The following is a 144179-nucleotide window of genomic DNA, read 5'->3' on the forward strand; positions in this document are numbered from 1 at the left end:
AAATTGAAGGCTTAGTTTGCATCAGTTTTGCTGATGCTTATGTTTCCAAACATTTGAAAATGAGATTTCAACAATGAAGTAGACCTGAAAACCTCTTGATGTTTTCTTGGAAAATAATTGTGCGTTTCTCCTTTTAAATTAGAGTTCAAAATCATACGCAGTATAGTGTGTCCAGAATAATACTCCCTTCTTTCTAAATTAAGTACCTCACTACTTCACTAGCTAGCTAGCATCTGTTTTTATTTACCTTCATTTCAATTAATTCTAAAAATATAAGTTCACATTACACAAATAATCAAATTCAAATACAGGTTAATAAGTTATTTAAACTCAATTGAACTTATTATTCAGTAGTATATCGAAATAAAAATTGTGTATTTCTTATATGTTTAAACCACTTGTGACATTATAAAAAGAAAATATTATTCACCAGCCTTATTGTTTGGTATAATGATTTAATCTTAGATGGTCATTGGTCTAGGCTAGTGCATATATATGGTGAACAAATGACCAACAAACTAATCATACCTATTTCTTAATAAATTTTTAAAATAATTCCATCTAAAAGAAGTATACAAATATTTATTTGTTTAGGCACATCCGCACATAAAAAAATATCATACAATAAAGTAATTACTTAACTAATAATAGAAAAGCTCTGCCTCTAACCTGGCTATAAGAACCAACAAAAATTAAATACACATCAAAATCACAAAAACAGAACAAAATTAACTAAAACAACCACAAACAAAACAAGTCCACCTTGAATAGAGCTAGTAACACTCCTCAAAGACGAGGCCGAATCCGGGATCATATACGGCGTGGTACCGGAGGCGGTGGTGGGATACACACCGTTGGTGGTGGTAGGTGTAGTAGTAGTGGAAGGAGCAGCAGTAGTAGAAGTAGTAGGAGAAGTAGAAGGAGCAGCAGAAGGTAAAACATTAACAGAAAGTTTCATACCACTACCACAATGACCTAAAATAGCACAAATAAAAAAATGTGTCCCAGGAGTTTGGAGTAGAATTGAAGTAGTGCCTTTGTTGTCAGTGCTTATTGAATTCCCAATTGTGCATGTTTTGTAGTCACTTTGCTTCACTTCATCCACTGTGTGTCCACTTCCATAATTGAACACTGTCATGCATCCAATTTGTCCCCAACTTTTATTTATACATCAAATTTATTTATAATAAATAATAAACAAATAGATTCCTATGTGACAAATAAAAAAATTCCTGACAATAGTTGTAAAAATTAATCATATATCTATTTAATTTATAGCTCCATCATTTTGGAGATTCTTGGAAATTGATAATTATATAATGTAGTCATTTTGTTTAAAAATATATATAGGAATCATGAGTATGGGACAATTTTACAGAATAACTCTTGATAATAGTAATAGTTAGACAGTATTTTAGTTCAACACATACATTCCATGTTAACAAACTAGTCACTACGTACAATCGTTGTATAATTTGTAAAAATAAACTTTATAATTTGGCACCTCTTATGTGATTTAAGATGATATACATACGAGTTTATAATTTTGATCATGCTAACTAAAAACGTTTGATTTAGAGCTAATGTAAGGAGAGAATGAAGAGAAACTCACCTAGGCTATCACCAACGACGAATGTCTTAGAAGCAGCCCAAGTGCCATAATCAACCCCAATTGTCCATCCACTCGAGTCACCCACTGTGTACACGGTTGCTAAGCTTCGCACTGCCAAGCATAGCACCACTAACACAATCCAAGCCAAATTTCTGCCCATCATTATGGTGTTCATAGAATTAATATAGAGTGAAAGATTATAGAGATTATGGTAGACAAGCTAAAACATTTTTTGTACAATGGAAATATGGTTTATGGTGGTTTATATAGTAGTGGAAAACTATTAATATGATTATTAGGTAAGTGTTTTGGTTTACTTAAGATGTACTCCTCTCTTTATACACTTAAAGGTACTCAATCATTACCATAAAAGTAAATTACATTCTACTTGTATCTATCAATTAAGACCAATAATACCAAAAAAATACTAGGATCAAGAAAGTTGTACTCTTAGGTTACGTTTAGAATCACATACTTATTAATAGTGCTACTAATCATATTGTATGATTTGCTAGACATTTGTTACAAACAGTTAATAGAAAAATAAATAGTTAAGGGACCAAGGGGGCAAATTTTGCATATATAATGGCCTACTTTTCTGAACCAAAGGATATTAAGGGCATGTTCACTTCATCTTAATTTCAATTGAATTCAATTCAGTCAAGCTCCAATCAGTTCAGTTCAATTTCTAATTTCCTTCTCTCATAAAATATTCATTTCACTTCAGTTCAATTCAGTTCCAATCAGTTCAGTTCAGCTCAGCTCTGTAAATGTGAACATGGCCTGAATTATTAAGTAAATCCAACTTATAATTTTGTTTTGTTCGTCATGCAAAATTTTGATAAAAGACAGCCCTTACAATAATTCGTTATGAGTGTGACTTTCTACGAAACTACGAAATATATTACGTTAGTGTGAAATCGTTTGATCCAAATTGAGATGTTTGAATTTTATATTTTTGGATCGAAGTGAATATCAATCGAAGAATATTATTGTTGAATTGTCAGGCCATGATAAGGAAATAGAAAGTTTGGTGAAGATATGACTTGATAGTTGATATAGCTATAGATACTAATTAATTAAGATCGACAAAGTAATTACATGGTGAAGTAGGTCTTGATTTTGATTACTAAAGCAGCTAATCACCTCATTTTTACTGTTAGAGAAGTTATTAAATCACTAATAGACTTTTACATGCATAGATAATTTAACGATTTATGGAAATGATTTCAAATAGCAAAAGAAAAAAGAAATTTCAATTCAAAAGGGAAAAGACTGTTTGCTTCAAAAGGCAGCATCTATCACCCTTTATATTTTCCAAGGATAGTATATATGGAAAATCTGTTGGGGGATGGACTTCAATTATCACGCTCATTTCGATAAATCAGTCCAATTCAGTTGTTGCTTAAATATGCGTTAATAATATTTTTGTAATTTTGTTTTCTTCCACAGATACAAAAAATCATGTCGAGTCACCTCTAAATCACCTTACGTGTTATTTTAGGGGTAATTTTGTTAAATTTGATGTTATGGCCTCTCTATTGTGTACAGAAGAGAAAGATATTGATATAAACGAGATTCTATTCCATCAAGTTGGGAATTCATCTTTCAGATCAAATATTAAGAAAGTGAAGTAGCTAACATCTGGATAAGCACATACATGTAATATATACTTCCTGGCAAGGAATAAATGATAGGGCTTAATGTTTAACATAATACACCTTCCATTTATTAGGAGGGGATGAATTGACATTGTATGTACTTACGATTGCTGTATGTAACCCTAGTTGGCTTGGAAGAGATACTATGCCCTTGGGAAGCTGATGCTGATGCCTAAGCCAAGTCCGTCCAAGGCATGGGAATGGCGTTGCTGCCCAAGTCAAGGCACGCTATGACCTAGGTAAGGAGTGAGGCATGTGCACAACACAAGGCATAAAAATATCTCATCCCCAGTACACCTATTTTTGACAATCGAGGGTGGTGTCTTGCCGTCTTAGCCAAGCCAAGGCAAGACCAACTCAAGGCAATAAGGCAGGCAAGGCAAGGCATCTTAACACATGCTAAAAATGGGTGGGTCAAGACATGGATGAGATGGTTCCGGGCACCAAGAAGGCTTCCTAGTGTCCTTTTGGAACCCTGGAAAGCCCCTGATGCATATCCTTGCCAAGTCTAAAACTGTTTCCATCTGTCAAATGTAAAAGCAATAATACAAGAAATCGGATATTTTCAAGATATTGAGACTTGGTATCGAAAACTCAAGTGATGATAGGGGGGCATCGTAAATCACAGTATATGTTTACAGAAAAGTGTATGAATAATGCTAAAGTATTCATTGTGTATACATTGTGCAACAATAGAGGAACGAAGGACATATTTTGTATTTTGTAACACCACAATAACTCAATAAGTGCTAGTCTACATGCTTCAATTAAAAGCAATACACAAGCTCACATCATCACATGGGTTTGGGACGTCGAAATTTGACAACCCCAGCCCACTTTACCAAACTGTTTATACATATTCTTCGTGGGTATAATGTATCCCAATTTAAGCCCAATGGGACCTACTACATGAGTCTTAGCTCCATGATTTAATCATAGTTGCGTTTACTAATGTTCAATAACGAGTAGTGGGTTGCTTCAATTGCTTGCCTTTGATTTCCTACTCATGCTTTGATTTTTCATCACCAACCTAACACTAATCTTGTTTTTATCCAACTTAATCACCAAGCAACATACAAAGCATTTATCGTTTTAGACTAGGTTATCAGGCTTACAGACTTTCAAAATCTCGGACAAGTAGCCTAGTATCACTTTGTATTAATTGTTTGCTTCATTCTAAGCTCAATATCTTCCACCGTTATTCACATTGATGTCATTTTTCCAACTTTTAACCGCAACCTTTCAAGATCCAACATTAAACAAACCCTTCAAAGTATAACAATGAAGATATATCAGTGAATCTACTGAGCAGAATTTATTCAAAAAGCATCTATTGTAACGAGGGCAAAAGATACAGTGCTACAAAGCCTACAATTACTGTCAAAGTACCCCCCCAATTTATCTGGGTCGATAACACTCTAATCCTAACTCAAGCAGTGCCATATGTTAGAGCAGTTAGACCAATTTACAAAATACAGGGCTTTACAGGGATGATTTTGGTACTTAACTGCAAACATGCAGTATGCTATTTATGGCTGTAATGCATCCACATAATGTTATGTTTAACTGTAGTTATAAGCATTTGATCGTGTACTCAGCACATTTCAGTGCACATAGTCAGGGGAAGCAGAGCGACCATTGAGCACAATGTATGAGGAACTTCCAAGCTCTGTATGTAAGCGCCATAATGCTAAAATCCAATATACTGCTTAAACTTGTCCTCTTAGTAATCCATTCAGTCAGACACTATAAGCTTTACATCATCAAATGACAACCTGCATCAAAGGTTTTAGTGTTTAGTTTTTTGATGAAGCATCAACAGATGCAACACACTAGACCTCCAAGTACTTCACAACAAGAGATGCAACAGGGTACCATACTTGGCCTCAAAGGTAACATACTTTGCAACAGGAGACGCAACATACAATATCTCTGACTCTAGAAGTCTAGGATAAGGAGCTTGTTCCTTCCCATTAACCTTTTGTCCCATCAACAAACAAGCAGTTGTTCTTCATGTTTTCTCCTAAAGATTGGGGCGTTCCGACTTTATACTGGCCATTAGCATCACCCTGAGGTGTACAAGAAAGATCACACTATGGAACTAAAACCTAGGTACGAAAAGAAAAAGCAACGGGCTCAAAACTAGAATATGTGAATTTTAAAATCTAGAATGCTTATGACCAAAAGGCTTGCAACATAATATACAAAACAAGTCAGATTTGTATGTAGCTTGCAATCACAAATTGATGTGCAACAAAGTTAAACTTCTATGATCTTTGTGATACAAGAAAAATGCAGAAGTCATCATGATACATGAATAATTTCATGTCAAAACCAGATGAGAATTCCCTTCGGTCACTAACTCACTACTCTAAAAATAAGCACAAAATAAAGACATCCCTAGAGGGCTCGAGGATCAAGTCCAAAAGCAAGGAGAATCTTTATGGATGGAAACATGTTATGTGTCTGATTTTGGTAGTTTGATTGGTTTAGGAAACGACTAGTTATTTGTTTCCTTATAGTGTTTACTTACTGTATTCTAGAGTATATAAGTTTCCTAATAGTATTTAGTCGTCTGCTCAATCTCCAAGTTTACAAGCTAGTATATATTGTAAGACATTTCCACTAAATAATCCAAGTCAATTGAAATATTTTCCCAAAATTTTTACAGTGTGATATCCAAGATAAGCATTGCAGAAAACGTAAGAAGCTGCTTTGGCTGCCAGTCTATTGAGCTTGGCCCAGGGTTTGTCACTTTCTTAATCATTAAAAATACAGGACACCAAAAGGTATTGACAGACTCTTCCAAAGTTCATAACTCATGACTGTAAGACTACTATCTGGAAAACTTGCAGTCACTATATTGCTTCAGCATTACAGGTCTCCATAACCAAACCCCAGCAAAGGCCATGACTGACGAATCAGATACCTTTCTGGATGAAAGTTTTTCAAAAAACTAGCAATTAAAATCACATGACATGCAATGCAAACAGGAATATGCCCCAAGCCTTGCCACCTTCTCAATGGGAAAAGGCCAACCAATATAACTGACATTCTTTTCAGGGTTACTCAATGGCCATAGGAGTCTTTAGTAACACCAAACCAGGATTGATTGCTCAGAGGCCTTAAGTTATACCTGTTTGACTCATACTAGACAAGAATCCCAAGATAGAAGACCTCAACAAAGAGAAGCATGCACAACCACAAATATAAGTTATATAATGTGAATCATACAAGACAAGATGCAGGATCTCAACAAAAAGAAGCATACACAACTACAAATACCATCAAGGGTTATGGAACCTTAAACACGAATTGGCGTTGACATATGCCATCTTCAAAAAAAATCAAAAGCCACATGTGACATCCATGAGAGCCTGAGTGGTCTGTCTGGTAGAAGCCAGTAGGTACTTATTAGCAGTACTAGTAATCTATATAACTTTGTTTCATATTAGATGACACATTACACTTAGGCACATTTGCCAATGCATACTTTCTAATGCAAATATCTTTGATTACATATTAGCAAAAACTTAAAAAATTTGATATTTAAAAAATAGATGTTGAGATGAATCTAACAAGAGTACAAGACCCAACATGACTACATTTTTTATCAAAATGAAATTACAAAATAAAGTCAAAGTAAGTTATGTGAATAGTGTACAAAGTCAAAGTGTATCATCTAATTTGGAACGGAAGAAGTATGTAATTTTTTTAAAGAAGTCCCATAACACCCCTGATGATAAATATGTTTAATGAAAAAAGTCATTCGGCAGTAGACAATTAAATTTCCATTACTACCTCTAATAATGCATTTGTTTCCATAAGTAGCAACGTAATGACAGAAAATTAGACGGACGGTTGATTCGATTAAGAAAGCTCAAAGCTTGCGTACAAAACAATGGCTTTAGGCCATCACTCTTCAAAAGAAAAATCAATAAAAATATCTGGATAATCTCTCTCTAACTTAGGCTCCTGTATTTATACTACTTGATTACTACCCCCAATGGCCTATTGCCTTGATTGCTACTTTTACTACAATTTGTCCCTTAGAAAGTTGCTGTCAGCAATTGAAGGTCGTTGTTGCTGCTCATGGTAGTGGGTGTGTGTTGCCTTGTGGTGTCTGCGGTTTCTGTCTTTTCCTCCTGCTCTATGTGATATGTCTATTTTATATAGTGTTTTACCCCCTTCCCTTGGTCATAATTGGTAGTGTTTTTTTAACTCTTCAGAGCCACTTTAATTACTAATTGGTGTTTTCTAGTGTTTTCATAGTTTTGGTTGAGTTTTGTAGGGAAATGCACATTTAGAGCATTTTCCCGGGATTTTATGAAGCAACTACGAACATTGGAGGAGCACGACCACTTTTTATAGCCCAAGGCCGGTTAGAGTCATTTAAGGGCTCAACATATGAGGTACCGAGGCATTGGACAACAAGTATTAAAGCCCCAAAGAAGAAATCCGGATTGGGCTGAAGAATTGGAGCCCAATCGAAGTCCAATCCCATGCCCATGAGCCTCGCCCGATCAGGCCGCCCTCGCCATGAGGCGCGCCCGACCGGGCGAGGCGGAAGAAGAAGAATAGCAAGCTTCGCCCAGTCTCGCGCCCGACCGGGTGGTGCCTCGCCCCTGAGCATGGGCAACTAAAGCAGCATATGTATAAAACTCTTCCCAGGGGAAAGACGGTCAATTCGGGGTTAGGGAGGGGAAAAATAGGCAATGGTTGCTCCGTTCCTACCCTAACACACCAATAGGGGGTTTGGCCATCCATCCGTACCCAACCTAATTCCACTGGATGCCTAGTGGTCATGTAGGTATCCCCCCCCCCACATGTAGTGAGATTGTGGGGCCTAATCACACTAAAACCGATCTTCTTAACTGCTATCCTAGTAATTAGGCCTCATAAGCGGATAGGGGTACTAGCTGTGGCATGCCTACTCAAATGGTGGATGATGTACCTACCCATGTTCAATTTACCATAACCAAACACATAATGTCCAATAACAGCTAGCTCGTTAGTTTGTACATTGTGTGGCTCATTCCTACCTAGAAAACAAACACCCGAAAATCTTTGGAAAATTTTAGGAACGAGGTGATGAATAGGTCGGGCACTAGCATGTTGAGAGTTCAGGGTGGATAAACCGGCTAAAACATAATAAATATCCTCCATTTTACAGTGTTCATGCCAATGATGGGGGAGTTCGGATTCCAAATCAAGCAATTTACAAAATTCAACTTAAGTTGAACTAATATTCCTATTGTTCAACCTAAAATGCAAATTTGGCCCATTTTTGCTATTTACAACATTCAAAGAGGAAAAAAATTCACAAGTCAATTCACGATACGTAAGATAATGCATGTCAACAAATTTTTTCATTCCTATATCCTTCATGAGTCTCCTAATATAATCAAACAAGCCTAAAGACTAAAGAGTAGGGTTGTGTAACCACCAAGAAGGGATCACCTCACGCTCATAGAGCTTTTCGAGCCGTTCCCGTTGTGTTGGGGTTGTGATCCAGATGAGAATAGCGGAGTTCAAAAGCTTGTTATCAACAATTTCCAATATGGGAATCCTAGAGGTTTTGCTAACAAGGGAAAACATAGTGTTGACTCCGTATCCTTTTTGCAAGCTCAATTAACCTCTATTTGTCAGAAATTAGATAATCTTAGCACTACAAATATAGCTAATGTTTTTGCAATTAATAATAAATCTAATGATGCTTTTTTTGAAAATTGTGGGATTGTAGGTCATTGAGAACAAGATTGCACGAGTTACGTGGAGCAAGTTAATGTCTTTCAAGCCTATAGGGAGAATGACCCATACTACCAATACCTACAATCCTGGCTCCGGAACCATCCATATCTTTCTTACCGGAGCACCAATGTTCAAAACCCGCTACCCCCACAACAATCACAAGCACCACAACAACCACAGCAGAAATATTACCATCCCAACTCTCGCAGAAAACCCAACCACAACAACTCTCCTCATCTTCTGACCCTGCTTTGTCAGAAATTAGAGCGATGCTAGCTAGTAGAGATGCTCAAATTGATTCGATCATAGCCCATAATAAAATTGTAAATAATCAAATTGCGCAGATTTCCTGTACTCTTTACTCTACAAGCCACTCAACCGGGAGCCCTACCATCGCAGCGAACCAAACCTACATATCAAGCTCACACTATGATGGGCCCTTTATGCCTAAAGATGATGAACTGTTTTAATGAAAAATGTTAATCTTGATTATTTAACCAAACAATGTTGCTAATAGCCCTATAGGGCTCAAGGGTAGCACTATCCCTTGTCATATTGGCAATCTGATGATTGATAATGCATTGTGTGATTTGGGTGCTAGCGTTAGTGTTATGCCATTGTCAGTTTGTTTTAAGCTAAATATGTGATTTTCACAGAAAGCATCATTAGAATTATTATTAATAACAGAAACATTAACTATATTTGCAGTTCTAAGATTATCTAATTTTTGACAAATAAAGGTTAATTGAGCTTGCAAAAAGGATATGGAGTCAACACTATGTTTCTCATTGTTAGCAAAACCTCTAGGATTCCCATATTAGGAATTTTTGATAACTGGCTTTTGAACTCCACTATTCTCATCCGAATCGCAACCCCAACACACCGAGAGCGGCTCGAAAAGCTCTATGACCGTGAGGTAATCCCTTCTCGGTGGTTATAGAGCCCTACTCTTGAGTCTTTAGGCCTGTTTGATTATGTTAGGAGATTCATGAACGATATAGGAATTAAAAAATTTGTTGACATGCATTATCCTACGTATCGTGAATTGACTTGTGAATTTCCTTCCTCTTTGAATGTTGTGAATAGGGGTGTACAAAAATTGGCCCGGACCTGAAACCGGACCTGAACCGACCTGAACCGGACCGGACCTGACCCGGACCTGTTGATTCAGGTCCGGTCCCGGTTCTTAAAAATCCAGGTTCCCGGTCCCGGTCCGGACCCGGTCCAAACCCGGGGTTTTCAGGTCCGGACCTGAAACCCGGGAAATCGTAATTTAAAAAAAAAAAAAAAAAAAAAAAAAAAAAACAAGAAAATATCTGATTCTCTCAGCCTCCCTCAATCTCTTTCATATTTTTAAGTTCTAACCCTAACTCCCTAAGCCCAAACTCTCAGCCTCCCTCAATCTCAACTTCTCAACGCGGCTGTCCGGCTGTCCCAACTCGCTCCGGCCTGCCGACACCTCCCTCATTCTCTCAGGCGATGCACACCGATAATATCTGGTAAGTATTTGCTTATAATTTTGGTATTTTTAATTCGAAATAATAAATTAAGTGTGAGAATTTATATGTTTATTCTTGTTTCAAATTTTCAATTGCTTTTAATGATTGTTTGATGTTTGCATGTTGAATTTCTTATTTTTAGTTCATCTCTTTCGAATTTCTGTTTTTTTTTTTTTTGGTTTTTTTGAGTTTAGGGTTCATAAGAATTAAGAAGTTTAGGGTTTAGGGTTCAAGTGCGAAATTTAGTTCGAAATTTTGTGTTTATTATGATTATTAAGATTAATTTAGTGCGAAAATTTGTGTGGTAGGGTGGGTTGGGGTGGGGTTATGGTGGGGTTACGGTGGTACGGTTCTGGTGTGTGGGGGTTAAGGGTTAAGGGGTGGCAGTGGGGTGGGGTGGGTTGGGGTGGTGAGCTGGGGTTTTTGGGATGGCTGGATGGAAAATTGTGAATGTTGATGGGGTTGTCGGGAGTGGAGATGGGGTTTTCGTGGTGGCTGGTAGGGTCACCGAGAGTGGAGATGGGTTTTCGGGGTGGCTGGGTGGTGTTATGCTAAGGAATTTTTCAATTCACTCACCATTTTCTCTCTTTCAATAATTGTTAATTTCATATATTTGCATACATACATGTATAGTGTATCTTAATGAAGGTGTATGATTCAATCACTTTCGGTTGAATCATGCTTGCCTTTTTCTAATTGCATAACCAGTTGACTCTTCTTTCAAGAATGTTTTGTGAGTAATTCTCTGGATATTGGCTACTTATACCTCCTTTTAGCTGAATATCATGTACAACTACACTAGAACTGCATTATGAAGTATGTATTCTCAGTTGTAGTTGTACTTTTACTGATGATATGGTCATACAGTTCCCAGGAACTTCAGGTTGCTAGAAGAACTTGAACGTGGTGAAAAAGGGATTGGAGATGGGAGCGTCAGCTATGGAATGGATGAAGGTGATGATATCTACATGCGTTCTTGGACGGGTACTATAATTGGTCCTCACAATGTAAGTTGTGATTTGGTTATCAATGTAACTACTTGATTTTTCTGTATACTAGTGAAAGCAAATGTTCTATAGGTAGTTTTGTGTGTATAATAATTTCCCTTTAGCTCAAGTATTAGGGAGAAAAAATTAGCCTGTTTAATTAATTTCTTGATATAATGTTGTGCCCATGTCCTCTGCAATTGTTCCACTTACCGAGAAATCAATCCTGAATGTTTCATGTCCAAGGACCTTCAAACTTCTTTCACTGTTACTTTATACTCTCTCCAACCTCCTTGTCTGCACATTTCTACTTGTTTCTACTGCCTGCCCTTGTTCCTGATTCTTCTTTTCATAAATGCCTGGGTAATGGGAGTATATTACTGTTTTGTAAATTATTAGTACGGGAGGTCGTACTCTAGATCCATTTCGGAGTTCTTTAACTCCTAAGGTAATGCATCGTTATCATTTTATTTTATAAAATCAAGTTTGTTTATATCTTAATATGACTTTGTTTATACATATTTGTGTAATATTTTTGTATTGAAGATGGTTCAAGCGTTACTTTGCACACAAGATTGGCTTAGAGCTAAGGAAGTGCCAATTGTTGATGTGGAAGAAAATTTGAAAGAGTTAGAGGAAATAGAGAAAGGTAGTAATAATTTTATGTATTTGAAATTTTGTTACACCAAATTTATTATTTGATTGTTATCAATCATTAATATATTCTATATTGTATTTTATTTAGAGGTGCAACGTGGTGAATCTATCGATGTAGACGATGAAGTTGTTTTCGTGGACTCATTAGTGTGAATCACGCGATCAAAGGGAAAACAACTCGTTGGAGAATTTATGTATTCCTAGTACTTGAGAGTTGAGACTTAAGAGAATTTATGTAATTTTATGAGTTTTCGTGGACTTATTTGTATTTTCGGTGGACTCATTTGTATTTTTGGTGTTTGAGAATCGGGACTTTATAGACTTTATGTAGTTTTGTAATTGATAATTTTGGTTTGTATGTAATTATTAAATTATGCAACAGGTCTAAAAATCACAAAACAGGTCCATATGCAGGTCCAACAGGTTTTGTATTAAAAAAAAAAAAAACGAAAAAGACACAAAACAGGTCCATTCAGGTCCAAACCCGGACCGGACCTGGTTTTTCAGGTCTGGCCCGGAACCGGACCTGTTAATTCAGGTCCGGTCCCCGGTCCTCATAATTACCCAATTCAGGTCCCCGGTCCAAACAGGTCCGGTCCAGGTCCGGTCCGGTTTTGGACCGGTGTACACCCCTAGTTGTGAATAGCAAAAATGGGCCAAATTTGCATTTTAGGTTGAACAATAGAAATATTAATTTAACTTATGTCAAACTTTGTAAATTATTTGACTTGGAATCCGAACTCCCTCACCATTGGCATGAACACTATAAAATGGAGGAAATTAATCATGTTTTAACCGGTTTACCCGCCCGAACTCTCCACCTGCTAGTGCCCGACCTATTCATCACCCCATTCCTAAAATTTTCCAAAGATCTTCGGGTGTTTGTTTTCCAGGTAGGATTAAGCCACATAATGCACAAACTAACGAGCTAGCTGTTATTGGACATTATGTGTTTGGTTTTGGTAAATTGAACATGGGTAGGTACATCATCCACCATTTGAGTAGGCATGTCACGGCTAGTACCACATCTAGTACCCCTATCCGATTAGGAGGCCTAATTACTAAGATAGCGGTTAAGAAGGCCGGTTTTAGTGAGACTATGGCCCACGGTCTCACTAATTGTAGGGGGGGGATACCTACACGACCACTAGGTATCTAGAGGACTTAGGTTGGGTACAGATGGATACCCAAACTCACTATTGGTGTGTTAGGGTAGAAACGGAGCAACCATTACCTATTTTTCCCATCCCTAACCCCGATTTGACCGCCTTTACCCCTGACAAGAGTCTTATACATATGCTGCTTTAGTTGCCCATGCCAGGGGCGAGCACCTTCACCACCTCCACACCAGCCGAGCCTATGGTAGCACCTTTCCCACCTCATATGCCTCCACCTCCCCCTAGGCAGGACATAGAGACCGTATGGGACTCCAAAGCATTGGGCAGGCCTTAGGCCGTATTGAGGAGAACTATGGGGGCTTAGGCAGATGATTGGTTCTATAGACCAACGTCTGGGTTACATTCAGCGGAACCAGGGTAGGGCTTTATACCCTATGTTTGATGATTATGCTCGTTGGGGTGCTATTCCCGACGATGCTCTAATTACAGGCACCACCCCAAGGATACGTTGATCCCACCTCCATGGTATTTTCACCGACTACTCGGCCTTTCATGGATATGGCCAGGACCTTTGTTACATGGACTCGGCTACGTGTGTCGGTAGTGTCTGATTCACCAATTTCCAAAATTTTGGACACGGGGACTCTGTCCAATATTTTGACACGGGTGTGGGGACACGGCATTTTCATTTTTTGCAAAAAAATTATACATTACAAAATATTTAAATATTTCATTAATATTCAAAAAATTTGTACCATATAATGCTAAAACTATGACAATAAGTCAATAACACTTATTATTTGGGTTTTTATATATAAAATAAAATAAAATAAAAGATAAAGATGATGTACTTAAGTAACTCAGTAACCCAACACAAGAGAAATAAATAAAGGGGTAAAAAAGTGATGGACATAACTGTCAAAACAGTATATAAGTCAATAACACTCAACATAAGAGAAATAAGTAAAGGGATAAAAAAGTGATGGACATAACGGTCACAACAGTAAAAAGGGATTTTAAAAATAAATAAAAAAACCAATAGACGGGGGGAATACAATTGTAGAGCACCGACACTTTGACTTTCTGTTTTTTTTTTTGTACTGTCTTTCTTCTTCAACCTCCTGCTCCCTCGAATTTCTTACTTATCCATAGCTATATTTCTCCTTTACTTGAGAAATTAGGCATTTTTTAAAAAAATTCAGCTCTATTTCTCCCCTTCCCTTCCCTGTGAAGTGTTCGAGTGCACACTGCGGAATCTAACACAAATTTTGTGTCCGAATCCGCGTCGTGTCATGTTGACACGGACACTCCGGGATTTCACCAGAGTCCGATGAACATAGGCCAGGACATTCCTTTTTAGGGGCCTCCGAAGGGAACTTATAACCCCAGGTGGTAGCGGTGGCGGATTTGGCTTCATGGATGATGAGACGGATGATTAGCCATGTCGGGCTAGTTCCCGAGCCAATAAGAACATTGTCTGACATACAAAAATACGTTTTAATGAATTGTAAATCATGCTTCCCTGTGCCCCATACTTAAAAATTGTTTTGAATCCTGGTATATGATCATGAACATTGTGGATAGGTTTGCCATGATTTGATATTTGATTGCTTGGATGCCTTAACATTAGGGGTGTTCAAATCCGGGTACCAGGGTTTTCGGGTACCCGAATTATCGGGTAGTTGAACAGTCGGCCTATAACCCGACCCGAGAAACTCGGGTACTCGAATTTCTCAGGTCGGGTCATAAGGTACCCGATTTTTTAATTTCTTTTTTAAGCTAAATTGGGAACAAAATTACTCTATCTTTGAGGATTAAGATCGTAGTCATTAAAGGCTGTAAAAGAAATTGTAAAAAAAAAAAAAAAAATTACTTGAATTATTACTAGTAGATCTATTACTCATTCCAACCCAAATTGAATTTGACTACTACTCATTCTACTCGTAAAGAAAATTCATAACAAGCCAAATCAAGTAATTGACAAGAAGATTCCAAAAAAAAAATCAAATAAATTCGTTAATTTAGGACCCAAAAATCCCAAATTTGTTTTACACATTAATATTTAACAAACCCACAATTATAATTATTTATATAAACAAACAAACAAACAAAAAAAAAACCCTGATAAAACCAAAGGAGATCTGAAAACACCGCTGCACTCAGAAGCACCACCACCGCAGTCAACACACGGAATTACAGCACTTGTGGCGCGGCTGTGTGTGTCGTGTACTTTGATAGTCGTTGCTTATGTCTAAATCTATAGATAATTGAGATAGTTTAGGACTTTTTCGTATGACATCTTGGTTGCAATCGATTGTAATTGATTTGTGAGATGTAAGAAGGATTGAAGAGTTTTGAGATAATAACTCTACAATCTAGGAATAAGATGGAGGAGAGAATGTAGAGTGGAGAGAAATTGAAAATTGAAGAACTGGGAGGAAATGAGAAGATACGGTTGTCCCAAGTATGTAGAAGGAGGAGAGAGAACAACAATGAAAATAAGACAAACCCTAAAAGTAGATAAAAGCTGCTGAAAAAAAAATAACAAATCGGGTCAGCTGGTACCCGCGTCTCTCACAACACGACCCATGCCCCGACCCGAAAATCTCCCAAAATCCCGGGTCGGGTACCCAACCCGCTAATTCTTAAAAAAAAATACCCGACTAAATCAAGTCGGGTCATCGGAAAAGCGGGTCGGGTCGGGTAATTTAAAACACCACTACTTAACATGCGTCAATATTGCCCAACTACTTGTGAATATAGTGCTTGACTAGTTAATTTGGTAAGGAAAATGTGTTAGTCCCTGGTATGTCAATGAATTTGAGTATTGGTTTGCAACTTTGAGTAATGTTTGTATGACTCAATATTATGCACATTGAGGAGGACGAAGGCGTTTGTTCTTTTAGGTGACCTACAGACGATTTTAGATACATTTGTTCCCTTCTTGATACCCATGTTGTTGCCTTGACTTTTTGTTGTTTGTTAGCCACATTACAAGTCGATTTGTCCCATTGGTTACTAGTCTCATACTTGGCTTGGGGAAGCTATTAGTGAGTGAGGTGAGGGAGTTTGTAGTGTGCTTATTGTTTACACATTTGGATGGTGTTGAGAAGTTGTAATTGTTCATCTTTGTGGTTTATTTTTGATGATTTTGAGAGTTGAATTTCTTGTGAAAAAAAAATAAAGCATGATAGTGAAAAAGAAGTTCTCAAGGAAAAAGAAGAAAAAATAAATGAAGGGAAAAAAAAAAAACAAAAGAAAAAAATTGTTGGATGTTCAAATGTTCTAAATGAAGGTTGATCAAAAGAGAGAGAGAGAGAGGAAAAAAAAAAAAAGTTCAGTTTCAATGAAAAAAAATCAAGTTTGAAGGTTAAAGTTTGTTATTCACTCAAGTGTAACATTGTTATATTTTTATAAGTGAAATTGTAAGTGTTGGGATAGAAAGCGATCGAGTACATCTTTTACTCGCCACATAAATGAGAGTTGAGTGTGTGAGCACTAGTATTGAATTCTATATGCTCTTGTGGTTTGCTCTATTTGACAATTGTTAGGGAGGATGAGTGATTGGATGGTGGATGAGATTGGTTGATGTTGATGCATGCTTGTTAGATTTGCCTTTGAATTGGTTGCTCTTGATTTTGATTATTTGGGGTGAGACATGTTTTATGTATTCATTGATGATCTCTTTGCATAGGGACAAGCAAATGTTTGGCTTGGGGGAGTTCGATATGTCTATTTAATATAGTATTTTACCCCGTCCCTTGGTCATAATTGGTAGTGTTTTTTGGCTCTTTAGAGCCTTTTTTATTACTAGTTGGTGTTTTTTAGTGTTTTCGTAGTTTTAGTTGAGTTTTGAAGGGAATTGCACATTTAGAGCATTTTCCCCCATCTGATTTTTATGAAGCAATTACAGGAGCACGACCACTTTTCATAGCCCAAGATCGGTTAGAGTCATCGAACCGGTGATTAAGGGCTCGACATATGAGATACGAGGCATTAGACACCAAGTATTAAAGCTCCAAAGAGGAAATCTGGATTGGGCCGAAAAATCGAAGCTCAATCGAAGTCCAATCCCACGCCCATGAGCCTTGCCCGATCAGGCCGCCCTCGCCTTAGAGGTGCGCCCGACCGGGCGGGGTGGAAGAAGAAGAATAACAAGCTTTGCCTTGTCAAGCATAGAGATTAAAAAAGGCGCGCCCGACCGGGCAGGCGAGGCGAGGCGAGGCGCGTGTTTCTGGAAGAAGATTAGGCGTCGATTTAGTTCGTTTAAGCTTAGGATTTTCTAATTTTAATATAAATACGTTTTTGTTAAGCAAGTTTAGTACATTTTATCTTAGGTTTTTTCTCTCTACTTAGTTTTCAAATTAGAATTCTCTCATTGTTTTTCTCTCTCTACAACTCTACAACTTTGTTCTTAATTCAATCCATTATTTCCGTTAACTTTGGTAATGATTTCTTCTCTTATTTTCAGTAATTTGATTTCTTTACTTCATCATGTCTTGTTTAACTGCTTTGATTAGTTTAGATTTAATTATGCGTGAGTAGTTTTCTTTCTATGATTTGTAGGGATCCATTAATAATATGAAGGGGTAATTTATTGTTGCTGATTGTTAATGCTTGATTAATTTCCTATTGATTGATTTAATGCTATGCAATTAGACTTGCGCAGGTCTATTATGTATGAGTTTAACAATATTGATTCGAGATCCGAGAGATAAGAATTGATGTTTAGGCTTAGTTTCAATAGGCTTAAGTTAAGTCAAGATTCGAGAGATTCGATTTAATATCGGTAAATTAATTCTGTGATTGTAATACGTAGCGAAAGCCCTTTATGATCTGATGAATTAATGCATTGATGATTGATTATTGTATTTTACCTTGGAGTATTATTTATTGGTGAACCTATGCTCTAGGTATTTTATTCATTGATTTCTCTCTACCATTAATCTCAATAGTTTAGTTCTCATTCGATATTAATAATTGGTTACTTAGTAATTTAGATTGCTATAATTAATTAGAAATAGAAAGACTTGTTTCCCCGAGGATTCGACCCTACTTCCCTATTTACTTTACTTAGAGGATTTAGGTAATACTTTTGATTAGGTGATACGACATTAGCCCATCAGTATGTCAGTATGTGCTAAGGTGGCAGTGGGTGTGTTGCATAAGTTTCCATTACTACCTTAATAATGGATGGTAATAAAATTGAAGAAATGTAATCATTCAAGAGTAGACAATCATTACGATGGACATAAACATAGAACTTTCTCTATAAATTTGCATATATTTACTATCGTTAACTCAACTAATAACTGACACCAAATGAACCATAGCACTTGATCATGAATAAGTTGCCACTGGTAAAGGCCATAAATCATTGTTGGAAGGCCCTTTTCAAACAACTTCAGAAAGTCTAACATAAAAACAGAAAAGCTTCTCTGGCTCTAAAGCTAAAGCAATTTCTCCACATCGCCTGAATGCATATAGGTTATAGATAATAGTATAGAACAGAAGGTACTATACCAAACTTCAGCTATGCAACACCTATCTTTAATGCACTCAAGCTGTGAAATACTTTCTAGATCCAATAAAGTATCTGCGGGAAAAACAGGGAGAAAACATTTTGCTTGAAAAATCAAGACAATAAATGACACAAGCCACAGGTATAGAGCACAATTTTCTTGATCCCCTCTATATAATTGGAACAATTTCTTGACAAAATTCTCCTAAACAGTCTCCAATGATACCCTGCTTGGTTCCATTAAAGTTGCTGGTTCGATTGCTAAAACTCCCACTCTCATCTAATGGGACACTAATGAAGTAACAGGGCAGGCAAACAATCTCGACATTTACTAAGACATCCTAAACCTTGAACACTTGACCACCAGGAACTTATGACTAAATGACACAAGACCATTTTATAGCCCCAACCGCAACAGGTATTAGCATACCATAATTCAGTTCAATACCTCATTCAGGACTTGCCAATATATCAAATCACAAACTATCTACACTTCCCAACAAAACCCATTTTTTTTATTTACCTACCATCATTGGGCAGGTTACCCACACGCCAATGATGATATCTCCCCTAACAAACCATTTTCTCTGTTTATTTTTCTCCCTCTTGACCTTATGACCCTATCCCATCTCTGTTAGAAATTCTGTTTCTTCGACCATTACCCCTGCCTCTCTCTCCAGCTTCATTCATCCCCACAATTTTTGGAAAGATATTCTTTAAGCTCACAATTATTGGCAAAAATAGATTAATGTACAAAAAAGCTCAAGGCGCACTAATAATTGGCATAATAGCTAAGAATGGTGTACCCTTGGCAAGACTGAATTTGTGGATAAGAGGTTCTAATTTTACATCAGCAGGACTGAATTTGTGGATAAGAGGTTCTAATTTTGGATAAGAGTTTCTAACTTTGACAGTGTTTCTGAACCCAATCAGAACAAAGGGGGAGGAGGGGGGTAAGAATTGGTAAAGTAGCAAGTAACCAATCAAACCCATGGTAGGAAGGGAGATGTCTAGTTAAAAGAAACTAGGAAATATTCTAAAATAACATAAATAAAACAGGGATCATGAAAGCGAAAGGCAATAGAATATCAATCAAGTTATCGAGGAAAAGATTTGCACTTGAATGACATCTATATATTATTTTTGAAGCATTCAGTTACGAGCTTACCTTCTCAACAAGAGAATTGACGCAAACACAAAATTGATAGTGCCTCCAATTCTTCACTATTACAAGCTATCAACTGCCTCTGTTTGCTCTGAATCATGACTAGAATCATCTTCACCATCCTCTGGGACGGAATTCAATTCTGATTCAAGTTTTACAAATCTATTGCTACGTGCTAGTCTGATTGGTCTCTCCATCAGCTCCTGCAAACAGAAACCAACATTCAGAAGTAAAAAGAATTCAATACGAAGGAAAATTCAAGAAAGAAAGAAAGGGAGGAAACATGAGTGAAACTAATAGATGTAGCTAAGAGATACAATAGCAATACTGAGTTATACCTTTCCGTCAAAAGCAATGAGCGCATCATCGGCTTCTTTCTTAGTCTTAAAAGAAACAAATCCATATCCAGATGATTTTCTAGGGTTTTCATTAAATACGACCTCAGCTTTAACAACTTCACTACCACCAGATTGAAAAAATTCCTTAAGGTCTCTAGACCTTGTAAGATAAGATAAATTTGCCACAAACAGATTGTACACAACAGGTGGCTTAGGTTGCGCAAGAGGAGATGCTTTCGTCTTCTTTGGCGTAGCATAAGCTAGCCTTAGAGTTCGACCTTCATACTCCTGCAAAACAGCATGCATGAAGATGTATCATAATATCACAAGCTGAAGTTAGGAACTTTGAAAAGAATTATAGGTATAACCATATAGGCCAGGATAAGAAAGCTGAAAGGACTTAACAACAAAGAAGAAAGCCCTGAACAGAAATTGGAATAGGACAGCATGTTTAATCTGTGGTGTTCTATAGTTTCATCACAAATACAAACACATTAATGGGAACATCATAAATCGAGTTATCTCATTTACTCACAATGAATGTATCCTAATGCTATAACATACTCGTATTAACATTACAAGCTCATTATAATAGGACATCCATGTTTGCCAATATACCATATGAAAGAAACCAAAACCAAAATAAACAATCTCCAATAACAATGACTCCTCTTTACTATCAAGACAGCAACTATAACTTCCTTGGCAGATCGAAATAATAATCCTCTACCATCAAAAGTTGTACCTTCAGTTTATTTGAAACTTATAAGAATTCAAAATTAATGAAAATTTCTTTTCCCTTCTCATATTACTTGAAGTTAGCTTTGAAATAACAGGGACACAGTTGACTACTCAATACTCACCATGAAGGCCTTGTAGGTCCGCCCAGGCGCCCATAGTTATGAAAGACGACAATCACTCTAAACAAAATAATCCATGACCTTTTTGCTATTTTCACAATACGGAGTATCATATAAGATTATATCCTAATTCTATAACATACTCATAATAACATTACAAGTTCAATATTAAGGACTGATTGCAATTGATCATCCCTTACTTGAAAAAAAAAATGTGGATAAAATCAACCAGTTTTGTCAAGACAACTCCCAAAATTGCATTGGATTACTTCATCAAGACAAATTACAATAATGCTAAGAAAAGTCAGACCCTAACATAACCCAAAACTGTAAGTTCTTCACAATTTTGTCTTTCACAGTTTCACTTTCACCTCAACACTTAATCCACAATTTAAACTTTATTCACAATTAAGCGAAAAAAAATAAAAAAAAATTAGGTCACAATAACAGTGTTTCTTACAAAAGCTTCGAGCTTAGCAAGAGCTTGAGCAGCTTCTTCCTCAGAACCCATTTCAACAAAAGCCAATCCCCTGTTCCTCGCTTTATTATGCATCGGCAACTTCAATCCAAACCCACAAAATATTCCTCAATTAATCCCAAAATTAAAACCCAGAAAATAAAAAATGAAGAACAATACAATAAAAACTAAAGGGTATAACAAAAATAACCTCAACATCGACAACAGTGCCATAGTTCTGAAACAAAGCACGAATTTCATCAGCAGTTGTTGTCCAAGGGACATTTGAAGCCAGCAATCTGGTGGGACATATCTCTTTTTCTGGGGATTCTGAAGATGGGTTTTCAATGGCGAGAATTGCAGAAGAAGAAGAAGAAGAAGAAGAAGGGGAAATGTGTGTGAAGCGGGAATTGCGGCGGAGAGAGAGGAAAGAGGGTTTAATTGAGGAGAGAGAAAGAGAAGGAAAAGGGGAGAAAGAATGGGATTCGAGGAGAGAGAAAGAGGTTATTGGTGAAGCGAAGCACAGAGAATTGAGTTGCGCCATTTTTTTGTTAGTGACTGAGTTTTCTGGGTAAAGAGGAAGAAGGATAGTGGATAAGGAAGTTAAAGATTTCTTTTTTATGCTAAAACTCTATAAATGCTCATTCTTCCCAAATTAATCATCTCATTTTCTGTTTTCTTAAAAAAAAAAAAAAAAAAAGGCATCTCATTTGACTTACAAAGCTCCAAAAATAAATAAAGAAATCAATTGGGTCAAATCTTACTTATATTACAATTTAATAATCTGTTTAGAGCTGGCAAAAGCTGACACGATATGACTAAACGATGAATCAACCATGAAAAAAAGTATCGAATTAGTATCAAGGGTTTATGACTTATTTTAGATTAAATTATTAACATGACAGTATGACACTACATGTTTAATTATATATAGGCTGAGTAGGTATTGAGATTTTTAACTTGAAACTAACATGAGTTACAGGTAATCCTGGGCACCGTGCCGTGCCGGGCCGCCGCGGGCCGTGCCTGGCGGGCCGCGGGCTGGTTCGTGCCGTGCCGGTCGTGCCGGCGGGCCCAGGATTTCGTGCCGTGCCGTGCCGGCCATTTTCACAGGCCAACCCACGGCACGGCACGGCCCTCGTGCCTGGCGAGCTCGTGCCGTGCCGGCCACGTGCCGGGCTGCGGGCTGGCCCGCGCGGGCTGGTGCAGTTTTCAATTTTTTTTTTTTTTTTTTTTTTTTTAATGACAACATTATTAATTAATAAGTTTATAATGTATATAAGTTATAAAATTATAATTATAAGTTTTATAAGGTAACTTATAAGTTTATAACTTATAAGTTATAAGTTATTAAGTTATGAATTTATAATTATAAGTTGAATATTTATGTTTTATAATTTGTATATTCAATATTTATATTTATATATTTACTTTATACTATTACTTTAAAATTTAATGTTTATGATTTATTAGTAATTAGTATAATTTTATTTTTTTTTAATATGAATTTACAAATTGTAACAAAACGGGGAAAAAAGGCAAATTGGACTTTGGATGTGAATAATGCGTACTTTATATTATTATTACTTGAGTTGAGAAAATTGTACAATGATAACAATGATAAAAATCATACAATGATGGTATTAAACAAAAATTGGAAAATGATAAAATTGATATTTTTAAAATCGTACAATATACAATAATTGTCTATTCTTCTTCTCCTTCTTCTTGCTCGTCTTCGTCTTCGTCTTCGTCTTCGTCTTCGTCTTCGCCTTCGCCTTCAAGGTCATCGGCTAGTTGCATAGATTGGGAACTAGCCGAACCCGAACCGGAAGCGGAGGTTCCTTCTTCGTTGTCGTTGTGGTCGTAAGAACGGTCTTGTGAGCGATTTTCCGCATCCAACCAATCTTTGAAACACACGCACATTTCTAGTGTTTCGGGTTTTAGACTTGTTCTTCTATCGTCTAAAACCCTTCCGGATGCGCTGAAAGCTCGTTCGGAGGCGACGGAGGAAACTTGGATAGCAAGAATGTCTCGTGCCATTGCCGCCAAAGTTGGATGCTTCGAGCTTTGTTGTTTCCACCATGCAAGGAGGTCGAGGCTGTTTATCTCATCGTCGTCCATGCCTTTGGTGAAGTCGTAACTCAGGTACATCTGCAACTCCGAGACGTCGCTTTGCGTTCTCCTGATTGATGAATCACCTGAAAACCTTGAAATCAAGTTAGTAGCTTGTGAAAATAAATGTTTGGCCTTCTTACTTACGTTTTTAGATGGTTGGGAAGGCCCTGAGCGAGGAACGGTGCCATATTTGGCTTCATAGACTCTATATAAAGCAAAAAACTGATCCTTCACATTAGTCTTATAGTTTTCTACATCATCGTCAAGAAACATGCATTGAAAGTAAATGTCAACTAACATAAATGTGTTTTCATACTTTTGCCTAGGATCTAATATGGAAGCAAAAATATAAATCAAAGGAATCTGACTATAATATTTACGCCACTTTTTTTCCATTGCTGGAAGATACTGATCATAATCACTTTGATCGCGATGATCAGCGAAAAGTTGGGCGAGTAAGCATGCATTAGAAAGAAAGTTTTGAGCACAAGGATTGTAAACAGTAGAAAAACAATACGTCATGTTATATAATAACTGTAAAAATTGCATATATCTTTCACAGTTATTCCAATCATCATCATACAAAGCATTTTGTGGAAATTTTTGGTTGTAAAATAATGTTAACGGGCCCTTGTACTCAATTGCCTTTGTTAACATGTCATAGGTGGAATTCCACCTAGTTGGGCAATCGGTTCTAATTTTTATTACCCTTATCTTTTGTTGTTTTAGAAAACTCTTCCATTCTTGGTATCTCATGTTAGAGCTATTAATAGACATAATAGCATCTCTGATTTTGCTGTAGTATGGGCCAATTGCCCGAACTCCATCCTGTACACATAAGTTAAGTACATGGCAAACACATCTAGTATGAAGAGCTTCACCGTCTAATAGTACATCGGTTAAGTTTTGTTTGATAAGATTAGCTGTGTATGTCATAGAGGTTGCATTATCAAAAGTCATAGACATCATTTTATCTCGAAGGTTGTATTCGTCTATTGCTTGCATTAAATGGTGAGCAATGTTAATGTCGGTGTGTGGGTATTCCAGCATTTTGAAATGTATTATTCTTTTTTGTAACATCCATTGATCATCTACCCAATGGCAAGTCACACATAAATAGTGATATTTATAACCACTATCCCAAGAATCGGCTGTTAAAGATACTCTACAGTTAAGGTTACTCAATTCGGCTTGTAACCGGACTTTGTACTCTAGGAAATTTTTCATTGCTGCGGAACGAACGGTTTTCCTAGAGATTCTTTTATGTTGGGGTTGTAGTGCTTTGTTAATGTAGGTGTTGAATGCGTCACTTTCCGAGAAAAGAAAAGGTTGTTCAGCGTGTACTATCATTTTTCCTAGTTCATCCCTATCCCTCTCATAGTTGTATGTAAAGCCGTATGGATGGAATTGGGAAATTTTGGGCTGGGTTGGATCACTAGCTGGTTTTGCACAAGCTTTCATGTGTCTAGATAAGTGTCCCGTCCCGTTTTTGGTAACTGCCGTGAATACACTATTACATGTTTTACATTTTGCCCATTGTTCACCATCTTTACTTAGGACAAAATAACGCCATACCTCACTCCTTCGGTTTTTCAAAAGTAGCATCTCAGTTTCGGTTAACCATTCATGATGTGTGTATTGGTTAGTAGGGGGACTAGTGGGAGTGGCAGTAGAAGGGGTAGTAGAACCGGAGGGAATTCGGGTACTTTCTTGGCTACCTTGGCTAGAACAATAGTTTTGTTGATTACCGATATAATTAGGTGGAAATTGGTATGGTGGTTGTGGAAATTGGTTTAGTGGTGGTGCTGGAAATCCCGACGTATTATATGGCTCATAGCCCGGGGGGAAGTAAATGGGGTCATTGGTTTGACTCGTAATTTGGGGGCTCGTTGTATTTGGTGGTTCCCTAGAACTACTACTACGGATAAGTCGGTCTTTCCCCCTAGACCTAGATGATGGGTTGTTCGATGCCATAATTAACAATTAATTTTTTAATAAAAAGTGGTTAACTATAATAATAATAATTAATAACAACAATTTTAACAATAAAAATATCAATAATAATAATTAATAACAACAACTATAACAATAACAATAACAACAAAAATAAATAATAACAACAATTGTAACAATAATAATAATTAATAACAACAATTATAACAACAACAATAACAAATTAACAATTAACAACAATAATAATTAAACAAGATTATTCTAATAATAACAATAAAACAATAATAAATTTAAGATTAGTTTAGATCTTACAACCGTGCTTCAACGCTCCACTAATTACGATTACGAACTTTTTAATTTTTTCCGATATTAGGAAAATAATTAGAGAATTTAAGAGAATAATTAGAGAATTTAAGAAAATAAGGATTATTAGAGATTTAGAGAATATAAGAGATAAGAAGAAGAGATTGTGATTTTGTGATTTGGGAATGAAATGGAGGTGAGTATTTATAGAATTTTTGGCAAAAAACTAGCCGTTTATAGCCGTTTAACTAGCCGTTGGCCCGCGGGCCGTGCTTGCGGGCCGTGCCTGCGGGCCAGCACGGCGGGCCAGCACGGCGGGCCTTGCTCGTGCTCGTGCCGGGCCGTGCCTGGGAATTCTCCACCGTGTCCGTGGCACGGCCCGTGGCACGGAATTCGAACTTCGTGTCGTGCCGTGCTTGACTTCGGGCCGTGCCGGGCTGCTCCGAACGGCGGGCCGTGCCGGGCGGCACGCGGGCCAACCCGGCCCGTGCCCAGGTTTAGTTACAGGTACAAATAAAATGATTAGTGCCAAGAGTTTCTAATAGGTATGATCATATGAATTAACACATTTAAATAAATATGTTGGATTTATAAGTAATTTATTTAGTACTCTGTGCTAGTATAAGAAAAGGCATTACCAAATAATATTTCAAATTCATTTAAGGCATGTTCTCTTTATATTATTTTCGGTTCGGTTCGGTTCAGTTTTAATTTCCTTCTCTCATAAAATATTCAGTTCATTCAATCAGAACAAGCCCTTTGTATTACTTGTGTTATTGTTGGAGCTTAAATATCTTCTAATGCTCTTCTAATAATCTTTTTTTTTTCATACCCCTTAGCGGCTCCCTCTTTCAGGTAAATAGATAGGTGAGGATTTGTAATTTAGTGGCACATGAGGACAATATGGAATGTTGGCTATCAAGGGGCACCTTACCCTGAAGATTTGCTGCTTCAAATGGAAAAAAATAAATAACAGCGTTTTGACAATCTGCTGTTATATGATAGAACGAATCATACATCAGAAAATCGATGAAAGAGAAAGCAGCTTTCTCTAATTAGTAATCAGTTTTTACAAACATGTTTATAAGCTAAGATCAAGAATTCAATTCGAATTGTGGTGTTAGAAGCGCTATGAATTACAGCATTGGTGATAGGTTACATGTTCAGATTTCTATGTGCTACTCAACAATCTACAATTGTTGTTTTTGTTGCTGTTGTTGGTGCTGCTACTGCAATCACATCTTATGGGATTTGGAGCCCGGTGAGTTTTCTTTAAGCGGTGAAAGAGGACAGCGAAGGTTATCAATATCATTAAAATCAATCTTCCGGTCAACTGGACTACTCATCACAGGGCTGGTTTTTCTTTTATTGTTCTGCAAAATAATCAAATACAGCTGCATGAGATCTTCGGATCAAATTTCTTACTTTGATTGTTGAGTAACGGCATAAGAGTACAGCTTATCTCTTACCTTAGTTTTAGCACTGCTATCATGTTTCCCTCCTGAATTAGCATGTTTCTTCTCAGATTTATACAACTTCAGCAGCCTTTTGTTTTCATCATCCAAGACATGATTTTCCTCAAATAGCACCCTCACCTACACAGGGAGCAATACAGTAAACATCCATAAAAAAAACCCTCGGATCTCATGCAGACCAGTTAAGAATTCCAAAAAAAATATACAAATACTTCATATTATTATGACGTCCTTAGTTCCTTACCTCTTCTTCAGCTCTGTGTAGATTGATTGTTAAATGTTCCTTGTCCTTCTGCAGAGTCCGTACATGAGCAGCCAATGAGAGTATATTTAGGGTTTCTGGTCTCAAACTGTCAAATAGAGTTATAGAGAGATTCACCAAAGAGAGTAAGTCAGGAGAGTGCAAACTAGATTAAGTGCAGCCACAGAACATATACAATTGTAACCAATGTCGTGAGCCAAAACTGTGAAGGCTCACCTATTCCACATGTTGAGCAATGCATGACATGTTTCAACCCCAGTATTAGCCTCCAGAAATGCTGATGCTGTCTTCGCCACTTCATTTTTGTTTACTAAACTAGCAACCAGTGTGTTAAGTAATTTTTGCTCAGTCAATGAGCCATCATCCTTGGATGAATCAACCTTCAGAAAAATAAATGTTCTGATGAAGTTAGTACTTGCCAACAATTAACTCATGAATTCATGATTATTCTGCTACGGATCAGTTTAGCAAATTACCATCAAACTAAACATGGGTTCCACAAAGTGTGGGAATTTCCCATTTACTACCTAAAGCATCTTGCGATCAGTATAAATCTAATTAAATTCTCACATTACAGATATCATGTAGCCAACACACATCCTTATTCATCACATTCTAACTTCAATAAGACAAAATTCAGTGTCAAAGAATGTCATTTAACAAAACATTCAAAAATGCATCTTTATTGACATCAGGTATACTGCAGCAGTGCAGCTACACTAAAACATTCTAGTAGCTGTATATCCAATTATGTATCTAGCATCAGTGTAGTTATGTGCCACTTATTAGAGAAGCAGCAAAAGAAGAACGAAGGATCTCGTTTCTTTGAGTATTTTGAGTACCAGTATTCCGCAAAAAGGAGTGATCTTCCATATAATCAGAATGTATACTATGATTCACAGAAAATGTAAAATCTATGTTGAATTTTACCAAATTGACTTGATCATCTCTATGTCAAGATATTTCTTGATAACACTTACAAGAATGATAATTTCTAAAGTCTACTCAGTGACTAAAAATACCTATTTTAAAAAAAACACAAGAAGCTAATGGACACATAGAGAAGGGTGTGATCCGCAGAAGTATACAACAAAGCAGACCATCCAACACAAATATCAACAAGGTCAAAAACAGTCCCTTCCACTCAAATGAAAAAAATGAAGGTGGCATTATTACCACACATTGAATGACATCCACTTAAGTCCAATTGATCAATGTATAATAGCAACTACAAAATGTACGCGAACATAACAACTAAAAAAATTGTATAAAACCCGAAACAACTAAGCAAATGAACCAAGGGCACATCACTGAGTGGCACTGAACACATCAAGACATCCCTTTGAAGATTTACTCCAAACTAACGACATCATTCTTGCACTATATTAATAAATTACACAATGTAAGAATTATTACCACAAATTGATTGACCTCCACTGAAGTCCAATTGACCAATGTATATCAGCAACTATGAAATGTACGAGAACGTAAGAACTAAAAAAGCCGTATAAAACCCGAAACAACTAAGCATATTGGACCAAGGGCACACCACTAATTGGCACTGACCACACATAAGAACATCACTTTGAAGGTTTACTCCAAACTGACGACATCATTCTTGCACTACATTAATAAATTGCACAATGTAAGAATCACAAAAATGACATCCAGCAAGATTTACACCAAAATCCAACCAAGGTTTCTTCTTTACTCAAATTATAAAATCTACAGTCCGATTAATAATAACACTATCAGAAACATTACAGATTAAAAACAATCAAACCCTACAACCAAACTTAGCAATTAAATTATACACACAAAATCAAATAAAATAAGCGCAAAAAAAAACTTAAATACTCACCGAAAGCATCTCACATTGATGCTTGTAGTAGTTAACTTCTTCAGTAATCTGCTTCAATTCTTCATCCAATTCACTAACCCTAACTTCAGCCTCTTTCGCTCTCTCATCCGCCTCATTGCCGAACTCCATTAATGCCTCACGATCGTGATCGTAAAGCGAACATTCTCTCTCCAATTTCGAACACTGATTCCCTAAATTTGCACATTCAGCCGCCAATTTCTGATTCTCCTCCACAAATTTCTTGATTGCTTGGGCATTCATACACGCTTCACCCTACAAAAACCCAGAATTCCAAATCAAAACCCAGAATTTCAAATCAAAACCCAGAATTTCAAATCAAAACCCAGAAACAAAAACCCTAAACCACAAAAAAAAAAAAAAAAAAAAAAAGGAAAAAATTGTAAAACAAACCTTAGCAAGTTCAAGGGCTTGTTCTTTCTGCTTCAATTTCGAGAGTAGACTTAAATACTGATTCCGAAGAAGATGATTTGATGTTTCAAGCGATTGAACCTTCAATTTGAGGCATTCATTGGGTAAAGAAAGTCCCATTGTATGGTCGATTGAATTTTTGATGAAATCATCGAGTTCTTGAGGAAGTTCCATTCTTGATCTTGCAAAACCCTAATCAAATTGGGGGTAAATTCTTGGGCTTTGAAGATCGAAGATTTCCTGCAAATGGAGGGAAATTGAAACAAAGAGAGAAGAGAGAGAAAGTGGGAAGAATCCAAAAAGAAGAAGAGGGATTTGAGAGAGAATTTGAAAAAAAAAAAAGGAGAAATGTAGCCGTTAGTCGGTTTTTAAAAAGGGGCAGATTCAGTGTAACGTATACGGAGGAAGAGTATTACGTGGCATAATGAGGGAGAGATTGAATTGAGTAAATGATGAGTAATGAGGAGTGAGTCGGCTACTAAAACAATAATGGTGTAACTCTAACGATAGATCATGTGGGTGGATGAATCCATGGATATATTGTGTGAGATTGATAGTTCAAATCATCTAATGATGGTAATGTTAGGAAAATATTTGGAATTCGGAAATTTGTTTTTTAAACATTGTACTGTGTAAAATGTCAGTTTTTAGAGAATTTAGAAAAGGGATATAAGTGTGTAATACAAACTCGATTCTTATTGAGAGTGGTTGGCTTTGGCAGAATCTTAGTCATATATAATTGAGGTCTAAGAATATGTTTTATACTCTATCATGCCCCCTCACACGAGAGTCCGTTGGACTTGAAATGTGGATGTTGTAAGGGCTTACCTCATACTCAGCCGCCCGCACTTAATATTATTCCATTTGAAAATAAGGGTGGATGAGATTCGAATTTGTAACATTTGTGTCACGCTGGTTCTGATACCATGCTAGTAAACTATCTCAATAAAAAACTTAAGCTGATAATTGAAGTTTAGGGAAATATGTTTTATACTCTATCACATATTTAGAAAAATGTTGCCACGGTTCTGAGTGTTTTGATACTGGGTTCGTTACTCGTATAGAAGCAACGAAGGTGCAAGCCAGGTATTTGAGTGGCTCGCAACAAGGAGCAACACAAGTATGGAAGCTTCTTGAGAACACTCATGTCTATAGGCAACAAGAGAAAGTGTCAGGTTTAGTCAAGGCTTGTAAAGGCCGATCAAGTCAAAGTGTTCATAAGCAGATCCTATTACAAGAAGTGAATTTGTGTGGAAGGTTTTTTGGTTTGGTTGGAAAGCTTTACAAAAAGAAAGACGACACAATATCCAAAAAGGTCTAAAACAACACACAAGTTTCAAATCAATATACAAATATAATGGGATATAGAGCGTAGGTTTAGAGTACCATGGGTAAAAGGTTGATTTTTTTAGGTTTTTTGATGTTTTATCAAACAATTTGAATTGATAAATTAATATTGGGATGTTGAAATAACTTCCAGATTATGAATGGATATGATGACTTGATGAGTGGGGTAGCAAAAGGTAAAAGACTTGTAAGTTGGATATGGTGTCTACCTAAAAGTCTATAACCTATTATTGGCTTATTGCACATAGGTTATAGCCTTATAGGTAGACACCCAACAAGAGTGCAATAAGCTTAACAAGAGGGTAATTAAGTAAATAGATTTCCTTTCACAAGTATAAAATAAAATAAACGTGGTAGATTTTTTAAAACAAAAAGGTTTTAAAAGGTTTTTTTTATCACAAAATAGTGATTTTAAAAGGTTTTTTCTAACAATTAAAAAAAAAAAAAACACACACACACAAAGTAGCATTTTTGCAAGTTTCTATCTATTGTATTAGTATATTTTCTTCTTCTTCTTCTTTTTTTTTTTTTAAATGCACCTAAGAACAAATTTGTGACAATGTCAAATAAGCACCAAAGTTAGTCTAAATGTATACATTCTTTACTTCAAAACATATATTACACAATTTTACTTTTTACACTATTTAATTAATTATTTATTAACTTTAATTGTATATGTATACAAATATTTGATAGAATTCAAATGTTATATGTAAAGTGTTGTTAAATTACTATTGATTTATATTTTAATAACATAAATTTTATTATAGAAATAACGTATGTATGAATATTAATGGTAAAATTCATACGTTAGCATGCTTACTTAGTTAAACTATGCCTTTATTCAGTAAATGCGGGAGTATTTTCATAATACAAACATTTATTTGTATAATTTACCAGTGTATGCGTATTATTTAAAAATTGATGTTAATGATTAAATTGTGCGTTGGCCTTTTTTTTTTTCCTAAAGGAAGTGCAACATAATTAACAAACCTGAAAATTTTATTATAATTTAACGATTTCCAAGTATTATACAAATTAAACTAATTATATCTAAATAGTTTAATATGGACAAACTTTTGATTTAGACTTTTGACTAATTCTTTCTCCGAACATTTTTGGTTTCCTAATAGAAAGAGATTGTATGGTTCTACCCCTAATGTTTTGGTGTGTAATTTGTTTTATGATTAATATAATGCTTTTTTGGTGTAAAAAATAAAAAATAAAAAATAAAAATAAAAATGATCTCCTCCCCCTTTTTACCTCTCATCCAACCAGCACTCTTCCTCTTCCAGCCTCTTCTCCTAATTCCATTGCCATAGTTGCCTCCTTGGCACCCCCATTGCTCCTTCTACTCAATGTTCTCAATTGACTCCCAATTATGCTCATCTTTAAGTCGTACCTGGTACAATAAATCTCTAATTTTATACCTTCATATATTTTTCCACTTTTCCAGTGACTTATACATTATTAAAATTTAATGGTGTCGAGCTAATCAAAAGTGATAGAGAATATCCATAGAATATTCTCATCCTAGGTTTAGGATATATTTTGTATAAGATTATTTTTGATATCTATACATATCTTGTGTTATCTAATATGATTAGGTTTCTCATAACCCTATAAATATTGATCAATGGAAAACTCCTCGATCAGAGTGATTTCCATTGATCAATATTTATAGGGTTACAATGAGAAACCTAATTATATTAGATAACACAAGATATGTATAGATATCAAAGATAATCTTATACAAAATATATCTTAAACCTAGGATGAGAATATTCAATGGATATTCTCTATCAAAAAGGATTCCTTCGTGTTTATTGATGATAGAGTACATATTTAAATGAGTTAAAGATTCATGTAAATTTGGCTTAGCCATTTGTGTTGTTTTATTGTTCTTCAATGCACAATATGCACGTTTAAGATAAAAAATTGTGGAAAAAAGGAAATTATAAATCACAATTCACAGGCCATAAACAGTCTTACACTGTTACGTATATGTTAGAGCCGTTCCAAAAAAAAAAAAAAAAAAAAAGTTAAGTGAAGTACTACGAACTACATACTGAAGTATGTCAATGATTTTTCTTAAGAAAATGTTACATACACTTGAGACTTGAGTATCACACAACCAATAGTAGTACTTATATAACCAGTAGGAAGTACAAAACATCAAATAACATTAAATCGAATAATTAACAATAACAATATAGATTTTATGATGCTGGTTTGCTATTATTACTTGTATTATTTTCTTCAATTGACTGACTTGCTTTTGTTTTTTCTGACTTTGCATACGAATCCACTTGGTCTTCTAATTCTTGAATCTGCATGAGTAAATAATCGATAATTAAATACGTATACATAATATGAACACGCAATAATTAAAAAATATATAGAAAAACTTTAAAATGTTAGTAAAAAAAATAAAAATTAAAGCTTTGAAAGTTATACATACTAAAAATTCTATAGTAGTCATCCTTAAAATGACTATCATTATACTATTTTATTGGTTGATTTTCATATCAAAATTAAATATAAATTATTTTTTTTGTTTTTATTTATTTATATTTGTTATTCTTTATCTTTTAATAACTAATTTACGAATTATTTTTTAATTTCAGTAATAATAAAACTAAATTTCATAAATTAATTGTGAAAATTATAAAAAAAATTATAAATTAATAAATTAATATTAAAAATTAGATAAATGATTTATAATTAATTTTGATGTTAAAAAAAAAAACAAAACAATGACTACCATAGAAATACAAAGCTTTTAAAAATGTTGATAAGCTCTAATAATTAGTACTCCATGAAGTATAAAGTCTCATGAGAGTGAGGGATAGCTCAAGTGGTTAGAGCTTCCCTCCCGATTTCAGGAGATCCTGAGATCGATTCTCACCCCCGCCCTTGTGGCTCTCTAAACACCAAAAAAAAAAAAAGTATAAAGTCTCATTCAGTTCACTTAGCTTTTAAATTAGGAAGATAAGTTCAAATTAGAGTTAAAAATAAGTAAATTTAAGTTCAATTTACAATTGAAAGGTGTTCAAATAACTCTAGTTAAGTCAAGAATCATAAATTGATCGAGATATAAGCAAGTTGATAAGTTAACCTCTAGTGTGATAGAATTAAGGGTCTGTTTATTACAACTTAATTTCAGTTTAGTTCCGCTCCAATTAGTTTAGTTCAGTAAATGTAAAACAGGCTATCCTAAATGTACACTTAATTTAAGAGTAGTGGTTGATATCAGCATTTTTGAAGTGGTTAGTCTACTACCACAATCAATTACTTGTATATCATTGACTACTAGGGGTGGGACTTTTCAAACCGAACCGTAAAACCGTCCGTTACCGAACCGAACCATCACGGACCGAACCGTTTATAACCCGCTAATTTTAAACCGAAAACCGAACTGAACCGTATAATGTCAAACCGAAACCGAACCGAACCAATTAATGTTAACCCGTTACGAACCGTAAACCAATAACAAACCAAACCGTTTATAAACCGAAACCGTTTGAACCGATTAATGTTAACCCGCTAACTAATTAAACCGAACCGTTTATAAACCGAAACTGTTTAAACCGTAGGAAAAAACCGTTTAAATCGAATCATTTACAACCCGCTAACCGTTTAAACCGAACTGTTATAACCCATTAAACCGTTTAAACCGAACTATTTTCAAACCGCAACCCGTTTAAACCGATCCGATTACAAACTATTTAAACCGAACCGTTTACAACCCGTTCCATTCAAATTGAACTATTTACAGCCTTTAACAATTTGTTAGAATTCCACGAAATATATTTGATGTTTAATGTAATTTAACAGTACAATTTTTTTTACATATAATTATTGATTTAAATTTGTAAATTTTTTTGCTATTATAAAATTAAAATTATATTCTTGTATAACTAAATTAGGAGTTATAAATTAAATAAAAAAATGAAAAAATTTGGCCACCCACCCAATCCAACCACCCTCCACCCACCCACCACCGTAACCCACCCTAACACCACCCCCGCCGTCACCCCAGACCCACCCTAACACTACCCCCACCCACCACCGTTACCGTAACCCACCCCCACCCCACCACCGTTACCGTAACCCACCCCCACCCCACCAACGTCAACCCAGACCCACCCTAACACCACCCCCGCACCCACCATAATTACCGTAACCCACCCCACCCCACCCCACCACCCACCGTAAATAAAAAAACCCAGACCCAAACCTTACCCAACCCCATCCACCACCGTCACCGTAAATAATAAAAACCCAGACCCATACCCCACCCCACCTACCACCATCACCAAAACGTACTCCACCCCACCCCCTTAACAAACCCCACCCCACCCCACCCACCACCGTCACTGTAAAAAAAAAAAAAAAAAAAAAAAAGACCCAACCCCAACCACACCTACCACCGTCACCGTAACACACCCCACCCCACCCCATACAAAAAAATCGAAAAAAAAACCCAAACCCACCATAACCCCACCCCACCCACCCCCACGAAACCCAACATCCTCGAAACCCCCCAACTCACTCTAATTGCTCACCCACCATAAAACTCCCTCCCTCGAAAAATCCTCCCTCCCCACCCACCCGAACCCAGTCTAACCGCCGCCGCACCCACCCTAACTCGGCCCCCTCCGTTGCCCACAACTTGAAAAAAAATTAAAAAGAAAAACAGAAAATAAAAAAAGGAAGAACGAAAACACCTTATATATTAATCCTGAATTTGGCCTCGAATTTGGTTTGAAAAGGCCAAATTCGATCATGAAACAACTAGATCTAGAGTTTCGTGGTCGAATTTGACCATAAAAACCGTCGTGCGTGGTGCCGGTGGACGGAGACAGAGAAACGAGATGGAAGAAAGGAGAACATAGACGGAAGAAGGGAGAAGAAGGAAGAATAAGAAAGGAAGAAGGAAGAGGAGATGAGAGAGAAAACGAGAGAGCAGTGAGCATATTATCAGCCATGGCTTCAAAAAATTGATAATATTACAGAAGAGGATTAAGAAAACGAGAGAGAAATCAAAAAGAGTACTAAAGAGACGATTGTAAGAGTGATCTGATTGGTGAAAAAGAAAACACACGGATCGTGAATTGGAATGTGTGCGATGATAGGTCGTTAGATGACATGCAAATCAATGGCTGATATTTAATATAAGACGGTGACACGGATCATGGGATAATGGATTTGGATAATATGTTTTTTTTTATTCATAGCTACGTACTAATAAAAACACTACTGTACTCTTAACTTTATGTAACTTATAAATTGTAAGAAACACAAATGTTTGGAAATTGGAATTGATTCAATATGACATATTTAATGTATATTAGTTATATGTATATCAGTATATGTAATAAATAATAATGTATGGTACGATTGGTATCATACTATCATTGGTATGTATAGATAATCGATAAATGTATCTGATTATTAAAACTTAAAACAGTTGATGATCGATCTAATTGAATACTTCTACTTCCCCACCCGTTTTCTTTAACTTGCAAGTTGCAACATATATATGTTGCAGCCTTGTAGGCACGTAATCTTAAAAGGTGATTAGAGAGGGTAAGACAACAAAGTAATTCAACAATATAACTTTAACACCAAAATTATGGAATAGTTACAAACAATTGTCAATTATTACTTTATTAGACTAATGGGAAATTGAATAATCGTGATTTTAATTAAACATCCAAATATAGTTCCGTAACATTAAATTATTAGTTTATTACAATATCAATTATCGATTTATCGTATTCAAAGTACCAATTCATCAAATCATGGTTATGACGCGATCTTTAAAACAAGAAGCTGATAGCCTGATAATATTTGATAATGAAACAATAATACATTAATACCTTATAAATTTGTAATAGACTAATATTTAATAAACAACAACAAGACTATAACCAAATTTGAAACATAACACATTAACATGATATAGAATGAATGAGAATTTCTGTAATTCTATATAATCTGATATCTGAATCGATTTATCGTATTCAAAGTAGCAACTCATCAAAACATGGTCATGACACGATATCTAAAACAATCCAACAAGAAGCTGATAACCTAAAAATATATATTTAATAATGAAACAATAATACATTATAAATTTGTAATAGACTAATATGATAATATCGAATAAACAACAACAAGAGTATAACCAAACTTGAAACATAACATATTAACATGATATAGAATAATTGAATAAATGAAGATTTGTGTAATTGTATATAATCCGATGTCTGAAAATAAAGTGACGAAGTCCCAACTTTATATAAAACGAAAATAGCTAACCGGTCAAAAATCTCTTAAAACCCAATTTCTACTCGATCCATTATTTTTTTCACCAACCTATGCCGACCCGCTAATGAAATGGAAATACTAGTCCCAACTTGATATAAAACAAAACGCGCTAACCGGTCAAAACCACTTTTTAGAACTCGATTTCAATCCGATCCAATTTAACCGATTACCAAACTAACCCGAACGATTTTAGCACCAAACCGAGTATAAACCGAACCGATATGAATCGAACTAGCATTAAACCGGGTAAACCCGCCCCTGAACCGACCCATTTTAAAATAATCCGTTCATGACCCGAACCGATATGAACCCGGACCGACGTTGACCCGGTAAAACCGCCCCTGAACCGATCCGTTTCAAACCGGTCAGATCATGACCCGATCCGTTTCAAACCGGTCAGATCATGACCCGAACCGTTTATAAACCGAACGGGCATTGACCCGGGTAAACCCGCCCCTGAACCGACTTGTTTCAAACCGACCCGATTATTAACCGAACCGTTTAAAAACCGAACCGGCATTGACCCGAGTAAATCCGCCCCTGAAGCAACCCGTTTCTAACCGATCTGATTATGACCCGAACTGTTTATAAACCGAACCGTTTATGACCCGAACCGAATTGAAATCGTACAAAAATAAACCGAAACCGAACCGACCTGTGACTAATCAAAACCGAACTGAACCGACCCGCCGTCTAAATGAAACCGTTTTAACCCGAACCGTTTCAAACCGAAACCGTATCAAACTGAGGTCAAACCGAACTGCCAGACCGAAGTCCCACCCCTATTGACTACAAAATAATTGACTTAATATAATGTTTATTATGAGCTATGAATAGAAGTATATGTTACTCCGATCCATATTATCTGTCACGTTCAACACAAGTTGTGTTATTATTGTTATTGTATTTTAACCTTTAAGTACGTAATTATAACTTATTACACAAGAAAAGACATAACAGAAATAAAAAAGCATGGGCAGTTTAGAAATTAAATAAACACCTTGTCAATGGCTGTATCAGTTAAATGAGCAGCTAATTCCACCTTTTCAGCAGCATCCTCAATCAAAGTAGCTACCCTTTTAAGTGATGATCCTTCTGGAAGTTTCTCGCCAATGTCCTCAGCCATGTGCTCCACCTTATCCGCCAACTTTTCCAATCCCTCCGCCACATCTTCTACCGTCTGTAATCTCTGGTCAACTTCCTCTGCAATCGCGTTTTTTTTTTGTTTATACATTCAGTCTTCACGTTATCAATATTATAATTAATTTCGGACAGAAAGAGTATGTTATAATTAACAATGTAAGTAGAAAGTTGGTGATAATAGTTACTTCTTAATAAGAACAAAGGCCCCCATTTGTCCTTCAAGAATGATAGCAATAATGCTAGGACTGCTCCTGCTATCCATCCTTTCCTGCTGTGGATTAATTGTCACCCATAAAACATGTCAAGTAAACAAATAATTAGAATTAATACTCCTTGTGTCTCATAACGTAATATAAATACTTATACTCCCTATTTTTATCATAAAATATTACTTTGTATTTTTATTAATAACGTAATATAAAATTATAAATACTTTGTATGTTTTTATCTTGAAGTAGGTTGTTAAATACATTACGTATTAATATAAAGTTTTATAATATACACCGTAATTATATAAAAATAAGTTCAAACTAGTACATCGAGTCATCGACATATATGTGTGTAAAATTTGAATGTATTAATTATTTTCGGACAAATAAAGGAGATTTTCTTAGACTTTTGTACTTGTATTATAATTCGTATATAGGAGTACCTTTTTTTTAGTTGACACGTTTAGACTTTAGCACTATTTACACAATTCACTTTGATATGTTTTGTGATTTATACGTAATGAAAAATATAGTCATGTGGGGTCTTGTTAGATTCATCACGATGTATATTTTTGAATTAATTTTTGGTATTCGGTAACTAAAGATAGGAAAAAAAGATATAGGCTACATATAAGAAGCTAAAAGTGGAAAGAATATACATTAAATAAACATTTATTACACCGATTTACTTGTGAATTGTCGATAAATTCTCAACTTATTAACACTAAAAAAAAAGTATATTAAACAAAAACTTTTGTATACATCCGGTTTACACTAATAATAGTGTATATCGAGCAGTATAAGGGTAACTTTTAGCTAATTTTAGGGTAACTTTTTTGCATGTTTTTTTGGTAACTTTAAACATAATACAATTTTTATATAAATAGACAACAAGAAAAGTTTTATAAAGGTAATTTAATTATATTATTCAATCACTAATAATTGATATTTAGTCATTTAAAATGTGATTTTTTACTAATAAAGTGCAGAAAATTTTTATTTGAATTGAGTTACTTTTACGCATATTGAGGTAACTTTTATTCATTTCAAATGTAACTTTTAATCACTTTAAGCTGTCTTTATGATGGATGTACAATAATTATTGTACACCCGATTTTTTTAAAAGTTTGTGTATACTAAATGCTTATATGCAGCCCTAAGGGTTGCATATAGCATTACACTTTAACATATTAACGGTTAAATTTGTGCATTGATAAACGAACTAAATGAACTAAAAAGAAACGGAGGATGTATATCTTAGTGAGTGAGTTCTCAGGGATGATATTCATATCCACAATCCATTTTACTACTATAGAACAGATTAATCTACTTATGTTTGAGACGGATGCAGTTATCATGAAATTAAATTGAGTAAGACAAAAAGTCGTACCCAGGAAATCCAGCAGGCGTGGGACTTGAAGGGGTTGGTGGTGGCGGAACTGGTTCGATGCTGCTTCTAACAGTTAACGAACGCTGCCTTCTTGCATAACAATCATAATCAAACACAAACCAAATAATTAGAAATATATTCTATCAATCAAGACTATAATTAAGCTCAATATTCATGATGAATTAACTAATTAAACACATACCTTTGACTTTGTCTCACGGAGCTAAGATTATAATGAAATCTTGATTTTGAGCTTATAGAAGATTTTCTGATGTTTGAGTTTAAGCTAATATTATGAAGATTAATGCAAGTTGGTGGTTTTGTTGATACGAATGAACTCATATTCATGGACTTTTGTGTATTTCGTACTTTGTATTATATGAATAATTTGAAATTAAGAGTAGTTTGAGGTGAGGTTTTGGAATATATATAACCTTTATTTTGAGCAAATAAATCTAGATTAAGGAAATGCATGTGAGGTTTAAGACTATTTTAGTAAGGAGTAACGTGCAAAGAATTAATGATCAATTATTTATTCATGCAAAGACTTTGCATATTACGTATTGTAGACAGTGAAACAATATTATATATATTATGAATTTAATACTTAGAAATAGGGGAGATAGGTACAACATGATGTTGTATAATTGTATATTGATCTGAAGCCTGGCCTATTAATCTTATTGGAGGAATATAAAAATGTATATGTACAATATATACACACTTTGACAAATATGCATACTCATTAGATACGGATCTGGGTCGAACTCACAGTAAGAGAAATAGTCCACTTCACATGTCCAAGGAGGTTTCATCCCAAAATTATATGACAATAAAAGAAGTGGCGCCAAACTCTCAATGCAAGCACCACAGATCGATTCACCGAGGTAGGCTCACCCGAGTAAAGGCCCTAATTCCTGGCTAATTGCCAGAGCAACTCGCGCGCCCATGCTGCACTGCCTAGAACTCATCGCCAAGCCAATTTCAAATATTGGACATTCAATTTGTAAGTGATTTTGTATCGGATATACAATTTGTGCTCAACCCTTGTTAAATATTGGATATCTGATTTGTGTATATACGGAGTATATGTACAATGTACGTTAGAAATTAAAATTTATAGTGTACGCCCTGTAAATTAGTAATTATCGCTTGTTGTTATTAGTTTTAAAATATTAGGAATACTTGTCTTTTGTCAAGGATCCCTTTGAAATATTATTTATTTTTGGTTTGTAGTCCTATGCAGATCGAATGTTGAGTTTCCTCTTTAGGCAGACCTCAACTCTCATGGTTTATAGAGTATACGTTGTTAATTTGTTATATAGAACTTTAGATAATATGGTCGGTTAGAAGGAAAATAAAATTAAAATATCAAAATGGAATGTATGTAGGAAGGTAAAATTAAACAGAGGTGGTTAAAAAAAAAAAAAAAAAAACAAAAATAAAAACGGAGGGGTATATATTTACTTATTTATTTATTTATTTTTGAAGAAAAGGGTATATATTTATTAGTTAAAATCTATAAATGTACTCTTTAAAATTTGAAAAAACGAGATATAGGGCAAGAAAAAAATGTTTCCCAACACTTTGCATTATTTTTGTTTTCTTCAATTTTTTTGCTTGCTTCATCTTCTATATCTTTAATCTGCATGAATAGAAAAATTATTACATACATACTTATTTTGAAATAAGAAAATAATCTGTATAAGGTAATAAGGGTAATTTATAATTTAAAAACTGAAAATTGATACAGTAAAAAAGAATTGTGAACATGTACTCTTTGTGTAATATTTTTAGTACGTGATTAGTTTAATTATATAAACAAGTACGGTTCCTAAAAAAAATATATATATATATATATAAACAAGTACGGAGTATATGTCAATGGTTATAATTGGAACATAGTTTATATATGTCAGTAGGTGAAATTTTTTGGGTTTTTTTTTAAAACAAAAATACCCCAGAAATTAATCTCCAAAAGTTACATACAATAAATATGTTTGTAAAATAATTTATAAATATTCAATGTATATATCATGTACTCCATAATTACTTTTTACTCCGTAGTAGATAAATGTAAGTATATGCATATTTACAATTTTACAAATGAAGTATGTATAGTACATAGTACTTTGTTCAAAGTGATTACCATGTGGTCCAAATGCAATTATTAATTTTGGATGAAGAGATTATACCGTTGTATATGTATTTATACATGCATGTATTTTTTGTCTTTTCAAATGATACTCCCTCAACCTTTTGAGTTGATGACATTTATACTTCTAGAATGTTGATACTTATTATGTTTCTCTCTTATGGAATCTAAACATCAAACTGTACTTTAAATACGAGTATATAATAAAAGAAATAACTTCCAATTCAAATATAAATTAAACATAAGACACTAGTACACAATAAAAAGGAACATAGGGAGTATATAGTAATTAGTAAACACAATTATATGTTTGGTTTCATAGTCTAGTTGTGTGTCTTAAATACTACTCTATTGGAAGGATAAAATGATTCAAGCACTTGTTTTAAAGCTTATTATTAGTTATTATTACTATAAAAATGAAACTATAAATGGAAGAAATCCTTGTCAATGACTACCTTCTCCGTTGCATTTTCAATGAAATTAGCAGCCCCTTTAAGTGATTTTCCTGGAAAATTCTTGACAACATCCTCAGCCTTGTGTTCCACCCCATCAGCCATCTTTTCCAATCCCTCCGCCTCGACGACAATATCTTCAGCCATGTGTTCCACCCCGCCTACCGCCTTTTTCAATTCCTTTCCCGTGACAATGTCTTCGGCCATGTGTTCCGCCCCGTCTGTTATCTTTTCAAATCCCCCCTCCACATTTTCTACCATCTGTAACTCTTGATCTCTTTTAACTGCACTCACACAAATAAAATAATAACACAATCGATAAATTAATACGCAGATATAAATAATTGTCTAAACCAAAATCATATGTCTGTTAGGGGTGTTCAAAAAAATCCGACCCGGTTGTCCCGTCCGAATACCCGATGACCCGTAAAAAACCCGCTGGGAAATTTTCTATTTTTTCTGTTTTTTCGGGTCGGGTACCCGTCCCGCAAAATTAGCAATTTCGCGGGTCGGGACATGGGTCAACTTTCCTAATTCGCGGGTACCCGAATACCCGTTAAATATAAAAAAAATAAAAAAAGTCTCAAAGTCCTCAACCAGCCCACTAGCTCAACCCACTTAGCCTAGGCCCTAGGGTTTCATTTTCTAATTATTTTCTTTATCATCAATTGGTAGATCTAATTTCATCAGTGCACTCAATCTTCTCACCAACTCAGTTTAGTTTGTTGTAATTTTTTTTGTTATAGATCTAAATCAATTTCGCTTCTTTTTTTTCTTTTTTTTTTTTACAAAAAAACTTCCTGTTTTCATTTCAATCATTTATTTCACTAATTCTAAAAATACGTTTGTCTAAAATTATGTTTGTCGTTTATATTTTTTATATCATTTCTATATTTTTAATTAAGCTGTTTTCGTTTTTTTAATTTTTTAAATTCTGTTTTTATTCGGTTTGATTAAGCTGGTAAATTTGTTTTAGTTTGATTTTTTTTTAAAATTCCTCTTTTTATTTTTATTAATGTGTTTGTTTGGTAAATTATTATATTTCTTTATTTTACGACTTTGCTATATATAATATATGTGATGTAATTATTCTATTGCATTATTTGTGTTTTGTAGGAATGAAAGACTTGGTTTGGATCAACTGGCGATTGTTATTGATGAGACACTTGAAATATCAGATCTCACAAGTCACAAGTGAATGAATTGATCCCCTCTCGTTTCGTTTGTTGTGTGGCTTTTTGCCATTATTTGTACTTTGTATAATTTGAAGTTATGTAATTAAAGACTCAAAAACTTTGTATATTCATCCTTAAACTCTACCTTTATATTAATAAGCTTGTCATCAATTTTTTTTATATATATAAATACAACAGTTTTTATTTTTGTGAAAATGCAGCAGATTTTCTAAAAAAAATAAAATATTGCAGGTTTATTGAAATGAAAACATTGCAGGTTTATTGAAATGAAAATATTTTTGTGTCGTCGCCAAATCATACCATGCATTAATTATTGAAAAACTCTATGCATTAACTTTCATGTATTTATATTAAGTTTAATTGATAAACTATTCATATGCATGACAATTTCCCTTGGAGCATTAACTCATAAAATTGTAATCATAGAGTAAAAGATTTTTGTGCATTATGGAGTAGTATATATTTTGACATCAAATTTATAAAGATTTGATTTATCATATTATTATGATTTTAATGTAAAAAAATTATTCTTATAATCAAACCAACTCGTACAAGAAACGAACTACTTAAGCTATCATATTAAATAAATAAATAATAAATAAAAAAAACATTACTTAAGCTATCAATGACAAACAAGCAAAAAAAAAAAATATATAGTTCGATTAAAGTTATAATGACCCGGGGCATTGCCCGGGCCAATAACTACTTACAAATTAAAATTACGTACAAGTAATCACTTACTTTTCATCAATATGTTTATGAGCATTGGCCCCCACTTGTTCCATAAGAACCTCAATAGTGATTGCAAAAATGCTTTAATAACGTCTGTTATTTGGCTTTTAACTTTCCTGTTGTGCATTAATTGTTACATACCCAAAAAAATGTAAGGTACAAGGTATTTACCATTTCAGTAAAAATAATACAAGAATTTCTTAGACTTATCCTTGTTTATAAGCATTGTCCTTAAAAAAAAACACGGATTCCGATGATTGTATAGATAAATTATTCATCTAGCTTAGGGTTTCCTTTATTTAGATAGGAATGGATGGATTTGCTCATCTTTGAAATGGATTTATCTTAATGATTATTAAGAAACAAACCAAAGATAATGAAAAGCTAACTTACTTAACAAAACCACCAAGAGAGGGACTCAAACCATTGGGTGGTGGATCAATATTGCTTCTAACAGTCAACATAGGCATCCTTCATGCATAATCATTAAAATGAAACAAATAATTAGTTAAATCATACTATTGAACACTATATCATCATAAACTCATTAATCATTACTACTATTAATTAACCATAGTACGTACATACCTTTTACCTTTACTTGAGGAGCTAAGATTATGATGAAATTTTGTCCTTGAAGCCAAAAATGATTGCCTGTTTAAATTTGCACTAATAACATGATTAATGCAAATCGATGGTTTTGTTACAATGAACAACGAGCTCATACTCATGGACATGTTTTTATCACAAATAACTTTATATTAGGAATTGTATGTTTGAAAAAATTAAGAATTTGGATCGAATTTATACTACACTTTCAAAAGATAGATAAATTCAGTTTAAGACAATATACATTAATACGTGAGGTTAGCTATATTATTATTCATAATTCAAAACGTGTAAAGTATTAATGATCAATTAAATATGTATCATACATTCATTATCTGATAAGAGTTGTATAATATGTAATTAAACCGGTCGTCCCCCACTATACTCAACTAGCTTTCCAACGGTTTGCTATTTAAGGGCCTGTTAACTTCAGCTTAATTTCAGTTCAGTTCATTTCAGCTCCAATCAGTTCAGTTCCAATCAGTTCAGTTCTGTTCAGTTCAACTTCTAATTTTCTTCTCTCATAAAATATTCATTTCAGCTTAGCTCAATTCAGTTCAGTTCAGCTCTAATCAGTTCAGTTGAATTTAGATTAATTCAGTTAGTATAAACAAGCCCTAAGAGACTTCAGTTAGTTTTGGAACATTCAAACATTATATCATCCTAGTTAAAAAATAAAGGTGAAAAAAAATCACTTTTTATTTAAAGCACTGCTAAAATAGGGTAATACTACTATACTCAAAGTTAACTTGGTAACTATTGTGCAGAATATTAAAACTCTTTATCATAAGACGAGACTTTTTCATGTTGCAAGCAAGTATGCAAGTAATGGCGTAATTGACTTTTGTCCCATTGATAAACAAACATTTTCAAACATAATAAAGATTTTAGAAAGGAACCAATATGAATACCATTATACAAATGAGTTTAGTGTAATAATCAATGCATAGTCCCTTTTTAGTTGTACTTCATGTATATATGCCACTCATCCTATATATATGTTCAATTATTTTATAAATATTAAATAGGTGGTTGGAGCTTAATAAAAATGAATCAATAAGAATGATTGGCACATGTATGAAACAAAAATAGTACAAAGTAGAACAAGAGAATTTTTATGTCTATTCATTACACATTGAATGTTGCGTATTGTACAGTACATTTGTACTAAGTAAAAAATTATACACTTGTTCATAAAAAACTAGTGATGCCCCGAGTTACTTCCATGATAAAAATCTTTATTAATATTTATTGTTTAGGCCCAATTAGAAATAATAATCCCAACTTTCTTCAATTTTGGTACAATAATCCCAACTTTGGATTATTTTGGAATAATCCGAACTTTAGAGAGTCTTTTTTTTCTTTAATCCCGAACCGGTCAACAAAAGTCAATGACCTATAATATCAGGTCACTTGACACGTGTCAAAACCTGATTGGTCCAAAAAAATTTCAAAAAAAAAAAAAGGGAAAACTACCCAGCTACCCCTTCCCCCACCGATCCACCGTACCCTAACCACCACCACCACATCCCTGCACGCCACCCCACCATACACCCTAACCTCCACCACCATAGTCCATCCCTGTTAAGATATATACTTATCTTATATATCTTTGACCATGTAAATGTATTGTTTCCTAGATTAGTGCCTAGTATATTTCGTATATAGCTAATCCCTAGTTTATAGCATTAATTGGTGGCTTAACTTCAGCCCTTGTACATTATATATTTTGACAGTAATGCAAATCAATACTCACGAATTAGAATTCCTTCATGGTGTCAGTTGCTTAGGGTATTTTTTCCGCTGCACTCTTTCATCTTGTTCCGCCATCTCTTCTCTTCTCTGTTCTTCTCTTCCATCTATCTTCTTCTCTTCTCCTCATTCACAGTTCAATGTCGGACAACAAGAGTTCTTTTCACCCGGCTTTTGCTGTGTCTAATATCAAAAGCAACATCCCCATTACCCTTGAAATGGAGAACGTTGCATATTATACTTGGGCGGAACTATTCAAGGTACACGCTCGATCTCACAAGGTTCTCAACCATACTATTGCTCCGAAGACAAAGGTCGCTGCCCCTTCAACCGATGCGGATAAGGAGCTCTGGTTGACTTTGGACGCAACGGTTCTTGGGTGGATTTATTCCACGATTTCTAGAGACCTGTTAAACACCATTATTGAACCTGATTCCACAACAATGGAGGCTTAGGATCGTTTGCGTGACATCTTTCAAGACAATCAGAATTCTCGTGTTGTGGCTCTTGAACATGAGTTTTCTAACACTCATATGGAAGATTTTCCTAACGCTTCAGCGTATTGTCAGAATCTTAAGAGCCTCTCCGATCAATTGAAGAATGTAGGGGCCCCGGTAGACAACAACCGTCTCGTTCTTCAATTGGTTTCGGGTCTAACCGACTCATACAATGGTGTGGCTACTTTGATTCGTCAGAGCAATCCACTACCGCAATTTTATCAGGCCCGTTCCATGCTTACATTGGAAGAGGCAGGTTTAGCAAAGAAGGCGGCGTCAGCCACGGCCATGGTGGCAGGTTCGTTGCGAGACGCTAATTCAGGGAGTGAGTCTGGGACTTCCCGTAACAAAAATAAAAATCCAAAAAAATCCGGCAACCGCAAGCACACTGGCAGTAGTGGTCGCGGCTCCGGAATCGGCGGACAAAACTCCGGCGGAGGTCAGACCGGCGGCAGTGGACGGGGTCACCACCACCAGCAGCAGGGGTGGAGTGGTTCACCTCCTTCGTGGCAGCAGCAGTACAATTGGGGTTGGGCACCATGGGCAGCCCCACCATGTCCTTACCCAAATCAAGGTTGGGCTCCTCGTCAACAAGGCCCAATCAGACAGCAGCAGTCCGGTCTCTTGGGCCCGCGTCCTCACCAGGCCTATACAATGTCCCAGCAGCCCATGCCGTATGCTCCAACTGATATTGAATCGGCTATGCACACCATGACATTGAGCCAACCCGATCGTTCGTGGTATATGGACACTGGTGCTACCTCGCACATGACATCCTCTAATGGTAATCTCTCGTCTTATTTTAATTTGAGCAATCATCACAATGGTATTATTGTTGGTAGTGGTCATACAATTCCAATTCGTGGTTGTGGTAATACTACATTGCCTTCCCCGAACCCACCATTGTCCCTTTCTAATGTCCTTCATGCCCCAAACTCATTAAAAATTTAATTTCTGTTAGGAAATTCACAATTGATAATTGTGTGTCTGTTGAGTTTGACCCTTATGGTTTTTCTGTGAAGGATTATCGGACGGGGATGCCAATAATGAGATGTGATAGCCAAGGGACCTTTATCCACTCACTAGCACTTTTTCAAGTTCCACTCCATCAACCTTTACTGCTTTAGCTTCTTCTTCTTGGCATGATCGTTTGGGACATCCGGGCTCTTCTATTTTAAAAACTCTTAGTAGTAATAAAAGCATTGAATGTACTCAAAATCCTAATGCTCATGTGTGTCATTCTTGTGTACTTGGAAAACATGTTAAGTTGCCTTTTCTTTCTTCTAATACTACTACTTCTATGCCTTTTGTTATTGTTCATAGTGATCTATGGTCATCTCCTACTTTGAGTTCTTCGGGACATCGTTATTATATGCTTATTTTGGATGATTATTCGAAATTTTTGTGGACTTTTCCGTTAGCAAAAAAATCGGATGTTTATGATAAAGTTTTAGGTTTTCAAGCATTAATACGTACCCAATTTGAACGACCTGTTAAGACTTTTCAATGTGATAATGGGCGGGAATATGATAATGGACATTTTTGGGCATTATGTGAGTCTAATGGCATGTCTTTCCGTCTATCTTGTCCACATACATCATCACAAAATGGAAAGGCCGAGAGAAAAATTAGATCATTAAATAATATCATTCGCACTCTTCTTGCACATGCATCCCTACCTCCTTCTTTTTGGCATCATGCATTGCATATGGCAACTTATCTTCACAATATTCTTCCAAGTAAATTTCTAGAGTATAAGTCTCCTCTCCAAGTTCTTTATCAAAGGAAACCGTCTTATTCTCATTTACGTGTCTTTGGGTGTTTGTGTTACCCCTTAATTTCGTCCACTACTATTAACAAGCTTCAACCACGATCTACACCTTGTGTTTTTTTGGGGTATCCACCGAATCATAGGGGTTACAAGTGTTATGATTTATCCTCTAATAAGATTATTATTAGTCGGCACGTTATATTTGATGAAACGGTATTTCCGTTTGCTAAATTACACACACCAACCTCACATACTTATGATTTTTTGGATGAAGGACTCAACTCCTATGTGATCCAACACATGAGCCCACCTGTCCAGCCCGTGTCACCTTCTCTAGACCAAAACCAGCCTGGGCCAACTACTCCTCATGGCCCAGTTCTTACCCCTTCTTCATCAGTTGGGCCGCTGCACTCTTCTCCTACCCGCAGCCCAACTCAACACTCAGGCCCAGCATCTTCCCCTTCTCTTCCTAGCACGGTTGCTGCTGATGGGCGGACTAGTTCACTCGTGGACCGTGGGCCTGTTCAATCAGCCACGACCCACTTGCGAACTACCCATCCAGCAACCCAACGTGCTTCATCCACTCCTAGCCCACAGATCCAAGTTCACCAGCCTACTCCTCCACCTTCTATTGTCACTCGCAGCAAAAATGGTATTGTTAAGCCAAACCCGAAATACAAAAATTTCAATACTATGGTTTCTAATGTTACGAAATCTCCTCTTCCTCGTAACCCAATTTTTGCTTTACGTGACCCGAATTGGAAATTGGCTATGGATGATGAATTTAATGCTCTTATTAATAATAAGACGTGGGAGTTGGTGCCCCGTCCTCCTGATGTTAATGTTATTCGTTCTATGTGGATTTTTACTCATAAGGTGAAATCTGACGGTTCTTCTGAGAGACATAAAGCCCGTCTTGTAGGTGATGGCAAAACACAACAGGTTGACATTGATTGTGGGGAGACTTTTAGTCCGGTGGTCAAACCGGCTACCATCCGTACTGTGCTAAGTTTGGCATTGTCCAAAGCTTGGCAAATTCATCAGCTTGATGTTAAGAATGTTTTTTTGCATGGTGAGCTTAATGAGACTGTCTATATGCATCAACCGCTTGGTTTCCGTGATAAGACTCACCCTGATTATGTATGTTTGCTGCGGAAATCATTATATGGTCTCAAACAGGCACCCAGGGCTTGGTATAAGCGCTTTGCTGATTTTGTTACTTCTATTGGTTTTACTAATAGCAAGAGTGACAATTCTCTCTTTATTTACCGTGATGGCTCGAATGTGGCTTATTTGTTGCTATATGTTGATGACATTATTCTTACAGCTTCCTCTAATGCTCTAAGGCGTTCTATTATTGCTCTTCTTAGCAAGGAGTTTGCTATGAAGGATTTGGGTCTTCTAAACTATTTTCTTGGCATTGTTGTGACAAGACATAAGGGTGGATTATTTTTGTCACAACGTAAATATGATGAGGAGATTATTGAGAGGGCTGGGATGAGTTCGTGCAAGTCTCCGGCCACACCTGTTGAGGCAAAGCCGAAAGTCAGTGGTTCGGGCTCCCCTTATTCGAATCCTACCTTGTATCGTAGCCTTGCTGGGGCGCTACAGTATCTTACTTTTACAAGGCCGGATATTTCTTATGTTGTTCAACAGGTATGCTTGCATATGCATGATCCGAAGGACACTCATATGGCTGATCTGAAACGCATCATTCAGTATGTACAGGGTACTCTTGACCATGGTTTGCATCTTTATCCATCTTTTTTTTCTACACTTGTATCATATACAAATGCTGATTGGGGTGGGTGTCCTGATACAAGACGTTCCACATCTGGATATTGTGTGTTTTTGGGTGACAATTTGATATCTTGGTCATCTAAACGACAAGCTACTCTCTCCAAATCTAGTTGTGAAGCAGAGTCCAGAGGTGTGGCCAATGTGGTTTCGGAGTCCTGTTGGCTTCGTAATTTGTTGTTGGAGTTACATTGCCCGATTAAAAAGGCCACCTTGGTTTATTGTGACAATGTGAGTGCTATTTATCTATCGGGTAATCCGGTGCAACATCAGCGTACCAACTACCAAGCATATTGAGGTGGACATCCTTTTCGTACGTGAAAAGGTGGCTAGAGGTGAAGTGCGAGTCCTCCATGTCCCGTCTAGGCACCAAATTGCGGACATCTTTACAAAAGGACTACCCCGGGTATTATTTGAAGATTTCAGAGATAGTCTCAGTGTCCGTCCTCCTCCCGCTTTGACTAAGGGGGTGTGTTAAGATATGTACTTATCTTATATATCTTTGACCATGTAAATGTATTGTTTCCTAGATTAGTGCCTAGTATATTTCGTATATAGCTAATCCCTAGTTTATAGCATTAATTGGTGGCTTAACTTCAGCCCTTGTACATTATATATTTTGACAGTAATGCAAATCAATACTCACGGATTAGAATTCCTTCAATCCCGACGCATCTCCCCCACCCCTTGAGTCGCCGTTTTCCCCTCTCCCCGAAACCCCACGCAACCACCGAAATCACCAACCACCGTAACCCCAAAACCGCAGCCACTAAAACGTAGCCACGAAAGCGCAGCCACGGAATCGCAGCCAAGAAATCGCAGCCAAGAAATCGCAGCCATGGAACCGTAGCCACGAAGCCGCAGCAACGAAATTGTAGCCGATTTTAGCTACTAGGCAAGGTGGTTTTGGGGGTTTTCGGTGGGGCTGGTGGCTTTGAGAGATTTTCGAGAGTGGGGTGGTGGTTTTTGGGGATTTCGAGAGTGGGGTGGTGGTTTTTGGGGATTTCGAGAGTGGATGGGCTCGTGGTTTTGGGGGATTTCGAGAGTAGGGTGGTTGTTTTAGGGGATTTCGAGAGTGGGGGCTGGTGGCTTTTGGGGTTTGGCTGGTGGCGTGGGAGATTCAGGGACGGGATGGTGGTTTGGCTCAGAGTGGCGACTCAAGTGGTGGGTGAGGTCCGGTGGTCCGGCAAGAGAGGTTGTCGGATTGGATGGGTGGTTGGGGCTTTGGCTGGTGGTTTTTTTTTTTACTTTGGTTTTTTTAATTTATTTTTAACCAATTAAATTGTGACATGTGTCACTTTAACCAAAAAAGAAAAAAAACCATTCAATCGGTCACCAGTTTTCGGTATTGATGATAAAGAAAACCCCTCAAAGTTCGGATTATTCCACAATTATCGAAAGTTGGGATTATTCTACCTAAATTGATTAAAGTTGGGATTATTTTTTCTAATTTTTCCTATTTTTTATTGAATGCATGTAATAGGTAAATGGTAATAGCTTAGTGGCTAACACGTTGGAGTTTAAACTTAGGTTGTGGGTTCAAATCTTGTAAGAACCATAAGGTAAAAATCCTGTAAGCTTAAATAAGGAGAGCGTCATGTGACACCTAAACTTCTTTAGGAACGTCTTGAGAAGAGCGCCACGTGCCACCTAAACTTCTTTAAGAACGCATTTTAATATATAGTATAGATGGATTATACGTTTTTGTGAAAATGACATCCATTACAGTGAAATCTCCAAAACCACGCATGAAGTTGTGATCAAAATCTCTTAAGACATAAATGTTCCACCTACAAATTAAACCATGATTTTACTGAAAATACCTTTTTAATAGTCGTGTACTTGTATAGGTATTTAATCCTTCAATTCATCTTCATTATAATGTATTTGAAAATCTAAACAATTTTCTCAACAAAAAAAAAAAAAAAAAGGGTTCATTTTTATTTAACATTTTTGCTGATAGGAATAATGTTAAAACTAACAATTATATAAATGTAGTTGTGATTAATCTAACTAATGACTAATCCCTAATTACGAGTAAGTTTTACTACTATTGATTAGTGTAGCAAGAAATTTATGTATGCTTTTTAATGCCCAAGTGAGACAAATAAATAGAGAAATATTTTTGTAAGACCATTTAACAATATCTATTTATCTAGAATTCTAGACCATTACGGTGAGCTATTGTAAGGGGTTGTTCTGATTGACTGAACTGAGCTGAACTGAACTGAACTGAATATTTTATAAGAGAAGGAAATTAGGAGCTGAGCTGAACTGAACTGAACTTATAAGAGCTGAAGTGAACTGAAAATAATCGTATCGAAACAGGCCTTAAGTATGAATTCTTATTCCAATTTCTCATACCAATTGGCCAACCTAAACGTAAAATTATATACATCTCAAAGCTACTGTGACTTATTGTATGTTACGACTAAATAATTATATCATACTTCATCCGTACCAAATTTGATAACACACTTTGACTTTGTGCGCTATTCATATAAGTTGATTTGACTTTGTTTAGTGATTCGCGTTTAGAAAAAGTATACTCCCTCCGTCCCTAAATTACATTCATATTTCTAGCATTTATTATTCACATACTAGAGGAAAACTATTTTTTTTTTGATAAGAATATATCAGTTTACTATTGATTACTAGATCATTGAAATCCAATAATTTATTACATTAAAAAAACTAAAATTAATAAATACTTGAAAAATAAATGACATGTCATATCCAAGTTTGGAAAAGTATTATCTTGTCCACGCATAAATATATATGTGGATTCACTAAAGGGAATGAACAATTAGGTACTAAAATTTTGATTAAGCTACGCCAAGATTATATGCAAGTGTGGTAATTGCTTGGTAATTACTTCTCTTAATAATGAATATGACGGGCAACCTCATTTCTGCAGTCTAATTAGGCACCATACTGATATATTTTCTCATCAACCGTAACATTTTTTAGAAATTTAAAAATGATCTTTTGTAAGATCAAGAATATGACAAGGACATACAACCAAATTTCATTGTTAATTTCTTACAAGCATGCAGAAATCAGAGTTCCCGTAAGATTAGTCATATATAGGCTTTAAAACTGTAAACTTTGACTTGATCTTATTAGCTTCATGAGCCCAATATTTATAATAATACAAAACTAGTTTCCTAAGCCTACACCAACTCGTGTTTAACAGCTAAGGAAAACAAAGATAATATGGCAACTCTATTCTAGAGATATGGAAATAATAATATCTAAATAATATCTAGCCTACGCAATTGTTGAATGCGAGGTTCGTTTGTTTGAGCAAAGCGTTGCTTAAGATGATCCCAAAAGGATTTTGCTTCTCTAAATTTTGTCAGGGTTGTTCTTAAATCAGGATCAATGGTATTAGAAATCCAAGAAACAAGCATTGCATTTATCGCCGTCCAATTGGACTTCGTGCAAGGAGGGGATGGAGTAGTGATCGTGCCATCCAAGAACTCAAATTTCCTTTGAGCTTCTAACGTCGTTTGAATGTCGGCAGCCCAAGAGTCATAATTATCTGTTGTTAAGCGGGTGGGAGTGATGAAATCCCCCGGTCGATCTTGAGAACCAAGGTAATATGGAGAATTTGGTTCAATTTTTGGAGGAGGTGGTGGTGGTTGATCATCACCGCCAGCCATGGTTTATGAAGTGTATGAAAACCTTTCGTCTGATACCATGTAAAACTGTAAACTTTGGCTTGATCTTATTAGCTTCATGAGCCCAATATTTATAATAATACAAAACTAGTTTCCTAAGCCTACACCAACTCGTGTTTAACAGCTAAGGAAAACAAAGATAATATGGCAACTCTATTCTAGAGATATGGAAATAATAATATCTAAATAATATCTAGACCAAATATTTCCTAAATATATCTTAACAGCTAAGAAACAAAAAGGATATGCTGTTAAAATAAGCATCAATCAGTATGTACGTATGAACGTAGTAGGGTCGACTATGGTGCATTGGTGTCATGGAGGTGCCGATCGAGGTGGGATGTTACCGATAAAAATTTATTTGCAAACTAATGCTCGTCTTGTAAATTTGCTGATCTTAAGTTGGTATAAATTTATTGGTAATAATAAAGTGGTGCACTAAAAAAACGAGTAGTTTAGATCTAGTTAGCATGGTGGTACAATATATACGAAGTATATGATATCGTGATGCTAAGATTGCTAACTAGAATACTAGAAACCATTGGCCATAGTGTCTTGTGTCAACTTGATCAAGACCACCTCAATATATGACTAAAATTTTAACAACAGACGTAAAATTAATTTTTCATGTGCAGTTGATTGTTTTTGTTTTCTTAAAACCGCTAACACGTTCTTTGGTATTTTCTTCATCTAAATCAGATTCATTCTATATGACCAATTAATTGAGTTTGCCTCCCCTAATTCCAATATTTGCCCACAAATGTATATAGCAAAATTATTCTTAAATCAATGAGTGAGTGGACAAGCTATAAGATAATGTTATATAATGTACATTTGTACATAATAACCTAGAAAGTCATAGGTAATGAGTTGAACTAATATTAGTAAAGCATAAAAAAGTGGCATATACACTTGCACGTCAAAGTTATAGTAGTGTCTTACCACACCTAATATTTGAAAATAACATTGTTTCCAATCACAGCAACCTTCTAAAACGTGTTAAACAAACCCTTCTTTTCCTCTCCCTTTCCCTTAGGAGAAGCCTTAAACTATACTCAGCCTTTAATCTAGTCCTTCCTATTCCTAATCTTAGTTTTTTCTTCCCTCTTTTTTCTCATCAATGGTCTCCTAATTATGGCCATTCGATTTCGAAAACTCTTACATTATCTAACTTATACTACAAATGTCACAACTACTATTCCTTGCACTGATTTGTGTGATCCTACATGTGGTGATTTTGATGAATGTTACTCCTTCCCAACCGGACCCGACTCGTTCCCTCCTCTTCCACCACCACTACCCTCTACGACTACGATCGTGGCAACCCCATCGTCGAACACCCATGATGATTTCCACTTATCACCCCTTGTGATTATAGTCATAATTATTTTAGCTGGTGCCTTTCTGTTGGTGTCTTACTATGCTATTGTTATAAAATATTGTACCTTTTGGACGCGCTTAGCGTCCAGAATGTCTAACAATAGACATGTAACAAATGAGTCTAATCAATTACGTGACCCTCATCACGTACCCGAGGATCGAGCCATCGACATCACAACCGGTCAATTTAACCCATTGGTAGATCACCCTATATGGTTAATCTCAACTGTTGGATTGCACCAGTCAGTGATCAACTCGATAACCGTGATTCGACACAAGAAAGAGGATGGTTTAATCGATGGTACAGATTGTTCAGTTTGTCTTAGTGAATTTCAAGAAGGTGAAACTCTTAGACTTTTACCAAAATGTGAACATGCATTTCATATTGATTGCATTGATACATGGCTTAGGTCACACACCAACTGCCCTATGTGCCGGGCAAGTATTGTTGCCAACCCCGATAACGAGACCGGTTTCGGGACCCCGAGGCGAATCGAGGTCCCACACGTGGCTGAATCAGAATCTAGTGATGGAGAGTTAGTGATCACCCAAAATGGGAACAATGAAGTTAGTTTGGTGGTAGAAAACAGAGGAGAAACAGGGGATTTTGAAGTTGAGATTGAAATTGATCAAAGTAAAGCTGAAAGTGATATTCATCCTATAGCATTTCTAGTAAGGAGATCTTATTCTATGGATTATAGACATGTTAGTACCCCACATACGCAACAAGACTCGAACTCGTACCCAAACTCGAACTCGAACTCGTATGCATTAGTGGGTGGTTCTTCATCAAGACCACTTCCTTCAAGGGTTAATAGAGCAATGAAGAGATCATATTCATGGAGTGAGAGATTTTTTTGGCCAGCACGTAATCAGAATCATTGCAATTCAAATATTTCACCGTAAGAGTATATTTTTTTCTAATTAGAGAGATCAATTTTTTATGGCTTAGTAAATGTTTTTTTTTTTTCTTTTCCTTTTCTTTTTCCCCCCGAAAAATTTTAAGGTGGGAAATTGGTAAATGTACATATTTGTATAGAAACCATGTTCAATTGAGATTATATACACTAAAATTCGGCTTTTAATGTATTTTCATCTTTTTTTTTTTTCCCCTTTTTTCTAGTGGTCCATAAACATGGTGGTCTTTCCCTAAAAAAAAGTGGTCTTTTTTAAAGCTGAAATTCATTCCGTAAGTTGTTATAATCCTAGGAAAATCAGTAATCATATTTGATTACAAGAACACGAAGCAATTTAGCAATTATTAAATTTCATGATTTGTACGGGTGTATCTAAATCCAACATTGTAGAAATTAAATGTTGTTGTGGAAGATTAATAATAGGACATGAACTTGTTATTGTGAATAAAGAAGAAAATATTGGGATAGCACCATTCCAGTTGAAGGAGCGAGTACTTGAAGAGGCACTGTATAGGTCAACACCCATGAACCTTGATCTTTGAAAGGATAGCCCTCATACATATACGCTAGAATCGCCTTGTTCTTTAGGCTTCCATATCCAAAGAAAAGACGATTCTCAAAAGAAACACATAATATTTCGTTCAAGGCCGGTGAAGCACCTGTGCAAAGAGACCAACAGGGCCTTACAATGCAAGGGGCGTCAAATCAACAAAGTTCTTTAATATTATAATCAAAGAAAGAAACAATAAGCCCAAGTTAATGGCTTCAAGCATTAAATAAATTAGAACTCTCAAATTTCTGACATTATAATTATTAATCAATAGTGGGTAGGGCCCCTTTTTTTTTGTGAGATGTTAAATTTGAACAGGGCCTCCGTAATAGTGAGGACGGCCCTGATTTCGTTATCCCTACCTTATAAAAAGTGGGAAGTTGTTCTTATGAACAGTGATCGGACCTTTATACCCTCAAAATTGTTTATTTACCTTATTACCCCCACAATAATTCACTAGTAGAAAAAAGGCATTAGGCAGCGGTTCAAACCCGGTCTAAGGCACCGGTTTGAACCGCTGCCTATTTGAGGGGTGCCAAAAACCTGCTATTTGGCACCGGTTCAAAACCGGTGCCATAGGGTTTAATAGGCACCGGTTAACCGGTGCCATAGGGTGAAATAGGCACCGGTTAACCGGTGCCTAAAACTGCTCTCCCGCCATTTTTTTTGGGTGGTGGATAGTTTAGGCACCGGTTCCTGCCTAACCGGTGCCTTTTGTATAATTTTTTTTTTTCGTTTTTTTTTTCAATCGTGCAATAATATTTTTTTAAAAAAAGCCTGCAATAATAATAACCTGTAATTCCAGCAATTATATTAAATATAATAATTAATAATTTTATTATTATAATAACTAATAATAATATTATTAATTATTATATACAAAAATAATATTAGATACAAGAATTCAATTTTATATATATATATATATATATATATATATATATATATATTCCCAAACGCAATACAAAAAAAAAAAAAAAAACAGTTGCTTACATATACAAATAATAGTAAGTACACATATATAATGAATAATAAGTTATATATAGTTCAAAAGTTAACATAAATTATAATTTACAATTACAATGCATGCCATTTACATGTTGAAGGTGATGAAAGACGCCAACATGTCACGAACTTCATTAAGCTCCTTGATTGTCAACGGACCATCCTTTTGGACCTTGCAAAACTTGAAATACAAAAACATTATTTTAAATATAATTAATTAGGCAAAAAATATGTATTTTATCAAATATTACCTATACGACTTCTATATAGCCCATTTACTACATTACTTATCAAATGAACTATTTCTTTCTCATAACATGTCAATATTGGATAGTTGTATGTGTGTAAGCCCTAAAATTGTATAGGAGAGCATTTTGTTAAGGTTTATGACGGTTTTTACCCAAAATGGCCCGAATATGGCCTATATGACCTTACTTTGCCCATTTCCTACATTTCTTATTAAATGAACTTTATTTATCTCATAAAATGTCAATATTATCTAGTTATAGGTGTATAAGAAAAGAAATCACATCAAAAGAGCATATTAACACAAAATGGCCCTAATATGGCCCATATGACTTCTACTCAGCCCATTTTCTACCTTTCTTGTGAAATAGCCTTTTTGTTTCTCATAACATGTCATTGTTGGATAATATTAGGTGTCTAAGGCTAGAAATCACATCAATATAGCATTTTAAGAAGTTTAACAACGCATTTTACTCAACATGGCCCAAATAGGGCTTATATGACTTCTATGTAGCCCATTTTCTACATTACTTATCAAATGAACTACTTCTTTCTCATAACATGTCAATATTGGATAGTTGTATGTGTGTAAGCCCTAAAATTGTATAGGAGAGCATTTTGTTAAGGTTTATGACGGTTTTTACCCAAAATGGCCCGAATATGGCCTATATGACCTTACTTTGCCCATTTCCTACATTTCTTATTAAATGAACTTTATTTATCTCATAACATGTCAATATTATCTAGTTATAGGTTTATAAGGAAAGAAATCGCATCAAAAGAGCATATTAACACAAAATGGCCCTAGTATGGCCCATATGACTTCTACTCAGCCCATTTTCTACCTTTCTTGTGAAATAGCCTTTTTGTTTCTCATAACATGTCATTGTTGGATAATATTAGGTGTCTAAGGCTAGAAATCACATCAATATAGCATTTCAAGAAGTTTAACAACGCATTTTACTCAACATGGCCCAAATAGGGCTTATATGACTTCTATGTAGCCCATTTTCTACATTACTTATCAAATGAACTATTTCTTTCTCATAACATGTCAATGTTGGGTAGTTGTATGTGTCTAAGCCCTAAAATTGTATAGGAGAGCATATTATTAAGGTTTATGACGCTTTTTACTCAAAATGGCCCGAATATGGCCTATATGACCTTACTTTGCCCATTTCCTACATTTCTTATTTCTTTCTCATAACATGCCATTGTTGGGTAATATTAAGTGTCTAAGGCGTGAAATAACATACCATGAAAGTAATGCACATAGGAGTGGAGAGAGTATCTCACCGATGCTGCCTCCTGATGCTGGCGTGAAATTTGTTGTAGGGGTTGCCTGAGGTCTGTTGGTGTCCCCACCAATGGTACCACCCGAAACAAAACCAGTCATAGCTGGGCGCTTGTTGGCATACACGTTTGAATTGTTAGTTGCCTGATTCTGAGAATCGGGTGAAGCAGCCACAAAGCTGCTCTTGAACTGTGCCATCATACCAGTCCTAAGTGAATTAACTGCAGCAGCCCGACTTGGAGTTTGAGAGGGAGCATTGTTGGATTATTTTCCCTTTTCAGTTGCATGAATACATGAAACACCATTTAGTGATAGTAAATATATGGTTCAATATTCAGCATGAGTTTATGAAAGGATTACTAGAAAATTACAAAGGATTTGTAGAAATTATTCCAAGAATAACAGGGAAAAGTAGCAAGGCAAGCATAAAGCTAGAAATCAGCAAGTAAATTAAAAGACCGCAAATTTGCAGTTGTCATACCTCCTTTCCTTGCATCACGTTTAGACCTGAATCTTCCATCCTAAGGATACAGAGTAATTGATAAGATAAATGTCGAAAAACATATAGATAGAATTACAAGCAACAATTCCAAATATTGCATGGCAAAAAAAAGAGGGACAACATAAGTAACAAAAGAATTCACTCTTCCATGCAGAAAGCATAACTGGCTAAGTGCAAACATTCTTTTCCTCGGCTATATCAATAATAACAGATGATTCTGTAGCGTTATATATAATCTAGGGCTAAGGAAATGGATCCTATGAAGCTTACATCTACTACATTGCTTAAATTGTGGCAGTAAAACAATGCTTAAATTAGAAACTCTCTAGGTATAAATAGCTTGAATTGCCCAAAAGCAACAGCAAAAACAAGAAAAACGCATAGCCTGATAAGTAATAACACAAATGATTCAGGTATTGTAGTTTGCAACTTTGCAGTAGCAAGAGAGCAGCAACTCAAATAAACTCCAAAGTGAGTACAGCATTACTCGCTGCTGTAATCTCACTAAAACAAATCTAAGCTTGACCTCGAAGTTTAGGTGTCTTCAAAGCTACAACATCCAGGATCCTCCCAAATTGAAAGAACAAACATTAAAGCGATCGCTTCAATTCTGGTAAATTCATAAGAGATTCTCACTAGCTCAAATACTTGAATCAGAAACTAAAACTAAATACAAACCCAACAATTACACACCCATAATAAGAGGCAACAACAACATTAACACTTAACATTTCTCAATTACCAAGTAAATTGGTTCAATTTCACAATAATTGGGAAGAATTAAAGTTGCAAACTAAGTCACTCATCACAAAACAGCCACTGCAATTTGCTGCTTGTTCTGATGTCGAATTATATATAGTGATTTAAACCCTAAAATCAAAGGGCATATATAGTGATTTATGAAACCTGAGAAGTTAAAATTACATAAAATTAAAAATAAACCTTGAGACAATTAGGGCAGCAGCAAGGAGGAGACTCGGTGATGACCCTCAGGCCGGTGGCGCGGCTCGGTGGTGGAGGAGCCTCAGGGGGGTGGCGCAGCTAGGTGGTGGAGGAGAAAATTAGGGCAGCAGCTAGCTGGCACTCACGGTAAATGGAGGAGGACACTCAGGCTGGTGGCGCGGCTCGGTGGTGGAGGAGCCTCAGGGGAGTGGCGCGACTAGGTGGTGGAGCAACCTCAGGGCGGTGGAAGGATTTTTTGAATAAGTGGTTTATTTTCGAAAGAGAAAGAAAGGGAAAACAGAGAGAGGAAGGATTGAAGGCGCGTGACCGGTTTTCGAAACCCCTGGTGGCCGCCGGTGAAGGTGACGGCTGTGGTGGAGGGAGAGAGAGGAAGGATTGAAGGTCGAAACAGTAAGGATTGAAGAAGGAATGAAAGAGAAAGAGAAAGAGAGGAAGGAGAAGATATGTAGTCCGCGTTTTTTTTTTTTGAATTGGGTCCGGTTCAATTGGCACCGGTTCAAACCGGTGCCTTTTTACTTTTAGGCACCGGTTCAGGCCAAACCGGTGCCTTTTCCCTTTTCTTAAAAACCCGCCCAATTTAGGGCCGATTTTTGGCACCGGTTTGGGCTGAACCGGTTCCATATGGGGGTGCCAAATGCAATTTTTCTACTAGTAATTAACACCTTCTGCCTTCAGCTTTTTCTCTCCTCTCCATGTGTCTTTCTCTCCTCTCCATGTGTCTTCATCTCTGTTGATATTGCGAAAGAGAAGTATTAAGTGCTGAATTTCATCTCTGTCCGAATTGCCGAAGAGAAGTGAATTCAGAATTCAAGTGAAGGTTTATTGAATACTAAATTTCTATCATCCCTTCATCAAGCTTCTGTCATTATGTGACGAAAATGTGTGATTCCAAGTTATATATTGTCATGGCTTTATTGCCTCTGTGATGCAGAATGGACTCCGCAAAGGATCTAACTCTTTAGCTGAGGCACGCGCTGCTGGGTTCAGTGAAGAGAATAAAACTTTGTGATGCTGCTGATTTCTGACTCTGCTCAGGTTTATGTCTCTCTGCAATCTTGCTCCTCTAGCGTGGAAGTTTTATTTTCTCACATTTCTCAATTGCATATTTGAATTAGTTCTCTGTTATTTATGAACTTGTAGTGGAAATCGTATCCGTAGTTTCAACTGAATGTTTACTGATGGTTAGATTAACTTTACCCTTTCCTTTGTCTATATTTCAGGCTGACAACTATGAAAAGTTTTTCTCCCTCATGAAACTTAACAGCATTCTTGGGTTGTCTTATGGATTTGTTTTGGGGCATCTGCAGTCTTTGGGAAAGGAGTTTCCCAAGAATTTCAGTGTGATTGCTGTATGCCCAAAGGGAATGGTGCCTTCTGTAAGGAGGTTGTATGTCCAGGGTAGAGACGTCAATGGTGCTGGAATCAACTCTAGCCTTGCCGTTTACCAGGTTTGGCTCTTTTCATTGATTCTTGCTAATGAATTGTTGGCGGTGTGCCTTTTCTTATGCTTGAATTTCCACTCAATATAAACGTGTTTCGTCACAGCAGAATTTGTGTTTTGTTTAGTATCTTAGACTTCTGGACAAGAGCGTTACAGCATGTACTATTCTTTTCTATCAAAGAAGATAAATTATATCTACAATTTCTCAGTTACTATTAATTTTAACTTCTATCTCTAATTGGTGACTCAGTTAAATGGATGAATTTGAAAGGTCTACTCAATTAATAAGTAATTAAATGAGAAATAGAATAAGTCCATGACAACATTAGTTATTGCCTACTGGAGAACCAAAAGGTTGTTGATGCAGCATGCAGGATTATGGTACAAAATAACTACGGTGAAAGGTGGAAGAAAGCAAGTAGGGATTCAAGGGAATAATCAAAGGTTAAAAGAAAGCAAGAAAGCAGGAGTACAGATCAGATCGAGCTATTTACAAGCAGTAGGTTCTCGAATTTACTTGTCCAACAACTGAAATTTTCACTTCTATATGTGATGGGTAAGCACAATGTTTCTTTTACCCCATGAATTCCCATTTTTAAAAAACCGAGAAACTTCACATTATTTAAATAAGGGTGTTTCATATTGTAGCAGATTTCCCAGAATATCCTACAACATCAAAGACAAGAATGAGTGCTCGACAACGGGCGATTTTAGGGATTCCAAAAACTAAACGCCAAAAGCAATCAAAGACAGGTGAATGTCTCTAAATAATAAGCTATGCATTTCTCTGAGTTTTTAAAGAATTGTCTCGACTGAATGTTTATTTAAAACTGCTTATAGCTGGTGCTGCAATAAATATCGGCCAATCGCTGCCTACTAAGCCCATGGAGTTGCCTGCCCCTCATTTTTGCGATAAGTGTCGTGCAAAAAAACTAGCCTTTGAGTCATTGCATTTTTGTTGCTGTGATGGTGAAGTTGAAATTGCTTCTAATGCTTTACCCCCTGAATTAGATAAACTTTATACTTCTAATGACGATGATTCGGATCATTTTCGGACATATTCTCGCCTTTACAATAACCTCTTTGCTTTTAGCTCAATTGGTGGATCAATGGATGGGGATATTCATAAAGGAATATATGCTTTGAAGGTTCATGGCCAAATTTATCATAATATTCCTGACCTCTTTCCTGATAATGAACCACCACAATATTTACAGCTTTACTTCTACGATGCTATATTTGAGGCAGAAAATAGACATCGTCTTTTTCCAAACTTACGTCCGAGTATAATTTCCTTGATCATGGCTATTATGCTTTTGAATCCATATGCCAGGTTTTTCAAGTCTCTTCGGGGGACTGAAGTCACTGAAGAGACTGAAATCAGGCTCAATAAACACCCCGTTCTTGATCAACGTGTTTACAATTCTCCGACATCCGAAGAAGTAGCTGTGATATGGAGTGAAGGTACTTCATCTAGCCAAAGCAACAGCCCACATATCATTGTTCATGGGAAATCAAACAAGAGCCATAGGATATATCATTATTATGGCTGTTACGATCCTCTACAATACCCGCTTCTATTTCCTCGAGGTGACTGTGGGTGGCATCACGGTTTACTAAAAATGTCTCACGGAGGACGGTCCCAGGTGGAAGACCTTTCAAATATTGTCATTTCAGACAATGTTCAAGAGGCAACTGATTTGGTAACTGAAGAAGGTTCTGGTAAGACAACTAATTGTGACTACTTACACCAAAAACATGTTATTTCATTTATGTCATTCCCGTATTAATCATGTAAATGTAACTACTTTTATAAAAACAAATGGAATTGCAGCTGCTGCTCGGGGGAAGAAGGGCAAGCTTATTTCTTGCGGGGAGTACTATGCATACAAGTTTCAAATGTGTGCTGGAAATTTCATCCTACGGGCTGGGCGGTTGTTCTTGCAATATATTGTAGACATGTATGTGAAGATAGAGAATACTCGGCTGGATTTCTTTAGACAAAATCAGGCACAAATTAGAGCTGAGCTATATCAGGGTTTAGTAGATACACTTGAAGGCGGTGAAGCAAATGCATCGAATGTAGGTTAGTGTGTTATCCTCCCTCCTTCCTTTTTAGGGGGGCCTCGTGATATGCAACGACGTTATCTCAATGATATCGCTCTTGTACAGCGTTTTGGGAAACCGGACTTATTCATAACAATGACCTGCAACCCAAATTGGCCAGAAATCAAAGCAGAGCTGGCACACGGGGAAAAAGCACAAAACCGACCCGATCTTGTAGCTCGTGTTTTCAGAGCAAAGCTTATAGCACTGAAAAAAAAAAGAACAAGTGTTTGGAGAGGTGGCTGCGTTCATTTATGTAGTTGAGTTCCAAAAACGTGGCTTGCCACATGTTCATATGCTCATTATTTTAAAGCCGGAATTTAAGATAAAGCATCCAGACTCATTTGACAAGTATGTGTCCGCTGAAATTCCTTCCCATGAAAACCCATACTTACGAAAAGTGGTCTTAAACCATATGATACATGGCCCATGTGGGAAGGATAACCCTAAATGCCCATGCATGAAGCATAGAGGAATGGAAGGGAAGTGCAAATACGACTACCCTAAGTCTTTTTATGATGTTACAACAAGCCATGAAAGTGGGTATCCTGAATACAGACGTCGGGACACAGGGGAGTCTATTGTGATTCGAAGGAAAAGGTTGGAAAACCGTTGGGTCGTTCCATATAACCCTTATTTATCTGCCTTATTCGACTGTCACTTGAATGTGGAGGTATGTTCAACAATTCAAGCAGTTAAGTAACTTTACAAATACGTTTATAAAGGACATGATCGGGTATCATATAACGTACAAGCTTCATCAGGCCCTATAAATGAGATTGAGCAATTCCAAGCAGGCCGTTGGGTATCCCCTTGTGAAGCCGCATGGAGAATCTTTGGGTTTGACCTGTTTGAAATGAGCCCACCAGTAGTAACATTGCAAATTCACCTGCCTAATCAGCACAGTGTGAGGTTCTCTCCCAATGAACAACTAGCCTCTGTTGTTTCAGATAGGCGCCGAGCCCGTACTTCATTAACCGAGTTCTTCAGAATGAACAACACTGTCCCAAACATACCAAAATACACATATGCAGAATTTTGTGAGCATTATGTGTGGAATCATGGTACAAAAACATGGTCTAAGCGGGCTAATGTGCGAACTGCAGTAGGGCGTCTGACTTTTGTGGCTCCATCCAAAGGGGAAAGATATTTTCTCAGGCTGCTACTAATCAATGTAAGGGGACCAAAATCATTTGAAGATTTACGAACAGTCAACGGCCACCTTTGTGCAACATTTCAGGAAGCAGCCTTGAAACTTGGCCTCCTGGCAGAAGATGACGCCATTGATAAATGTATGGCAGAGGCTGTTACTGCACATATGGCAACAGCTTTGCGTAAATTATTTGCTACAATATTGATTTTCGGAATGCCAAGAGATCCCCTAGCCCTTTGGCAGAAGTACTACATTCATTTGTCCGAAGATATCAGACACCAAAATCCAGGAATGGAAGACAAAGTGAAGGCCCTTACTGTGCAAGGGGTTGAGCGTTTCTTAGAAGAAATGGGGAAAACTTTGGAAGAATTTGGCCTAGGGGTGTTGATAAGCAATGCAGACTCCGGACTACGACAAACAAAGGATATTGCTGATGCACTCAATGCCACAATACCGGTTGAATACATTGAAGCCATTGACAAGCTCAACCTTGCCCAACGCGATGCCTTTGATTGCATCATTAAACATGTGCAGCTTAACAAACCTGGTTCATTTTTCGTTGACGGTCCGGGAGGCACTGGAAAGACATACCTTTACTGTGCATTGTATGCTGCTGTTAGAAAAATGGGCAAAATAGTTCTTCCAACAGCTACGTCCGGAATTGCTGCCTCAAACATAGTGACTGGGAGGACAGCCCATTCACGTTTTAAAATCCCCCTTGATCATACAGCTTCCATGTCTTGCAATGTATCTAAACAAAGCAGCTTAGCTGGTCTTCTACGAGAAAGCTCCTTGATTACTTGGGATGAAGCATCAATGGCAATCAAGGAAAACGTAGAATCATTAGACTTGCTGCTTAGGGATTTATGTGATAGCCGTACAGCTTTTGGTGGCAAGGTTGTCGTCTTCGGTGGGGACTTTCGGCAAGTATTGCCTGTGGTACCCAAAAAATCACAAAAAGAAGTCGTACAAGCGAGCTTAGTCTCTTCTTATCTATGGCATGGTTTCAAACGAATACGCCTTAGTCAAAACATGCGAGCACGGACAGATCCTGCATTCTCTGATTTCTTGCTTGCTTTAGGGGACGGCCGTATGCAAACAGAAGAGATAGCTGCCATTCATCTACCAAGACAACTGGTTGTGCCATTTGAGGATGAAAACTACTCTCTGGACCAGCTTCTCAGCCAAATATTCCCGGAACTGACCGCAGGTAGTTTCAGTTCCAGCATCTTCGCTGAACGTGCAATCTTGACTCCCCTCAACGATGATGTTGATGAGATAAATACTCTGCTAATTGCAAAACACCCAGGTCAGGCTGTAACCTACAAGAGTTTTGATGTGTTAATTGATGAAAATTGCAAAATTTACACAACTGAATTCCTAAACACTTTATGCCCCGGAGGAATGAGTCCACATGAATTGGTTCTAAAGGAAAATTGCCCCGTTATTCTGCTGAGGAACCTTGCTCCAGCCTCTGGCTTATGCAATGGGACACGACTCATATGCAAAAGATTCTACCCCAACATGATTGAGTGTGTAATTGCAACTGGCCATCATACTGGTGAATATGTATTTCTGCCACGCATTGACTTGCGGCCCTCTGCCTCAACTAATTACCCGTTCCAGTTCCAGCAAAAACAATTCCCAATCAAGCTTTGTTTTGCTATGACAATCAACAAAGCCCAGGGACAAACACTCACTCAAGTAGGGATATACCTTAGACGACCTTGCTTCTCTCATGGACAACTATATGTTGCCCTTTCTCGAGCCCGGAATTCTAAACATGTAAGGGTACTGACCAAGCCTACAACAGAAGATCAGCATGTCTACAGTGCAAAAAATGTTATTTCGTTTGAGATCTTACTACGATCAGGTGTTACACAGCAATCTCCTTCAAGGTCAGTATAATTACAACCTCTTGATTAATTTTTTATAATGTATGCCGTTCACCTAATGTGTAGCTGCTAAAGTCAAGACCATTCTTTTGTGACAGGAACAACTAAAACAGGAACTTCGGTCTGCTTATCTTTTTCAGCCAATTTAAAATTCCAAATGAAGGAGAATATTTCAATAAACTTAGTTCATCTTTAAATTTGACAAAATGTTATTGTTTCTTGAAACAATCTATTACTTCTTCTTCTGAAAATGACAAGCAACTACTTCCTAATTACTGTGTATTTTGTTAAGATTTCTACTTGGAATGATATCTACATTATTTGAATGTTGTCTTGCTTCAAAATTAACCCTTTATTTCTTTCAAAATCATTTAAACATAACAAGAGTATAAGATTTTGGTGCAGGGCAGACGGTACCCACCATATATGGCTGCTCTGATGAAACTATAGTTCTTCGAGCATGCATAAATGTGAATTCTGAGTTAGATGTGAAACTGACAACACAGTTGTTATGACAATGATCATGTGAACAGGCTTTAAGAGTAGAACACTGTGACCGAGTTCATGTCATCTCTGCAGCAAAACGACTTTGTATTGCCAACTGTCGTGAGTTCATGTTTTACTTGTGAGTCAATCAAAGACCTCTTATTATTAGTGATAATAAAAAAACTACAGGTATTTCATGTCAAGTAGCTGTTGTGCACTGATTTTGTTTGTTCTCTTCTTTTGGTAAAGTTATGCTGAGTTAAGGATTGGCAGTTGTGTGTTTGAATTTCTTGCCTGCATTAATTTATTTAATAATCGAGATACTTTAATTTCTGAATGCTTCTCTGTTTTATCTCTGACATCATAGGTTTCTGATATAATCTATTATTCTTTTTTCAGCTCATGCATATTATTGATGAAATGAGAATCACTTTATTTTGTACATGCGCTTACTTTTTGCCCAATTAAGGTTCATCCATTGACAGATGCATTTATATGCATAATGAGAATATCTTCAGGTTTACTCTTATCTCTCCACATCAGAGAAGAGTGAGTTCCAATACTCTGTATTACTGCTATATAATAGTCTGCATTCTTTTTTTGGTTTCACGAATCAATACTTGTCACTTCCAACCCAAATCTGTTTGCTTGGCATATTAGTTAGAGTTGAGTAGGTGAACCAACTTAAGGTGGTGGGCTAAGGTTTGGTCTAATTCACTAGATAGCAACTTTCAGCAGGTTGAGGTTTAATATTTTGTCTTTGGTTAATAAATACTGCTAATTGCCAATCACTAATTTACAATGGGGAAATTGCAATTCTTACCACTCTTAACTCCATTTTTTTTCCTAAGCGACTTTTCTTTTATAATAATAATTTACTGTGATTTATAAACCCACCAACTCTGCTGAAAGAATTTGACATTTCCTACTCTTGTTATTACAATCTTGCTGTTTTGCTTTGATTAACACTATTATTTTCTGCAATTTTGATTTTTTGAGTTGATGATACATTCTTTTTAACTTAGTAATGGCAGATTGTGATAGAAAATATACTGGGTCTTTAATAATTTGGTTCATTCATTTTGACATTTCTACTCTATAGACTACCATTTCTTCAGCCAGAACAAACTTCACTTCCATATGATTATTTGGTTGGTGTAGGGAATAATTTCAAGCCTTTAAAATCCCACTAGCTTGAACCCCACTGTGATCATACACTAAAGTACGGTGGCGTCCAAAAGGGAAGGAGATAGAGCAAAAGAGTCGCCAACAAGTTTTTAAGGAACTTGTAAACCGTTCACGAGGTGAAGGTTACACCCCTTAACGATTCAAGAGATCGTCAACTCCATAAGGTCATGAATCAAATAAGGGTTCGGGGATGAAGGTACAAATCCAACCTAAAAGAGATTGAACCTGCCCTAATAATAGGCCTCTACTTTATTCTGCTCGTATTCATGTGCGCTTTCTGACTAACATACAATCAATAGGATTAACCCTAAACATGTTTAAACTATGTTGGTTGAATTTAATGCACAAATAAATCTATTATTGGCGATCACTTGAATTATAATCACAGTTAACCTAACAAGATTATTAATTATCTTATTAAGCGTGATTGCAAGTATCAATTCCCTTTAAACATGCAATAAAAGGTGATCAAGCAATAACAAATAAAATAGTATGCATATCAAGCAACATAATAAATAATAAACATCATTAATAAGAATAATATCAATCATAATCATAATCATGTTAAAGAATAGCAAGATCCTAGGCATGATACTAACAAGATTAATAACAACCCCTAGCATGTCACTAAACAATAAAAATCAAATTAAATCTTTAGCCCTAACATGATACCAACATGAATTAATATTTGAAAGAAAATAGGAAGCATCATACTTTTAATCATACTTGATATTAAAATTACCCTAAACATTATACTAGGAATATCATAATAACAATGTAAACATGATTTCTACATCATAATATCAATAAATCAATTAAAGTACTTATTTGGATGTCTCGTACCTCTTTCTAATAACAAAATACACGCGTTAGTAATTTCAAGGAAAATAATAATCAAAACAATTAAATTAAATAATTGAAAGAGAGATTTGGGACCAAACCCTCAGAAATTAAAACCTTTCACGTCTAGGGCGAAGGCAACTTCGAATATGGCTAGGTGTATCTAGATCTTGCGAATGCGGAATTTTGTATCAAAAAGCAAAGTATTAAAGTAAGAATGAATGAATGTTAAGAATTATTGATGAAAGAGATGAAGATGATGAAAAGAATTGAATTGATGAATAATTTGTTAATGAAAAGAGTTGATGAATGAAGAAGAGAATTGATTATTGGTCAATGAATATTGATCATTGGTGATTGATAATGTGATTGTTGATGAATGAAACCGGAGTTTTTGATACGATATTTATAGATAAAATCATCCAAAAAAGATAATTTATCAAAACAAAGTCTGAAGACCACAAAAACACATTGGCGCCAGCCCTGGCTCATTGGCGCCAGGACCAGTGGCTAGCGCCAGGCGCCAATGGCTGGCGTCTGGCGCCAATCCTGGTTCCAGGCGCCAAGGCCCGGGGTTGGACGCCAATTTGGATTTCAACGCGTTTTCGAAAATCTGATAAATTCCCCGTACTGGAAGATAAAATAATATAATTTCAGTCGAAAATGCTATTTGATCTAATTAAAACTCTGAAGAATCCTAATTGAATTAAGAATGATAAGACCTTCTAGAATGTTCTAGAAGACCAAAACCATTCCTAATTGCATTAGGAATGATAAATCATATTATGCCCTCCCCTAGATCATTGGGCCGTACTTAAAGCTCAAACCAGGCCCAATTTAGTAAATTGGCCATAAATTCCTCAATATTCATCGGAATTGGGCTTATAATATATTGTTGGAAAGGTATTTGCAAACCCCATCCAACTACACCACTATTGTACCCATATCATGGACCAACCAAACTGGATTGGCTGTTTTCTTAAAATAAAGTTTTCAAAAACAGGAAGAAGAGAAAAGAAAAGAATTAAAACTTTCCGCAACACTAGACCTTTCCACACTTTCGTTTCATTCGATTATGATTCGACGTGAAAGATACTCATCACTGGGTTTGGTTTTGGGGAGACACAAATGGGTGTCTACAGTTGACATTCCACATAATATTCATTAGGCTGTTAAATTGAGAGGTTATAGTACATTTATTGTGCAGCATCTTATGTTAACAAACAGTCACAGGAAGCTTCAAATACTACTTAGAAATAATTAGCAATAATTACTCCTAATTACAAATAACTACAGTATAATTCTTTTCAAATTCTTTGCATTTAGATCTTATTATCAATACAATTAAACTCTAATTAAAACCAAGCACAGGAAATGCAACAGTTTGAAACTGAAACATTGGTCTTAAACAACAATATATATCTATATATATGTGGTTTATTCTCTGTCATTTCCACCAACGCCATCCAAAGTATCCTTCACTTTTAAAAAAGGTCAGTATTGTTCAGTAAACAAGTATTATATCACATTGGTCATATCCATATCGTTTCTTAACTTACCCTTTCTGTTTTGCATTGTACATATATATTGCTGCAGAGTTTAACCATGAAGCCAGAACAAACTTCACTCGGGAAACTAACTCCAAGCACCAAAGCTTACAAAGTCAGAGCCAAAGTGATAGAAAAATCTCAGCCACAACAATCACCAAACAAGAAGCGCTACCAACGCCTTGTATTTGAGGATACTAAGGTATGTTCACTTTCTTACTAGGCACTAAAAAAAGTAATATAAAAAATACAACTGCTTGTAATTCTGCTATCGGCCATAAAACCAGAAAACATGAGGAAAATACAGATCTCATTCACAGATTTAATCAACAACCAAATTACCAAAAAAAAAAGGAAACTCACAACTTCAACAGCTAAAAATCACTTACATATTCAACATGACATTTATTAAATTAGTTTATGGAAATGTCATGATTGTCGAGCAAACAAATCTATGAGTTAAACATTATAATTTACATTGCCATGCAATAAAAAGACTTAAAGAAGCAGGGTCACTTTAGATATGATCAGGTCGATTGGATTTTTATGGCACATATATTCACTTGAACTGTGCTATGCAGGGTAACCATCTTGGAGGTACTCTTTTTGGTGATGAAATAGACACTTTCAAGGACGTCCTGCAACTAGGGAAAGAATATGAGATCGCAAATGCTCCATTGAAACCAATAGATCCAAAGTACCAAAAAAAGAGAAGATGAGTGCCAGATGACATTCGGCGGACAAACGATCATCGAACCACTAGACCCAACTGCAGGTCCAGTTCTGCCAAATTATGTCTCCATCAACTCAATTCCAAAAACAAGCTTCAAAAATGAACGCTTTGGTAAGTACAGTGATAACCAACATCAACTATATTGGTAACAACACTTTATGTAGCAGTCACTAACCATATGTAACATGTCACACAGATTTGCTTGCTGTTGTCCTTTACATAGAAGAGGTCAGGAAAGTACCAACATCAGGAGGAAACATGATGGATGTACGTGAAATCATAGTCACTGACCAAAAGTACGTAAACAATGATGATAATAACCTATTATAACAATGTAATCCACCATTTATACAAAACTACAAAAGTATCCATGACTCTATATGCCATGATAAACAACACTGAACAGCCGCTCACCATCTCAATGTGGGGAGGCCTTGCTGTTATTGACACTGAGAAGCTTGCATGTTGGGTGCTAAGCCCAATAGTTGCAGCCTTCACTCACTTACGACCAACCACATATAAAGGTAGCCTATCATTTCTTCTCAAATTGTTAAAATACCTTAACACACTGCCTAATTCAAAACCTTAAAACATGTAGGGTTCTCCCTTGCAAGCTCAATGTCAACTACTATCATCTCAGATCCTACGGGGGAGGAAGCACATGCTCTTCGAACATGGTAAGCAATGAAAAACACGATATACTTAAAATATCTAATGCTAATCAACTGTACTAAATACGTTCAAAACATCCTAGGATGAAAGAAAAACAAGAAATGCTTCTTGACCAGGCAACAAAAATACTGCACATCAGAACACCATCAAGAACTACAGCAACGAAAACTATCAATGAAATTGAGCAAAAAAATGTAAGGGCAACAACCCATACCCCGCTACATAACAAATACCTACATATTAACAGAGAACTGATGCATTTTCATAAATCGCAGGCTGCAAACACAATGCAAGAAGAACGCCATTGGATACAAGCCACTATCCCTGATGCTCAGTTGGAAAATCTGCTTGCTTACCTAGGATGTAACAACTGTGGAAAGCGCTGCCAAGAAGCAAAGGACGCAACTTTCAAATGCCTCCACTGCTAAAAAAAAACAGTACTGCCGCAGTCAGGTAAGAATCAATTCAAATCAACAAATGCAACAACTACAATAACCAAAATACTAATGTCCCTTTACACACAGGGTAAATTTCACAATCGATGTGTGTGACGCCACTGGGACACTAAGACTCACTGCTTTTGCTAAAGACTGTAAAAAACTCATTGGTCTCCCTACTTCAGAGATATATGAGAAGAAAATGGCGGTAAGAACGGAAAAAAAGGGGGAAAGGCCATATAATTCGAATAAAAACTCAACAAAAACAATCCTTCGAATCCCGCTTTCTGATTTTATTTTGAAGGGCATTATTGTGCAACAAAAAACAAGAAGTAGTCGTTTGTCCTAAAACGACAACTTATACTTAGCTAAATATTTACAATAATTTAGTACTACCATATAAGAACACTTTCTGCATATCATTATATCTATCTAAGTACTCCGTACTACTAGGATTAATCTTAAATTATGTGCCATGTAAGAACTCTTTTATTGAAATCAAATAATAAATGGCAAGTTTAAAGATCATTGCACCACTCCAATTGATAGTCACAACACCAACTCATTGCAATTACAAATTTCATTTACTGTACATTTCAAGATAATAGCACCACTCCAATATGATAGCCACGTAAATCACAATTCCCTTTACAAAACAACAGCCCACAAACAACTCAAATAAAAAATAATTAACCCAAAAAACAACTACCATAACCTCATAAACAAAACACAATCTAAATAAAAAAAGGCAAACCGCTCCGCATGCATCGCGCGCGTTGGCTCCCCTACTAACTTAAAAAGAGGAAGTCACTTGACAGCCATAAAGGTTATTATAGTCAGTACTTGGCAAATCGATGACCCAATATTGCAACCTATTTATTTCAAATGCTACCATGATGCTCAAGTTTCTATTGTTAACTATCCAATATAAAACACTATCATGTACAACACCAGGTCGGGTATGGAAAGAAGATGTAATATGTATTGGCCATTTAACATTGATTATTGTTGGTTTGGGCCGATTTATCGTTGGTTTTGTCGATGTTGTTGAGTGAAAATAATTGTTTGTCAATGCGTAACCAAAAGACAATATTAGTATATTACGATTAGGTCGATTACTCCGTAACAATATAACATGTTGTGCATGAAAAATTGAAATTACAGTTGTACGAGTTACGAAGTACTTGTATATGCTTGTGGAATTGTAGCCTGGATTTGAGTGGGAAAATAAAATGGGATTATAACAGAATTTAGGTTTGGAAGGCTTTGAAGAGGCTTCATTACCAGGCTATCAATTTGGTAATAATCCACTTTTTAAGGCTTTGTTACATTTGCTTAACTTCTAATAATTTGGTAACGGGCCACTTTTGAAAATCAGTTTAAACAGTGATATAATATTAATTTGATTGGAATTGGGTTAAGGAAACAAGGCCTTGATTAGCAAAAATGAGTATCATCATATTTTAAAAAATAAATAAATAAATAAAAATAAAAATGTAAAAATAAGTAATTTCAAGCAAAAGTAAGTTCCAATAATTAGTAATGTGTGTCAATCAATAATTATGGGCTTTACTCATTATACTACCTTCTTTTCTTATTATTTGCAACAAATGAATATTTTATACTGAGATAAATATTATTTTTAGTAAAATATTGGAGAACTGAGGAAAGTTTAAATATTCGTCCCTACGTCTTTTTTTTATATGTTACACTTGTCAAATGTTGCCAGTTTTATTTATTTATTTATTTAAGTTTTACACTCCTTTATTGGTAAAAAATTATGGTTGATTTTCCTCAAAAAAAAAAAAAAAAAAAAAAAAAAAAGAAAAAGGTTGATATTTTCATCCTAAAATCAACCTATTCTATATTTCTATTTGACCTTATGATATTGAAAATTTTGAAAATTAAAATAACTGAGTATGTAATTACTTTTAGAAAAAAGTCAAATTGTGGGTGATAAATTTTTGTAATTAGTCTATTAGAAAACGATTACTTTTAATATGATAATAGTCGTAAAAATTAGATGATTAAGTTTAATTAAGTGGATTAAACAAGTAATGGATAAAATAAGTAATGGATTAAATAGGTTGGATTAGAAATGTGTTTTCAAATAGTTTAATCAATAATTTTCAATTCAAACACGAACACGAACTCGACTCGACCTGATATGTTAGCTATAGCCGCATCTATGTGGTTACTGGTCTAAGTGAGCTGCACTACCAAAACAGATGTACATGTGATCGATTATCTTCGTACAATTGTTTCCAAAAATTGTATGAACAACAGTTAGTGACAAACCATGCATAGCCAACCATGTGAACCATATATCTTCAGTATATATGTGGGTGAATGTTTTCTAATATGGATCATATATATATATTTGTTCTTGTACGTCTTTTTCAATTTCAAAATTATTTACAGACATTATAATTGTCGGGCAGAAGTACTTACATTAATGACTCCAACAAAAATCATGTATAGAATCTCATCACCTCAGCTATTTATTGGCCTTTTGTCAATTCACGGCCAATTGATGATATGAATCTAATCAATTTGCATGTTGGCGTGTTAAATGTTATTTCAAACAGATTGTTACTGTATTTGGAACTGGTCTCCCTTACTAATTTTGCTAACTTTTGTAACAAAATTAGTTAAAGAGTATTATTAATTACAGAACTTTTAACTTTATTGATGTCATGGTCACTTTAACTTCTTTAATAAATCTATACTGTATATTGTAGTCTTGTAGGACTTTCATTCGATCTTATTCAACTTCATTACCAACTAGTATGGACTACGTATCTCACGTTTAAATGAAAAAAACTACCTATTAGCTCAATACAACTTTTTACAAGATAAATTTGTTCTGTAGATCAGACCAGAGTTATACCCATGTCAAAGACTGGGAGGAAATATATATATTATATAATACAGTACTAGGGAGTAATATTATACAAGTATAAAGCATTAAAAAAAAAAAAAATTGACTTTTACCACCTTCAAATAAACACTTAATTGAATTTACCACCTCTAAAAATAAGATTTACTTTACCACCACATAAAAATAAAAAATAAATAATTAAGTTTTACCACCAATCATCTCCAACTAACGGATTCCGTCCATAAATCCGTTAGTGGGGCCTACCTTGCACACATGTTGCGCATATTATTGGGTAAATTAAAAAAAATTAAAAAAAATTAAAAAATAATCACATCCATCAATCAGTGGTTGTTGCCACCGTCAGGACCCCCACCGTCGGACTGGCTACGACCAGCCCCACCACCTAACCGCTACGACCAGCCCCCACCACCTAACCGCTACCACCGCACAGCCACAACTGCCGCACTGATTTCGACCCCCTTTCCACCAATTTTCGACATCAAAACCCTAGCCACCAAATTCCGATCACCCATAAAGCCCCTTCTAAGTCCGACCACTCTAAAAACCCTAGCCACCACCAAATTTCGCACTCCTAAAACCCTAGCCACCACCTAATTCCGACCACCTCCTTAACCCACACCCCAAATTCCTACCCCTCCTTAGTCCCACATGAAATTTCGACCAACCGAGGTAGTTGATTTTGTTACTGGATGGTTTACATGGAAGATCGGGGAAGACGAAAAAAAAACATCAAAAAGGTGGGCCCTACTAACGGATTAATGGACGGAATCCGTCAGTTGGTGGTAAAATCGAATTTTTGAAAATTTTGTTGGTGGTAAAGTAAATCTTTTTTTATATAGATGGTAAAATCAATTAAGCTGTTTTTTTGGAGGTGGTAAAAGTCAAATTTTTCTTAAAAAAACTATGGTATTCACATTTAATTTTAGATATAATGTAAAGAATATAATCATTACAACAATGATTTTAAAAATGCAATGATGTTTGGAAGAAATCTAGTGGCATTTATGTTGTTCCATCTCTGTCATACCCCCTGGCCTAGGAACAACAATGAATCTCCTTTTCCCTATACCCATATCAACTTTTTATTCCTTTATTATGCTTTATTATGCTTTTTGCATAGTTCTCCCTACAATAATGTCACTTTAATTTCATTTAATTTATTTTTAATCACAAAAAAGGTTGTTTAGCCATGTACGGAAAGTTTATGTGGGGGAATTAATGTCTTATGAAGAATATAGTAAGATTAGTAACAGTTAATATTGTTCAAAAACAAGTTGTGCATGGAACCATGGATTGTTATAGTTATTTCTTATTTTCTTTACAATATTTATAAACATTTTAATATATATATAAAGCCCTTGTAAAAAAAATAATAAAATAAATAAAGCCCTTACGAATGTACAGAAAATAAGAAATACTTATATTTCCTAATTTATCCAATGAAAAAATTGTGCATGGATCGATATAGTTATTGCTTCTTAATAAATAAATCAGAGGTTTTTCAATGTGGCAAGCCACATAGTGCGGCACGGTTACTTGTTTGGTTACTTGTAGGGTGTTACTTGTATTATGAGATTACTTGTATGGGTTACTTGTAGGTTGTTACTTGTATTATGAGGTTACTTGTATGGGTTACTTGTATGTGTTACTTGTATTCTGAGTAACTCCAGACCAAAATCTCATATCAAACCAGTAACACCCTACAAGTAACCCCTGATCAAAACCAATAACAGCCATACAAGTAACCCTAAAATACAAGTAACCCTAAAATACAAGTAACACCTGATAGATCGAACCAGTAACACCCTACAAGTAACCCCGACCGAAACTAGTAACATCCATACAAGTAACCCCAGATTACAAGTAACACCTACAAGTAACCCCTGACAAAACCAGTAACACCCTATAATTAAGTAACCCCGACCAAAACCAGTAACACCCATACAAGTAACCCCAGAATACAAGTAACACCTACAAGTAACCTCGGATAAAACCAGTAACCCTTGTCACATCATGTGGCCAGCCACATACAAAAATTTGTATAAGTCAATTATTGCCAAATTAACTTGTTATTGCTTCTTATCTAGTTGTATCATTTAATATTTCAAGCTACTCTCTTTTTAGTTAGTTTTTACTCCAATAGTGGTTAGTTGATACTTGATAGACCTATTTGTTAATTATATGAGTCTCACTTGTCAAGTTGTCAATCAATTTGTTTGACAATCTAATTAAATTGGGTATGTAGTTTGCAAATTAGATAATTTTTCATTTTAATTCTAATGGTTAAGCTATTAGTTTAAAACTTCAATAAATTGCAAGAAAGTTGATCTCTAATTACATATTAGTGCATGTAGATTGATGGTTTTTTTTTTCGTATTTAGAGAGCCACATGGGTAGATTATGAGAATCGATCATAGCTCAAGATCAGATTCTCTGAAACCGGGCAAGTGTTGACGTTCTATGTATATTTTGTTGTTATAAATATTTTTTACAAGTAATTAATATAGTATATAATAATGTGAATTGGACAATAGTCTATATTTTTTTTAAATGAAAAAACACACAAGAGGTAAGGTCAGTATTCTTTCAAAACTATAACCCAATCTACTAATCAACCGTCGCCAAATGAATTATTTTTTTATTTGACTTGCAATAATTAGTGCTCCCTCCATCCCCAAAACTTCGACCCTTTTAGCCTAATTTTAATCTCAAAATGATCGACTCATTTGCATTAAAAATACCCACCAATTTACACCAGTATTTGTGCAAAATTAGTTTTCTCATATAAAATTTTGTTTTCTCATGAATTTTTAATACTTCATCTCTCTATTTTATTACAAACCCCATGTAAATTTATATTTCCAATATGTTTTTATTTCTTTTATTTAAGTTTCTTAATGTTGAGCTCATGAGAAAACCCACATGTGAGTGAAAGTGTTGTTCCACATTTCCCACATTGAAAGAGTATAAAAGTGAAGAGAAATAGTGGGATGCGTATCCCACATTGAAGAAAGGATAAAGGAGAAAGTCGTGTCCACTTTATAAGGCTAAAGGGTTACTCCCCTCATTGCCATATGATTTTGAGGTGGAACCTCCTTGGTCGTTTAAAGTGGACACTTGTGACGGGAGTGACCCAGACTCGTTTATCACTTAATAACCGCAAAGTATTAGGGACGGAGGGAGTAATTATTTAACTGTGTTTGTGTTAATCAACTGTCGACAAATTAATTAATTGTCCCACAGTAATATTCTAAAGATGTCTTAGTCAAATTCTTTTTCAATTTTGTTGACGTGAAATTCATGCATGTTACATTGTTACAAAGAGCCGCACTGTCGGGCCAAAGATGAACCCTTTTTTGTTGTAGCATAAAATCTCAATGGGTCCAACCCTTAATTTTTGATTAATCTAGACAATTATTGGACTTGTTAATTCCAAACACTATGAGAGTAGAATGATACTCAAAACTTAGCTTGTAGGAAAAGCCAATGTTTATGGCTAATATATCATTCTTTTTTGTGAATGCCAACTAGATTAATTAATTAAAAATTTCAACGACAATATTATTCAAGCTGTAATTATAAGGGTCATCCATCTCATAATATCTATTGCGGTTCTCTTTACACACAAAAATAAAATCGATCTTTCCTGTTGATCTCTGAGTTATACTAGCTGAAATTGTCAAGTAAAGCTCAATGTGTGAAAGCAACATTGTCAATTGTTTGTTCCTATACACAAACTCATAAACACTATTAACAAGTCCAATAATTGGAAGTGACTTCGATTGCAATTATATTTGATGGATTATATAACTGTTCAAGTACTATCTGTGACATTGTTAACATATAACAACTAAACTGTATCTTTGTAGACACTTACAAGCAGGTAAAGACATGGAGACAAATAAACCTGAATGAATTGCAGAATATTTTGGCCCTGAAAATTATAATTTTTTTTTTATGATTGGACATTTGACACAAAAACTCCTGAACCTTTAGAAGTTTAACCTTCTGTTTTTTCAAAAACATCATAAGTATTTCTATATTTTTTTTTAGTTAGAAATATCAAACACACATACTGTTTCTGAATATATGCGACAGTTTGATTTTCATTAACACTATTTATGTAATCATATTAATTTTGACCTTATATTTTTAAAGAAGTACTAGTACATAAAAATCAAATTTTTTATTTATTTATATGAAGTAGCATATATCCATTCAAAAAAGTAGCATACATTTATGGTTAAACTTGTGCATTAATATGTGAATTAATTTATTAGTATACATATAAACGAGGGAATTCTAACAAATACTTGTAGTTTAAGTTTGGTATTTTAAAAATATATATTAAGACGAATTGAATCAACAAGATTCTCAACATTATCTATAAATAACGAAAAGTAATTGATAGGAAGATGTTTTTTTTTTTTTGGTTGGTAAGGAAAATGGCTCTATTGAGCCAAAACCTATCATAGGTCTTTTTGAACCGGGTTAGCGGACTAGGCAATTTGGGAGTTGGGGGTAAGGGTAAGGGATCCCCACCCCAGTGTGTTTCTAATGGGTTTTGATCTCATAACCTCAAGGTTGAGATATGCAAACTTTACTACTAGACCAAACTATGTTTGTTAATCGATATGAAGATGTGATTTGTACTTTGTTAAATAAAAAAAAAAGTGATTTGTACTTTGTTAAATAAAAAAAAAAAGTGATTTGTACTTTGTTAAAAAAAAATAAAAAATTGTGATTTGTACAAAAACTCAATACAACAATAAACTAAAATTATACTCCTACTTGGTATAAAAAATAAAATAAAAATAAAGAAAGAAGTAACAATAATGCACAAAAAAGGCCTTCTGAAATCAAGCTTTACCCCACCATGGAAAAGGGGTAATTTAACAGTATTACAGTAAAAAGATGAGGTATGGCGAAAAAAATGAGCTATTAATGGGAAAAAAAATATTGTGGATAATATAAAGGGCCAACGATTTTAAATAATTGAAAACCCCCTTACCTAGCCTGTCATTAGCGCTACTAATACAGATTATTAAAAGCTTAAATTATATGCATAATCATATTAAAGTGACTGATCTACAGCTTCCTCTTTGATTTGACCAAGAATATGATTAGCAGCAGCCGCGATATCATCAACTGAATTCAATTGGCATCCTTCCTCGACCTATTTTACAAAAATAATATTTAATTAACTATAGTTTAAAAATAAAATAAATTAATCATGGAACAAATATATGCACAATTGAAAATAAAAACCCTTATAACTTGATCATGGAAAATAAAAAGACATTATATTGAGATAAGAATATATTGTGATATGATATTATGAGAATATTAGGGTTAGATATTCCTAACTATTGTCTATATATATTGTAATGTGATCGAATATGAAAGATGGGAAAATACAATGGAAAAATACATAGAACTATTTTCCCCAATATTTTAACACATTAACAAAATAACAAGGCTTAATAAGGTAAATATTGTGTTGAGTTTGGTATTTTGGTGGCTCTAGGAGGGAGTGGACTTGGTTATTTATGGTTAAATAATGTAATGGTGATTGCGGAGACTATACACAAAACTCGTACAAGCAACAACTTAATTTCTAAGTAACCAAAGATCAAAGCCGTTAATATAATCAGCTAGTCAGACGTTCACATGTTATTTTCCCTAGCATCTAAAGGTACACAAATGCATGTTCCGCGGTGAACCTAACCACACCCATCGGCCATCGTAAGTACAGCTAAAAATTCCTTCGGAATCAATTGGTCGTACACTTGGTAAAAGCTTACTATAAAAAGGAAAACACACACCTCATAAAATAATTATAGGTAATCCTATGAGATAATTGAGCAAATAATGAAATAAATAATACACACGTTCCTCTATATACATTTTATTTGTCGTATAGATTTGGCTAGTGAAACATGTCTTTTGTTATTTATTATATCGAATAATTTAACTATCATAACCGATAAATGCGGAATTACACTATTTTATTTTCTCCCTAATTTTTATACGACCTCTAATTTAATAAGTACTCTCTAAGCTACATAGTCCTCTATTAAGAGTACGTGTTGTTAGCTGAATGGAATGTTCAACATCTCTTAGCTCTTTTCTTTGTCTCTTTGTCTCTAAAGAATGCCTACCATAGTAAGATAAATTACAATTCATTGTTTTTAATTCATATTTCTGTGAGAAAATCACCGTCAAATAGGAAAAACATTTAGAGATGCAGGGGAACTATTAACCATTTATAATTATTGATGTAGGTGAAAGTTTTGCTTTGCTAGACAAATTAGGACATTTTTTTAAACAGAGTTAAAAAAAAAAAAAAAAATCTTTTTCCAAATCATCATTTCACCAAACAATAAAGTCAAAACAGGAACAACAAAAGGCAAGGAAGAGAACACAACAAATCAAAAATAAGTAATCAAAGCAAATAATAGAAGAAACAAACCTTGAGGCTTAAAGAGTAAAGGACGAAAGAGTCAACAGTAGTGACGTTAAGATGAAGAACATTTAAACGAAGACCCTGAAATCCTGCTATTAATTTTATTAGTTGCTTTGCTTCTTTCTTTGCCAATATCTTCACGTTTGCATGGCTTTCCACCATTGTCACCTCTATGTCACCCACACCTGAGTTGCTACAACTCACTGAGTTGCCACTACTTCCTGAACCGGAACCGGAACCTGACCCGGGCGAGCTAGGTTTTGACCTAGTTGAGTATTGTGGGAAGCTGAAGAAGTCAGCAAATGGTGTTGGTTCTGTACAAGAATCCAACTTATTATGACTACCAACATTTTTGTTTTCGTTGTCGCCACCGCCTTGTGGTGGTGGTGACGTTGGATTTTGGTGGTGGTCGTGACAGCGGGGTTGTTTGTTTGATGTCTTTTGTGCCTCCATTGACTGTAATAGTTGCTCTAGCTCTTTCACATAGTTTATTGCTCCTCCAACTATTGATGCTTGATCTCCCTTTAAAAAAAATTTATCATTTCCTTTAGATCAAAAAGTTACTTTACATTTAAAATGCCACAATATCTAGTTACTTTACATTCAAAAAGTTACTCGGAGTAACAAAATATCGTTCACATTATAATTCAAAAACAACTATTTCAAAGTTGCAAATAAAAATTAACGGAGATAGTATATACACAAAAATAATTTTGAATCTACATTATTATACTAGTATAAAACATAAATATACTCGCTCTGTCTCTATTTGTTTTTTTATTTAAAATCTTATTTCCTGTTGACTAGTTACTTTACATTTAAAATGCCACAATATCTAGTTACTTTACATTCAAAAAGTTACTCGGAGTAACAAAATATTGTTCACATTATAATTCAAAAACAACTATTTCAAAGTTGCAAATAAAAATTAACGGAGATAGTATATACACAAAAATAATTATGAATCTATATTATTATACTAGTATAAAACATAAATATACTCGCTCTGTCTCTATTTGTTTTTTTATTTAAAATCTTATTTCCTGTTGGCTAGTCATTGAAAACAAAAATTAAACTTAATTTGAAATGAAGGAAGTATAATATAGAGTAATCGATAAAAATTAAAAAAAAAAAATAAAAAAAAAAAAATGAATGAACATACATACCCTTTGAACATAGGAAGGAGGCATCAAGGACCTAATCACAGCAAGATACTCATTCATCTGTTTCCGGCGATTTCGCTCCACAGCAATGTGAGTCATCCTTTGGTGTTCCACTTCCTCTTTGTTTTTACAACTCCGCCGCCGTCTCTTCCTCCGAACCCCACCACTTACAGGGGGTTCGGCAGCTGTAGACGGCGCCGGGGCTTCGCCGGATTGATACAAATGATCTTCCGGCGAAGAATAATCAGCTGTAGTAACATACTGCTGATGATGTTGCTGTTGTTGTTGCCATTGAAGGATATTATTTTGAATGATAAAATCAGGGGTTGTAATAGTATTTATGTTATTATTGAAGTCGTAAATATTATTATTATTATTGACGAGATCAAATAACCCAACATTTAAAGGTAGTTTAAAAGTATCTTCGAAAAACTTAGAGGGATGATGAGAAAAATAATTATTGGAAAACTCAAAGTTGATACCAAAATTATTAGTAGTAGTAGAACAGGGATTATTATTAATTAGTGGGTCTTGAAAGAACACCACTGCTTCTAATGCCATAATTAGGTGATAATAATGATGATTAAGAGAGAAATAATAAAAAGAAGTTGAAGGAGAGAGACCAAAAAATGTGAGGAAGAAAAAAGGGATAAGGAGAGTAGCTTTATTGGGGGGTAGACAGCTTTATTATATAAGCAATTAAGGGTGTCATAAAATAGAAAAATAAAGGGAAAACACAGAAAAAAGGTGAAAATATATGGTTGAAGGTTCCAAGAGATACAGTACTACTGTGAGTAATCAGGAATACAGTGTTTGTTTAAAACTACAGGCTATGCCTTCTTGCACGTGAGGCTTTTTCAGAGTGAGTGAGAGAGAGAGAGGTGGGGGAAAATGAGGAGGTGCGCAATTTTACAACGATTTGAATGGATTTATGATGATGATTGTGTAAGTGGAGTAATTATAAGTTTGAGGGAGTTTTAAAGGGGGGGAGTTTGAGGGAGTTTTAAAGAGGGGGGGGGGGGGTTCTACTTTGGAGAGATTTAATCAACAAGTTGATTATTAACTATATGTGTCTTTTGTGTGCTTAGGTTTATGTGGGAGATTTGAGTTCATTCAGTGTATCGAGTTTATAAGGAAGATACCCTTGGTCCATGAAAATGGCCAAATACAAGTTTATACGTCAGATAAATGAATTTTTGTTAATTTGGTGGCATTTTGGTAAGGCAAAAGCTAATAAGCGCCCCCGCGACGTTAGATAAAAGAATTAAAATGCAAATATTAGAGTAAAATTAACATTAATTACACCGAACGACGCGTCATTTTGTCATGAATTCCTATCTTAATACCATTTCAACCAATATAATTTATCCTTATCTAACACCCCGGGGCGCTCGTTAGCAAGATCTTTTTAGTAAATATATTGAAAAGACGTGATAATTTATTCGGTACTTTTGGTAAGTTGTCCAATTAGTGTTTGCAACTTGTATTTACTGTTTGGTGAGGGAATTACACATGTATCCTTGAACTAGTACATGAAAAGACGCATGTACCCCTCCACTTCTACTTAAAAAGACGATTATACCCCAGATAAACAAATTGTATCCGGAGAACTAACTTGGCACAACTCCATGGAAATTGTCTGTGTAGGTAGAAAGAAAAGTTAAATTTTTAGGTACAAGTGTGAGTATGTTTATTTTCATTTTAAATCATGAGGAAACTTTTCAAGTTTATAATTTGAGTGAAATATTTCTCCTATTGTCAACGGGTCCTATTGCCAACAAGTGTGAGTATGTTTATTTGTTTTCAAGTTTATTGTCTTTCATCTATTCGTAATAAGTGGTAGTTCAAGGATAAATTTATGCACCATTTGATGGAAGTCGTTTGCATTGGGCTTGTGGAGCACGAACCCATTAATTATACGTCGATCTTGTAAGGGCTTCTTAACATCAACAAGGCTTCAAATTTCTCATTAATTGGGGGTACTCCATTGAGTTTGAATGGAGATTGATAGGTACAAGCGTGAGTACTTTTGTCTAGCAGACTAGCACGATGATAAGATGAGCCAAAAAAGTTCTAGTTTATAACATACTATGTGTCTACTCGCCCAAGTCACTCCTTCGTAAAACAACCGAGTTCTAATTAGACAAGGGGTGTCAATGTATTAGGTCATACCAAAAATATTCATATTTAACCAATAATTAAACTAGATCAAAACTGTACGTCTATACGAGTACTATTTTTCTTGATAAGATGAACAAAGCTTTGGTATATAATTGAAACTTATCAAGGAATAAACATCATTAGGGCCAATAATCCTCTTCTCAAGGCCTGTTTACATTTACTGAAATGAACTGAGCTGAACTGAAATAAGTTGAAATGAATATTTTATGAGAGAAGGAAATTAGAAGCTGAACTGAACTGAACTAAAATTAAGCTGAAGTAAACAGACCCTCAGTGTAAAATTTTGTGGGGATTGATCGAACCTCTAATACTACCAAGATTTTACTAGGCTGAACTTAGCTCGTCAAAGTAATGCATATTGTTAATATAATTTCTTATGTGGTGGCCGTATCCGTTTTCATACAATCTACAAGTAATTTGCAAATGGTCCATGCAAAATATTGCTGACTCATATGGTAATATTTCAAATGTGTTCAATCTATTAGAAAGAGGACCGGTAGTGACCGGTGAGGAACCAAGAAAAGCAAGGACTCAATTTTATTCGTACCCAAAAAGACATCTCGATCTTTTTCTTCCCATTTATCTTTGTTATTGTCTTTTATTGTGTATTGTAAATTTGTAATCTCCAATAGTGTGTTTCGTGGAATCGTCTGTTTCTTTCCCCATATACAAAGTATACGAATAAAGACTGTACACTTTTTCATTAATCATAAGCTAAAAAGGCTCTTCTAACAAAGATAAATTAAATTAGTTATTATCCACTTTATAATCATATATCAAAACGAATAATTGGTTTTATAATTTAACATATCATCACTAATTTTGAATATTTAAGTCTTGTCAATATTATACTAATTGAGTGGGAAAACAAGAAAAGAAAAACATACACTCTTCCAATGTCATCAGATTGGATAGGGACAAATAAAGGTTGATACTGGTATCAATGAAACCATGGATCCAAGTGACACTGACCAAAAACCATGTCTTTACATAAAAATAAATCTAATTCAAAAGTAATGTAATGAAATCTCACACTCTTGTGCATGTTACTTAAAGCCAGGAGAATTATTATGGTGAAGACTGCCATGAACTTTGAGAGCTATCAGAAAATAATAACTGTAAAAAAAATTCTATGGTAGTCATCGTTAAAATAATTATTGACCATATCTTAGATTAAATGAAAACAAAAGAGATTTAAACTTATATATAGTATTAAGACTATGTTTAGTTCAACCTATTAAAGTAAATATATGCTTGTTTTAAAATGATCTGATCAAATCAAACTAGATCATGTCATACATATTTTTTTAATTTGTACGGAGTATTTGCTTAATACTAAATGCCTATAATTTCACTATAAAATGTTTGGATTGTGGATATATGATGAGCACAAATGCACAATGTTCATTATGCAACAAAAGAGTGCAAGTGCATGTATATGAAACAAAACATGACATTACGATACATGAGCACGATTTTGTTATTTTTTTTCCAAGTACTAATATATGGAGTTAATTTAAACGTAGCACATATTCTTTCATCATAATATCATACTGTATAGAGTGTACTTTATGACATACTCATATTCTTTTGTTGCACAATGAGCATTATACTTGTGTGAATGATCTAATATTTTTGTAAGAAAGGCTTTTATCTGATAAATCCATGAGTTTTTGGCAGGTACTCTTTGTTCAGACTTCAAACAACCCAAAAGAACCATCTATCTATCTAAACTTTTAGGCTAACTTTGCAAAAGCTCTCCTTAGTTTTTATAATCAGATTACATCACTTTTGGATTAATGTGATATCAATAAGTTAAGGAAATGCTTTCCTAAATGTATGGGAAAAGAAAAGGGAGAAGAGGAAAAGTAAAAAGATGAATAAAATCAGATTATGAATCCAAGGCTAAGATATGAGAAAGATGCATGTTGTAAGTTGTGAGCAAATATAATAAGTCCAGGTTGGTTTAACAGTACTTTTTTTGGATGAGTGTAGTATTGAGCAGTGGCAGGAGAATCCATGTGACCAAATTCTGTTATCATCTATTTCTATTAAGACTTTGTGTTTCACTTTTTTTTAACCAAATTGCCTTAACCCAGACCACTAGTATTCTTCAGATTCTTGAGAATGATGGGTCATGACCTATGATGATTTCACCCAGGAAGAAATTATTGGTTATTATGTTAAAGGTTATAAGAAATTAAGAGTCAAAGACTCAATCTCATACTCATGAGCTTTACCTTTGAACTTATGAGTAATAAATAATACAAAGTATGTACGACTTTATACGTGGTATATCATACATATTCTCTCCTTTTAAAATAAATGGTTTACTTTAATTTACACATTTGTCAACGTATAACTTTAATCAATAATATCTTAATTTATAGTTGATATTTTGAAGCTATCCCATGAGACACTTCTAACAAATATCAACATGATCTTATGTATAATTTTAAGTATATACTCCGTATAAAACAATAGTGATGGTCAGCATGTATGTGAATAGAGTGAATATCAAATTAATTTGGGACATTTATTTTAAGACTAAGAGTGTATGTAATTCTTTTTTTTTTTTTTTGTAAGGAGAAGGGGTCTACCAGGCAGAAACCTCTCACAGGTCCTCCTGATGCTAGTTAGGAGTGAGAGGGATGCATGGGTAAGGGAATCCCCATTCCAAATTGCTCTCCCCCCCCCCCTCCCCTCAACTTCAATATTGGAAGGTACAACTCTTTCCAGTAGACCAAAGAATTAAACAAAGCAAGAACATAATTGAACCCCCAATAATATGTTTTTAAAGGAAAGAATATATGCTAGCCTCTAAGAACAGAGTGTGATAGCCTATCTTTCAAAACCATTGGTTGATATAGATCGGATTGATCTGAAAAGCAAATATCCTTTTTTAGAACCAACAATAATATCCATTGATAAGGATTAAAGAAAGAAATTTTCTATCACTTATCAATGTAATCACATAAAGTTTGTAGTATTATGACACACTTAAAGGTAAATTAAATACACTCAACCACTAAGCCTATTCTCATTGACTGAAATCAGCTGAACTGAACGTACTGAACTAAATATTTTATAAGAGAAGGAAATTAAGAGCTGAACTGAATTGAACTGAACTGAAAATAAACGTATGAGAACAAACCCTTACTTCGTATCTTATTTTTGTTATAATCGAACCTTAAAAGTGTAAAAACAAAAAAATAGACAAATCTAGAAAAAAATTTAGACCACATCGAATTATCTGGATATATAGTGTATATATTTTAGTATGCTAATTGAATTAACGGTAGATAAGATACGCAAATTGTAGATAATTAACTAGCATATTTCACTGCCAATTATTCTTGTGCAGAACATCGTACATTAATTACTAATAAGTTTCATTAATCTCAATAAGACATTCTCTTGGTGTTCTTTCTTGGACTTCATCCTACCTTCTTCGATTATGGAGCATAATATAATATTATTAATACGTATAGTTTAGTAACTATAATAATATAATCCAACTCTCCAAGTAGTATAAATAATTATTAAGTGAGTTTCGATCAAAAGAAAAAGTTATAATGTTACCAAAAGAGTCATATGTTTTTTCTTGCAACACGAGAAATTCCAATTTGGCAAAATAGCATCTTCTTGATTATAACATTATTAATTTTGATTCCGGTGTTTAAGATATTCGACGACAGATTTAGTCTTGTAATTCGTGTAACATGCCAAGTGTTTAGATCTTTAATCAAGATGTTTCCTCTTAAAACCAACCAAGATTAATTATTTAATTTAATTTGGATTAATTGACATCTAATCATTCTTCAATCTTCATTCAATATATAGCCTTTTTGTCATCGCTATCCTCCAATTTGATTCTCGAGCTAGCTACCCTACTATTGCCTCTATTTGCTCGTCATGCAAAATTACGTACAATACATTTGTTTTTGTTTGTTTCCTTTCTTAGTACGTACTTTTCTAATTGTTCAAACACAATTATGCAACAATTTACACGATTCGTTTCCTAAAGGGCAATGCTATAGCTAAGCTCAGATGGGTCGAGTTAAATATTACATATCGACTCAATCATCAATATTGTCATGTGTCACCTTCATTCAATATATGTCATGCATCGCCTTTCTTCTCTCGATATAATGTCATGTTGTCAGTCATGTCTTGCATATAATTATTGACGCTTACTTGTATTTCCTTTCAAATGCAAAAACTAATCTTAAACCTTTAAAGTGATCTTCTACTACTTAGAGCCTGTTTCGGTTGACTGAACTCAGCTGAACTGAACTGAACTGAACTGAGCTGAACTGAACTGAGCTGAGCTGAACTGAACTGAACTTATTAATTAGTGATTTTTAACTACGGATTAGTGATCTTTGATTATTTATTACTATACATATGTGTATATACAAATGTACATATTATTATTAATATTATTAATTATTAATTATTGATGATTATTATTATTATTGATTATTATTATTAGTATTATAATTATTATTGTTATTATTATTATTATTATTATTATTATTATTTATTGATGATTATTATTATTATTTATTGATTATTATTATTAGTATTATTATTTCAATTATTATTGTTATTATTATTATTATTATTATTATTATTATTTATTGATGATTATTATTATTATTTATTACTTATTGACTATTATTATTATTGTTGTTGTTGTTGTTGTTGTTGTTGTCGTCGTCGTCGTCGTTGTTGTCGTCGTTGTAATAAGAGTTTAAAAGAATGAAATTTGGCTTTATATCATTAGCAATATCATTAGACGTAAATTAAGAGCTGAGCTGAACTGAACTGAACTGAATTTCAACGGAAGAGAACAGACCCTTAATGTAGTCACATTCTTATTATCAACTAAGACCAAAAACTAAAAGAAATTGTGTACTTCAACAGCTCTGTATTTTATAATGTATGTACTCCATGAAACTTTTTTTAATAGTGTTATTGTATATCAACATGAATATAATTTTGTGCTTTAGTGTACAAGCTTTAAAACTAAAAAATACTGAAATGTTTCTATTTCACATATTATTACTTAATATTTGCATAAATTAATGAAGCTGTTTTAACATTTCCAACCACATCTCACAATATAAATTATTAATTTCAATAATAAATAATTAAGCCTATATCACATCCATGAATATAGCACAAGTACATTCTCATGTAGTAAATCTAGCATGTTGAATTAATTACTACCCAAATTTTTTTCATTATTAGTACTTTTTACGAAATATTGTACACATATTAATTGAAGGGAGAAAATGATTATGGATCAATGCAAGCAACACTACACAGTAAAGAGTTACAAATTCTAATGTACAATTAATTGTATGGTGCATCCGATCGATTGTGCCGTGGATGCTTTGCTCTCTAGCAAGTAGCACATAATGGGTTGTATACCTCCAATAGTCTTATTGATTCACCAACAAAAACCTAATCCAAATCTAAACCAAATCAAGAAGAGGAGAAATGAATGACACACGAACGACTCAGCAATCTAGAAAAACATGAGAATTATTATAGACTACCAAGCTAGGGTTTAATTAATTAATTGATTAATTAATCAACCAAACCCTAATAAAAAATTAATTAATAATGGAATATATTAGTAAACCAACGCGTAATTATAATTATCATGTGGTAGAACCGCAAACTACGCCCATTCCACGAGCCTACTATAGCCCGAAGTGCTGGACATGGTACGGTGGTTCAAACTTATTAGCTAAGCTAGTTTTTAATTTGCATTTCATGCGTATAATATATACGTTAATCTTATTTTTTTGTTTTGTTTTATTCTTAAACATTACTATTGGGGTTTTATTGACTTTGACTCTTGTATCTTTTTGGTTCAATTACCTTAAGATCTAGGCATTATATGATAACTTGTTACATTGGATTTATACTCAACGGTCCAATAATTATTAATGTTGCACTATAACTAGAGTTGAAATTTCGAAGCTAGCAAAAGTAGCTAGCAGATCTTCTAATTAGACATTTTCCTTTTGGACTATAGGGAGTATTACGTTACACCATGAATTTAAGCCGTGTTATATTGTTACTTAAGAAAATAGTGATTCTAATGTAATATTTGGTGAATATTTAAACTTTTCTTTAATTAAGGTCACTGGTCACAAATAAATACTTAAAAGTAAAAATTTTACACAAAGTAAATAACATAAGAGATGAATATAGATAAATAATATATAAGTCAAATGAGGTTCTATCATAAAATCACGTGGCTATAACAGGACTAGCCCACAAGCTTTTTAAAATTAAGCACCTCTCTATTACTTTTTTGATGCGAAACAATTATTCTCCATCTGATCCAAAGATAAAACCACATAAAGCCGTAAACTACTCCTGATGATCGTATCTGATTGAGATTATGAATCCTCTAAGTCTCTAAGACAAAGATGGGACTGTACAACTATACGAGTATATTATACTCCATAATACCATCAATTGTCTCTAAGTAATATGAATAACCTTAAACCAAGGATAGACTCTACTTGTTGAATAACTTATAGGTTGATAAATCAAATCCTAGCAATGGGTCTTGTCGTTGGTATAAATTTACTATATATAAAGTACCTATTTTTTTAATTTGGATTTTTAGCTCGATTATTTGAGCCCATGCATGTACGGAAACTTGACGACAATATGCAAATAGAGATGATACGTTAATACTACAAGTAGTGAACTGTTTAATTAGACCCCAAAAAACAGTATTTGTTTTTATGACAACTCTTTAATTTTATGAACTGCCTATTCTGCACGTAAGGAATTGATAACAGAACACAAGATTCCGACAATAATTCCATGCATTCAATACATCCTCGTCTTAAAAAAAAATAAAATTAAATTCCCCTCTATTTTTCACTTTTTACTCCTTAAGGAAACTTCTAAAGTAATACGCTGGCCATACTCCTTTATTATTTTACGGAGTAAGTTAACAACCTGGAATCTAAATAGTTTTGACAGTTTAATGTGTATATATAACTTTGTCTGTGTATAATTGTATACTGATGTATAAGCAAAAATAATTAAAAATTACGTGACTCGGTTCTAATAAATGTGTGCAAAGTGTAACAACATTGTACTAATAATTGATCCAGAAAATTTATCTTTGGATTTCAAAGAAATACTTCGTAAGTGAGAGTGAGGGATAGCTTAATAAGTGGTTAGAGTTTACCTCCTGGTTCCAAGAGATCTGGGGATCGATTCTCACTCCGCCCTTGTGGCTCACTAAACACCAAAAAAGAAATACCCCGTAAGTGAGGAAAACATTACGTATGAACATTGAGCTTATTTATTAGGTCACATCTATGTACCAGTATTATTTAATACCCTTCTATATAATAGCATGGTTTACGATATGCTAGTTTCTTTTAGCTATAATAAATAAAATAAAAAATCCAAAAAAAAGAAGTAACAAACATTTACACCATTGCGTCGCAGAATTATTGGCATAATTGACGGGGCTTGTTCTCATATGTTTATTTTCAGTTCAGCTCAGCTCAGTTTAGTTCAGTTCCTAATTTTCTTCTCTTATAAAATGTTTATTTCATTTCAGTTCAGTTCAGTCTTATTAATGAACATTTGGTTGAGGGGGGATTATAAGAGCTGATTTGATGTATTAATTTAATTTTTTTATGAAATTAATCATAATTTATACGCACTTTCATGATCTTTTATAAAATCTATCTACACAACTTTTAAGAATGCGGCAAACAAAAGGTTCTTGCCTTTTTGTCTGGTTAGTGGACGGCTACCAAAAGAAATTATATTAAACAAATAGTCTGATGTATTTGGCAAATTTAATATAAAAAAAATGAAAATGGCACACTTCTTCCCAAATTAGTATTGATAAGATATGTCTTCATTCAATTCGCCCTCTTCAAATAATTAACATGGCTGCTATATTGTAGTCTGTATTTTTCCTATTAGTAATACAAATTCTTCATTCTCTTATTGGTTGGTAAACATAGCTAACTTGGTCCGATTCATTTCACCTTATTTTTGATGAGCTAAAATATATTTGTTGAATTGAAATTAATTTTACTGAACTGAAATTATTTTTGCTGAATCGATATTATTTTTACTTTTTTCTATTATATTTCTTCTTTATACAGTAGTTACCGAATTTTACTAAAATGAACTTAATTTTATTGAATTGAAATTATATTTACTGAACTTAACTTATTTATATTGAATTGAAATACAGTAGTTTTTACTTAATACTGAACTTAACTTATTTTTTACTTAATTTAAATTATTTTTATTGAAATTTAACTGAACTTAACTTAGTGGCTCTCTAAACACCTAAAAGATAAAACAACAAACTAATACCAATTTAAAAATATTTTTCATTTAAAATTTACTTTTAATAAGTTATCAAAAACTATATGCTTGTAGTTAAGATTAGTATATAAATACTACAATATCTTTAATTTGTTTGATTTTTAATTGTGATAAGTATTATTGATAAGATATAAAAATTTTTTTTGTATAATTTAAATAAAAGGAGATTAAAAAAATGTGATTATGATACGGAACATCACATGAAATGATGAATGAACTACAAGTAAAATTTTTGGACAAAATTAGAATGGGAAAGGTCCTTTGTCTAATTGGCGTAGGAAGACAAGACTCGAAACAGGCACACACGTGGACCAATGAAAGAGCCGACAAGTAGGACCCATTGGTCAGATTGATGAAGTCGGATAATTTGTTTGGGTGCGGCGAAAAACAGCGGCGGAACCTGGACTCTGGTTTGGTCAAAACCATGGACTCATTCTGGTATACACTTCACCTGACCCACCCAAAATAGAAAGGTACGTCATCAGCCGTTTTTAACTTCTCTTCTGGGCTTCATTATTTGGGCTGGTTTAGTTTACTTGAATTATTTTTGGGCTTTTGTCAGTTTGTAGCAATTTATATCAGTTTATCTTTTGTAATGGGCTAGATAGTGAACAACTTGGTATTTGCTCGCTTTGTTCCTATTTTCATCCTTTTTTTTTTTTACATTTTTTTTTATACCATGCATTAAACAAAAATAAATAAAAATAATAAATAAAAATTTGTTTTCAAGAAGAAAATGGAATTTATCTTAAAAATTAGTGTAATATTCCCTTTTTCTCTTTTACCCTCTCTTTCCTTGAATGCATTCAACACACAAAGTTGCCCTTTTTTATTTCAACTTGAGGGAAGAACTTATAAGGTTTGTCTCATACATCAGCTGTATATATTTTTACTAAAATATACATAGTATTTACAAATATTAACAGCCAAATGAAATATGTATTAACACATATAGAACTCAAAATGGTGCAAGTATTTATTAACTATAGTGTGATAGTACTATTCATACGTTATGTCAAATTCTGTCAAATAAATTCAAACGGAGATATGTTAGAGATATGTGTTATCGGAAAATAGATGTGTAATATATTTAGGTTTATTTTATGTTAAGATATTATTTAGTGAATATATCATTAGGATATATAGTATATCTTTTGGGAAGATTGTTTCATATCTTATGAGCATAGGTTTTGTATAAATATTCAACCTATTGATGAATAATAATTAAGCAATACAAAAGCTATTCATTATCTCTTCTTCCTAATTTGTCAAGATAGTACTAAAGTTTTTATCTTATTAACCTGAGTTGAGTTGGGTTGGGTCGTTAGGGGTTTTGCCCCGAAGAGGCAATTCAACATACCTATACCAAATAAAAGAAAAGAGAATCACTTTTAAGTCCGTTACGGTCCTTTAATGGCCCAAAACCACAATTCACAATTCTACAACAAGCTAACTTAAACCCATCCATGATCCATCTGCAAGTGTTAATTAGGTCTATTTCTTTGGCCTACCTATACAATTGAAGAATAGTTACTTGGGCTGTTTGGATAGATATACCTCCAATTCAAAATTTTCAGTGTCTCTGAAACAAAGAAGTACTAGTAAAAAAAATCCAATATTAAAATTCACAAACTTTATAAAATTTGACTGACAAAATCCAAATTAACAAAAAGTTCAAACACATATGAGATTGAATTCATTTATTTTATAAGCAGCAATGTATTTATCATATGGTCCACATGAAAAGCAAATAGCATAATCAACCACCTCAATATCTTTTAGCATTTCTCTAGTGATTCATGTATTCAACTCAAGAAATCAAGCCAACGTACAAAGGAGTTTGTATCAACATTTAGTATATTCCAAATTCATGTGTCCCCTTTAGCAATTAGCACTTTCAACATGCAACTAACTCATCCATTCATTGTACTCTCTTCATTTATTTTACAGTTATTATTTTTATTCGAATTTTGAAATATTCCAATCTAAATATTATATATAAAGTATATGAATTTGACTTGTGATTATTTTGTCAATAACACTAAGTGAATTGTTGAGGGTAATAAAGATTTTCTTACCCTTCCCTCATTCCCTTTCAAGAAACCCTTCTCGTTAGTTTGAGCTCATTGAATTGACCCGTGTAAGATTATACTATGACATGGTGTCCACCTTAATTATTTACCAATGAGTAACAGTCATAATAATTTTGAATTATATAATTCCACTAGTTAATTAATAAATTGCATAATAAATTTGCATTTTGTAATTCCTCTTGACAATCTAGTAACAAGCATAATAGTTTTACATTTTATAATTCTATTAGTTAGTAAAAAGCGAAATAATTTTGCATTTTATAATTCTATTAGTTAGTAAAAAGCGAAATAATTTTGCATTTTATAATTCTACTTGACATGTCAAAATATCCAAGTGGAAAAAGATGATGAAAAGTAAATTATTATTTGCTATGCTAATTCAGAAATTAAGCCCATTAAACTAGAAAAATCGAAATTGGACACAATTAAAAACGCACCAATCACTAGCTTGTTGAAGCATCATTTTCATGAATTTCTCACATTAATGCTTCGTCAATTTCAGGCCTTTTCTAGACCTTTCGGTTAAGATAAGAGCTTTTTTATGTTTGTCATCTTTAATTTATTCATATTCCCCTTTTATTTTATTTTAATTAATTAATTTAAATTTATTTATTTATTTTATTTTTTAAAAAAATTTTATTTAATTTTATTTTTATTTAATTTTTTATTTTTTTTTATGTTTTTAAACATCATCTAGCATCATGTTTTTACAAATTCGGAAGCACGTACGTTTGAGCTTATCCAATCCATTGACAAATACAAGTTGGATTAAAAATAAGTAAAATTTGGAATCTTTGCTTTAATTTATGGCTTATTGCATGCTTAATCTTGCTAGTTATACTTATGTTTATATTAAATGTTTATCTAATGATTTGCAGTTATTATCATTGATTGGTGAGCGACCCAAGTATATATACAGAGTATTTTTTTTTCCTTAATCTTGGATACGAAGTGACAACCCTGAAGCATGTATTTCTAGAAGTTGACAATTTTCAGTTGTTGAACCGAGGAAGGGGTCGTGGTTTTGCATTTGCAGGTGTGTTCTAATTATAAGGACACTAACAAATGAAGTACAACATAAAAGCTTTTAAGTTATAATTAATTAGAAAAAAAATTATACTATGGCATGTTCACATTTACTGAATTGAACTAAACTGAGATGAAATGAATATTTTATGAGAGAACGAAGGAATTGAAATTAGAAGCTGAACTAAACTAAACTGATTGGAGCTGAACTGAAATAAACTGAAATTAAGCTGAAGTGAACAGGCCCTAAGTATCAAAGTTTTGATTAATAAATATAATTAAAAATAAACTTACATCTTAAATTAAGCTTTAAAAGTCAAATTTAATACCAATGGATTAAGTATAAAATTAAAAAAAAATGTCAATATTACCACAGTAAATAGACTTAATAAAAGTATGGGTATACTTCAAATACTTCATATACTTCCTTTTCACAATAGAAGAATAATAATAATGTAGGTACAAGTTGTTATCCAATTTTATTTTTATGTAACAAAGTCCAAGCTAACAGTACACATTAGTCTCGTAAAAATATAAACAGAATTAAAATAGTACATTAGAGAAACTAATTGAAAATTACTCTTCAAATTTATGTTAATTATACTATATGTGTATGATTCTGACAACCCTAATATTATACCATTAGCTCTCTAGTAAATCGTTGATACATCTTGATTTCAAGAAGATTTAGATTCCTCTTAGCTTAAAAATTTGTACATTTAGTCCTAATCACATCAACTTCACCTGCATATAATATTTTGAATAGGTCTATCCATTTAAATATACATTCATCAAACAACAACCTGAGCAAGAGATTAATTAACGTCATAAAAAGAATCTTTACGTGTAAAAAGTAATTAATTCCTAACTTAATTTAATCAATACCCAAATACTATAAAGATTGATTAATACTATTTTTTTAGATCAGGTGATTCACATCAAGTAATTAGGTATGCAATGGGCGTAGTAGGGGTCAACTTTCCTAGCACTAATTGAGTTTATCGAATTTATTCACTTTTAAAAATGGTAGGTACTACTAGATTGCAATATCATTTTTGGCATAGGATAGATAGCATTATCTCTTTATAAACACCCTCAAAATGACATATGTACAAATTATTGAAAAAACACATCCAATACATAATTATAGTCTTTTAGGCTCATGGTTTTTTTTTCTCAGGTAGGACCTTTTAGTAATTATATTGAATAGTAAATTATAATGAATACAATTGGATTTACATGTTTTACAAGGTACGGAGTAGAACACACTTTGTGTGGTCGTGCAAAAATATTACCACATCCATTACATAAACCGCAACGAAAACGACATTCTTTTGTGACATTCTTGTATGAATCGAGTGTACTATATATATGTAAGTGCATAATGAAGATTATAGCATGTTTACTCAGATAGGTAATCATAATTAATATTCCCTCCGTCCTCTATTATTTTTTAGCTTTATGGGATTAATGTTACTCGTACTTTATTAATTTCTGGTTAGAAAAAACGATGAGAGAGAAAAGTAGTGGGATTAGTGGAGTTATTTATAAGAGTAATCTCACTTTATTAATTATTGCTTTTGGATATACCTAACTCTAAAAAAAAATACATTGGACAAAATATAAGAATTAAAAAACAAAAAATGGGCCCATTTTTTCCAAGTCAACACAATACCTTGATTACCATTCTTGTTATCCACCACATTTTCATTATTATTACAATCTTTAAAAACTCTTCCACCTTCACCACTCCCCTTAATCTCTTTCAAACAACATTTTTCTTTCCCTCTCCTCCACTCGAACAAGGAGTGGGCATGCCTTGTACTTCCCATACCCATCCTCATGTCAATCATCTCTACTTCATCCTCGTCGCCGTCGTCGTCGTCTTCACCTCACCAATTAAAGCCCAACAACCACCACCATGGCCTGACTCCAACCAAAACTACAACTCCCCTATGGCCACTGCCCTCATTGTCATGATCATCGTCTTCTTCTCGGTTGGCTTCATATCCGTCTACCTCCGCCATTTCCTTGCTTGCTTCGGCTTTCGTGCCTACGGTGGTGGTCGTCGTGGTGGTGGTAATCATATAGGAGGCCAAACACGACATCCTCCCCGTGGACTCGACCCTACTATAATAAACGCTTTCCCCACGTTTTTATACTCCGACGTTAAAGTCCACCGAGTAGGCAAAACGACATCGTTAGAGTGCGCAATTTGTATAACAGAATTCACTGACAATGAGATTTTACAATTGTTGCCTAAATGTAATCATGTGTTTCATCCTCATTGCGTCGGTCCATGGTTCACCTCCCACGTCACGTGCCCGGTTTGTAGGGCGAACCTAGAGATTCCGGTCCACGATCAAAGAACCATCACTTTCCAACAACGGTTCGATCAATCGTCTTCAGGGGACGAATCAGAGCCGTCTAATTTTGGTGTAAACCAAAACGACAGGCATCCTAGGGATGTAATCGTACGAGTTGAACCGACACCAGAGATAACGGCTAAGAGTCCGATACAGGACATTATGAAGGGATTGAGTGAGAGCGGCCGTATGATAAGATTACCTAGGTCACATTCAACGGGTCATTCATTAGTCGAAGATAGTGAGAGATTTACGCTAAGGTTGCCGGATGAGGTACGTAACAAGTTAGTAAATGATGGTAATAATAATCAATTATGTGGTCTACCAGCTGCTATTGTTAGTCCAAGAATTGGGTACCGTGTTAGTAGTGTTGGTTGTGGTACAATGCAAGGGAAACCCGACCGGTGGCGGTTTTCGATGAGCCCGCCTTTTATTTCCCGGCCGGGTACCCCGAAATCGGAAGTTGCCATGGATTGCAGCTACACGACTTCTAGTAAAAATAATAATACTAGTAGCAATAACAATGTGTCAGGGGGAATATTAAGAAGTCCAATAAATTTATTGAAGTCAATGAGATCGCCGAATAAATCGCCGTTACACCATGTTGGTAGATGTAATGACATTGGTGAGCGATCATCGGATCGATTATGGGCTAATCCAATAACGCTTCAACACCTCGAATCTGAGGATAATAATCAAAAGAGTTGATCATGAATCGTGTTGTATTTAACCCTCCAAATAAGTCTTGTTAGTTTTTACTAGCTTAGCAAGGAGTTGAGCTGGGTTGGACCAAAATTTGAGAGTTGGTAATCTCTTTCTAATTCAGTATTAGGCTTTGGGCTTAAGACAAAAAGCACAAAGTTCAAAATTTAATATGGGTCAATCTGTTTTAAACCCCGACCGGATAATTTATCCGGCCGAGGTAAAAGTTGATCAACGATTGATTTTGCCAACGAAGAGTTGCTCATTATTGGTTCGAATCTTGTGGTTGGTGGGGAACAAAGGATATATAGGGAATATATTTGTTATGTTTACAGTTGAATTGGAGTTTAATACACAGAATTTGTGAAGGAACTTTAACCAAAGGAGACTTTTTAAGTTGGGTGTCTAGAGGAGGAAATTGTAATTTCATATATGGTTTAATTTTTGAGATGTCATTGTATATAATTCAATTATTGCAAAGATTTTGTTTTTTTGTTTTTTAGGCTTCTTATTCAATTACATGCGCATGAAATATATTGTCATGTAGTTGGATGAAGTCTTTAAAAACATGTCAACGATCTATGATAGAGCTAATGGATCCTAAGCTTGGAATTAGGGACTTGTTTATTTAATTAGTCATTACCAAAAGCTTAAGTTGATGTGAGGCCCAGGAATATGTTTTATACTCTATCACTCCCCTTCACATGAAAGGCCCTTTGGGCTTGAAATGTAGATGCAACACAGGCCCACCCATACCTAGCGCGAATTAATTACACTTTGAAGGAGGGGTGGATGAGATTCGAACCCGTGACCTTTATATCACGCTGGCTCCGATACCATATTAGTGGACCAATTCAACCAAAAGCTTAAGCTGATGGTTAAGGCCCAGGAATATCTTTTATAATTTCCTTATAATATGGTTTTATATCATTATCTAACACTCACTATCTCTTAATTAAGAGATTAGCCGGCTTGATATTCTCTTACTTGTATAGTTTAGATTGGGAAAGGCAAACACGTTGGCTAAGCTGATCATGTTTGTCCAAAGTCAGAATATACAAGTGAGATATCAAAAAAAAATTCTTATTGCCATTTGTCAAATTCTTGTTTGTCCCCACATTTTTTTGTTTATGTATACTACCATCTTCACCCCCCCCCCCAATAATATTTATGTATACTTTTTCTTACTCTATTCATCACCCTTTTTCATACAAATACTTTCTTTTTTACACTGCGGCTCTATTATATAATTTACCCTCTTCTTATGCCTATTCATTTCTTCAAAATTTCTTAGAAATAAGAATATACATCTAGTGATCAAGTTGAACAATTAGAAACAAATAGAGTACTAATGTTGGCCACATGATTAATTCCTTTAAAAAAACAAAAATCATAAAGATATATTGTTTAAACACTTGTTTGAATTAAAATGTATTGACCTATATGTACAAAATATCTTATTTATAATTGATTAAGATATGTATTGTTTATCAATACAACTTAAGGCTGTTTTTTAGAGAAGAGATTAGGCCGTGTTTAATAGGTTGTTAATAACGTAAGTACGCTTATAGTATTACATTTGGCGTTTTGCGCCTGAATTAACTAATAAAATAAATTAAATATGCTAATAAGATGATACTGTATGAAAGATTGAATATAATAATTTATCTAACTATCATACTCAACCTCAAGTTTGTACAAGTTTATACGTTATCAATTGGCTAACTAAGCTGATTCAAAACCTTGTATATGGGGCTGGCAATCCCTGACCTGACCCGATGTTAATGAGAGAAACCCGAACCCGACCCGAACTCGAACAACCTGAATTGACCAAAATGTCATATATCGTTATACTTTTAAGTTTTAAACTATTTTTGATAGTTTTTAAGCACAACCCGAAATTGACCTAAAATCTGACCCGAACCCGACCTGCTGACCCGAATTTCCACCCCTACTTGTATATCTTGCAATTCTCCTTTCAAAATAAATTAAATAGAATACCACATAACAAGCAAAACTTTAAGACAAAGGATAGATTATGTTTATTATCGTGATGTAGTGTTTTTTATCTCAGGAATTGATCAAATTGAGTACCACCTCAAAACTTTAACTAACATTCACTCGTATCAATAAGTATGCAATTTGTAATATAAATGTTAGTTGAGACGATCAATACAAGAGGAGGGGTGAATTGTATAGAGTTCCTAATGACTACTTTTTGCGGATAAATAAACAATGCGTAAAGGAACTTAAGCAAACACACAGATTTTACGAGGAAACCTTCCAGGGCCCAACTGGAAGTAAAACCTCGACCCTACCTTAGGGATTTCAAACACAAAACACTTCACTATAATAGGGCAAACACCAAGTTACAACCTATTAGACACAAACCTTTATTTCACAAGTTCCTCACTGGACTTGCTACTTGATAGGACCATATCCTACCCAATCTAAGCACCACACTTAGATTCACTCGTACCACCAAAGTACTACACGTACTACCAAAGTACACAACACTCGTACCACCCCAGTACAAAACTCACAGCCTCACCAAGAAGCTTACACAAATCTGTATGTAACACAAATTATAAATATCACCCAAATAACCCAACCAATACAAATATAAGACGCCTATTATGATAGGTAAGCAATGCACGAAATCCGAAACTAATATGATAAGTTAAAAGCTTGGTAAACTTACTCAGTTAAAGCACTGTGATTTCTCCACGCATAAACTCACAAAAACCTAAAATATTTTTCTCTCTACTATTTATACAAGTAACACTTTTATAGAAGGTAGGTTTTCTAAAAAGATAAATATGTTAACTTGACTTATCTTTTTAAACACGGTTTTAGCAAATCAAGTGGAATAAAATCTTTTCCGAAAATAAGTATAAAAGATATTTATTAAGAAGACTTATCTTTCTTAATAAACCGAATTTAGAGAAAAATAATCTTTTTAGAAAATCTTTTTCCTAAAATCTATCTTTTATTATTTTCCATATTTATTTTAATTACCAAGCAAACTTATCACGTCTCTAATAAATTCCGGGCACTAACCTACTTATCATATTAACAATAATTTCTAAGAATAAAACTTTAACAATTATTGTTGCGCCGCACTCTGATCAGATGAATTACTTGGGCTCCAAGCATATCAAGTTCCACCAAAGAACTTAACTGACAGTATTCAAGTTCCTGTTAGGGAACTTAGTTCTTGTTAGAGAACTCTTCCTCTGATTTGTTTTAAATTCTTCAATAAAGATCTTCTTCATGTCTTCTTAGATTCAGATGGTTCTTCAATCACCAAGATTATTCTGCACCTTGACTAATCACACAGTAGAGAATCTTTATTAGATGAGTTTGCTTTTAGTTTAAGTTCCTCATCATCAAAACCTTTATGCTTCAACAATTTTCCCCTTTTTGATGATGACAAACTTAAGCAAACTCTAGAACAAGTTAAACAAAATTGAAGGTCGTATTTTTATTTATTTTTTTTTATTGACAAAAAGTAAACATCCACAAAACAAAGATTAAACCAAAAGCAATAAAACATAAATAAGCAAAAACTAAAAAAAAAAAACTAACTAAACTAACTGAACTACTCAAGCATCATAACAGAGAAAAAAATTCTGATACTTTATTAACTAAAACCCGTAACAACTAGCCTCCAAGTTTGCTTCTTCTTTTCCCCCTTTTGGCATTATCAAAAAGTCTTTTTTTTCAAGTTATTAAACATCTAGCCACAACCCCACAAGCAATTCATCGAGTGTGGGAAACTGAAGGCAACGCTGCTAAACAACCTGAAGCAAGTTCTACCTTTCTGCATAAGTGTTCAATACACACATAAACACACAATTATAAGCAAAGTTCCAACTGTTCATTAAAAACCAAAAGATTTATCATCCAATTGAACAATTTAGAAAATTTACAAACAAAATTAATTGTTCAAATACTAAAAGCAGAAATTAAAGTTGTTCATGACTGAGACAGAGAAAATAGGCTAGGCTAAACAAAGATTGAAAAGGAATAGGGTAGGCTAGGTTTCAAGAAACTCCAGAATTTTCTTGTGGTCCTCCTTTGTCTGTTGTGCAGAGGCTTCCAAATTGTCTTCAGGACCTTTGATTTTCACCAGGAACTCCTCCTTTTGTTCCTGTAGAGCCTTGTTCAGTTCTTGCTCTTGAAACTCTTTTTGCTCTTGAAGTTCCTTGTTCTGTTTTAGCACCAGCTTCTTGAGTTCCTTTAACTCCTTCCCCTGCTCCTGCACCAACTTCTCCAGGGTCAGCATCTGAAGTTTTCCGGCAGAATCCTTCACTTGATTCTCAACCCTTTCCATCCTATTCACCAATTCAGCAACTTGCCCATTGAGGATAATTTCCTCAACATCCAACTCCAGTGGTTGTTCCATACTGGTTTGAGGAACAACACTGGCAGAAATCCTCCTGCTCTTTCTCACAGGCTGCTCAGACACAGCCTTTTCCTTTCTATTCCCTGTCACTTTCTCTTTCTTTTTCTCCCCCTTCTCTATTTTTTGAATTTTTCCTTGCACAACCTCCAAACTTAACCCAGCTAGAGCTTCCTCACTGATCACATTTTCAGGCCTTTCATCCAAGGCCCCATATTTACCCTTCAGAACTACTCCAGCATTCTCAAACACAATAGACAAAATGGCTCCATAACCCACTTTTGTCCTACTAGGAACACAGTGTGCTAAATGCTGGTACATTAAGGAAGGAAAGTTAACCTTAATGTTCTTAGAAATACAGAAGATTACTGCCATATCCATCAAACATGTTCCCCTTTCTTAGCAGTTCTAGGCAAAATAGTCTTCTTCACAAGATTAAACAACAATTTGTTTAAGGGACTTAGATCATTGTGACTCATGACCTTCTTCCCCCTTTGACCACCTAAGGCCTCAACAATGTCACCAGTCAGATAGTTACCTACATTGACACTTCCCTTTCCTTTAATATAAGACTCATATTCCTCAGTAGGTGTCTTCAGAATTTTACCTAGGGTTTCAATGTTCAATTCAATTTTTACCCCATTAACAACACTCGAAATTACCCCTAATTTTGCTTGAAAATTTTGACAAAATTCAGTCATAGCAACAGGGTACAGATAGTTTGCTGAAACTCTCGACAACAGAAATTTCCAACCTTGAAACTTAATTAAGTCAATAAATTCTAAAAATCTTTGTTTCCTACACCAAACTATATCAATGCGATGTCCTACTACATACCTTCCTGCATGTGACTCAAGTTCCGCTTAATCAGTCACCTCCTCTTCTTCATCTTCCTTTTCAGATTCTTCTTTTTCTGAATTATTCTCCTCTTCTTTTTCTTCTTCTCCCTCACTCATCTCTTCTTCCTCTTCGTTCTCCTCTTTTGTCTCTTCTGAATTTTTACTTTGAGCAAACTCGTCAACTTCCTCGATTTGCTTTTCAAGAGACTTCCCACTTTGTTTCTTGTCTTTCCACTCTTTTAATCGTTGAAGAATACTTGAGACAGAGGATTCCCCTTGATCACTCTTACTTTCGACTTCTTTTGGTTTCGGAGGTGATTTTCTAGGGTTTTCGGGAGTTTTGTTTGAAGTAGAGGATGATTTGTAGTTTACCATGGCTAAGGGAGATGTTTCTTCTTGAATTGTATTTTCGGAGTATTGAGAGTTTTCTGAGGAGACGATTTCAGCAATGATCACCATTGTTGTTTTAGGGAGGGTTTATAAAGTTTGAAAGAGTTTTTACTGAGTAGGGTTTAATTGATTTGACAGTGGGGTGAAAGAAATGGGTGAAATCAGCTTTTATAATTAATGAAACGATGTGAAGGAATTTAAGAGGTTTCACTGTTCAGTCATCAATTGAACAAATTCAATTAATTTTTTTTTTCAATTTTGAAATCACTAGATGAATCTTCAAAAACTTTTTTTTTCAAATTCAATTAATTTAAAAGAAATTTCTATAAAAACACAATTGGAACACGCTTTGTACATATGTGCAATGTACATATTTAATAACTTATACAGTTAAGAAATTTAATGAACTTACCTTTGGTAGTTAACAACGGTGACACTTCAGCTATGCTTATCACACCAAAATTGTGTTAGATGCTCTTTTCGCTCTATTTCCATTATTTTTAACTTTGCCATATCTAGGAACTTCAGAAGTAGTCAATTCAGCTTGATCATTCCAAGTTCCAGTCTCAATTTCTCAAATCTTTCTCTATTCAAGGGTTTGGTCAAAATATCTGCAAGTTGATATTCCGTACTACAAAATTCCAATTTAATGTTCCCTTGTTCCACATTATCTTTTAGAAAGTGATGCCTAATGTGGATGTGTTTAACCTTAGAGTGCTGAACTGGATCTTTAGAAATACATATAGCACTTGTGTTGTCACAGTAGATAGGTACACATTCAAAAATAAGACCAAAATCTCTAACCTGTTGTTTTATCCAAAGTACTTGTGAACAACATGCTGTTGCTGCCACATATTTAGCTTCAGTTGTAGATAGAGCAACTGTGTTTTGCTTCTTGGAACCCCAAGAAACTAAACAAGGTCCTAAGAACTATACCATACCTGAAGTGCTTTTTCTATTCACCAAATCACCTGCATAGTCAGCATCAGTAAAGCCATGTAAATCATATGAGTCACTTCTAGGATAGAAGAGAGACAAGTCATCAGTTCCTTTCAAATATCTAAGGATTCTCTTTACTGCTTTCAGGTGTGACTCCTTTGAGTTTGCTTGGAACCCGGCACACAAACCTACACTGAAAGATATGTCAGGTCTACTAGCTGTTAAGTAAAGTAAAGAACCTATCATACCTCTGTACATAGGTTGATCAACACAAGTTCCAGATGGATCATCGTCCAATATGGTTGCAATACCCATTGGAGTATCATTTGTCTTAGCATTTTCAAGCTTGTATTTCTTGATCAGTTCCTTGATATACTTTTGTTGATGGACATGATTCCTTTCTCAGATTGCTTTATTTGCAGTCCGAGAAAGAAATTTAATTCTCCCATCATGCTCATTTTCAATTCTCCACTCATCAAGTCAGCAAAATACTTGCACAAAGATTCATTAGTTGCACCAAACAAAATATCATCAACATAAATTTGTACAACTAATATGTCAGTTCCATTTGATTTTAAAAACAAAGTTTTATCTATTTTTCCACGTTTAAAATCATTTTGTAATAGAAACTTTGACAATCTTTCATACTATGCTCTAGGAGCTTGCTTCAGCCCATAAAGTGCTTTGTCCAGCTTGTAGACATGGTTTGGGAGCTCTGGATTTTCGAATTCAGGAGGTTGTTCCACATAGACTTCTTCATTTAGAAATCCATTTAGAAAAGCACATTTTACATCCATCTGGAACAACGTGAATCCCATATAAGTAGCAAAAGCAATTAGTAAACGAATAGCCTCTAACCTGGCTACTGGAGCAAATGTTTCTTCATAGTCTATTCCTTCTTGTTGATTGAAACCTTGTACAACCAGTCTTGCTTTATTTCTGACAATAATGCCATGCTCATCTAGCTTGTTCCTAAATACCCACTTTAAACCTATTGTCTTCTTATCTTTGGGTCTAGGTTCCAGATGCCATACTTTGTTTCTTTCAAACTCATTTAGTTCAGCTTGCATAGAATTAATCCAGTCTAGGTCAGTTAATGCTTTGACATAATTCTTAGGTTCCATAGAAGAAATAAATGCATAGAATGCACAGAAGTTCCTAAGCTGAGATCTAGTCTGAGTTCCTTTTGTAATATCACTCATGATTGCATCAACAGGATGTGATTTATGATGTTTTCATCGTTTAGGTGTAAAGTCCTTCACTGGATACAATCTTTCCTGATCATTGTTGACTGGTTCTTCTGTAGGAACTTGTTCTTGAGTCTCAGTTGGAACTTCAACAGGATTCTTCTCATTCTGATTTTGATCTTATTCTTGAGTAGGAGATCCTGGGGCATTCTCCGTTTCTGGTTCTTCATTTGCTTCCAGATTCGTTTGCTCTCCAATTTCCACTTGCTTCTTCTGCAATGATAATGATTTTTCATCTGGATCTGTCTTGCGGACAAGTCCAATTTCAAAGTCATCATCACACTCCTGTACATCATTTAACGACTGTTCAGTTTCATCAAAAATAATATGTACAGATTCCTCAACGCACATTGTCCTTTTATTATAGACTCTATATGCTTTAATATTAGAGGCATATCCTAGGAATACAGCCTCATCACTACGTTCATCAAACTTTCCCAAGTTCCTTTTACCATTGTTATGAACAAAACATTTACAACCAAAAGATCTAAAATAAGAAATATTAGGTTTTCTCCCTTTTATCAGCTCATAGGGAGTTTTGTTGGTAATGGCTCTAACTGATACTCTGTTAAGAATATAACATGCTGTATTCACTGCATCTGCCCAGAAGTTCCTAGGCAAACCACTTGAGATCAGCATTGTTCTAGCCATGTCTTCAAGGTTTCTGTTCTTGCGTTCTGCTACTCCATTTTGTTGAGGAGTCCTGGGGGCAGAGAAGTTGTGATCCATTCCATGTTCAGTGCATAATTCATCAAATTTTGAATTTTCGAATTCTGTGCCATGATCTGATCTGAGGTGTATCAATGGATTACCTGTTCTTCTCTGTTCTTTCTTTACAAAAGCTATAAATTCATCAAACGTGTCATCTTTACTCACAAGAAAGAAAACCCAAGTAAACCTTGAAAAGTCATCAACAATAACCATAACATATCTCTTACCACTTCTACTTTGGATTCTCATTGGACCACATAGATCCATATGAACAAGTTCCAAAGGTCTTTTGGTACTTACCATTTTCTTGGACTTAAAAGAAACTCGAGTCTGTTTTCCTCTAACACAAGCATCACACACTTTGTCATATAGGAACTTAATACGTGGAAGTCCTTCCACTAATTCCTTAGATCTCAATTTATCAAGTAGAGTGAAGCTTGCATGTCCAAATCTTTTGTGCCATAATAAAGGATCAGTCTCAATGACACTAAGACATGTTAAACTACTATTAGGAACTTCGTTAAGATCAACAACATACGTGTTTCCTTTACGAGTTCCTTCTAAGATGATGTTCCCAGTGTCATTATGAATGATTATGCACTTATTAGAAGTAAAGCTTACAGAGTTACCTTTGTCACAAAACTGTGAAATACTCAACAAGTTATGTTTGAGGCCCTCGACCAAAAATACATTATCAATTGCATGGGAACTTGACCTTCCTACTTTGCCAATAGCAACTATATCTCCAGTCATGTTATCACCAAAGGTCACAGTTCCCCCATAGTAGGCATCCAGTGAGAGAAATCTAGATTTATCTCCAGTCATGTGCTTAGAACAACCACTGTCGAGGTACCAAGTGTTGTTCCCCCTCACTGGAACCTGCATGAGAAATCAAACATTAGGTTCAGGAACCCAGGTTTCCTTGGGTTCCTGTGTAACAACAGTAGGTTTATTCTTTTCGATCCAAATTTGTTCTACATGCTTTTTGTTTTTCTGAGTACTATTTTCTTTCTTAGGACACTTAACTTGTTTGTGTCTAGTATTTCCACAGAAATAACAAACTATACTACTAGGAAGGTCCACATATTTCTTTTCTTTTTGGAACTTCTTTTTGAAACCCAAACCTTCTGTTCTTTTTGTTTGAGCTTTGGTGATCCAATCAGGAACTCTGTAATCTACAGGTTGTTTGCCTTTCCTAGCTTTCTCAAGTTCCCCCTCAAGTCTTGCTTTATCCGCTTTTATATTTTCTAAATCAGATTTCAGTTTTTCAAAATTCGGATATTGAGCAAGTGGAGGAACTTCAGAATCAGGGCATTAAGACAGAGTTTCATCAAGGATAGTTCCACATTCAACATTATGTTATCATGTTTCAACCTGTCTATAGTTTCTTTTAAATGATTATTATCATCGAACAGACTAAAGAATCTATATTGAATATCAAATTTCAAATTATCAACTCAGTGACTGTTTTCTTTAAAAGTAACCAAAGCTTAATCACTTTTATGTTTAGCTTTATACAAATCCTTAAGTTCTTCTTGAATTTCCAAAACAGCTAAAATTAAGTTTTCTTTAGAGAAATGTCTAAGTTCTTTTTGAGAAAACCATACCTCAGACTCTAGTTCCTTCAGCTTTGCCTTTTCATCAATTTTGGCCATCAAACATAGATGGGCAGTTTCCTCTGCTGATTGTTCTTCCTCTTCCTCAAAATCTGAATCTCCCCAAGCAGCTAACATGGCTTTTTTCACGTTGTCCTTGGTGAAGTAAGGTTTGTAGACTCTTGACTCTTTGGATTGCTCCTTGCCCTTAGTCTTTCCTTTCTCACCGTCTGGTAATGGACAATCTTTAATGAAGTGATATTTTGAGCCGTACTTGAAACATGTTGTGTTTCTGGAACTTGCATATTTCTTGTTCCTATTGAACTTCTTGTAGTTCATCATCCTTTTGAACTTTCTTACTAGCATTGCCATTTCTTCCTCATCAGCTTCTGATTCCTCTGAGTCTTGAGCCTTAAGAGCCAGACTCTTGTTTTTGGAACTTTCAGATGGAACTCAGATGTAGTTCATGAGTCATCAATGATCCAGCTAGTTGTTCCATGTTGAACTTTGTGAAGTCCTTAGCTTCCTGCATAGCAGTAACCTTTGACCTCCATCGTTCATCTTGTGGTAGACTCCTCAAGATCTTCCTAGCCTGTTCATCAATTGGAATGTGTCTGCCAAGGGAATTCAGTTCATTAATAATATCATTGAACCTAGTAAACATTTCCTCTATAGTTTCCTTTGATTGCATTTCAAACCTTTCATATCTAGACATCAACAAATCAATTTTAGAACGTTTTACCTCATTTGTACCTTCATGAGTTACTTCTAGTAGATCCCAAATCTGTTTAGCAGACTTGCATGCCATGATACGATTATGTTCATGAGGTCCAAGTCCACAATGCAAATACTTTATGGCTAAAGCATTCAATTCAAGTTTTTGATAATCTTCTTTGTCATAATCAAAAATAGGTTTAGGAACTACCTCTTTCTTTTCATTGGTTATGGTTATTTCAAAATCACCAGCTTCAATAACGCGCCAAACCTGGTAATTTTCTGCCTTAATAAATATCTCCATCCTGTTCTTCCAGTAGGTGTAGAACTTACCATTGAACATGGGTGGACGTTGGGTAGAATACCCTTCTTTAAGTTTCTCTTTGTAATTCATCTCTCCAGGAACTTACTCAGCAAAGTTATTCGCTTATACGAGAGTACCTTGCTCTGATACCAATTTTTAGTTGAGACGATCAATACAAGAGGGGGGGTGAATTGTATAGAGTTCCTAATGACTACTTTTTGCGGATAAATAAACAATGCGTAAAGGAACTTAAGCCAACACACAGATTTTACGAGGAAACCTTCCAGGGCCCAACTGGAAGTAAAACCTCGACCCTACCTTAGGGATTTCAAACACAAAACACTTCACTATAATAAGGCAAACACCAAGTTACAACCTATTAGACACAAACCTTTATTTCACAAGTTCCTCACTGGACTTGCTACTTGATAGGACCCTATCCTACCCAATCTAAGCACCCCACTTAGATTCACTCGTACCACCAAAGTACTACACGTACTACCAAAGTACACAACACTCGTACCACCCCAGTACAAAACTCACAGCCTCACCAAGAAGCTTACACAAATCTGTATGTAACACAAATTATAAATATCACCCCAAATAACCCAACCAATACAAATATAAGACGCCTATTATGATAGGTAAGCAATGCACGAAATCTGAAACTAATATGATAAGTTAAAAGCTTGGTAAACTTACTCAGTTAAAGCACTGTGATTTCTCCACGCATAAACTCACAAAAACCTAAAATATTTTTCTCTTTACTATTTATACAAGTAACACTTGTATAGAAGGTAGGTTTTCTAAAAAGATAAATATGTTAACTTGACTTATCTTTTTAAACACGGTTTTACAAATCAAGTGGAATAAAATCTTTTCCGAAAATAAGTATAAAAGATATTTATTAAGAAGACTTATCTTTCTTAATAAACCGAATTTAGAGAAAAATAATCTTTTTAGAAAATCTTTTTCCTAAAATCTATCTTTTATTATTTTTCATATTTATTTTAATTACCAAGCAAACTTATCACGTTTCTAATAAATTCCGCGCACTAACCTACTTACCATATTAACAATAATTTCTAAGAATAAAACTTTAACAATTATTGCTGCACTGCACTCTGATCAGATGAATTACTCGGGCTCCAAGCATATCAAGTTCCACCAAAGAACTTAACTGCCAGTCTTCAAGTTCCTATTAGGGAACTTAGTTCTTGTTAGAGAACTCTTCCTCTGATTTGTTTTAACTTCTTCAATAAAGATCTTCTTCATGTCTTCTTAGATTCAGATGGTTCTTCAATCACCAAGATTATTCTGCACCTTGACTAATCACACACTAGAGAATCTTTATTAGATGAGTTTGCTTTTAGTTTAAGTTCCTCATCATCAAAACCTTTATGCTTCAACAATAAATGATGAGCATGAGACCTGTCATATCTAAAAATCATCTGATCTTTCAGATCATTGAATCACTGTATTACGCAACATTGTACATGCTAAGGGCCCATCAATCAATATAGGAAATAATTTATGGTTGGTCTACATGTAATTCAATTAATTTTATATGAAAAATAATTTTGTGATAGGATCATATAACTCCTCAACAACTCCAAGGATAAAATTAAAACATAAAAGAGACAGAAGAAGAAAAAGGGAGGAGGTTCATGAGTGAAATAATTATATACACCTAAGTGGATGGTATATACTCAAAAGTATTTTTTTGTTAATTTGCTGATTAAATGAGCAATAATCATTAAAATGAGCAAATAAGACCTTTAGGTGTACCGTGCACATAGGTGTACATACATAAAAAACTCCCGCCCATGAGGGAATACAACATTACAACGGGTTGGTTGATTGACCAAAAATGTGAAATGGTGTATGTACTTTTGTTATGTGACCACATTTTTTCTTTACCTATTTTTTAACTTCACTTTTGATCTCATTTATAATTTTATTGCATAGTCACTTATATTATTTTAAATTATACTCGTATATAAATCAATATTACATATTTCAACAAATAATAATAATAATTATATTGTTAAGATCATCTTCTCTATTATATTGTGAATCTTTAACCATGTAATAAAAAAATAATGATGACTAGTTATTGACAACTACTCCTAATATCCTTCATTATCTTAACATCTCAACCCACACCACGCCAAATCCTTGATTAATAACTCTTATAATCAATCTCAACTCACAAAGGGAGTGGCATGATATGCCTTACCTTAACCACTTTCATCGCACCCTCTTTCTATTATTACTCATCACCCTTTCATACACAACAACAGCCCAACCATCACCAACTTCCGACAACTACGACTCTCCTTTACCCACCAACGCCATCATCATCATCATCATCGTCGTCGTCTCCTTCGGTGTCCTCACTTGCTGCGCCCGCCCATTCATCTCTTGCTTCAGCGCCTACATCTACGGTGGTAGCACCCAAGAAGGCGGCGAAGGCGACGATGGTGGAGTACGACAGAGGGAAAATCCACGTGGACTTGACCCTTCTATAACCGCCGCTTTTCCTACTTTTTTATTTTCCGATGTCAAAGTCCACTTGATTAGTAAAACGACGCCGTTAGAGTGCGCAATATGTTTAAACGAGTTTGTTGACAATGAACATTTGAGGTTGTTACCTAGATGTAGCCACGTGTTTCATCCTCATTGCATTTCTCCTTGGCTTGCATCCAACGTTACGTGTCCTGTTTGTAGGGCAAATTTGGAAATTCAAGTTGACCGTCCGAATTCTCCTACGTCGTTAGCGCAAGTACTCCTACAACCGTACGAGGATGAATTGGACACGTCATCGGATCGAGTTTCGCAACTGCCTCGTGGTGACGATCAAGGGGACGACGTGATCGTTCATATAGGATCATCTCCGGAAGTTATAATAAAAAGTCCTACGATAAACACAAATAATGGAGTGGGTGAACGTAGGGGTTTTTTTCCTAGGTCACATTCGACGGGTCGTTCATTGGTTGAAGATCGTGAGAAGTACACGTTAAGGTTACCTGACGAGGTACGCAACAAGTTAAGGAATTTAAATAATTTAAGTAGTCTACCCCCTGCAATGGTTAGTCCACGGACCGGATACCGGTCTAGGAGGAGTAATAGTTGTGCTACCATAATAGCGGGTAATAAACCGGACCAGTGGCGGTTTACTATGAGTCCGCCTTTTATTTCCCGGTCAGGATCTACCGGATTGGCAGAAGGCAGTAGCAATAACAATTATAATAATAATAATAATAATTTAGGGGCGATTATGAAAAGTCCACGGAGTTTTTTTAAGTCAATGAAATCGCCAAAGAAATCACCATTGAACCGTAATGTTCGATGTGATGACATAGGTGAACGGTCATCGGATAGATTATGGTGTAATCCTACGTCTCAAGAAGTAGAATTAGAGCATCATTAGTGGTTTAATTTGGTCAATGAAATTTGAGTATTATTATTGTAATTTTTGGATTGTGACTGGTTGGGCGGTTGAAGTTTTGTTTATGACCCTTTTTTTTTTTAATGTATATTAGTTGTTTAATTGTTTTGTAATGATGATTGGTGAATATGTGAAGGGATATTAATTTACTTGGTAAAAAAACAAGTACAACAACAAGGTCTAACCCATTATTTATTTCTTTATTTATTTATAAGATTCATAAATTAATTGTCAAATTACATACTAATTCAAATTATGATGTCAAGTATATGAAAACACTTTTAATTTTACTTAATGTTCTTTCAAAAAAAAAAATTTTAAAAAAAAATTACTTAATGTTAACTTCATTCAATTACTTAACATCATGTAATCTCAAAGAAAAATAATATTTTAGAATGCTTAATGTTAACTTCATTCAATTACTTAACATCATGCAATTGATCTGCTGCACTTTTATTGTAGAAAAAGTACATACATATATGCTGCAAAAATTCAAATGATGTTATTACTTAAAAAATGAAGGTACACCGTTGTAGGCTATTTAGCATAATATAAATACTATTGTTAGTCATGTACAAATTTTCCCTTTTGGATTTGTATTATTACAATATAATTCTCTCTATATTTACTCACAAAGGAGTATTACAATTAGACTATAGTGGATTTGGTAGCATTGTAAATTTGGCGGAGATTTACAATAAGGGTATATGTATATTTAATTTGTGTGTGTGGCTCTTTGTGTGTGTGGCTTCTTGTTTTGTTTTTGTGTTGCTTTGATAAATTGAAGAGAAATAGAAAATAACTGGCATAGTGCCCGTGCGATGCACGGATTATAAATCAAATTATTAAACCCGTAGGAAAAATAAAAAAAATAAAAAAATAAGGTAATTCATTTACTATTAAAGGACTTGTACTAATGATCAATAAAAAAAAAGGAACGTTATTTGAATAGTATTTTATATTATTTGAATTTCTGTTAATTTTTTATAATGTTATTTTATTAATTAAAAAATAATTGAATAATACATAGCTATATAAGAAGTGGACTAATTTATTTATATCTCCCGTTGAGAAAAAACTAAAATTTTCTTATCATACCATCCGCATCAGTAGCTACAATCAGTCTAATATATACATGTTTTTATTTACCCGTTGCACTCATTAAATCTATAGACACAATAATAACATTATATTTGACCTACCAGACCATATATTTTTCGAAGTTAAGCATTGTGCCAAAAATTATATATTATATAATAGTCATATATATAACCAACAGCTGATTAAATATAGTATACGACACAAATACTTCGTATATAGGTATGGATACTGATAATTTTATATAAATAAAATATACGGAGTATATATTACTAAGATTTATCCCTACATTAATTATAAAAAGGTTAACAAAACTCTTATAATAGTGCATGGACATTTATATATTTAAAAATGTTCTTTTTACATATATTTTCCCCCATTTAATTTTAAATGCCTTAAAATTGTCTCTTGAATTCGCTAAATTGATTTAAAAGGTTATGTTTATTTCAATATTTAAAGTCATTTACTATTTTCATTTCCTTTTGTTTTAATTTTTCTATTTAGAATTTATTAGACTATTAGGTTTCAAGATCGAAGTCAATATCTCTTTACCGTACAATCACTAAATCAAAGTCGCTCAACTAAAGTTTTGGACATTGCATAGCTACACAACATCCAACACATTTAATGATTACATGCAAATAATTTTAATAAAACTACGGATTCGATATAAGTTATTAAACAATTTAATTAACTATATATACATTTTGATAGGTGTATATCTTTCATATTAACAAAAATTTACAAATGTTATTATCATATTTTGAAAAAAAAAAATAGACTTTGGAGTTTTGTATAAGATAGATAAAGGATAAATTAATTCCCGTCATATATGCATTGAATTTTAAGTGTTCTATACTTCTATCCGGTTCACCCTTCCCCTTCCGATTGTTGTTGCAGGGGAGCACACAGGTCCTCCCTACCAAGTGTAGTCTCAATCACCACTACACCAACAACCAATTGGTGTAGTGGTGATTAGGACTACACTTGGTATGGAGGACACGTGTTATAAAATATTATATTATATACGTATACTTTTTTATATTATAAAAAATATTATATTATATACACATACTATTATAGTTAAAAATATTATTATGTATAAAACAACATAAATTATTGCACATGATTGTTGTATATCTAGTATAGTACATGAGCAATGCACGATTTTTAAATCAAAATGTTAGTTTTTTTTAAAAAAAATCATAAGTAATAGCATTGTTAATACGAATATTATTACAATTTAAAACATGAGTAATAGTTATAATACATTTTAAATCTATCCCTTTTCCGTCAAATGTCTAATTCAATTTAACTTTTATTCCTCTTGTTTAGATTGGTTATTGGTTCAGTTTTTTTTTTTTAAATGCAAGAAAAACAAAAGGTCATTGTAAAAGACATTGTATAGAAAATGAAATAACGATTAAAATTAAATTTATGTTCAACATTATGTATTTTTTTCCAAGACAACATTTCGGCTCAGCATTCAGTATTTGTCAAGGAGTACAACAAACAATAAAAGTAATTTTTACACTATTTTGTATCTTTATAAAAAACTTTTGTATTCATCCGATTACTTGAATTGAATTTAGGATAACTTGTAGACTATTTTGGGTAACTTTTATCAATAAAGCATAAGTAACTTTCATTCATTACAGAGTAGCTTTTATAATAGGTGCACAATATTTTATTGTACATCTGATTTTTTTTAAAATGTTTGTATTGATTTCATAATTGACGTCAAACTAAATATTATCGATTTTATTTAATTTTCATAAAAAAAAAACAATATTAGCCTTTCAAAATACGAAATATTTGTTTCCTTAATTATGCCACTTTAATCATATTGCTTCAAATTAGTTATTATTCTTTAACTTAACTATAAATAAAGATTGGAAAGATTTTATGGATTATTTGTAGTATTGGAAAGTTTATATTTATTATAAAAAATTAAATCAATATTTATGTTAGGAAATCATGAAAATCTTATGCATGTATAAAAACTTGCTTTTATTGTTTGAAGTTTAACAAAAATAACTATGCTTAAATATGTAAACAGTAATTATATAGATATATTTTATATATAAGATAAGCCAATGAGAGAGTGACATTTGTCATCTTCACATTGAGGCGCTTGTCTTTTAGTATAATATATAGAAGATTAGAGTAGAATAGCTTACTTTCTCATTGATTATAATTCGGAATATATAGAGTTACAAAGACCTACTCCTCGTATCAAAAGATATAGTAGGATCTTAGGAATTATATGGAAATATTTTATCAAATCTTCCTAATATACGATAATATCTCAATACCCCCCTCAAGTTGGAGCATGCGGATAAAAAATGCCCAACTTGAAAAGAAGATAATCAAACTGTGCTTTCCCAAGAGCCTTTGTAAAAATATCAGCAAGCTGCGAAGATGTCGAAACATGAGATGTAGATAACCATCCCTCAGTAATAGTATCACGAACAAAGTGACAATGAATCTCAATGTGCTTTGTCCCGTTAACATTAACTAATATATTTTTTTTAAAGAACATTAACTAATAATATACTTGACATCATTAACTAATTCGGAATGTATAGAGTTACAAAGACCTAGTCCTCGTATCAAAAGATATCGTAGGATCTTAGAAATTATATGGAAATATTTTATCAAATCTTTCTAATATACGATAATATCTCAATATGCTTTCTTGACCATATGTACTTGCAAATTCCAATTAACACGTTCCATTTCTATAATAGCAACGTAATAGGTCAATGACTAAATGAGTACCACGCCTGAGGCATTAGATGAAAATCTTACTACTTAATTATCATCAAACTACCCGAATCGGCATGTTTGTTGGTGCATATAATTATATTGTAGGTTAGAGAATATACATTCATATATTAGGAATATAATTAATCATACTTCTATGCAAGTAACACTACATGCTAACCAGTAACCACGCACAATAATAATCAAAATACAAATACTACCTTATAATACATGTACTAATAATATTGTTCATAAATTCCTAAACTAATTAAATGGGAAGAAAGAATTCATTGTATTTGCTTCTATTAGTAATCTCACCTGTTTTAGTATCAGCTGAGAAGGGTAAATCCGGATGGTGGTCAACCTTTCTCATCTCAACAATATACATCGGGTTCATCGTATTCGCCGCGGGGTTGGCGATTTTTATAAGGCGTTACCGTGAGCGTCGTGACCAACTCAACAACGATAACGTTGAGCGGGCGCCAGGGTTGGACGTGGAGGAGATTGATTCACTTCCGTCGCTTAGATTCGCACAGATAAAAATGTATAGAAATGAAAAAGGAGAGCAGCAAGAGCTAGAGTGCGTTGTGTGTCTTAGCGAGTTTAAGGATGAAGAGGTGTTGCGTATTTTGCCTGATTGCCTTCACGTCTTTCATCCTCATTGTATTGCGCCTTGGCTTGCTTCTCATATCACGTGCCCCGTTTGCAGGTTCGATTTTTCTTTTTTTTTTTTCATTTTTTTTTTGGTAATTTAGCAAAGTAATTAAGTAAAAATATATTTATCTTTAAAAAAAAATATTGTGTGTCTATTATCTATGCTTTATTTTACAAAACACATATATCCAAATAGGAAGAAAATATTACTAGTAAATACGTAAATATTCGAGCGGATATAAATCTTGGTGCTTTTTTGTTTGGGCATGTGCATGGATGGTACTCATGTTACGACAATAACTAGTTAACTACTCCCTTCGTCTCTATGGAGGGTTGAGAGAGATTTAGAACTGTCTCGCAAGAGTTGGTCATTTCATGCGGGATTTAAATTTTGTCATTTTAGATTTAGTGGTACAAAATACAATCTCAGTGGTACAAAATATATTTTAGTGCTATTTAAAAAAAAGGTTCAAATGTCTAATTAGGCTGTCAAATAATAACATTTCATCTCAGTGGTACAAAATACACTCACAGTGGCACTCAATGCGGTTTTAGTGGTACTTATAAAAATCCTCAGAGGTACAAAATATACTCTCAGTAGTTGTGATCCCAATTTTTTTTTTTGTCGTTTATGTACGTGAAACTATTTCAGACTCCAAAGGTGGGCCCTACCTCACCCTTTTTCACTCTCTCTTTTCCTCTCTCCCTCTTCCTAGTACATTTGCTATATTATTTTACGTTGTGAGACACTCACAACCCTTCAAATGTACTTCCTCATATTATTGCCCCATATTGTATATTCACTTTATTAATTTTTGGTTGTGTAAAGTTGATGAGAGAGAATATAATAGTACGTGGATCCAAAACATTGTTTGTGAGAGGAAAATTCAAAATAGTGGTCTCTATAGCTATAAATCAAATGGAGCAAAATAAAAGGGATAACTGAAATAGAAAAGTGGAGCAAAAATTAAGGAAAAGAGGGAGTACATAATTTTTTTTTTAAACAAGAACTATGTAGTATTTATAAATCAGTATAAGGTTTGTAAGCTACACTTCTCTTTTCATCAATTTATCATATTTTCCTCATTTTATATTACTTGATACATTTTATTTAGACGTGTTTGTCAATATATAATTTCAAATATTAATATCTTCAATTATTATATAAAACAAATAAGAACGTCATATTTGAAAAATAGAATTCGAGACAAATTTAATAACACCCTATTCAACAACATTGTTTCTTAAAGATAAATCAAAAAATGAAATTAAAGTAATTTATGTGAATAGGGAGAAAAGGCAAAACATATTATCTAATACTATGAAACAGAGGAAATATGATAAAGATGGACCTCACTTACTTTGTGTGTGTAATTAGTGAGCTCTCCTCCTATCGTGGGCTTAGGAGTGTAGCCCACAAACCATAAATCTTTAAAGTTCAGTCACATTAATTCAAACATGGATTACACACCTTCACACACGCTTGCATATGGCCACTACTCTCTACAACTCCCAGTACAATCACTACTGTCCACTACTGCTGATTTAGCATTCATTACTTCAAGGAAATATACTTAACTAAATGACAAAAACAGTAAATAACAGCTTAGGCAATCCACTCTAGCTTTTTAAATTTCTCTAAATTAACTTTCACTTATACAATTATAAGATTTATAACCATTAATTAATAAGTAAAAATCATAATAAAAAAAAAAAAAAAGTTAGAGCGTGTTCTCTTTAGCCTTAATTTCAGTTTAGTTCACTTCAGTTCAATTCCTAATTTTCTTCTCTTATAAACAATTCATTTCAGTTTAGCTCAAATTCAGTAAATCAAAATAGGCCCTTTTTCGTACATACTATAGTAATAGTTTAGTGAAACATATACAAATCAACGTATGTACGTAGAAATCAAAAACAATACAAAAGTCAACGTAAAATAATTAATAAAAAAAAAGAGTAAAAGACGTAGTAGTGAGTATAGATCCTAATGAGCTCGAACATGAAGCAAGGAAAATTGGGCCAAGAATGGAGAATGAAAATCTGTGGTGAGTTGAGAAAGTAAGATAGTGAGGCTTACGTAAATGATAACCTCATCTTAAGACTTTGGTTGTTTAAAAAGAGTATCACTACAAGATAAATCTCTTTTCGTAGCGATTATACTTTCGCTACAATATGCAAGTATGTTTGTGAAATAATTAAGGATGTCGTATCATTTTTACAATCGCCATGATTTTTCTATATAAAATTGATACGGAAAACATAATAATACATATCCACACTATTTTTACACATTTACATAATTTTGAGAAATCGTATCATTTACAATCGCCACTAAATCCTAAAAATCGATACGAAAAGTCTTTTCAAGACTAGATATATAAATATTATTTGACAAAGAATATATAAAATACGTCATAGCTTATTGGTGAAACATTTAATATAAGAGTTTGAGGTTGCATGTTCGAATCTTGTAAAGAGCATACTATTGTATCGAATGACCATTCGTTGGGGAAGCTTTTTGTTGCAATTACAATCGATATTAAAGGTTAATCGCTACAAAAAGGTTATTTTCTTGTAGTGTATATATATGAAAACTTAGATTAACAAATAAATTAAATAATCTTAGTTATACTTGGCCCCAAACTAATTAAGAGGGGACACCATTTACCAATTCATAGTCAAACAGTATACAACCTCTCCGATTATACGAAGTTACAAGATGATGACCACTTATCCCCAATCATGCACCTTAACATGTGAAAATTAATTATTTAATTATCAATTAATCTATTAAAATCTAATTATTATCCAACTTGACCATGTTTGGTACATACACTAAAATATTTACTCTATACATGTTATGTAACACTACTACTATCTACCTAATAAGCATGCAACAACTAAACCAACAAACACAAAATATGCACTAAAAAAAAACTTTAAAAAATAGTGAAAAAATAATGAGGAAAGATCATTTTCTTGTGCTTGTTTTGCTTCTATCACCATCTTTGGCATTTGGTGAAGATGGAAAACCAAAAAAATGGTGGTCAACACCTCTTATAATAGTCCTATACATAGGGTTCTTCCTAGTAGCAGCCGGTGTAGCGATATGCGTACGCCATTTCCGAGACCGGAACCTCCCCTTACACTACCAACATGAGCGAGAGGTACGTGGTTTGGATGCGGAGGAGATAGAGTCACTTCCTTCACTACGATTCTCCGAGGCTAAAATGCACCGGCTTAAAGAGGAGGACCAGCAAGTCGAGTGTGCCGTGTGCCTTAGCGAGTTTAAGGATCAAGAGGTGTTGCGTATTTTGCCTGATTGTTTTCATGTTTTTCATCCTTCTTGCATTGCTCCTTGGCTCTCTTCTCATGTTACTTGCCCGATTTGCAGGTTCGATTTTTTTTTTTTTTTTTTTTTTTAAATCCTTAAGTGTTACATGATCTTAATTAATAATTAACTATAACTACTTATTAGCTAGCTAGCTGATTAATTATAAATTTATTATCAAACTTGTTAGGATTAATTCTTCAATTTTGGCTCTATTATGAGTACTAGTTTATATATATGCATCAATATTAAAGGTAACAAGGCTAAAATCTATAAGCTAATTAATACTAATAATAAGTTGTTGATAAAACTTTACTTATAATGTAAAAACTGTAGGATTTGGAAATGGTATGGTCATATGGAATTATGGATTAAAAGTTATACATATAATTTTCAAGTGTATTTAATAAATAAATTATGATCGTCATTTTTATTCATATATTTTTGTTATTATATGGGACTTTAGGATAAATACGAGTACTGTACTACTGTACTAGAATTTCTTTGCTTGTCATCTCATGAATTGTATTTTGTCTCTATCTTTAAGATTTAGATGTTTCTTGGAAATTCCAATATCTTTGATTATTTATTTTAAAATTTATCTCTATATTACTTCCATCCTTTTTACTTGTCTTCATAAATTATTTGTCAATTTGCCAAATTTCTTGCTTTGTTTTTTTACTCTATGTTTTGTACATTTTTTAAATCAATACCTGTTTCGCGCTCCTAAAATTTGCAAAGTATCACGAATCTATGACTTTACTAGTATAGAGTATAGACTTGAGCAAGTAAAAAGGGTAGGAGGGATGATAATACTTTTTATAAGCATAAACATTATAATTAATTTATACATAAAAGTATGATATATTCATCTTAGCACCACGTAATCTCAGTTAATAAGTAAAAAATGTTGTTTGGTCTTTGGACGAGAACAATTAATTGGGACATTATTCAATTATAAGAAGTCAACGTGTCTTTAGCTTATTTCGTTTTTCAAATAAAAATTAAAGAATCTAAAATTCTCAATCTAAACTTTTCCTGTTTGCCAGATAGCAACTATATAATTCTTATCAAAATAAAAATAATAATAATAATAATAATAATAATAATAATAATAATAAAGTTATATGAAGTATAATAGACAACCCTCTTAAGTCCTCAACAACCAACGTATATGCTAATATAGATTATAATTTAATATATTGTCGTTGTTCAGAATTAATGATCACATTGTCATATTATTATAATTGAGACGAAATACTACTACGTCTATTGCAGGTTCATTTCTATAATTTAATTTCTCCGTATATCCATATATACCAATTAAGTTATTATATGAATTTTTCAAAATAGTTAAGCTAAGTGATTACTATTTGGCATGGGATGGACATAATACTACAACAAGCTAAAGTTGGTCATGCATGCAGGTCGAGCTTGGAGCATAGGCAAGGATCTAGTGTGAGCATGTCTTCCGCATTTGATGCTACTTCAGGTCCATTGTCACAGAGATTTGGTCATAGTGGTTATTTTCAGCACATTATGGATGACAACGACGAAGATCTTGATCACGATCACGAACATGTTACAGTCAACATTGAAGGGTCATCAAACGTACATTCAGAAGTGTTGAGTGATGATGGTCCTAGTACTCCTAGTGACACTGGAAAAAAGTTACATAGGTCTTACTCAACGGGTGACATGATAGGGAAAAATAAAACTAGTATGACTACTTCTTGGAGCCCATTATTTCCTAAAGAAAGTAGTCCAAAGAGTGATTATCATATAACAGTTAATAATAATGCACAACAACATTGGAGTAGCATTATGTCTTTCAAATCGGATCGATTCGTAGACTATTCTTCATTAATATTGGTGCAAATGAAGGGTGCAATTAGGTCACCAAGCCATGTAACGTCTACGTTGGAGCCGTAAGAGATATATTGGTGGTGTAACTCTTAGCCCACTTCTAAACTCTAGAGCTCAAAATTTAAATTGAGTGTTATACATGTACAAATGGAGTCATATTAGCCAATAAGGTTACAAGTTACAACAAATTTAATCGAGAAAAAGTTCATATGATAAGACGGTATAAGGGGGTTTTTTCATCATTTTTCATCCCCTAATACTGTTTTTTTTTCCCCTCTCTTTTATGATGTTTAGTAACTGTGTTATTTGTTATTTTCCCATTAATTGTGCAGGGAACAAGAAACCTAAAAAATTTTATGGGCTTAGGCCTCAGCCTAAGGGGCCAACAAGCTTAATATCAACTCGTTTGATGTAATTCTTTTGTCACAATGATCCTTGAAGAGATGTCACTCCCTCTATTTCTAGTAGAGTCCCATTTGGGAAAAAAAAATGGAACCTTATTTGTCACGAAAAATTTTATTACTCCGATCTATACATATTTAAAAATAAAAATTTATTTTGTTCGATTCATTGTCGATATATAGTTTTATACTTTCATCCATTTATTGTAATTGCTCAAGCATGCAAAAACATTGTTGTAAGGATAACCACTTTGATAACACGATAAGAATACACTACAAGAAAAAAGGTCAAAGAGGGCGACTTTAATCGGTCAAGGAGGGCGAGTTATAGTTTGTCTTGTTAGTTGCTATCAAGGAGGGCAAAATTATAATTGCCCTTTTATTACAGGCAAAGAGGGCGAAATTTACTTTTTGTCTTTCTATTTCAAAGCAAGGAGGGCGAATTAGTTTTCGTCCTGTATATCAGAGCAAAGAGGGCGAATTCCATTTTCGTCCTCTAATTCAGAACAAAAAGGGCAAAATTTTAGTTTTACCTTCTAATTTTAGAGCAAAGAGGGCGAAATTTTAGTTTGCCCTCGTTGAAAGTACTACTAGTAATAAAATAATACGCCCAAAGACAAAAGTGGTAATAAAATAATACTGGTAGCTTCAGGCCTCACTTTTCCCTTCAAAAAAGAAAAACTCTCACTCTCTCTCCTCTAAAAAATGAACCCTAAACCCCCAAATTGATTGCTCGAATTTTCTTCTGCTCTAATCTCTTGCTCGAATCATTTGCTCAAATCATTTGCTCGAATCTTCTGCTAGAATCATTTGCTTGAATCATTTTCTCGGATCGAATCTCTTGCTCGAATCTCAACCAAATCGAAAGTTTCAGGTATTGCCTCGTTGCATTTTACATTGATTAATTACTTAATTGTATGAGCTATTGCTTAATTGCTCGAAATTGCGTAATTGCTTAATTGTATGAGCTATTGCTTAATTGCTCGAAATTGCTAAATTGTATGAGCAATTGATTGCCGTGAATTGTGTTAATTGCTGTGAATCTGTGATGAGCTATCAAAAGTTTCAGGTTTGTGTACTTTAATTTTTGTGAATGTTTTTTTTATTCCGATTTTTCATTGGTTTATTATAGATTCAGTAAAATTGTAAGAAATTATGATTATTCTGCCAAATTGTATTTTTTCGATGATGTAGCATTGGCATTTTTCCTTTTTAATTTAGAAATGGGGCAGATTTCCTCAAAATTATAAACAAAATGGCACTAATTGATACTGTAAAGAATAAGGAATTTAGAGGATCGATAAATAATTTGAAGTTTGATTAGGAAATCTGGATTAAGAAAATCTCTTTAAATGTAAAATAAGGTATGTGATTCGATTTGATTATTATATATGGTTAATAGAATCAATAAACCTTGAGCATTCTAAAGTGCTGATTTGCAGGACAAATTATGCCAAGTATATTCTGAATTTTCGACATAACATAACCAAAGTACAAATGTATAAACTGATAAAAAAAGAAGCAACTGAAGAAATCTTGATTTTATTCCCTATAGTGCTAGGCCAAGCTCAAACTTGAAGATTTTGCTTTCTTAGATTAACCTTTGCCTTTTAGAATTGTCGCCTTTTGATACAATATCAGTGAATCGTAGGTAGTATCTTTGACATGTAGGAGGCCTAGGAGCAGTACATTTGTGAAGCTCCTGTTGTTTTCATCTATGAGTAAGCATTTATGACAGTTTTGAGTACGATCATATGATGTTTTGGTGCAAATATTGGAGCTTAATTCTTTTACTCTGTATTATCTATTGTAATAACAGTTTCCATTAATTTTCAACCTGAATTTGGCCATTCGACCAAGCTTATATTATTGTACAGGAAATTAGGATCAATTCAATAATGTTAAGTACACTACTGTCATTTTCTAAATTGATTGTTCAGGAATGATGTTGAAGATATTCTAGTTACTATTGTTGTTGTTATTGATGCTGGTTGTGTCGTCCATGTATTTCTAGTTACTATTGTTGTTTTTGTATTTCTAGTTAATGTTCTAGTTTCTGAATAGCTGTATGTTTTTGTAATTGCTATCAAGTTAGGTGATAATAATGACTTGTTTTCATAGATATGTTAAAATTGACATGCTTATTAATGAAAAGGACTATAGTATGATGCTTTACTGTTCATATCTTGCAATTATGAGCAATGCATATGATGTCCTAAATCTCTGCCAACCGATCAGATAGTCTCACATTCGCAAAAAACTTAAAAACTAGTAAAATTAAAATTACAAAACCTGAACCTAGGTGCACATTACTCCTCAGATTCAGGTGTAGTGTATTAATCCTTTTTTAACTAGTAAAATGAAAGTAGAATGCTTATAAATGAAAAGGACTATAGTAAGATGCTTTTAGTTGATATAGACTGCAATAAAATGCTGCTAGTTCTCTGCTCAAAAAGTTATAAAACCTGACTCTTTTATATGTTTATTATTGTATTAGGTTTATATTGTTCTGTTCCAAGAAACTGGTACTATCAAGTTTATACATTGTTCCCAACTCTTGCACAAATGATTTTCAGCATTTTATTATTTCACCAATGGTTTAAATGGAGTGATTTTCCTGAAGGGAAATATCAGTAGCTGGCTAGCTTTTATTTTCTTAATAAAGAATGCACATGAACATCATTTCTGGTGGTTACATCAGATGATCTTCTGGCTCACATTTCTGGTTCTGTTGCTCTGATTATTATTGTTTCCTAAATGGATTGATGTTGCTGAAATTAATAAGTGTATGTATGTGATTTGATAGGAACTTGAGGCACAAGCTTGTGAAAATGAGAATGAGGTCATCGAAATCAATGGTTCTAGTTTAAATGTAACCACCTCATCCCAAGATAATGATGATCCCATATATTTAAAGTTATGGGAGAAGTCAAAGAGGTATATTGAATATTTGTCTAATGCACGAACACTTTGTTTTTCTTTATTTTAAAATTCTGACTTTGTTTTATCTTGTAAGGCATAAAAATGGGAAGTTTGACAATGAGGCCGAGGAGAAGTCATGGAGTGTGATACTTGATAGAGGTAATATTTTCAAGCTCACTCTTTGCATAAAATTGCCCTTTGGATGCATTTTCAAGTGATACCTTGTTAAGACTTGTGCTTTCCCGGAGTGTGTGGTATTTGTTTATCCTTGATTGCTGGATTTTAATTGCTATTTTGTGTTGGTTCTGTTTATGTGAAGTGGTGATGGTTGTTAATAGGTGGTTCAAGACTATAGCTATATAGATGTTTGGTAATTTGAAATGGGTTTTTTTTTTTTTTTTTTTTTTGGTTCTGTTTTGTGTATTGAACCATTTTAGGTGGTTCTGTTATGTGTATTGAACCATATATGGTAACTAAGCACCCAGTATCACAATTGGAGGTTAAGGAGCCTTGTGAATTCAGTAACTGCTTGATCTCCAGAAGGCATATATTTTTGAGGTTATAATTACCACTCCTAAGGAATGGTATATCGGTTTGTGCATCAAAACTTCAGTCTACCCCTTAATCCTACTTTTACAGCCGCCCTATCTTGTTGGATGTTAGTAAGAGTGGTATGATGTAGTGATATTTATTTCTTTTATTTTCAAATTTTATAAAGACAACTGTTATCAGGCATTTAGTTGCTTCTGCTGGTATTATTTTCAAATTGTAGGTTCCTCTTAATTGATAAAATTCTCATGATATAATATGTTTCAGTGCTCGTGTAGCAGACTACCTTTTGCAAGCATCTCTGTTTTGTCTAATAGCTGTTGGATCACTATGGTTATATTGCGTAAAATACCGGTCTTGCAGTTTTGTTTGTGATTAGAGACCATGTTTGAGCTCTTGATGTTGAATAATTGTTTTAATAACCTTTATTTTGATGTTGCATTTTGCTACACTATCTTAGATACCTAATCATGTAGCGATCAAGATTGCTTTGGAACTTAAAAAGCTAGTTGGTTTTTGCTTTAAATGATCTGTATTGTAGCAATGTAATACTCTAGTGTTTCTTTATTAATTTACATTAGTCTTGTTTTTGTCAAGTTTGCAGTTAGGGGATCAAGTCAATGTTTTGGGGATGGAGGACACCAATGCAAGGATGAGAAGATTGCTTGATAGACAACTGGTTAATACTTTTGTATATATTTGGTATTAAATATTATTAAATATTTGCTATTATAGAAAACTTGGTTAATACTTTTGTATATATAATGACAAAATTAAAATTTATGCCTATTAGCATCTATTGTAGAAAATTTATGCCTATTAGCACCTAGAATTATTTTTTTTAAAAACAAAAAATTGAACAAAGAGGGCGACTTTGATTTTGCCCTTTTAAAATATGATCAAATAGGGCGAATTTTGAGCAAGGAGGGCAATATGAATTGACTTGTTTGACTTGATTACACAGGGCAAAAACCTTTTCGTCTGATTCAATCAAAGAGGGCGAAAATTTTGCCCTATTTGATTTTGATCAAAGAAGGCGAAAATTTTGCCCTATTTGATTTTGATCAAAGAGGGCAAAATATTTTGCCTTCTTTGATATTTAACAAAGAGGGCGAAAAATTTGTATGCCCTTTGAAGCTAATAGGACGAGGCTAATAGGGCGACTTGGGGGCGATTTTAGAATCGCTCTCTTTGGCTAAGAGGGCGAAATTTGAATTGAACCTAAGAGGGCGATTTAAATTGCCCTCTTTGATATAATATCTTGTAGTGATAGCTCGACCTTGTGAATCTGTAATGAGTTTATCTCGAATAAGTAAATTAATAGTCGGCTCAAAAACAACCTTACTTGGACATAGCTATAACTTAGAAAGTTGAACATCTTTGTCAAAATTTTATGGTCATTAGCCATCTTTTTGAATGTATACATTTACAAGTTATTCCTCGTTAGAGATATATTAATTAAATGCTTATAAAATCAAGCAACCATTTTATTAGTGTAAATATTAATGAATCTCCCTTTGATTACTTAAAAGCACCTAATCTTTTGTTCATACTTGTGCTACATATACTCCTTGTTCTTACTTGTGCTACATGTAAGCCTTCAATGGTGTCGCTACCTACCACTTTTGTTCTTACTTATAGTACATTTAGTCCTTGTTCAGTTGTTCGTAATTACTCATTTATTAAACATGATCTTTGTATCTATGATACCGATGTTTTTTATAAAATAATCTATCGTAAATTTGAAGATACCATACCAAATCAAGATATCATATTGACATACCAATCACAAAACCAAAACCAGTAAATTATACTTGTACTACTTCACGATATGTTTAGTTTTTGCTCGATAAACAAACTAAACATATCATATAGATTAAATATAAATTGTAATAGAGTCAAGTTTGTAAGAAATCAAAATTGCCTCTTTTATACATAACCTTACAATTAATATATGTAGTGATGTCGACGTTATCTCCACAATAAACCAGAAACAATGATTTTAAATTTTTAATATATAGTTGTACACATAATTATATCTCCAATTAAGCTAGTTAGCTGTATAAAATGCTATCATTATCAATTAAATTGACTTCTCAACTTGTTCTTTTGTTTTGGAATAGTATAATACAATATTACAATAATTGAGAATGTACACATAGACTTTGCTAACTTATTGCAGGCATCGTTAAAAACAAACAAGCATTTCAATTAACATGCTTGACTACATGTAGTATTCTCGATCTAATTCAACCATATATGTCAAAGTATCTTTAATTTTATTACATTATATACTTGTATAAAAAAATTTACTCCAATGAATCATAGAATTCACGGGAACCCTCTTCTTTGGAAAGATTATGTAACATTTGTACCACTTTAATGAATCGATAAAATATGAATCGATCACCACATCTGATGATTTTATCGATTCATGATGTTGTGTTACCTTCAAAAACCAACCTTTTTGATTCAGTATGAATCCAACTAAAAGTAAAACGCACCCATCATACACAAAAATGGGAGTACTAAACTTTATTTTTTTTTTTGAATGGAATTTATAAACTTTATATGCCAAGAACTTAAAACCACCAAGTAAATTTAGAGGAATCATTTCCTACAAAATTTGACCTATGTTGAGTACGTCTTTATATAGGCCATAAACGATCAGAGGTTTTAACCGGAGGGAGGGAGGCCATGCTCTTGGAGCTATTGAAAACCAAACCGGATGACACCATGGACCGAACCGACCGAGACGGAGCATTAAAAATAGGTGGAGTCATAGCAAACCACCCACACCGGTAAGCACTCCTAGGGCTAAGCATGGACCGTAACATCTTAGACCGATTTGGTATATTATTTTGTACATCTTCGGGTAACACTAGCGTAAACCTCTCCGAATCGGCCATAGAATGCCCCGTCGAATGTGATCTAGGAAACTTTCCTACAATAGTCTTCTTAACATCCTCACCATCATCTACAAACTCCATCGATTTACTAAAATCGCGGTGAGAACTATCCGAATCATCGTGTAACGTTGTAGGAATATTAATTATAGTATGTGAAGATTTAATGTTACCTGGTTCAGGCTCTAGGGAGTGTCTACACACGGGACACGTAACGTGTTTCATAAGCCATTGATCAACACAACGTGGGTGAAAGACATGGCTACAACCCGGTAATAGTCGTAAGGCCTCGGGGTCTTGGAACTCGCTTAAGCACACGGCACATTCAAGCTCGACTTGACCTTTACGATGTTGTTTTACGTCTGCGTAGAAGTACGTAGGGAGGGCCTTGATGAACTCGGGATCGAGGCCTTGGTTGATTAGTTGACCGTCGGCTGTCACGTTAGGGTTGATCGGGGTTACGTTGAGGCCGAAACATCCGTCCGAGAATTGGCGGAGGAATACGGCTAGACAACCCGTGAACATGAATATTATTCCCATTATTATGATTATTACGGTGGATGGTGTGAAGGGCTCTCCGGAGTTTCCTTTGAAGCTATCTTGCGCCACCACGAAGGACGGCGACAGGAGGAGCAAGAGGAGGAGGGAAAGTTGATAGGGATTTTTGTCTTGCATTTTTTTTGGTGGTTTTTTTTTTTTTTTTTTTTTTTTTTTTTGGATGAGGTTATATTAGCTTAAACTTAAGGGGTGTGTTTTGGGGAGTTGGAAGAGTTGAGAGAAGAAGAGAAAAGAATTGAGGATATGATTAGTAGGAGTGAGTGTATTTGAAGAAATCTTATGAGATTTTGAGTTAATTTTATGAATGTTGACTTGAGGTGAATATGATCCTCATAGAAATAGGTGGTTGTATTCTTGTATAATATAATATGGTGACGTGCTTCCCAAATGTTTGCTACTTGGGGAGTATTAGCTTGTTAAGGTTTCATCTAATTGTAAAGCCTTATTCATTTTCCAATGATAATTAAGGAGTAAGATTACCTAATCAAAACGCAAAAACTCGTAACATGATGTTTGATGTACTCCGTGGTAGTCAAGTAGTCTTATATACGATGACTTATCAGTAAGGTTAAGTCTAGAGAAAAGGTTTGCAATTTTGTATCATTCAACTATAAAAGGCAAATCAAATTCCACCTAAGACACTTTGGCCAGGGAGGGGATTCTCTTACCTCACCTCCGATCCCCACTCCCAAATAGCCTACCCAGCTAACTCGGATGTTCATCGGTGAGAGATTCCAACTTGAGAGTGCCTTCTCCTTAGCCCTTATCTGTGGGGAAAAAAAAAAGTTAGTACAATAGTCTTGTGTCAAACAATAACTAGATATGGATTTTGACTTGTATGATCATAATAATTTAGCATAATTCAAACTTAAATTAAACTATACCTGATTTGATCCAATTCAATTGATCGAACCGAACTTAACATGATAAACAAAATTGACACCTATAGTCTTATGAAGCTAGTCATATTGTTCAACTTGTTACACTATCACCTATTAATTAGTAATCATACTCCTATTCATAATATAAAATTTCTATCATGGGCTCATTGTCATTGTCATTTTATATTCAATTATTCTATCATATAAATGTAAATTGACTCATATTGGAGAAGGAATTAAAAGAAATTACACCACCTTATAAGTTTAAAGAAGTTTTCTATCTTACTACGAGTGTATGCCTATATGATATGCCTCGAAATAAATAGAGATATTTGACAACACATGATTCATAACATTGACTTATCATGCATGAACCATTGGAATATCTTTAATTACAAAATTATACTACGGAGTATATTATTAGTTAAAGTCTTAAAGATAGCTATTTTTAATAATCGTCTACCAAACGGACCATTAGGTATGCCTGGAATCAAATTGGATGTGATAAAAACTTCATGAAGGTACGAAGGAATATGTTTGGATCGAGATGTAAATGTGGGTTGACATGAGAGCCTAAGGCGGGTCCAAGATATGGACAAATAGTCTGTAATTTGTGATGTATCTTTCTAGTAAGACAACTACTTAAAATATTGCTTTATTTGTGACCTTCAATCTTACTCAATGGACAAACCAAATACAACTGTCTAATCAAATTGAACAAGTTTTATAATTTCTTGAGTATTCTAAATTTCTAATACACAAGCATTAATTTTTCTTAAGTAACCTAACAGCTTGAGTACGAATTTATTTGACAATTGGCATTTTCTTTATCCACACCAAAAATTAATTATATGACAACTTACACTAGAATCTTGTGGTACTCTAGCTCATGATTTAAACTTCTTCAATATTTTATTGTTATATATGTCGCTATTTTTTTTTTGATCATGCATCATCAAATATATTAGGGATTGTGATCGGGTGAGTGATGAAATTAGACCTAATTGGACCTTAGGAGTGCTTCAAAAGTTTCAAACGAAAGAGAAAAAAAAAAGGTCAAGTAATATAATATAGAAGGAATCTTGTAGAATATTCATTACAATAACTAGATGATAATGATGTTATTATGCATGTATGTATGCTTAATTGTATTTTTACTCTTCTAGTTTTTAATTAGTGAACTTATTGACATTTAAAGTTTTTTTTTTTTTTTTTTTCAAAGATTGTGATTTGTGACATTATTAAAGATTTGAACTTAAAATTTTTTGTGGCAGAAAATGTGTATTTGACATTGTATAAACAACTATTATAAACTTGGGGAGAAAACTAACCCATTATTTATTAAAATAACAAACTTGAATAAAGCCCATTTCATCATTCAATTAGAATTTTCGAAAATAAGGAGCACGACCCTTTAACGCTCTATGACCTAGTACTTGCATACCCACGTAATTGAAAAGTGATTGAGAAGTATAATGGATCATAAGTCATAACCCCCCTAGTATTTGTAGTTGGGAGGATTTGAATTTTAAATCAAGTTACGAGGTTAATCTCCAATCAACTACGCAAAGTCTTTCTTAGTTACATGCATTATTTTGTGTTGGGCTAATAGTCTTTCAAAGTTTACAAATTCTAAAGAGAAAAGAGAAAAGAACAAGAAGAAATTGTGAAATTTTTACCCTACACCCTAGTGTAGGATGTTCTACCTACCCCCCCCCCCCCCCTCAAAACTACATTGTTTTGTAGCTAGTATGGGTAGTACTCTCGAACAGCTTTGATTCTTTTTTTTAAAAAAAATCCTTCCTTTCTTATCATTCAAGCTATGTATATATATGATTTTAAACCATATATTTTCTCTCTCCTCAATTGATTGTAATACCTTCATTCTCTCTGCTCAATTCATCTTCTTCATTTGATTTTTATACTAATTTTCCAGTTTATTTTTTACGATTTTGATAATCGTTGTTGATCATCAATGTCTAATTCTTCCTCTGCCGATTTCGATCGTGATTTCGAAAGTGTGTTTTCATCTGAAGTTCGATTGATTGATTCGTTTGTTCAACAATGTATGATCATAATTTTGTACTTTTTGATTATCAATACTGTGTTATGTGGATGCTCTGTTTATTTCTACATAATTTTGTACTCGATTTTGTTGCTTCAATGTATGTGTTATATGTTTTCATTGCTTCAATTTTGATATTTTGATTATGATGATGATGAACATTTTTGGATTGTTAATACTCTGTTGTGATGACGATGAACATTTTACGTTCATTTTCAATGTCATATTGATCATTTGTTTTTACAATTTTTTTCATGATAATATTATGTGTTTAAAATTTTCAAATTGAACATGTGCAGTTTCGTTATTGAACATTTATGTATTAACTATTGATCATTTTTGAAACCCTTTATGTTCACTTATAATTGTGTATTAATAATGTGTGCAATAGAAAAAAAAAAGGGTGATATAGTTGATGAAGAAGCAGCTAAGTCTGAATTAACAATTTAAATCTGAAGAAGAAGCTTTTGAAATGTATAACGAACATGCTTTTAGGAACGGTTTTGGAATTCGAATTGGGAAGAGTAAGAGGAGAAAAGACAATTCATTTTTTATTATTTGTTTGTTGTAGTGAGAGTTATAAAGATGATAGGTGTAGGAATAATAGTGTTATGATAAGTGTAGGCTTATATTGAAAGCACTCTTCAATCCAGCATATCTGATGATTTAGATATTTCATCTTTTGTTAAGGTTTTGTTTTCTAATATGTGTATATATGTATTTGTAATTGAACATTTATTGATTTAATATTGATCATCAATTAACTTTTTTTTTGCAGGCGAAGGATTTAAATGTTGTTGAACGTGTTTCCGTTAATCAAGCTCGTTCTAACGTTTCTACAAATATAAAGGTGTTGTTGGTGTTAAAACTAATGCTCAAATTAATCTAAGAGTTCCAATTCATACTAGTGCGTCTACAAAATCTCAAACTGGTTATTTTGTTCCACCCATAGTTCTTGGCATTGTTCAAACTTCAACTCAGGATTGTTCAAACTTCAACCCAGAAATGTTCAAACCCCATTTCAGAAATGTTCAATCAACAAATATTTAAGTTATGCTTCCCACGGTTCCAATAAATGATCAAGGTGCTCTTGTTCAAAATTCTTCAAGTGTTGAAGACATAATAATTTATTTCTATATAGTACCTTTTTTAGTATATTATATTGTTTTTTTAAAATTCAACATATGTAAATGATTATTTATCAATTTGAAAATGAACAAAAGTAAAGAACCAACAACCAATTTGTAAAACCTAAAAAATATATTTTTTTTTCATACAAATAAAGATTAAAATGAAATATCAATTACAATAATTTTTTTAACAAATAAAATCTATAAGTCTATTTTCCTCCAAAAACAAACATCTATAAAACTATATATAATAAATGAACATATACACATTCATAAATGAACATATAACATGTACTATTCCTTTGCAAAATTTCTTGCTTATCTTCTATTTAACCTAGAATTAGTGTTTTTCTTCAAATAATATAAGTTTCGCATCCTTGCTTCCTAATTTGGTCCACCTGTTGAACAAAATGAATTAACAAATGTTAATTATTATAGACACTGCTTTATAAATGAACAATATATCTTACATTATTGAACATTTATCACTTTTACACTATTTGGTTTCAAATCACAAATCTAACTCTCATTAAGTTTAGTAGTGAAGGTTTCTATATGCTTCCTAATGTATACTCCGCAATTTGTATAATCAGCGCTAGCGTTGCTAAGTCATTTTATCTTCTCCAAAACAACTACATATTCTTCAATTCTATGTGCAAATTTATATCATATGTGTAACTTTGGACATCACTACAATATAGCTAGATTGGTTGTAAGATATTAGTTTTAATGCATACAAATGAATATTATCAATATTACACATGTGCATAATGTATAAAAGAAATGAACATTCGTCTCTTAGGCATATAAATATATATATGTAATCTGAAATGAAATAATATTAACATATATTTTAAAATGAACATTACTTTATATGTAAATGAACATTATGAATTTCATAAATGATCAAAAGATTTCATTGAATGAATAAGTCAGTTTCTCAACTCAAATGAATGAATATTTATGCATTTCATAAATGTGCATAACGTATCATAAAAATAAACATTTTTTATTTAGGCATATAAAGTTAAATATAAACTCAAATAAATTCAAATATACAAATGAACATTTATAATTCAGTATATGTTCATATATTACCTCGAAATCGTAGAAATGTTAACATCTATACCATGAGACTTTTTAATATCTTTTAAAAGTTCTAGATCTACAACTTGAGACTTTTGTTCGCTGTTTTTTTTTAAAAAAAAAATTTCTACTATTGTTTAAATAGGTTTTTGAAATAATACTTACGTTTCTTCAAAATCTGCCTTGTTGTGTTCAACGAACAGGATTCTAATCTGAGTAATCATTCTCTTTATCTCTCTATTTCGAAACATATTTTTCGGTTCTACAAAAACAGCACTAATATAGTAGATTTTAATGATTTTTGCATAAAATAGTTCTAATCAACTTAGATTATGTTTCTGAACATGTAATTTCAAAATAAAATAGAAAAACTAGGGTTCGTACAAAAAATTGTAGTAAAATTACTTACTCTTTCTGTGAATGTTTTTGCAATTGTTGAATTTCTTCGCAAATGTAGACATTTGAAGCAATTTAGCAGTATTTTGAAGCAATTTCAAAGTATTTTGAAGCAGTTTCGTAGTATTTTGAAGCAATTTTGGTTCAGATTTTTTTCTTTTGATGAGAGAGAAAGTCTAGAGAAATGAAGAAGAAGGTTTGAGAGAAAAATTAAAATGATTTGGTGGGTAGTTACTGCAGGTTTGTGGGTTATGGGATGTGGGATGTGGGTAAAATGATAAGTTTAGAGGGGGGTGTAGGTACCCCTACCTACACTAGGGTCTAGTGTATACCAATTAAAGTAATTGAACTACAAGCTTACTAAATACTTCGTATGAAAACCCAAAATAACTAAAAATAAATAGTGCAAGAAGCCCAATTGGTGATCTAAATAGAAGCCCAAAGTATAATACTGTCTTTTCATATCATTGGCCCACTTCTCACTAGACAACGGAAAAGTAAGGCCTCTGCAACGGGTTTCTTTCCCTTGGGCCTTTATAAGAGTTTCAAATCGAATACCAATTGTATTTGTATGTTTTTCTTTTGAAGATGGTCAAAATTATACCAAGACTACTATCTTCATCTTAAAAGAGAGAGAAAAAAAAATATATTACTTTCTACATTTAAAATTAGATGACAGGTTTTTATTTTTGACACTATTCATTAATTTTAATTTGGAAAAATATGTCAATTAACTATATCCATAAATTTGTTTCATGGGTAAAAATTGTGCAGGATCGAAAAAGGGTAATCCGTTTATTAGAATTAGATAAATCATACCAAAATTATCATTATGGCTACTACAAATCGATAAACTCCCTCATCGAATAAGATAGTAATAAATCACAGCAATATGAATTGAAAGAGAATGCACGATGAGCCATAAGGGTCGTAGTTTTGTTGAAAAGATATTTTTATTTGATTCAATTGTCATATTTTATTAAATATAAATACCTTTGTGGATGTCGTTCATATGATTTCATAATTATGAATCTATCTTCTTTTTTTTTTTTTTTTTTTTTGAAAACATGCTAAGTCATATATTAGTTAGCTGATAAACGATCCATGAGTACATATAGAGCAACAAGCTGGGGGCAATAATTTTCCCATATTTGCTCGGTTCCATAAGGAATAAGTTTAGCTAGATTGTGCGCAACACAATTACCATCATGCCTAACGTGAGTATAAGAAATTATATGATTATTGTCAAAATGTCATTACTCCAAGAAGCTAATCAAAGCAATAGACACCTTACACTCTCACTCTATGCTAATTATGAGGCGTCACAATCCATTTCATGTTCGAACTTGTTGAATATGTGTATGAAGCGAGAACAATCCCTTTCTTTCACTCACACAAGAAACAAATTAAAGTGAGTTAGTGGTATGAAAAAGACAGCATAAATATCTCCAAAAATATATGCACGATCAAATTTGAATTTGTTTCTTGTGTAGTAAGGAAAATGGTAGGGTTCAAATGCTAATAACTCTTAATTGGCAAATAATAATGCAAAGCTCAATTTGTTAAACAACCCAATAGTCTTCGCGTACCCTGGTCCACGCGATGTAACAAGTGCTTTAACAATATTATCTTAATCGTGTACCATAATACACCACCAAAGAGAAATATAACATCTCAATTATGGACTTTATAGATACTAATTACTCCGTATAATTTATTAATCATTCACATTTCCGTACTGATTGATCATACATTTTGGCGTAATATAAAGTCCAATCATTCAAAAGAGAGAATAAATTATAGGATTTTTTTTTTTTTTGACTAAAATAGTAGGAGAATTTTTAGAGTATTGTAATATACATGCACAATTTATGCATGCAATCCTCGCTCCCAATCTTGAAATTATGCTAATTTATTATTCATATTATGGAATTGATTATGTACAAGATACTCCATAGTTTTTTAGGAAGTTAGTATTTATTTTCCTAATTCTAGGTTTTTATATTCTATAATAGATTAAAAGGGATTACAAAGATTAGATCATATGTATCAAATATGACAAAATATGACTAGATTGTTACTTTTGTTTTTAACATATCGAAATTGATTTAATTTTTTTTTTATTAGATATTCCTAAATTATAAGTAAATGTTTGTAACCAAAGATGGTTTGTATTCATTTGTCTTTGATTTTAATTTGCTCCTTAATGATATCTTTATTATCTTATATCTTTATATATATGGTCAAATGAGTTGTGTTCTTAAAATGAGAAGGATGACAAGAATTTTATGTGCATTAAATTTTTTACTGAATGTGCATATTTTTTGAAAAAAAAAATGTGCAAAAAAAAAAATGACCGAAACTGAATGTGCATATTTTTTTTTTTCACATGATGTGCATAAGTTCTCGTTTTTCCAGAAATTGCAAAAAAAAAGTATCGGGTCCAAAATCAAATATGCACATTTAGTAGAAAATTTATGCACATTTTTTTAATTTAGTTCAAAATAAATGCACATTTCATCATCCTTCTCATTATAAGGTCCTTCTCATTGAATCTCAACTTTATATATATATATATATATATTCAGTGCGTTGCTGGTGTGGCCAGCCGCACGGTGTGGCAAGGTGGCACATTAGTAACCCTCTGAAGTAACCCCTAAAGTATCCCCCGAAGTAACCCCACTTGTAACCCTTGAAGTAACCCCCGAAGTAACCCCTAAAGTAACCCCTGATTTAGTAACCCTTAACCGGATCTAGTAACCCTTGGCCGAATCTAATAACCCCTAATCGGATCTAGTAACATTTTGCTGAATCTAGTAACCCCTGACCTAACAATCAATTCCACCGCTAAAGCCGCTACGAAACCACCAATTCCAACCACCACAACAATCAACCACCATCCATTCCAACCAAAATTATTAGAAAAAACTAACTTAATAAATAATAACCAAATAATTAAAAAGAAAAGGATCAAAACAAGTTTATGAGTTTGAAATCAAAAAACGACGATCAAATCTGGGTTACTATAAATCAGTGCTTGACTGCTTGTAAATGTACTTTAATGTGCCTGCCACCAAAAAAATACAAATAAAGAAATGGACAAATTATTTCACAATGTTACTGTAAATAATTGGCCAAACCAATGCTATTATCGATGGGTTGGTTTGGAGCTTTGAGGACTTTCGACAATGGCAAACACGAAGATGGTGATTTAGATCTGGGTTGGTTTGAAGCTTCCAGAGCCTTCGACAACGACGAACAAGAAGACGACGATGGCGAAAATCAATGCTCCGGCGAAAGACGACGGTTAGAGATAGAAAGTTTGAAAGAGAATATGAGGAGATCGAGATAGAAATGTTATTTTATTTTTAAAAAAAAAAAGAAATTGTGGCCAATCACATAGTGTGGCCAGTCACATATTAAAGTTTGTGATATATATTTATGTGCTAAATTTGGTATATATTTAGATAAAATTACTTATTTCAAAAGATAATATTTTATACTTAATAAATTTAAACTGAAAAATCTCATTCGCCAATTTTGTTTACGTGTCATTTAATTATTTAATTCAAAAAGAAATTAATAATCTCGTATTTAATTGGCTACCACTAAAATTTATTATCGTACATGATGCGCTAAAAAAATTAAATCCTACGTGGCTCTCTAAAAATTCGAAAAAAAAAGCTTTCTTATATATATATACTATTCCTGGGTTGTTTATGGACTTTTAAGATAAAATTATATTACGATTCAATTTAATTGAAAATAGAATTCTAAATTAACTTCTTTTTTTTTTTGCTACAAAGTCTATCTATATTTATCCAACGTGGTACGACACTTGGTGCGTGAAAAATTAAAAAGCCTGAATGATGTTGTCTTGTGGCCTAATTATAAGTTTATTATTTGGTATTTTATCGAAAAATAAAACTCGATCTAAACTAACAATCTTATTCTAAACTAAGGCCCTGTTCTATTCACCTTTACAAAATAATATTAAGTAAAAATAATTTCAATTCAGTAAAAATAAATTCAGTTCAGTAAAAATAATTCCAGTTCAGTAAAAATAAGTTCAGTTCAGTAAAATTCAGTTTTCTTAAAGAAGAATTATAAAATAAAATCAGTAAAAATAATTTAAGTTCAGTAAAATTAATTTAAGTTCAGTAAAATTAATTTAAGTTCAGTAAAAATAATTTAAGTTCATCAAAAATAATTTCAGTTCAGTAAAAATAATTTCAGTTCAGCAAAATTAAGGTGAAGAGAACAGGGTCTAACTTTTTATCTTATGAAGTCTATCCAAATATATCAAAGGTGGTGCGACACTTGACGATTTTAATGTATGAAGTCTATTAAAATCTATCCAAGGTGGCATGACACTTGGTGAAAAGTTGGAACGCAAGTGTCGTTATTTCGTGACCCGGCTAAAAGTTTAGCTTTATATATTAGTTATATGATGATATGATATTAGATTAGATTAGGGATTTTTTTTTTTTTTCTTTACAAATATTTAGAATATGTTTTGTTGAGTGGTTTACTTATCATATTAAATTTCCTAATACAACATAAAGTATATCGATATAAACAGGTTGATTCTATTGGACATTCTAGTCTTATTTGGTATGATCCGAAATATGAAATTGTGGAGTCGAATGAACTTGGCATCTCAAGATATATCAATGGCAGTGTAAGTCTTGGTGTTGAAAGCCTTATTTCTATTCCAGGGAGCTCCCAAATGAAGAGTAAGCTCAAGTAGGGGTGTCAACGGGGCGGGGCGGGGCGGATTTTGGCATTCCCATCCCCATCCCCGCCTCACATTTTCATCCCCATCCCCATCCCCATCCCCATGTCGGGTCTGAAAATAATCCCCGTCCCCGCCCCGGCGGGTCCAACTCTAAAACCACCCCCGCCCCATCCCCGTCCCCGCCCCATACCCGCCAAACCCCCACCCCATACCCGCCAAACCCCCGCCCCATCCCCGCCAATTCCCCGCCCCATACCCGCCAACTTAGTATTGAGAAAAGCAACTGTCTTTCAAGTTTCAAGTGTCAACTGAAACCCTGCAGACTTCATAGTAGACTAATGAAAAAGTACCAGTGCATACAAATCCCATTAACTCAAATCCAACAAAAACCACTGCAAGATCAACCATTTTAAAAATAACCATTTTAAAAAAAAAAAAATAACTCCAAATTGTCCAAAGTCCAAATATTAAAAATAACTACAAGTCTA

At 34.1% G+C, this 144179-nt stretch overlaps 15 protein-coding genes and 1 long non-coding RNA gene across 22 annotated transcripts; 10 read left to right on the forward strand and 6 right to left on the reverse strand.

The window, feature by feature from the left end:
- Nucleotides 1-555: 555 nt before the first annotated feature.
- Nucleotides 556-1870, reverse strand: LOC110706637 (blue copper protein-like). The gene is made up of 2 exons (XM_021884583.1): nt 1613-1870; nt 556-1131 (listed from the first exon to the last, which is right to left on the reverse strand). The coding sequence occupies exons 1-2, from the start codon at nt 1785-1787 to the stop codon at nt 710-712; spliced, it is 597 nt and encodes a 198-aa protein (XP_021740275.1). The 5' UTR covers nt 1788-1870; the 3' UTR covers nt 556-709.
- Nucleotides 1871-3873: 2003 nt separating this feature from the next.
- On the reverse strand, nt 3874-22313 carry LOC110706638 (28 kDa ribonucleoprotein, chloroplastic-like). Of its 3 annotated transcripts, XM_021884585.1 has the most exons (6): nt 21837-22313; nt 21629-21727; nt 20309-20596; nt 19974-20173; nt 5175-5342; nt 4548-5048 (listed from the first exon to the last, which is right to left on the reverse strand). In XM_021884585.1, the coding sequence occupies exons 1-4, from the start codon at nt 22167-22169 to the stop codon at nt 20033-20035; spliced, it is 861 nt and encodes a 286-aa protein (XP_021740277.1). In that variant the 5' UTR covers nt 22170-22313; the 3' UTR covers nt 4548-5048; nt 5175-5342; nt 19974-20032. The 3 variants fall into 3 exon arrangements, with proteins under 3 accessions (XP_021740278.1, XP_021740277.1, XP_021740276.1); XM_021884586.1 differs by lacking the exons at nt 4548-5048; nt 5175-5342 and adding an exon at nt 3874-4539; XM_021884584.1 differs by lacking the exon at nt 5175-5342 and having other exon boundaries at nt 21837-22312.
- Nucleotides 22314-26966: 4653 nt separating this feature from the next.
- LOC110706639 (protein Hook homolog 1-like) lies at nt 26967-30786 on the reverse strand. The gene is made up of 6 exons (XM_021884587.1): nt 30009-30786; nt 29598-29870; nt 27953-28116; nt 27719-27824; nt 27469-27594; nt 26967-27372 (listed from the first exon to the last, which is right to left on the reverse strand). Exons 1-6 carry the CDS (start codon nt 30198-30200, stop codon nt 27235-27237), a joined length of 999 nt encoding a protein of 332 aa, XP_021740279.1. The 5' UTR covers nt 30201-30786; the 3' UTR covers nt 26967-27234.
- A 2561-nt stretch (nt 30787-33347) lies between these two features.
- Nucleotides 33348-41883, reverse strand: LOC110706641. 4 transcript variants are annotated; one of them, XM_021884591.1, is made up of 5 exons: nt 40654-41883; nt 40452-40541; nt 39038-39120; nt 38710-38912; nt 33348-33703 (listed from the first exon to the last, which is right to left on the reverse strand). In XM_021884591.1, the coding sequence occupies exons 1-5, from the start codon at nt 40797-40799 to the stop codon at nt 33593-33595; spliced, it is 633 nt and encodes a 210-aa protein (XP_021740283.1). In that variant the 5' UTR covers nt 40800-41883; the 3' UTR covers nt 33348-33592. The 4 variants fall into 4 exon arrangements, with proteins under 4 accessions (XP_021740283.1, XP_021740281.1, XP_021740284.1 ...); XM_021884589.1 differs by having other exon boundaries at nt 39038-39123; nt 40654-41882; XM_021884592.1 differs by having other exon boundaries at nt 40452-40538; nt 40654-41881.
- A 26-nt stretch (nt 41884-41909) lies between these two features.
- LOC110706640 lies at nt 41910-45840 on the reverse strand. Its single transcript, XM_021884588.1, has 5 exons — nt 45575-45840; nt 45380-45457; nt 44996-45102; nt 43062-43342; nt 41910-42096 (listed from the first exon to the last, which is right to left on the reverse strand). Exons 1-5 carry the CDS (start codon nt 45721-45723, stop codon nt 41986-41988), a joined length of 726 nt encoding a protein of 241 aa, XP_021740280.1. The 5' UTR covers nt 45724-45840; the 3' UTR covers nt 41910-41985.
- Nucleotides 45841-46991: 1151 nt separating this feature from the next.
- On the forward strand, nt 46992-49225 carry LOC110706491. The gene is made up of 2 exons (XM_021884411.1): nt 46992-48628; nt 48867-49225. Exons 1-2 carry the CDS (start codon nt 47881-47883, stop codon nt 48899-48901), a joined length of 783 nt encoding a protein of 260 aa, XP_021740103.1. The 5' UTR covers nt 46992-47880; the 3' UTR covers nt 48902-49225.
- LOC110706524 lies at nt 47488-47802 on the forward strand. Its single transcript, XM_021884442.1, has one exon. It carries the CDS (start codon nt 47488-47490, stop codon nt 47800-47802), a length of 315 nt encoding a protein of 104 aa, XP_021740134.1.
- A 6880-nt stretch (nt 49226-56105) lies between the features above and the next one.
- On the forward strand, nt 56106-57684 carry LOC110706643 (RING-H2 finger protein ATL54-like). The gene has a single exon (XM_021884593.1). The coding sequence runs from the start codon at nt 56230-56232 to the stop codon at nt 57379-57381; it is 1152 nt and encodes a 383-aa protein (XP_021740285.1). The 5' UTR covers nt 56106-56229; the 3' UTR covers nt 57382-57684.
- Nucleotides 57685-64242: 6558 nt separating this feature from the next.
- LOC110706644 lies at nt 64243-65711 on the forward strand. Its single transcript, XM_021884595.1, has 2 exons — nt 64243-65115; nt 65228-65711. Exons 1-2 carry the CDS (start codon nt 64278-64280, stop codon nt 65482-65484), a joined length of 1095 nt encoding a protein of 364 aa, XP_021740287.1. The 5' UTR covers nt 64243-64277; the 3' UTR covers nt 65485-65711.
- Nucleotides 65712-66355: 644 nt separating this feature from the next.
- LOC110706525 lies at nt 66356-68560 on the forward strand. The gene has a single exon (XM_021884443.1). It carries the CDS (start codon nt 66356-66358, stop codon nt 68558-68560), a length of 2205 nt encoding a protein of 734 aa, XP_021740135.1.
- Nucleotides 68561-73193: 4633 nt separating this feature from the next.
- LOC110706493 (replication factor A protein 1-like) lies at nt 73194-75241 on the forward strand. The gene is made up of 5 exons (XM_021884412.1): nt 73194-73452; nt 73538-73865; nt 73940-74018; nt 74096-74207; nt 74289-75241. The coding sequence occupies exons 2-5, from the start codon at nt 73649-73651 to the stop codon at nt 74439-74441; spliced, it is 561 nt and encodes a 186-aa protein (XP_021740104.1). The 5' UTR covers nt 73194-73452; nt 73538-73648; the 3' UTR covers nt 74442-75241.
- A 6947-nt stretch (nt 75242-82188) lies between these two features.
- LOC110706645 (transcription factor bHLH94-like) lies at nt 82189-85962 on the reverse strand. The gene is made up of 3 exons (XM_021884596.1): nt 84985-85962; nt 83825-84340; nt 82189-82528 (listed from the first exon to the last, which is right to left on the reverse strand). The coding sequence occupies exons 1-3, from the start codon at nt 85540-85542 to the stop codon at nt 82427-82429; spliced, it is 1176 nt and encodes a 391-aa protein (XP_021740288.1). The 5' UTR covers nt 85543-85962; the 3' UTR covers nt 82189-82426.
- Nucleotides 85963-100191: 14229 nt separating this feature from the next.
- LOC110706646 (E3 ubiquitin-protein ligase ATL6-like) lies at nt 100192-102364 on the forward strand. Its single transcript, XM_021884597.1, has one exon. The coding sequence runs from the start codon at nt 100325-100327 to the stop codon at nt 101753-101755; it is 1431 nt and encodes a 476-aa protein (XP_021740289.1). The 5' UTR covers nt 100192-100324; the 3' UTR covers nt 101756-102364.
- Nucleotides 102365-114955: 12591 nt separating this feature from the next.
- Nucleotides 114956-116457, forward strand: LOC110706647 (RING-H2 finger protein ATL34-like). The gene has a single exon (XM_021884598.1). It carries the CDS (start codon nt 115124-115126, stop codon nt 116324-116326), a length of 1203 nt encoding a protein of 400 aa, XP_021740290.1. The 5' UTR covers nt 114956-115123; the 3' UTR covers nt 116327-116457.
- Nucleotides 116458-123691: 7234 nt separating this feature from the next.
- Nucleotides 123692-126301, forward strand: LOC110706648 (E3 ubiquitin-protein ligase ATL9-like). Its single transcript, XM_021884599.1, has 2 exons — nt 123692-124256; nt 125621-126301. Exons 1-2 carry the CDS (start codon nt 123823-123825, stop codon nt 126123-126125), a joined length of 939 nt encoding a protein of 312 aa, XP_021740291.1. The 5' UTR covers nt 123692-123822; the 3' UTR covers nt 126126-126301.
- A 785-nt stretch (nt 126302-127086) lies between these two features.
- LOC110706649 lies at nt 127087-130720 on the forward strand. Of its 2 annotated transcripts, none has more exons than XR_002508378.1 (4): nt 127087-127334; nt 129267-129397; nt 129477-129541; nt 130529-130720. It is a non-coding gene; the product is annotated as an uncharacterized LOC110706649 (long non-coding RNA). The 2 variants fall into 2 exon arrangements; XR_002508377.1 differs by having other exon boundaries at nt 127089-127334; nt 130536-130720.
- The last annotated feature ends 13459 nt before the right edge of the window (nt 130721-144179 follow it).

This window comes from Chenopodium quinoa, unplaced genomic scaffold, assembly GCF_001683475.1.
Source record: "Chenopodium quinoa cultivar QQ74 unplaced genomic scaffold, ASM168347v1, whole genome shotgun sequence".
In the NCBI taxonomy this organism is placed as follows: domain Eukaryota; kingdom Viridiplantae; phylum Streptophyta; class Magnoliopsida; order Caryophyllales; family Amaranthaceae; genus Chenopodium; species Chenopodium quinoa.

Excerpts from the sequence above, each read along its gene's own strand:
- LOC110706640 (XM_021884588.1), bottom strand. The coding sequence starts at position 45,723 with ATGTCCATGAGTATGAGCTCGTTGTTCATTGTAACAAAACCATCGATT. Across the intron at positions 45,458-45,574 it reads TCCTCAAGTAAAGGTAAAAG|GATGCCTATGTTGACTGTTA; the intron begins GTATGTACGTAC and ends TTATGCATGAAG. Across the intron at positions 43,343-44,995 it reads CATAAACATATTGATGAAAA|TTAAAAGAGATCAAGAGTTA; the intron begins GTAAGTGATTAC and ends GTGTGAGTGCAG.
- LOC110706525 (XM_021884443.1), top strand. The coding sequence starts at position 66,356 with ATGAGCCCACCAGTAGTAACATTGCAAATTCACCTGCCTAATCAGCAC.
- LOC110706646 (XM_021884597.1), top strand. The coding sequence starts at position 100,325 with ATGGGCCCATTTTTTCCAAGTCAACACAATACCTTGATTACCATTCTT.
- LOC110706647 (XM_021884598.1), top strand. The coding sequence starts at position 115,124 with ATGCCTTACCTTAACCACTTTCATCGCACCCTCTTTCTATTATTACTC.
- LOC110706639 (XM_021884587.1), bottom strand. The coding sequence starts at position 30,200 with ATGGAACTTCCTCAAGAACTCGATGATTTCATCAAAAATTCAATCGAC. Across the intron at positions 29,871-30,008 it reads AAGCCCTTGAACTTGCTAAG|GGTGAAGCGTGTATGAATGC; the intron begins GTTTGTTTTACA and ends GGGTTTTTGTAG. Across the intron at positions 27,373-27,468 it reads ATAGCAGTGCTAAAACTAAG|AACAATAAAAGAAAAACCAG; the intron begins GTAAGAGATAAG and ends ATTATTTTGCAG.
- LOC110706641 (XM_021884589.1), bottom strand. The coding sequence starts at position 40,799 with ATGAATATGAGTTCATTCGTATCAACAAAACCACCAACTTGCATTAAT. Across the intron at positions 40,542-40,653 it reads TCCGTGAGACAAAGTCAAAG|AAGGCAGCGTTCGTTAACTG; the intron begins GTATGTGTTTAA and ends TTGTTATGCAAG. Across the intron at positions 33,704-38,709 it reads CTGATACAGCCATTGACAAG|ATTCAAGAATTAGAAGACCA; the intron begins GTGTTTATTTAA and ends TTACTCATGCAG.
- LOC110706645 (XM_021884596.1), bottom strand. The coding sequence starts at position 85,542 with ATGGCATTAGAAGCAGTGGTGTTCTTTCAAGACCCACTAATTAATAAT. Across the intron at positions 84,341-84,984 it reads CTCCTTCCTATGTTCAAAGG|GGAGATCAAGCATCAATAGT; the intron begins GTATGTATGTTC and ends TTTTTTTTAAAG. Across the intron at positions 82,529-83,824 it reads TTTACTCTTTAAGCCTCAAG|GTCGAGGAAGGATGCCAATT; the intron begins GTTTGTTTCTTC and ends TTTGTAAAATAG.
- LOC110706644 (XM_021884595.1), top strand. The coding sequence starts at position 64,278 with ATGGAGTTGCCTGCCCCTCATTTTTGCGATAAGTGTCGTGCAAAAAAA. Across the intron at positions 65,116-65,227 it reads GGTAACTGAAGAAGGTTCTG|CTGCTGCTCGGGGGAAGAAG; the intron begins GTAAGACAACTA and ends ATGGAATTGCAG.
- LOC110706524 (XM_021884442.1), top strand. The coding sequence starts at position 47,488 with ATGTCGGACAACAAGAGTTCTTTTCACCCGGCTTTTGCTGTGTCTAAT.
- LOC110706648 (XM_021884599.1), top strand. The coding sequence starts at position 123,823 with ATGAGGAAAGATCATTTTCTTGTGCTTGTTTTGCTTCTATCACCATCT. Across the intron at positions 124,257-125,620 it reads GTTACTTGCCCGATTTGCAG|GTCGAGCTTGGAGCATAGGC; the intron begins GTTCGATTTTTT and ends TCATGCATGCAG.
- LOC110706493 (XM_021884412.1), top strand. The coding sequence starts at position 73,649 with ATGATGATAATAACCTATTATAACAATGTAATCCACCATTTATACAAA. Across the intron at positions 73,866-73,939 it reads ACGACCAACCACATATAAAG|GGTTCTCCCTTGCAAGCTCA; the intron begins GTAGCCTATCAT and ends TAAAACATGTAG. Across the intron at positions 74,208-74,288 it reads ATGAAATTGAGCAAAAAAAT|GCTGCAAACACAATGCAAGA; the intron begins GTAAGGGCAACA and ends CATAAATCGCAG.
- LOC110706638 (XM_021884586.1), bottom strand. The coding sequence starts at position 22,169 with ATGGCGCAACTCAATTCTCTGTGCTTCGCTTCACCAATAACCTCTTTC. Across the intron at positions 21,728-21,836 it reads GCACTGTTGTCGATGTTGAG|TTGCCGATGCATAATAAAGC; the intron begins GTTATTTTTGTT and ends TTTGGATTGAAG. Across the intron at positions 20,174-20,308 it reads TCATTGCTTTTGACGGAAAG|GAGCTGATGGAGAGACCAAT; the intron begins GTATAACTCAGT and ends TTCTGTTTGCAG.
- LOC110706643 (XM_021884593.1), top strand. The coding sequence starts at position 56,230 with ATGGCCATTCGATTTCGAAAACTCTTACATTATCTAACTTATACTACA.
- LOC110706491 (XM_021884411.1), top strand. The coding sequence starts at position 47,881 with ATGGAAGATTTTCCTAACGCTTCAGCGTATTGTCAGAATCTTAAGAGC. Across the intron at positions 48,629-48,866 it reads GCACATGACATCCTCTAATG|GATTATCGGACGGGGATGCC; the intron begins GTAATCTCTCGT and ends TTTTCTGTGAAG.
- LOC110706637 (XM_021884583.1), bottom strand. The coding sequence starts at position 1,787 with ATGAACACCATAATGATGGGCAGAAATTTGGCTTGGATTGTGTTAGTG. Across the intron at positions 1,132-1,612 it reads CGTCGTTGGTGATAGCCTAG|TGTTCAATTATGGAAGTGGA; the intron begins GTGAGTTTCTCT and ends GATGCATGACAG.